This window comes from Ruditapes philippinarum, unplaced genomic scaffold (assembly GCF_026571515.1).
Source record: "Ruditapes philippinarum isolate M1 unplaced genomic scaffold, ASM2657151v2 ctg1224_1_1_1_1, whole genome shotgun sequence".
NCBI classification, from domain to species: Eukaryota; Metazoa; Mollusca; class Bivalvia; order Venerida; family Veneridae; genus Ruditapes; species Ruditapes philippinarum.
In genome coordinates, this window is record NW_026861302.1 from 4,538 (window position 1) to 148,716 (window position 144,179).

The window sequence follows — 144,179 nt, forward strand, 5'->3', positions numbered from 1 at the left end:
TAAAGTCTTCGTTACAGTATTAATAAATTGATCTGAACTTTTCTCTAATGCTAAAACTATGGTTATATGAAGTGAAATAAATGAACCTTAGATTTTATGATATCCAAAGCAAGCGAGTTTAATTAACATTTTGTTAATTCACCCGGCAACAGAAAATATACATAGCGGTATCGGATGCATGTCGTCGTTTAAACAGATATTGAAAACCTATGTCTCAAACTTTATTAAACATTTCATATTTAAATTGAGAATTTTATTTTGATGTATTCATGATAATCATAAATGTATCAAATTGAAAAAGAAATATACATATCTTTAAAGGTATAGCATATCGAAAATATGTAATCATCACTGTCACAAATAAATAGAGGATATTTGTTTGTTTGAGTGTAAGATGAAATATTATTTCATCGAGTGGGCTTTAAAAACAGTATTCTCACGAGTGGCGTAGCCACGAGTGAGAATACTGTTTTTAACTTTCACTAGATAAAATAAAATTATATCTTATACAACAAACAAATTTTCTTTTTATCTTATGTTTAAAAACAACTTAAAATGAATTTCCATAATATTACGTAAATATTACAATGTGCTTTCCCCATTGAGAACCTCATTTAGTCGAAATTTCTCATTAAATACAAGAAGTCTTGGGCTGAAAAATGAATTCGACAATCAACGTTAAATGACAGTGATATTATTCATTTAATTAAGAAAATATGAATGATCGCTTGTTTTAATAATAAAAACAAACCATTAATATCCTAGTAGGAGAAAAAGTCCAACCATCCATCCATATGTCTTTTACTTACTGCGAATTTATATTAGAACTGTCCTTGTTACATGTAAATGACAGCGATCGTCATTTTTAAAAGTTTTGTATTTCACGGGCAAAAGATAATTGTGATTGTGTTTGATTCAGAGGGATATCATTTGGATTTGTTAGTCTTACACCTTTTTAAAAGAAAGGAAGCTTATTTGAGGATTGTAACAGACAAAAAAATAAGTGTTGACAGATGTGAAGACATTCAAAAAGCGGCTAGGAAAATGGAAAACTTCGAATTGTTCAAAGGCTGCCTTTCGAACGCTGGGTTGTTTACTTATTCTTCAGACTGATGGCTGTTATTGCTTTTCAAGTTTTCATAAAGTATACGGCGGTTTTGCTCGTAGGATACTTAAATATTGCCCAATTGTCATCAAAGGCAGTTTTGCATGTGGAAGAAATGTATTTTTCAGACTGTAAAAATAATAAAAAAATAGAGACGATATTTGATGATTGGAATTTGAATTAATAGAAGAAAATTTTCTTCCTTTAATTACTTTTGACATTTTGACAAGTTATTTATAATCTTCGGCTTTGCTTTTCTTTCAACAGCCTGACATTGTCAGAATCATCAGCAAAAATAAAATTGATGTACCACTTGGGGAAAATCTTATAAAATATGGTTTCGTCATTGAAAAATGTGAAATTATATTTTGATAATTCTCACTGTGAAATATCAAATATAATTTTCACGGATAAATATGCAATCCAATGAAAAGCATAGAATAAATAGAGGATATATGTTTGTTTCTTAGGAACGGTGGAACATACGAAAAAAGCGGGTATAATTTATAATAATCTCGCTAGCAAGTCACTTTGATCAGAAATACTGAATTGCAAATCTTTTGGTATATTTTTTTTCTAATTTCAGCTTAAATAAATTACAATAAAACTTAGACTATTAAATGAGATGACTACAAAATATTAAAGGGAACGGTAAAATTTTGTATCCCATAGATAAATTACATATTTCACCGACGAAACACAATGTTTCTTGAATCCATCTTAAAAGTAACTTGTAACTAATAAAAATATTGACGGAAATTACATGCTATTTGACCATAACTTTGTTAATTTTTTACTAACCGATGCTTCTACGCGAAATAAAACATCTTGTTTATCGTGATCCGATCCTTAATTGTTCACTACATTATAAAACTTTAAAAACAACGTACCCAAAATGTTTCCCCGCCACAGAATTATGAAAAAATTTCCAAAAACTGTATCCATCCCCCCTCTTAAACAAACAGGAAAAGTTTTTTAATAATCGGCTGCTACCCTTTAATCATCAAAAAAACGCTCCGAAAGAAGCCTCAGACGACAAGTTATGTTAAAACCCCATTTTTTAAAATTGCCGGGGCGTGCATTCACATCTATTAAAATTTTTTTTTTTGGCACATCCCATTAATGACAAAAAATTTCCCAATTTAAATAAAAAACTTTACTTACTGCGTGAACAATACAATGCGTATTTGGGGACCTGTCCACGAAGAACTTCGGGAACAGGAATTTTTGGGGAAGGGATGCCACTGAGAAAACCCAAAATCAATATTCCCGGAATACCGAAAAGGTGCAGAAACCCTGGGAAATAAATCCGCATTGGGATTAATACAGGGGATATTGATAGTCGGGGGAAAAGACAGAAAAATCTTTGAAAAGAAAAATTTCAACAGGGGTTTCTCAAAAAACGGACTCCTTTTATAACACATACCAAAATTTTAAGAGCGCTTTTAAATGTCGTACCCGTGTGGGCCCAAAAAACTTTCCTTTCCCTTTTAATTTAAAACCTTAAAACATTAAAAAAATATTTCACAAAAAAAAAAAGACTTGAATGGGAAAACCTTCTTTGCGCTTCATAAAGTTAAATAAAAAAACAACATAAATTAAAGTTTTAAAAACCCCTAAAAATTTTTCATTTTTAAAATTTTGTCCTCATTTGGGGTTTTTTTAAAAATTTTAAAAAAATAATTTTGAACGTTTTCAAACTGCGGATTTTAAAAAGTTCTTTATTTATAAAAAAACATGAAATAAATACTTTTTGTTAAAACATCTTTCAAAACAATTTTTTTCTCCTTTTTTTACTAAATTTTATAAAGTATTTCAAAAAAATCAAAATTAAAAATCGTAAATAGGGTTTCTTTCATCCATTTCAAGCATTTTCAATTTTAAAGAAGGGAAAAATTTGTATGTCTTACGCAATAACCCTTTTTCAAAATTTAATTTAAAATTTTTTTGAAAAATAAGGGGGGCCCCCTTTTGGGCCCCCGGGGGCCCCCCCTTTTTGTTTTGTCTAAAACTTTTGAGTGGGGAATCCCCTCTTTTTAGGGACTAAAAGGAAACGCATCCCCAAACCCCCCTTCCCCCCCAAAAAAAAAATTTTAAATTTTAAAAAAAAATAAATAAATAAAAAAATAACAAAAACATAAAAAAAAAAATAGGTTTTCATTTTTTTAAAATTTAAATTTTTTAAAAATGGGAAAAAAACAGGGTAAACAACAAAAAAAAACCCTTTTAAAAGGGGTGTAAAAAATTTGGGGTAATTTGAATATAAAAAAAACAAAAAAACTAGACAATTCCTTTATTATCAAAAAAAACACACCCAAACAAAACAAACAATTAGACAAACAAATTCCCATGGGTGCATAACAAAATTTAAAAAAGTAAAAAGAAAAAGGAAAAATTCCCTATATTTAAAACTAAAAAACAAAATAATGAAAAAACACCGGGAAAAATATAAAAAATTAAAAACAAAAACAACTCAACTTCTTAAAAAATCCCAAATTTTGGGAAAATACCAAAAAACTTCGGGAAAAAAAAAAAAAAACGAAATCTAAAAACCCTCTATTATTGGAAAAACCTTTAAACAAAATTTAAAAAGGGCCCTCTTAAATAATGTTAAAAAAATTAAATACAAAGGGAACTTTTTTCTCTGACACTGAAAAGGGAAACTTACTTAAAAATTTTTTTCCCAAAAACAAAACCTTTACTTTGATAAAAATAACCCTGTCCCCAACTCTTTTTATTAATAAAAAATAATAATAAAACCCAAAATTTTCTTGATAATAATATTTCATTAAAAAGGGTTTAGGGCACCCCTAAAAACAAATAAGTTAGGCAAAGCATCAGGGCCTTTTTTTAAAATTAAAAACAGAATTCTAAAGGAAATGTCCCCGGTAAGAACTTGGGGGCCCCCCCATGTGTCTATTTAATTTAAAAAAAATTTGGGGAAATTCCCAAAAATCCCTACAATGGAAGCTTCCAATGTTTTTTCAGTTTTTAAGAAAAGGGGACCCCAACCAAATTTTTTCAACATAGACCCAATATCACTTCCCTTTCACGGGTTTTGGGAAAATTTTTAAAAAAATTTTACAAAACAACTTTTTTAAAATTCTTTTTTCCCCAAAAAAACAAAAACTGCATTTCAATTGGTTTTTTCCAAACGACTTCCCCGACTAAAACAACTTGGGCTTTTTTAAAAAAACACATTTGTAAAGCCCTTGATGGGTGGGCAAAAAGTAAGACCCGTTTTCTTTTATAATCCAAAAATTTTTTTCGTGTTTTTGGGACAAAGGGCTTTCTAAAGCTTTAGTCTACTGGAAAAAAAAGCGGGGTGTTTTTTAAAAATTTGGTTTTTCCCAAATTTTCTTTTGAAGAAAAAAAAAGTAGTTCTTCCCGGCGGCTCATAACCCAAAAGGCTTTTTTTCCCCTGGAAATACCCACAAGGGGCATATTAGTCCGCTTCTTTTCCCTAATATATTTTAAAGGGTATTGCCCTTACATAAATTTTTATTTTTCAACTCTTTTTCAAATTTAAAAATTTTTATTTATCTTACAATTTTTTTCCCACCCCGCTTTCTTTCAACACTTAACTCAGATTGAGAAAATTTAAATGATGGGGAAAAATTGGGTTGTTAAATTTTTTTCCAAAAAAAACTTTAATCTTGTTATTTTTCCCGTTAGTGGTTAATAAACCTGTTCATCTCCCCTTAGTATGAAACGGAATACAAATACATGAGGTGACCACTCACAAACATCTTGGAAGTAAATCTTTATGCTGGGAAACTTGGCATACCCATAATACTGAATATATCACAAAAGGCATAGCAACCTCGATTAAATATTATGAGGTCTTTTAAAATCATCACTTGATCGCAGATCAACACGAAACTTACTTAATCTATTTCTTTCATCCGGCATCCATTTTCCCTGAAATACTCAGCATGTAGTTGGGATAATAATATCAACAAGACGAATTCTGGTTTAGAAAAAATCCAATTGAAGCCTGCAGAATTATAATCTGGTACAGCACGAAACTTGTTTCTGTCTCAAATCTGTATGAAGACACTTGTTCTTAAAATCCCCCTAAAGTAAGACGGAAGTAAAACAACTAAAACTTTAATTCTTGCAATATAAATGTTCAACATACCCTATTCTCCACAATATCTTTATCTTTCCATTAGTTCCAAAACAACAGTAGGACCCCAAACCTCATTATACAACTTAACGAAATGGGCAAGGTTAAAACAACTAGGAAAAAATTTTTGTTGGGCAAAAACTCAACTTTATTTCTTTTAAATTCAATTTTTTACCATCTTCGATTAAAGGACTGTTAATGATCTCACCTGATCCCGAACTAAGAAATGTGCACCTCGTTTCGCCCTTAAAAAATTTTTCAAAAAAGCTAAATTGAAAAAAGATATCTAAGGAAAGTTCCCAGCTTTTTCACTTATTGAATATTAGGTCAAAGAAGAAATATTCAATAATATATACACGGGATTAAGAACACATTGCCAAACTCCTTGAAAATAAAATCTTTTAAATTTAAAAAAGCATTAGAAACGCCCTTTTTTTTTTATTTAAAATTGGTTGGAAAGAAATTTTAACCAATTTTAAAAAATTTCCCGTCCCCCTTTTTTTTTAAGGTTTTTTCCCAAAATTTTAAAAAAAATTTGTAATCAAAATCATAACGGGGTTTTCAATTGAAAAAAACAAATTTTAAATTAAATTTTTTAAAGGGAAAAATTTCAAATTTAAACCATTTCCAAACCACCAAAACCCAAAATTTTTTCATATCAAAATTTTTTAAATTTTCAAAACCACCAAAAACCAAAATTTTAACAAAAAAAAAAAAGTTTTTTTACCTAATTTTCTTTTAAAGGATTAAATTTTCCCAAAATCCAAAAATAAGAAAGTGTTCTTTTTTCTTTCCTTCCTGAAAAACCTTAAAACTTTTTTCTTTCTTCTATTAAAATTACCCTCCCCCTTCTGGGCAATGGTTTTATTGTCTTAATAAATTTAAATTTTCAAACATTTTTTGTTTTGAAATTAAAAAAATACTTTCTAAGAAATAAAATTTAATTTAAAAAAAAAAAGAAATTCCCAAAAAAATTCCGTGCTTATACCTTCTATGTATAATAACGTTTGTACGCTCGTTTTTCATGAATCGTTTGAACTTTATATTGTTTTATATACACGGGCTGTTGTCGTTCACATCAAATCTTTTATCCACTTTTTTCTCTAAAAAAAAAGTTTGCTGTAATATTAAATTCGTATGTAATTTATGTAAGAAAGCTTGGTTAATATTTACAAAGTAGCCGTTTATATAGAATAATATATACAGCATTTATCGATCATGATATGTATAGTATTAGTTTACGAGGAAAGCAAGAATTTATGATATGTATAGTTTAGTTTAGATATTTATATTTTGTTACCATTTATTTGAAATTTGTTAAATACTGATTACGGAGAGAGTTTTCAAAAAAGCTTTACAAGCTTCCTACTCAATCCGTAAATTTTATTTTATGTACTTTATTATGTAAATGTGTGGATTATCAATAAATATTGTTTAAACTAAAACTAGAAAGTTATTTGAAACACTACATTTTTATACAAAAGATTGTCAACTTCAGTAAAATAATCTATTGTCACTGTTCCTATTGGAGTCTATACATCTGTTAGCTCGGTTTGAACCCTGTGGGTGCTTAAAGTATGCATCATTTAAGTACGTAACAGTTAAAGAGAAAATGAAATTCATCGCCATATAAGTTCGTTTTACACAAATGGAATGTTATGTCAGTTTACCACTGGTTTTTCTAAATATAGAATAATTGATACATCAAATCATGATAAATAAAGTAATAATGAAGTAATATTCTCTACGAACTGACAAGCTTATGCAATTTATTGTCGTCAGTTTTTTTTCTTGGCAATACATTACATTCAACTCCTTTAACAAGAGTGGATTCATGACTGTTGTTATAGCTAGTAAAAGTTTTTCAACCGTTCCAATGAATTCATTCATTCAAAAGTTTCGTATAATATGGGCACGAACAAGTTACAATCATTTCACAAACTGTAAATTAGAAAACAAATATCAAATTAGTCTTTACAAAATTAAGGTTTAAATCTCAGTGTAATGGTGTAAGTTTTATTTATTATATAAATTTATTACAAGTTAAATGGGCTGGAAATATCATCGCCTCTGGTGGTCTTTAACATTTTATATCAATTTGTCCCTCATTTTATATATTTTATGTCCTTCAAGCCAGGCCGATTTATTAAAGAAAGGTCACATAACTATGATCTTGCCGCATTAAATTTTTTCAAACGAAAATATCAATTAAAAAGCAACAAAAAAAAGTGTCAATAAAATGAAGTCAGGGTTTTGAGCGTTAAGATTTATTGCTCTTGCTTGTTTGATAATCTTGGAATTTACTACAATGATGATTCCAAGTTAACAAAGTTAAGATAATTAAACCTGTGTCTCGTCATTAATTTTTTCATCAAACGATTAATGATAGGTTTCGTTTGATTCTTTATTTGTTTATATATGTGTGTATTAATTCTCTCATTTCTAAATATTAATAAATAAATGAAACAAAAACCTGTCAACAATCTTTCGAGTACATGTCTAGCGCAGTATTATGCCAATGGTTTCAATGCAAAGTTTATCAGTTTAATATTTTCAAACCAGTAAGAGGTAGAATAATCCACTTCATTTTATTTCAATATATGAGCCACGTCACGACAAAACCAACATAATGGGTTTGCGACCAGCATGGATCCAGACAAGCGTGCGCATCCGCGCAGTCTGATCACGATCCATGCTGTTCGCTTACAAACCCTATTACAAGTAGAGAAACTGATAGCGAACAGCATGAATCCTGATCAGACTGCGCGGATGCGCAGGCTGGTCTGAATCCATGCTGGTCGCAAACGCATTTCGTTGGTTTTGTCGTGACGCGGCTCATATATATTGATGAGATGTCTGATAAAGCTGGACGGACTGGCAAAGCTAAATTTATAATTAATCACGCTTGCATGCACTTTATCGACAGAAATCAATGTAATGCCATGATAAAATGTTATAATTTTCATATATTTTTGCAAATTAATTAAGCATTTATAAAATTATTTGCCTACCGACTGCAAAGATGTTGGAATTAAAAATTGATTTCACTTACCGAAACACGACAATGTCGTTTAGAAACACATACATCTTAAAGTGTTCCATTTTTCAAGATTAATAACCCTACAATAAATTATTATCTCATTGTTATGCAAGCTGTGCTAATATTTCTATATTTAATATTGACTTTGCATGGAAAACTAGGAGCTAAAATAATTATGCAAGTTAACAAGTTTAACAAAACAGAACAGAACAGAAACTTTATTTTCAGACTTGTACAAAATACATCGTCTTTCACAATACTATCAATCAAATATATTTAACTATAAGTCACGTTACATAATAATATCATAGTCAAATGTTAGCAAAGCATATGTTTGTATTGCTTTATTTATAATTCCATTAACACAAATCATATCAAAATGTTAGTAAAACAAAATGTAATCTATATTTAAAGTTTGCAATCAATACTTATTTATCTACGCTATGTAACACGTGCATTCAACGATGTGTAACTGATATTCTCATAGCCAATGCTTCTCGTATATATAACAAGCAAGGTTACGTAAAATAATCTTATTATCACTATTTAATAATTCTAAAAATTCATACATACCTCGTCTATCGTAGTCAAATTTCTTAATATATTTTTTTTTTATTTCGACCGAGTATCTTCTTTTAAGATTCTTATTGTTATTTACTACGGGCACCACATTATCTATCAGTTTATTAGTAAAGTGTTGTGTTTATAAGCAAGCATTTTACAACATCAAATAAGTCAAGAACGGCGCTGCCAATTTAGTGCTGGAAAATATTTTTTATGAATAGACTGATTAAATTTTTTAGCAGATTTACCAAAGTAAATTTGTAACGTCTCATCTGAAATATTGCATTACTATTTGACAAAAATAATTTCAAACACTAATGATCATTTACTTGAATGAAGAACGCATTTTTTTACTCGGGGACCATATGCCGCTTTTCGTGGAATGGCACTTACGTGTCACATTGAAGGTTCCATGATAATCGCCATATAAATACATCTGCGGATGTTTCAAAATTCAAAATTGTACCAGTTCATAGTAAATGTTGAATTCTGCTTCAGCCGGTGCTGCGGGGGCGTGGACGGTAGTTTGCACTTAACAGTACCGTCCATGAACAGGCTCAATCAAACCGAGCCTGCAACATTTTCAATTATGCCGTGTTGGGCTTTCTTTAGGGATTCTTATTTTTCTCTATTTTAGAAATATACAAAATTAAAAGCATCTATTGGATTGAAAGACTCTGCTATGCATATGTACATTTATCTATTTATTTATTTAGTTACACGTATTTAGTTATTTAGTCATTCGTTCGTCCGTCCGTCCGTCGTTCATTCATTCATTCATTTATATATTTATTTATTTATTTATTTATTTATTTTGTGAATCAAAAACAAATAAAAGAAACAACAAAAAGCACTTGAAGGTCTGGTGTGAATGCGTAGGACTGAAAAGGATGAAGATCCTAATAAAATGCTGGCAGTAAATTTAGCCAGCTAAGCAGTTTTATAAAATTCAAAGGTTTTTAGAACAGAAACTTGATTCTAAGCAAGGATAAGTAAAGTTACTGTTAGGTGCTCCGGACACCGAGGAAATGTTTTGAAAAATAAAATTATGTTGTTTTGTAATTTATTTAATAATCTGTTTCTATAACTTCCATGTTCCAGATTATTAAAATTCAAATATTAGTAGTCACCTTTAAACATCAAAAAATAAATTGCACTTAATTAACTCTGAATTTAAATTGTATTGTTGATTATTGAAAAACAAGGTTATTGAATTTAAATCTTCCACAGCTTTATTAAAGTGAATTGGTCTACCTTTCGCATATTTTTATTAGAATTTCTTAGCATATTGCTAGAAAACAAGTCTATAAAAAGTTGAATGTGATTTATTATTTATACATTTATTTTATAACAAAATAAATATTTTGTTCTACAGCATTGTATTATCTGCTATAACAATGTATATGGCAATGTATCTCAAACATGCTTACAACGTCGAGAATTAATGTTTTCGTGGTTTATTAATATGTGTAATAATCATAGAATTTAAGTTATAGTAATTAAATATGTTTAACTCTCTCATCTAAAGAATGAATGAGTGAATGTGTGAATGAATGAATGAATGAATATGCATGAATGAAAGAATGAATGAATGAATGAATGAATATGCATGAATGAATGAATGAATGAATGAATGAATGAATGAATGAATGAATGAATGAATGAATGAATGAATGAATGAACGAAAGAACGAATGAACGAAGGAAATTAGTTATATAAAAATATATGCTTAAATATATAAAATAATTATGAAAACATATTATTATTAAATATATTTTTGTCGGAATAAAAAAAGAAAAATTAGCTCTATTATAGTGTCACTAAAAGTGATATTATCACAAATTGTTATCTTGATGATTAAGCAAATATCGTCTCTGTCTTCATTTTTCATCTACAACTCCTCATCATCATCATCATAATCATCGTCGTCGTCGTCATTTATCATTATCATTGGCATCATTATCATAATAGTTATGATTATTAAAACGCCCATTTTAATCATCAATGATTGTAAAAATTTAAGACAAGTAAAACTATCATTAAAGTTTTGTTCACCTGAATTTTCAACAGAACTAACATACGCTTCTAAATTGAGCGTTAAATGTTTGGCTAAAGCGTCTGTGTCTGTTTTGAAATTGGTTAATTTTATACATGTGCGCCGTGATAACGGTTCTACTTTGTAAACCGTATCTTTTTCCTTACAAAATAAGTTATCTTTGCAGATGGCCACTTTACATTCTAAAACAAAAAGTGTTTTATTCAGGCCCTGTTTGAAATATATGTCAGTTACGAATTTAAAAAATGTCAAAAAACGAAAATATGAATGTAGCTTATAATGCACGGAAATCACAAAATATCAAAATTATTTTTCTTTTAAAATTCATTTACCTTTACAGATTATTTGAATGGTTCTTACATTAAGGTTCTAATATAATAAAGTACGCAAATTTTAAATAAATTGTTTCACCGTTGTAACGAAGGTATAAGGTTGAAAACGCTACTTGTCGCCATAATGCGTCAATTTTCATTATTTATGACTAATAAAGCAATGATACATATTATCAGTTTCACTTGTAAAGATACACTTTATTGTGCATATGAAATAGATATACCATCGTTTTGCTTTCTTCTTTCAAGTGTGTAATTTTAAATACCAGTTTTGCACTTTCAATTAATAATATTTCAAATCCGAAGCTTAAATGATTAATGTTCCTTGGCATTCCCTGGAAATAACGAAGGTTATGTACCCTATGATTCTCTGAAGATATTCCTAGTTTATAAAAATTACAATTTGAACTGAAAATAGGGGTCAAAGAACATTTAAAGGCAATTACTCTAAGCAAGAAAATTTTAAGGTACAGGGAATACGTCCATACTTAACAAGCTGGTGAAAAGTCGTTAGTTTTTCTAAAGTTTGAGAAAACCAAGCACCCTATTTACGGGCCTCGAATTATCAATGTTTGGCACGGCTCTATCAGGCAAATGAGCGTAACAAGATTCCCAGACATCAAGAAAATAAAACTTTACAGTAAGTTTCCGCGGTCGATACTTCTTTATGTGTAACCGGACGAGGCAGTAACATTTTGTAAACAGGATGTTAGGCCGTATCTTACTCTTGGCTCTTTTTGCCACTGTGGCTTTTGCCGAATTCAATTCCAGATTTGAAGATATAAGGAGACAGCTGGAAAGGTTTGTTATTTTATTGATTGAGTTTTAAACAGAATGCTAACCTTTTCTTTGAAATTGATGATATAAGGGACATTTTTCTTAGAGATATTCATACGCGTTACAATCATTAGATAGCAATATCTGTTGTCCAAATAGCAAAGGTGCTTTGAAAAGCGTAGAAAAATCAGTATTTGTACTTATTGTTCTCCCAAGATTTTAATCCGTTGCCACTAAGTATTGTGCAAAACAGTGTACCCTGATATGAAGAAATAAGTTTCGGTTGAACGAGTATTATTTATAGGCAGAAATTGTTCCCTGTAATCTTTATGTACGTATCCGAAGTCTCACGCTCCATTTTGCCAACTTTCGGCGACAATTTAATATTTTCGGATACAAGGTGTGTTATTTTGCAATTAAAAAAGCACGCAATAATCAAAATTGTTTATGATAAGTTTGTTACATTAAGTTTACGGCAAGTTATGTAGCGTGAATTGTAATAAAAATGATACGTAATAAATTTATAAATTGAATTTTAGAATTTACGAGCGGAACAGTTCACGCATTATAGTCTTGAAACCATTAAAAGCACGAAAAAGTAATTTCGAATCAAGGCTGTCACATAAAAATTCATTTTGCCCCAACAATGCTATATTTTTATGTGTCAACTCTCTTTACTTATTGCGTCAAATCTCTTAACTTATTTATCTATATCCCCCTGTTTTTTTGGTGTTTTTTCTTGTTTTTTTATGTGTTCTGTTGCAGTTTTCAAAATCGGTACTTATAAGGCTGACATATAGCTGACCCGGTTTTATCAGTTAATTAGTTATTATAAAAGTGTTAAAGTTTAAATGTTATTTTTGCCTTTATTACTACTTTTATGACTAATAAATTTACAATCAATGCTATTTTTTGTGCACCTTACACACTTTTCAAACATTAATTAACACTTAAGATTGCCTTTTATTAAAGATGATTACGTCTTTATTTCTGAGACTTAGTGTACCTTAACGTTTATACATGAATTTAATGATCCTATGAGCTGATATATAATTTAATATTACCATCAATATATTGAAGAAAGTTTCAAAATGAGCATTTACATATTATCATATAAGCATTTAAGTAATAAAAAATTCAAAAATGAGAGTAATTTAACATAAGACGTCTATTTTGTAAATATGAAAGAGGGTATATCTTAAACAGTTCATGAAATTAAAAAAAAATCACATTTTTGGTTTTGTTTATTTTTATTTAAGTGATCGAAGAGAAGTTGAAAACTGGTTAAAAGAAGTTGAAAGAATGAAAGGAATTGTTGAGGAGGAGAAAGAAGACTGTAAGTTTAGAAATGAAGAAGTTGTAAAATTTATGTTTTTAATCTGTTCGTACCTTTTATTTATGGTTGTGAAGGTGCTTGCGAAAATGGAATATTTATACATCAATAAATTAATACAGATTTTCTTAGTCCATAATAGCCGTCTTATATTTAAGAAAGTTATGAAAATTAGGAATATGTATAATAATTTATAATGAAAATTAAAACTTTATTTTAAACTTTTTCATTTAAAGCCCAATTTAGGATAACACTTTAAGTCCGCCTATTGGACCAACTTGTGCTTGTACCATAATAGGAAACGGGGTTGTGACTACAAAACAAAATACTGCTTCTCTTTTATTTTTTGTTAATTATGTTAAACCTAATATCATATGTGTTATATTTTTTTAACAACTTCATTTTTAATGCATTGGAACAACATGCATATCTGAATTCAGACATGGTTAGATAGACACACATTTTTTGCAGAATTAATATACTTATCAACTATAGTTTTACTGCTATCGATATTCATTGACTGATTGGAACGCTCTTCTTTACCATTTCTTTGAGCTGTTTTTTCGACCGTATGCTGTCTCATTTTCAAATTGAAAATGTTCCGACCATGTGCTTTATTTTTTTGAAACTTTAATATTGACAGCATTGCTGCATAAAACCTCTAAGACATTACTACGTAACAACTAAACACAGGTTTACTACCACTGAACATCATTTTCTATTCACAGTTCATTCTTGTTTTATTTATATTTTCTATTAAACTATACCTATCTTTTTATTCGAACTTTATACAAGCAACATTGAGTTAAATCTGAATCTTCACCCTGTATACGCACTCTAGATGAAACTAATGTGAGGATTTTTTCTTTCATTTTTTTCGTTCTTTTTCTCTTTCTTTCTTAGTCTCGATTGATATTTGTTTTCTGTTTGTTTGTATATTTGTTATTTTTATTTAACTGAAAGAAAATTTGGATCCTATACGGCATTGGGCCCTTACTTTTTATCTGGAAAGTTTTCTCAAGATACAAAATGTACAGTTACGTTTTGAATTTCAGTCCGCAGACAAAAGAGAAGTGGTTATCTATACGCTATGCCAGTGGTGATGGGACCAAAAGGACAACCAGGTAAAATATACCTAAAAATTTTTATTCAACTTTATTTTACCATAACGTAAATCATTATATTTTCTTTTTTTTTTAATCTTGGATTTATCTGGATTTTTTTGGAGCTCTAACATTGTAGTAATTCAATTTTTGTTCGCCGATTTAAGCGCAATTTGGGCATATCTCAACGCTCGATCAACTTAACCGGCGTCCCTGGATAACTAAAGAAATTAGTATAGATATATGTTTTGGCTCTATGACATGTATACCCGAAATACACATACTCGTATATGTATAGAATAAATACAAAAAGTGTAGTATCAAACTAAGTTGAATGTACATAATAAAATCAGATTAACAAGTCTATAAACAATATTAAACAATTAAACATACTGTACCAAAGAAGTTACAGTAAGGAAAACGAGTATGCGTGGCAAAAACACTTCTTTTAACTATTGAATGTAGTGTATTGCGCTAAATAAATACTTTTTTGCTTCGTTTTCAGGATAAATAAACGAATCGGCTTATATCTCACCCAAGTTGAATAAGAATTAAACATACGAATCTACATTCTTTAAAATAATAATTAATACAAATAAAATATAGTTTTAACGTACTTATAATAAATTGAAAAAAACATTTTACATGCATTTGCTTTCCGGTACTTTCAGTTTTTCTTTGTCTGTGTGCCTTTTTAATTCAGCGTTCGCCCCGCCTACGAGTTTGATGGCGTAAAGAAACAACATGGTGATACAACCGCCCATTTTAATTTTAGGAGTTGTTATTTTTCATCCTATTAGGTGTCGTGTATTCACCATATAATCATCTATCAGTAAATTTCGAAACATAAACAATGACAAATTCATTTTCAGGTGCCCCCGGTGCCCCAGGAGCTCCAGGCCAAGACGGTGCCCCAGGCGAGCCAGGTCCTAAGGGTGAAAAGGGCGAAATAGGAGTCCGAGGACCACCAGGCCCATATGGTCCATGGGGAGAGGAAGGCGAGGAGGGCGTAGCCGGCGTACAAGGGCCACCCGGAGAAACTGGCCCAACAGGATACCCAGGTACAAATCGTTGTTTTAAAGCACCATTTAATAGTAACAACAGCCCTAACCCCGGAGAACAGCGGTCTTTGACTGCTGGATTCGAAAACCCCCGGTAAAGGCACATACCCTGACATTTTGACGCCAAAACATGAACTGATATAGAACCGGCAGTGTAAAAACGGGGACATCTAAAAGCTAAACTCATTTCATACACTAACCGAGGCGGCCCTTGGGTGCATTATGAATAATTCGATTCCTTTTTTCTTCCACTGCAAATGATCATTTCGCTCTGAATTTATATTATGGAGAAATCTACTTTGAAAGAAACACTTTTTACACAATAATGATTTCATGATCAACATAATTGAGATGCCTTCCTGATTGTACATATGATATTTCACTCTATTGTCAATTTGCGACAAGGACTGTCAATTTTTCAAAACATTTCGCTGCTTATCAAAAAGGTCAAAATTTGTTCACTGTTGGTCATGTTTTCAATTGTTTAAGTGATTTAAATGATACTATACTATCTCCTTAAAATAAATGTGCTTTCTACGAAATCAAGCTCATATACCATTTTTTACACCTTTCCTTAGCGGTAAAGAACATTGAAATATAACCATTCCCGCCACACCGTTGTGTGTACGAACCCCGTCCGAATATTTAAATTTTTACTTGAGGAAGCTACCCAGCTAGCTTCTGGAATGTTTGTCGTTCTACTCATATATCCATTTGTACCTAAAATAAGGAAGGGAAGGGATACCTAATGGATTTTTCCGCTAGTAAAGCTGGAAGGTCGCCAAATGACCTGTACATATATAATGCCGCTGTGACTAAAAAACAAATGATTCAATTTATTAACCAATAAATCAGTCAATAACTGTAACAATCATTTTTGATAATCCCGATAAAAAAGCCAACGATAAACACGGTACGATATTCATTTCAATAAGTTTTGTATCGCATAATTTAATGACATGCATACATACCGGTACTCGTGGGCATTTCCTATCCTTATGTCATTTCTGGTCATTGCATACAAACTAATAGATACAATTAAAATTTTCAAGAGAAAAATCGACCTTTTTTGTTCTGATTTTATATAGATAAATAAATTAATAAATTAATTAATTTCTTTATTTATTAATTTATTAATTTATTTATTTATTTATAACTTAATTAATCAATCAATCAATTATTTTATTTATTAATAATTAATTAATTAATCAATTAATATGTGTATATATGTACTAGGTTTAACCGGTGAAGAGGGAGATGAAGGTGAAGCTGGAGTTGATGGTGAGGATGGACAAGTCGGGGCACCAGGTGAAGTTGGAGACGAAGGACCACAAGGATTCCCTGGACAAACTGGCGAGGTAGGGGACAACGGTATTGAAGGCCCACCAGGTTTCCCAGGTCAACCAGGCCTAGCAGGTGCACCAGGTAGACGTGGTGTAGCAGGAGAAAGAGGTCGTAGAGGTCCAGATGGTGAACGAGGACCGCCCGGACCATCCGGAGTTCCTGGTGCTAAAGGACCACGTGGATATCAGGGCGCACCTGGTGCTCGTGGACCTCAAGGTCCCCCAGGTCGTGTACAATATGTTCGATACCCATATGTATCCGCACCGGTATATTATGCTGCCCCAAGAAGCTCAAAATATGCCGTCAAAGCACCGTCAAAACAATATTCTGCACCAGCTTACGTGAAAGGAGGTTAAAACTGTAACTACTTATCTTACTATTAAAGACACTTATTTTCACGCTTCTGTTTATTATAGTATCTGAAAAATTACAAAGTGAAATAGTTCATATGAAAACAAAACGAACAAAACATAATGCATTGATTCATTTCCATAATTTATTAACGAACATGGATTGAATTGAAAAGAAATATTTTTTAAAAGTGCAAACTCAGGGAATGGTAAATAACAAACTCATATGATTAAATGTTGTTAAACATAAACATGATTGACGAATTTCTTTAATAAACTTTTCTAGATTAATTTTAACCATTTATCGTTGCTGATCTTGTTCGAAACATGAGTGTATTGAAAACAAAATAAAATTTGAAAATACAATTTGTCTTTCTCTGTGTTTGTTTTATTCCTGCCGAGGAAAGAAATAAATTCGATTGAAATACAGTAAATTCTCTATATTAAGACCACAGACGGGACTGAATCAAAGATGGTCTTAAAGGTGAACTGGTATTAATAGTTAACAAGCCACTTTTAGAGTTTAAACCAACAGAATGTGTATGTACCGGTAATCATGTCTCAGACTTTGATTTAGGTTTTTCGTATTTCTGTAAATTTTAAACTAAATAAGCAAAAAGAGTGAAGAAATTGGTCTTTAAAAAATTAGTAAATCAATAAAGATCAATATAAAGATTATCATAAAAAAGTTTATATTCAACCTACTCAGCTTTACATCGCTTATCAGACATGTCGCAAAAAAGAGTCTGGTACAGTTGTCGTCATAATATTATAATAACAACCATGTTTTCACCCTTTTGCTTTAGACTCGTAAGAAATTATATGAAGAATATAACAACCAGGGCAATATGAACAACAATGCTTACTCGATATTACTGATATTAAGAATATTTTTAACAAAAGGGAAACCATTTAAAGTATGGTTAACGCCACTGACTGAATTCTGAAATGTTATCATTCATACAAAATGTTTCTCCTACACCACTATACCTACACTCTAACTGAAATGAAAAAAAAACGTGATTCAGTCATTAAACATATTTTTTATGTTTGTTAGTTGTTTATGAAGCACTTAAACTCAATCTAAACATGTATGCCTCTTTACTTCATGTATGAAATGTTTAGGTGATGAAATGGATTTGTAGATAAAAACATCGTTTCCTAATTTGATAGCTTCAACTCGTAGTCAGACAGTATTTAACACTACACCACTATGCCTTTTTTCTTAACAGAAAATGATGAAAATACTTGAAATTACCCTTAATCGCGTTTTTTTTTTCATGTTAAAACATGGTCAGTCATATAAATTTGAAGAAAAAATGTTGCTTTGTAGATTTTTTTATTTTTTTCATTAACCCATTTCTTCAAGAGCCTTTTGTGAAAAATGGTTGTTTTCATTGAAAAGTCTCCCGTTACAAGTTCAAATTGCTATTATACTATTAAAACTGCTTCAACACTAATCAAACTTGGCACAAATGTTGACTGGACCATTGCCCTTGCAACAACATGCTCAGGCTTAAATTTTCTGTTACCATGGCAACGAGGGGACATCTCAAAATTGCCAAAAATCACTATTTTGCGTTGATTTTTCCATCAAAATTGATTTCAAAGTGCTGCAACTTCTCAATGGATTGAGATAGAGTCAAATGCTTTTCAGCGTTGGTTATACGTTACCTTACGATCAATCTGGGGTCATTTATAGCCTCTTACAAGTCCAAAATTTTCTTGGCGATGAGGGGGACTCCGTCCCCTTTCAAACCCCCAAACAGAAGGGGGCACATCCCCCGTCTGGCAACACCCTGATTTATCTATTGGTTGGGGGGCGCACCGAAAAAGAGGTCACTTTTTTAACAACATTTCTCAAACAAAAACAAGTGTTGGGGCCTAGATAAGGTATTTTTTCACCATTTGAGACAACAAAAAGGGGGGGGGGTAAAAAGGGCGTTAAAAAAGGCGTGTATATGACGTAATGGGTTAAAATTTTGCCATACTTCGTAATTTTCCAGGCCTTTGTCTTTAAATGATAATTTTCTAAATAAATCTGATGACTTGCGGACTAAGACTTTAAATACATACCCGTGTTTCTGCAGCGGTTAATGCACACAAAATGTACACTAACCCTCCATTATGATAGTCAATCTTTAAAGATATTAACTTATTCTGCTCAACTTGACAGCCAAAAATGAGCAGTATAATCTTGAACAGTTATTGTGAACGATATTGTGTCGAGATACATTTCCTTAATTAATAAAACTGATGATAATAATTGAAAATCTACCATGTAATCAAAAAAAATGTTGATTATCTTAAACAGAGCAAAACGGAATATTTTTATGGAGGTACATAGCAATCTCGTTGGCGGTAATTAGAGCCAACGGCGATTTCAGTCGAACTCGCTGTTTTATCCGATAAATGGCACCTACTGGCTACTGTAATGTAATCGAAGGAACGGCATATAAAGTCCGTTTCATTCATGCATTCTTCAGCACAAACGTATTCTGTGACGTCATATATAGTGCGAACGTCATCCATAGGCAGTGCACTATCCGGATAGTACTGGAAAGTAGTTCCATAAGCGCCGCAGTCTGAAGAAAAGATTGCGCAAATTATTAAAACTTAGGTCAGATGACATTTCTATTCTAGGTCGTTTGAAATATTGACCGATCTTTTAGTTTTGGTAGTTTAAATTTCTGGAAAGATAAACTGTTCAATTATGCATTAGAACGGATGCAAAAAGGTGTATCTTTGAATGAAAAAACTTCTTTGAAATATTTAGATCTGACCTATTATGCAATATGTTCCTACAATGTGCATTTTGAATTATATTATACAGCATTATGCAAGTTTGCAGAACAGCAAAAAATGTACAGTTTTAGCTAATTAAAGCATAGTGGCACACGTGATATTCGGTCAAATTGCACGGCAGGTGCAAATTGTCTACATTCAAGTACTTAATGATTTGTCAATTTTCAACAGAGGTTCCCTGAGAACGGCTCGACTCCCTGTTAAATTTACAAGGAAGTACTGAACATTAGAAAGGATTTTCAACTACACAGTCAATTAAGAGAATCGCATTGGTTATTTTAAAATTAGTATATAAATCTTAAAGGATCTTTCTGAAATGTATACACGTCCAAGTTTTATGATAATAAAAAATGAGTATCGGACACAAACTTTTAAGTTAAATTTCCGGGCTATTTGAAATAGCTTGATCAACATAAGAATTAACCGACATATAAATTGCACTCCGTAACTTTTTCAAATATGACGAGATTACCAATAACGTTCAAGATCCCCGGAAACACATGTGCATACAGAATGACACCAAATAAAAAATATCCCGAAGTTTTTGGTGCACTCGGTGTATTGTGTTCAGTGGTTATTGATATGTTCATATGAAGAAAAGAAAATTCAAATTTCCGTAACTGTTTGCATATTATTAAAGCATAATTACATGTTATTTCAATATATATATACATTTAAAAACATATCATGCAGTGTTTTCTAGATTTAAAAATTAAATGCTAATACAAAACACCACAATGATTTATGCAAGTTAAGCGGTTTAACCTCGTCGGAGCATTTTTTTAAATAAAAAATTAAGAGGAGAAAAAAACATGCACAACCCCCTACGCGAAAAACACTGGATTTGAATTACTTTTTGTGAAATTTATATTAATTTTATGATTTCTTCCAAATGATTCAGTAAAAGATCCCTGCACCTTGTTCGTATTCTTTTCACCATTAGAAAAATCGGATATGAAAAGAATAAAAAAAATATTGCCATACCCCCGCCGTCTTTTTTTAGCGGGGTGAAAATGTGAGTTTTTTTAGTATAGTCGAGAAATTTATAAGCTAAGATAAATGCACCTATTTCTACTATGAACCCCTAATGCAAATATTGTTTTAGATATTGCCGTTTTTTAATTGTCATGTTTAACTTTTGTCTGGAAAATAACGCGAAAGGTGTTTGAGATACCAAACTTACATTCAAATTAGGATATAGTTTATTCAATAGAGAACAATTATTCTAAGATATCAACTTGATTCCTCATAAATCTTATTAAGGAGACGTGTCCAGAAACTTTGTTCGACGGTGTTTCTTTTAACATATTTTGTTACATTTTAATCAATTTTGGTGTAATTGCCACGAATCATATGGTTTCAAAATATATAATAAGTTGAACGTAAATTAAATCATATGTATAGCAAGGTCAGATGGTGATTTATTTAGATATTCTTAATTTTCATTTTGTGATTAAATTTTTGTTCTTACTTTTAACACATAAAGGCAGTGTGGAATCGTAACTGTAACCGGGAATACACTTGCAAACTTTATCGTAACATACGCTGTCGATCACTGTACAATCACTGTTGTTAGTGCATGCTTTTTCTATCGGACTTTTCAGGATTACAAGACCCTCCTTGATTAGTTCATTTGGCTAGGTAAAAGATAAAATAAATGAATTTTAGATATGGTGCGAGACAGTGTATATTTAAAAGATTATAACTTCTTGACATAAAGTAATACTGATCTTTCTTAAAATTACATTATTGCATATAATTGAAGTACAATTGTTCAATAAGATTATAGGAACAGAACAGACATTTCATTTACATTTGCCAATTCATTATTATACATATAATTAGTAATTAATCTTATAAAATTTATAAAATAACTGTGTACAGAATAAAAGATGAGTAGTCGAATATATACTAACATCCACTTTTTCGCTATATTGAATATTGTTTCCACAATTCTCCGTTTGATTAACCTCCGGTAAAACCTGATTAAATGTTAAACATTTCCCGTTCCTCTCCAAGTAAAAAACGGATTTACAATTTATGTTTTGTTCACAGAGTTGAACGCACAGAGGGAAATAACGAAAATAAATTTGCTGCAGTATGGCTCCAATGTGATTTTCGCAATTCAAGTTTTTAACAATAAATTGTTTGAAAATAGTTTGAGAGTCCGCCTTTAGAGCAAAAACAAATAACGATGTCAATACGAAAATTTTCATCTTGAAGATACTAAATTTGAAACATACTATAACTAAGTTTTCTAAACTTTTAATACTTATTTATAATTGTTTATGTACGCTTATAGTCAATATCAAACATTGAGGTAAATTGCATGCTGCTCCCGACACTTCTTGTTTAAATACTGAAAGTTCAGAGGTTACATGACATTTTATTTGCAATTCAGAAACCGGCGTTTGATTAAAGCAAGAGCTTTTCGTAATCACATGTGTCGCCTCATTATAGCCAATTGCATGTTGCAGCTACAGTGTAGCTGGAGACACAAAATCATTAACAGTGTAAAACGCATTTTTGTATTTTCTGATCGCAAGATCAGTAAATACATAGCTAACATCCACGGTCTAACACAAAATTTCCTAACATACCTAACAACGCAAAGTAGTTCTCACTCAAAACTGCTTAAAAACCAGCAATTTAAAAGACAGAATAATTTTTAATGTAGGCAATTTAACGAATTCATGTCATCGAAAGTTCAGATTAGTCAATAGAAATATGAGGTTACAATCAAAATTTTCGCAGATGAAATATCATTTTAATCAATGAAAATGCTATTTTAGTATGTCGATTACTGAATACTCCAGGGCGCAGTACACAAAAAAAATCTGACTGCCGAGTAGTGGAAATATATAACATGTCGGAATGTTTTCGGTGAACAAAATACCTCGAAATTGAAAAGGATTACAACACGAAATGGAAATTCTCATTTAGAATTACAATGTATTTGTTTTTATTCAAGGCTACATATTAAACGTATTACATCACCGTGGTGCAGGGGTATCGCGCTCGTATCGCGCTCGTTTAGGGTGTGAGAGGCCCTAAGGTTCAAATCCCCTAATCGAGGCAACTTTTTTTTGAAGTGTCTTTTTAAAGGAAGTAGCCACGATATGCAAGGATAAAGTGTGGCTGTCATAAAAAAATGATTTTTGAATGCAACTCTAGTCATGCAAAATTCCAAATATGTGGTCAATCTCAAACTGTTATAGAAAGAACTCTTAACGCAGTCGTTGCGTAAGATGCATTATAGTATCTAAAAATAAACTTTTATAGGAAAATACATACATATAGTCAGTTTGATTTAGATTGCAAAGATCAGAAAATACCACAGAGCTTGCAGCCCTTTGATTTATTAAAGGGTCAAACCTCGGTCTAAAATCATTCAAGCGGAAAATACGTGTACTATGCGAATATACTTGAGTTAACGATCACTTTGAAATTGCATTAGTGGTATTAGAGGAGTAGTCCGAATAGTTTTAAAAGTAAAATAATCAAAGGGCCATAGCTCTGACAAAAATCATTGAACCAAAAAATGCCGATGATATGCAAACTACATTTCGTATTGATCATTCTTGTAAAGATTGGATGAAATTGCACCAGTAGTGCAGGGTGTATTTTTAGGTAGATCATGGACCACTTAATCTGCCAATCATCTTAGAAACGTCAAACCGTTCTATAAGCATTATTACGCATGTGTAGCATTTTTTTCTCTCACACAGTATACCGTTTATAAAAGCCGTTATAAAAATCAAAAAAACATATAACAATATCGCGAAAACTTGTTACGACAAACATCGTTTCATGCATAAATGACATCTTATATTCGGACTTTCGACATATCAGTACTAGAAATCAAGGAGGCATTACGATAAACGATGGAGGACGAGGGCGATAACTTTAACATGATTTCATTAGCGTCTCTTTGAACGATTTGCCCCTGTATTGATATATCAAAATCACATTGGCCGTTACGTTACACCATACAATAAAACAATTTTAATGGAAGCGAATTCAATTCATACGATTTGAAAATGTTCCAAAAGGTATGAAAGACATGGTAAAATAACTATTAAATTGATCATATTTTCACTTTTTCATGTGACAAGTAAATGCATGATAAAAAGAAAATTGAATACTAAAACATAAATTTTAAAGTAGCCCTCCTTCCGCATCCCCCCTGCATGAAATAAAGTCATTGTTTGCGGATTTGAAGACACTTTTGGGAATGCCAGTCTCAGTGTTCGATCCACCTAATTGGCTTTCTTAAATAATAAACCAGCAAGCCACAGACCGACGAATCCTACATAATTTCTGAATAAGCGGACAAATGACCACAAGACACAGTGCCTGAGATCATAAGTAACAGAGACATAACGCCGCGCCCGAAGATCGAACAAGATACCTCTGTGTTACTTATCATATGTTGTCCGTATTTAGTTGTGTGGACGGAAGAGCTCTAACACCTTGTGAAATTACTATTACAGCTACAGTTATGTTTTCAGAAATGTAGAATTAGCCTTTACACAATTAGTGAAAGGGTAAACATTTGGTAGTAAAGAGGGAATTTTTTATTATTATTTAATAATTCAGCTTATTGCAAGCGAGCTGCTTTAAAGCATTTGTTCGATTCATCTTTCAAATTATTTGGTAACATATTGAATTATAGTTATTAAAATTCCGGGTTTATATTGAATGTGGGAACACCAAACCTTATTATTTTGGAAACATTAATTTACAACGATCATGGAAAAAAACTCTTTTCTAAAAGAATGTAGAAAATACGAGGTTTGAAATTGATTGAGGGTTATAAAATTTAACAAATTAATTTTGGCTTGTGTAATATTGATGTCATCATTTATCTTTTAATTGTGTTTACCTTTAAAAAAACAATCACAATTAATTGATAAAAACTATTTTTTTTCTCCCAACGTTGCGAGGAGCCTATCTATCGACCTCTTTTTATACTTTGATATATTATATTTGACTTAAACTTCAATTCAACAAAAAACAATGCTGATACTAATAACTTGGAAAAAGCATTAGTAAAAACATTTCCCACATTTTTAATTGGCAATAATTGCAAGAAATAAAAGTAGTGCCATGGTATTTGAATATGACGATTTGATTACTAATTGGCCATTAATGAGTATTCAAACAACGTTGTAAAACTTTAAGCAAAACATAACTGTTCTGTTCAGGACTGTTGATTTCTGTAAATCGGCCTGCTTGTTTCATTTATCACCTGACAGATGCTCTTGCCAATATAAAAACTGATAATTCATCAAATAAGCAACATTTTTTTTAATTCAATTTTGCACGCATGCAAAAGTAATACACATGTTTAAGTAATAATGTAAAACATGGGTACATGGTAGGCGTAAAAAGGATATATATATATTTACACAAAGCAAGTTTTCTCCTAAGTAACAGAATAAGCACACGAATACACGATTGCCGAAGCCGGGACTATTCAGGTTTGGCCTATTTATTGTCAGGTGTATTTTCTCGTGTATTATAACAAATTGAATTGTTCCCATCATTTCTATATACAATAAGGAATATTTACAAAAAGTTTGTTAAGCATTAAAGTCTTTTCCACAAAATACCACGTTTCCACTGTGTTTACACCGCGTTGTATATTTTACAGAACGCAAGAAAACAAATTGAGAAGATGAAACTTGACGGTGCTCTCAAGATGTTGCAATGGCATTATAACGGCGTTCTATTGCTTTGACTCGCACGGCGTATCCACTGCGTTCTGAGCGATTTTCAAGCATACACAATATCCGCTTTAAGAATGCCGACAGTAAGAGAGTCGGTGAAATCTTAGTGCAGCGCAATGGATATCCAATGTGTTCTGTGGCGTTAGTTTGAAATTTTTATTATGGCTCCTTAGTGTGACTGGGGTGAATAGACATATATACAAATAAAAATATAATACGTATATATCGTAACAGAAATGTTTAATTGATGTTAAATTGAAATATTAAAGTCTTGTTTATAACTCAAATGATATTTTATTTTTAACACGAATTCAATTCAATTTCATGTGTAAGGACATTCGCCAAAGGATAAAAATTCTATAAAACTCGTCTTTCGTTCTCATCCTTTTCTATTTTGTAAAATTATTGTGTTTGTTGTTTATTTTTATGTACATTACATATTCTTTAAGAAATAAATAAGTTTAAACCAATTCAATGCAATTCATTTATGAAACTGCTCCTTTCAACATATATAATTCATTTTCATGCCATCTATCTGTAACTACATAGGATAGATTCCCGTTTAAACTCTTAATACATTAGATAACATCGCAATAAAGAAGATAATATTACAAAGGTAATATCATAGTATTGCATTATATCAGTCGTGCATCTTTCCTGTATGATTAAACTGAAGATGTAAAAGTTTATTCTCGAAACGTTTAAAGGCAAAATAAATACCAGGTTATAGTTGTTTTGGTTGTTTTTAGTTCAAACTTACAGTGTTTCGTCACATAATCTAACTTATTGAAGACATCGCGGCATACTAGACACGAATGCACCAAGAACTTTAGAGACCTTAGAAATAACCGTATGCAGTCCCACTAATCTAGTTTAGATTGTGTGTGGTTTAGAAAGTGATATTGTTACAAAGGCATTCCAGGCATTTATTGCTAATTTCAAGTTTACAAATTTCCAGTGAAGGATGATTCCTCCAGGTTTAACTTTCTAACATCAAACAATTAGGAAATTAGACTGACCTTTATCAGGTCAGAATATCTTTCTGGTTTCCTATTTCGTTGATTAACCGACATTATAGAATTTGCCAACCTTCATCATATTTTTTTTACCTTTTTCATTATATAAATTGGAGGGATTGAAAACTACTCTACATTATTCGAAAAGGTGTCTACTAAAATGGCGTCAGTCTCGTTAATATATTGTGTTTTAATTGTGTTGGTTGCTTTATTATCAACTAGACAATGTTTAAAATTTGATGATATTGTACAAGGCGTTATTGATGATAATAAAAATTCATTCGATGATAATTTAGCGGTATTGGAGCAGAAAGTATTCAATGAAACAGACGAAGTGCAGGAATGGCGCATGCGCGTGGATGCGATTGAGAGACAAATGGTTGAAGTCAGAGCAGACAAACTTGAAGGTAATTTTCGTGTTATGTTATATAAAAGCTGTATTCATGAATACCTTTTCTTAATCAATGAACATTTAATGATTATTTTTGCCACATGTCCATTACATCGCATTCATTTCATCAGTTGCATTCCAGTTCACTCTCTAGTAGTTCTAATGCATTTTTTCTTGAATTAAATATATGTGTTTGTGTTTGAGGTCGATATACATGTATATTTCTAAGATGGATATATAAAATAACATTCAGAAATGATTTACAATATATCATTATCAGTTGAATGAACTGAAATTTATAAGCTTCTTATTTTTCCCCACTTACGTACTATACGTATGTCAGTCCAAATTTTGGAGATGTTAATACTTTAGTAATGCAAATTTATATACAAGAAATAATCAAGGCAAAATTCACTAGGAGGCGCGTAAAAACATGTTCAAAAGTTCTACATTTTACTGTAAGAAACAATTTATCGGAAGCTATCATAGCAAATTTATGTAATCAATCAATCAATCAATCAATCAATCAATCAATATTATTTATAAATTTCTAGAGAACTAGTTAACACTTCACAAGTAAGCGCACCAAATTACCTGGTTGCAATAATTAAACCTCACCATTTTCTAGAAAATTGTTTTACAACAATATTATTTCAGTACAACCGCTGGATATATATGAAGCCGAAACAAAGTTAACTTTGTTCTATGTGTACATAATTATGATACTTTATATCATTAAAACAAATGAGTTTTTAAATCAAAATCATTTTAAAAAGGTGTTGTAATATCAACATCTTTCTAAAAAAACTTTATAAGGGATATACATGTATATCAAACAGTTATAGAAAATTGTCTTACAACCCAAGTGGTATTTTAGAATTTGTAAATGATTTTTAATGTTGAACACACAAACAAAGAAAAGTCTTCAATTTAAGTTTAGGTCCAAGAACAGACTCAATCCAAACGAGCCTGCATCATTTTCGAATTTTTTTGGTTGTTTTCGGGCTTTCTTTAGGGATTATGCCTTCCGCTATTTTAAATCATTTTAGAGATTTTATTCTTGTTAGAGAACGGGTGTCTGTCAATTAAAAAAAGAACGTAGAAAACAGCAAATGTGAGTTTTGAGTTTGAATTTGACGTTTTTTAACTATCATAAATAAACGATAACAGTGCTAAATTAATCGAAATTACAAGTGATGACAATGAAAAAAAATGAATGAATGAAGAAATAAAACTTGCAGAGTAAACATCAAACATTGAACATTTTCTCAGTAGGTGTATTTTACAACCCTTGCACAATTTCGTAAAATAACCATGTTGATATTAAATGAAGCAAGTCCATTAAAAACAACGTTGCTGATTGTGAAAAAAGGAAAGGAACACGTTTCCATGGATAAAAGGTTCACAAACGAACATTTGTAATAAAGTTAAATTAACCACGTCTGCGAAACGCCGTCTACTACTTAGATGTTATCTGTACTGAAATGTGTGTCTGTTACAGAAAAAAGGTGGAGTTCAGAGAGTAATTGCGAACATCCCATTAAAATACTTGTAACATATAAATGAAAATAAGATAGAAAGAAAAAATGTGAAGGAATTATAAGTCGGAACGATCCGATAGAGACCATAATACAACAAAGTATACTAAGGCTTAAAATTTATTCATTTATTAGGTCACTCCTTATTTCTTTCCTTTTTTATTCATTCATTCATTCATTCATTCATTCATTCATTCATTCATTCATTCATCTATCCTCAATCGTTTAACGAAATATAAAAATGTGTGGGTTTAGGCTTGATTAAAAGTGGTCATCTACAATGGGCACTATTTTTATAAGCATTTCAAATATTTGAAAAACAATAGAAAAATATATCGTTTGGATATAATATGAAAATGTTTTGGAAAACACTATGTTGAAAGAGTTCTAAAGAGATTAAATATGAACATATATAGTTATATCTACATGATCATCATTAATAATATTTTATAAACTTTATTCTTTTCTATTTTATTATCTGCTGTATATTCACTTACCAACAACATCCGTATATTCTTTTGTGATATGTTTGCACGTCTGTCTCTATTTCAGAATTATTGTAAAATTTTAAAAACGTCGTTTTAACGTTTAAACCCATTAATTTTTGGCTCACATTTAATAAGAAAAATTTTGTATAACATATGACATTTGTTAATATTTTCGTCAATTTCACCGACTTTATGCATCCAACATCAATATCTTTGTTCAATATTTTTTATATATATATATTGCTATAAGAAAGAATATTATTAATCTAACTGAAATAATTAAGGTTAGTTGCGGGTATATGATAACAAATGTCAAAATATGTCAAAATTACCTTTTTTCAGTGAGTTACAGGGTAAAAACATGGTTAACATGACTGTATAATTTCAAGAAAATAATTCCAGAACACTTAAATCTTATATTTGTCTACGCAAGATCTCAAATCAATTCTATAATAGGACAATATGAAAAATAATGTTGCGCAAAATTAGAACAAATCCGATTTAGATAATCTGTAAATAATGTTCATAAATTATACAGTTTTATGTGATTTAGTGTGAAGATTAATGAGCTGTTTTTGGTAGACCAATTTATTAACTTATGTCTTTTATACAGATATAAAATATCAGACCATGCCTCTCACACTTACCAACATAATTCATATATAATTTTTATTTTTATTTTTTTGTCACGCTGTTAACATAAGCATTTATGGTACTACAGACCTTCTAGTATTCAAGTAATCTGGGTTTTGAATTTGCGTTGTCTATTTTCAGTTTTGAGTCGTCGCGAGAGAGCACTGAAGGATCCAAGACTTGCCTTTTTTGCTGGAAAACCTGGCAGTCCAGGTAAGAATAAATGTTGTTTTTGTTTAATGTGTAATAAAGTGCATAATCCTTCCTTAAGGTGCAATCGTTTTCATATAACAGACAAATGGTTAGGTTAGGTATCAGACGAGCCGCCCATTATTGTGTGGGATTGTTCGTTTACTAGTAATCTTTTCCGGAGCACACTTGTGTTATCAACACAATATCAGAAATGTTTCATATCAGTAAATCCAGGAAGCTTTCTCGACCATGGTAATAACAAAACTGTCTCTTGTTTTTCACAGCAGTTAAAACTAAAGTTATAACGAGAAAAATAATGAAAAGAAATTGCTTGCGGCCATGCTTTTTTGTAATAATAAAAAGTTGAAAAAAATGATACATTGTATTTTTCGGTCATTATGTACACTAAGTTTTAAGTTAACAAGCGTGTTGACTTGTTGATCTTGTTCATCATATTTTGTGACCATCGTATTTTGCTCATATTCTAAAGATTGTAACTTATAACTCAGGTGGCATCATTGTTAGAATTTTCCATTGCCATTGTCTAGAACAACATATTACAAGTATAGCAAGTAATATATTAATCGAAACATCATTTTCTTTTTTATGGAATATAGATTATGATAAGACAGACTTAATTAAACCATTGCAATATATTTACAAGGAAGTTTTACCAGTAATACCTTGAAAGTAATGTAATATGACATATTTGTCACACATAGCTATACGTATATTTAATATCACAAGCAGAAAACTGTTTATTGAAGTTATTATAGATAGTATCTAATATATATTTTTGTTTTTATAGGGCGTCCTGGTATACCAGGCCGACCAGGCCACATGGGCAAACGAGGTCAAAAAGGTCCAAAAGGTGTCGCTGGACCTCCCGGAATACGTGGACCAATTGGTCCATATGGTCCACCAGGATGGAAGGGTCCTCCTGGGTTCACAGGTGTTGAGGGGCCAAAGGGCGAAAAGGGAGAAGAAGGTTTCAAAGGTAACGCGGGTTATATTGGGGACGTTGGGCTTGTCGGATATATCGGATATGAAGGTCAGATGGGTCCACCAGGTATTATGGGTCATGTCGGCTTTATCGGTATGATAGGCTGGCCAGGTCCACGTGGTGAAAAAGGAGAATGTGGTATTATGGGACCCCCTGGTTATCCAGGGCGACCCGGCGTTCCTGGAAGAGTTGGTGTCTATGGGGAACCAGGGCCTATCGGAGAAATTGGAATCACCGGACCACCGGGACATAATGGCTTTGAAGGGGATAAAGGAGAAACTGGTATGTGTGGAGAAACTGGACCATGGGGAGCTGTTGGCCTTCCAGGCCCGGTTTATGATCCATATGCAGGACTGATGGCACCGATGGTTGGTAAATTGGAAGGATTTCATGGAGACGAAAATTGCACAGACCTTGTTGAGGGTGTTTCTAAATGTTTATCTCACGGAAGTAAAAATATTCCGAACAATATTCAATACAACAGTAAATCTTTGCCAGTCTTCAGCCAGCCGCCACCCGGAGCTCACGTTATGCCTGCTGAGCAAGGACACGGGAAGTCACAAATGCCTTTCGGGCCACATTTAATGAAATCACCTATAGCGTATGGACCACATGTAGGAAAATCACAGATGGCGTTAGGACCCCCTATGTTTGAATCACATGTAGGAAAATCACAGATGGTCTTAGGACCTCCTGTGTATGGAAAACAATATACTGCAGCGCATGGACACCATATCGACTTTTATGATGAAGAAGACCGAGATATTCTTAATGAACAGGAATTCAACGAGATAGTTAATAAAACAAGTGTTGAAGCTACTGACACAAATATGATAAATATAACCATGACTGAAGATCTTGGAACAGTCGATAACGAGAAATCAAATAGTTCTGTTAACAATGAAGGGAATGTTGAACAAATAACCGTTGAAACAAATTTTAATACTACTACAGAATCAACCAGTAAATCGTTCGAAGAAGACAATGAAAGAAAAACTACAACAGAAAAAGCGCAATTTCTCCTAGAAGATGTGAAACAGACATCCGGCGCAGGTTCTGATGAATCTGAAACTAACGAAGATGAACAAATACAAGATATAGAATTATCTGATTAAGCTGTATCTATTATAAATGAACATATTGTTGATCCTAATGCAAATACTGTAAGCTTGTGTAATAAACATGTTTGGTACATATATTGTTAATTGATATTACCAAGGACATATTATTATAAAATACCAGTATTCAGTTTGATGCTGTATTCGAATTGATGTACTGCTGTAGTACAATCAATAGATCCCATGTTATCTGACGGTCAAAACATAATTGAAAATAATACAAGCTATTTGTGAACAAGTATTGCTGTCCCTAATCTTCTTTTTGCTCTTTTTTTTTCTTCAACATCACAGCTTTTTAACAATGAAACATGATATTGTTTTTTTCCTCCTTTTGTGTTTATTGAACCTGGATGATTTACTCAATTTGGACATAATGACATTATTCGTGTACTCTGCAATCACAAAAGCTGGTCATATTACTGCATTTAAGCAATGCATTGATAATATTTCTGAAACAAAGCAAAACATTGCTAATATTTCTGAGTAAAAGCAACACTCAGAACTTTACCAACAATAGTTAAACTTGCCGAAAATATAGTTTGAAACATACTTCTTGTTATTCCTTATTAATATCGGCTATGCGATGAACATCCAATATGTCTAATAGAGAGGTACCTATTTTGAATACCAGACGAGTTTGTGCTTCAGTGATCTTTAGACATTTTGTCTGATATTATTCACTCAAAGAGAGCTAACTAAATCATTGATGAATCATTGGTAAAACAACATTTTTATTCAAGTTATGTAACGGCAAGTAAAATGACATTTGAACCAGTTAAATCGTTTATTCTTTTATCTAACGAATGAAATGCCTATGCTATTTTTTTAATTCCTACAAGTGGATAAGGGGAGGTTAGCGTTAAAACGATGTCAATACAAACGCAGGAAAAGTTATCTTACATATTAGTGTTCATACTTGGTTATATACATAAATTGGGCGATTTTATTAAACCGATTTAAATGAAGACATATTTATCTTTTTGACTACTCTTACCAAGCCATTAAGTAGTCTAAGTAGTCTAATGTTTATCATACGTGAATTACAAGGCATTTACATGATAGATATATGATGTATATAGAGGATATCGAATGAGTGTAGGTTTAATACTAAATTTATTGAACGAGTTGAATAATATTGTTTTTTGAACGAGTTCAATAAATTTAGAATTAAGTCTACACGAATATAATATTCTATTTATCACATACTAAGAATGGTAAACTGTTAAAAAGTGTCAATTTTCATTGACGTGCCTAAAGTTTAACGCTAACATTATCGCGCTATAAAGTAGACCGCGACACTTTGTGAACTTTCGAGGAGCGTCTTGAGAATTGGCATGCATAAAGCTGACAAAATTGCTAAACAGATTCCGTTGATTTTAATCCAATAGTTTCAGCAAATTATTTTACACACGACGTCAAAGTTGACCATCAAAGCCTGTTTTTGAACATGACGTCGTTGCGTATTCTTGGCAACTGTTAAGGGTATCACATCGCCATTGGCGGACACTTAAATCTTAAATTCTACAGCATCCGACGGAAATTATTAGTATTGTATTATCATTTTTATTAAATGATTTTATTACACTCCCATGCTGCAGTTTATGTGATACATGTAAATAGTTATAATATTGATAGTTTTCAACCAATAATTATGTTAGAAATGTGCGGAATCTCGCTTTCATTTAGACATAAATCACTGAAAGAAAAGTTACACAAAAAATAATTGAAATAAAGTTTGCTTGACTTTAAGTTTTCTGCTCTTGAATATAACACAGGGAAAACAAACTAATTTTTAAGAGGCAAGTAACTAAAAAAATAAAAAGTAGGATGGTGACACACAATTTATTTTACATGATATTTTTTCAAATAAGATTCTCTTCAATTATACAAAGTTGAGAATATTATGTTTGCTTGTTCATATTTTCCTACGAATGTAAAACATGAAAAAAGTGTAGGTATATATTGTTGAAAAATTCTTTAAATCATCAAGAGGCACGACTTTTAACTATAATTGTTAGATAAATTGATACAAAGAATGTCTTGTTTTCAGAAATTAAACAAAAACAAAAAGAGATGAAAATGCCAAAGTACGTATAATAACAATTCTAAATGACCTAGATAACAAAATATGAAATGAATGCCAGTAAAGGAACTAATTTTACTTGCGTATATATATCGGTCTTCTATAGAATGAGATAAATTGATTATATATTTTATTTTCTACATAAATATGGTTCCCAGTTTCTTATCGGAACACATGAAATAACGTTATAACGGTGTTTGACGTCAAATCTATTTTAATCATTTGCAATTAAGGTCTAAAAAAGACGTTTAAAGTATATCAATATTATGTTTACTCTCTGCTCAAGGTAAATGTCGATGATGGAAAAATATAGTTAACAAACAGATGTAAATATAGTTGTAACTAATTAAAGGACACATTTTGATACTACAATTTAGATTTCAGATATAAGTGCAGAATTTAAGAGCGTTTGAAATACAATAAAGTGTACTTTCAGATTTTTAAGAGGGATCAAATGAATGTTATAAATAATCTAAATCAGACTGTAAAAATTGGTAAAATTTACCAAAGAGTTACTCATTGCATTTTCCCACAATTCCTTTCCAAATACATGTATTAGATTAAATTATTGATTAAAGGCCCATTGTGACTTTGAAATGATCACTTTTATTTCTCAGAAACACTTTATTTTTGGTATCTTGTTAGAGTTTAAAAATACTTAGTTTTTACATAGATGAATTATCTCTTACTTTCTATGCTATGATGACAATTGGTATGATTATAGTAAATAAATATTTTGTATGTAAGTCAAAATATTACATTGTTTAAATTTTGCTACCTTTATAACAATTTTCAGTTGTAAAACACCTTACATGCTCTAAACCCATTATTAAAACATTACTAAATCGAAACAATTTAAAAATGCATACATTTCTGAGGCATAATGTGCCTTTAAAATGACCAGGTGTTTCTCATATCGTTTTTCTATGAAACTTTGATAATATTTGTACTCACACACTTGACTCAACTATATCTCATAAGTACGTTTATCTTAGTCAATATAAACATGCATGCGTCGGGTTAGACAAATGCTATCGGAGCAAAACCTCTTAAGACGTGTGCATCATCTTATTATAGCAAAGTCCACATAGATTTTACAACAATGTAATACGCCTACCCATATATTAACAGCAGGATGGATCGAAAGACAATATTGATTACCATCTTATGTGTTTTTGTGCACACTTTAAAAGTTCAGTCTAAAAAAACAAGGTAGGTTTATTCTTAATCTATACCGTTGATTTTAATAATTATATAAACAGAAGGTATTCAAGTTTTTCTGTGAATACGGGCTTTATTTTCAACGAGTTGTTTGTGTATATATTTTACGAGAGCAGCGTTAAAACATATATATCCAAACAAATCGAAGAAAATAAACAATAAAGGTTGTAATTTTAAGCTATATTTGCATCTTTCACTCGTATTTATATTGATGTAAGTCCCACTTTATTACCGGTGCAAGTGATTACAGAGATCTAAAACTCACTTATTACGAAATGGGGACACAAATCTTTGGTATTTTTTTGTAACTCGCGTAAGGACAATGTCATTTGTCAATTGACTGGAGATACTATCAGGTATCTGTCTGACTCTTTTCTTTAGATATAAACAATTCTTGAGCGGGTAATAAGTGATGATTGAATGCCGTTATGCTTAAAAAGCGGCTAACATTCTGACGTTGTTGTATTGCACGCGACTGATCTGGTACGCCCCACCCCCATCACAGACGAAATTACAGGCAATGGTAACACTAACTGAGACACCAGTCTGCTGTGCTAGGCTGTAATGAAAAAGACAGTCACAAAAAGAGTTTAAAGTAACCTGATAGTTCCTACATGATTAATATATAATGCCAACATGTAATAATGAATAAACTTAAGGTATATGTAAATATATGTCATCCTTCAGCAATCGTTCATCACTGGCGCCGGTAATGCGTAGTGTAACTGCAGCATAGAAACATTACAGTAACTATGCACTACACTTATATGATTGCATTAAATATTGATATTTAAGCAAAATAAATAATTCTAGATTCAATTTCAGAGAGGAAATTCTAAACAATTTAACAAGTGTTTCTACATACGACAGAAACTACCCGGCTGGTTATGATGCACGTATGTATAATTTCTTAGTTTTTCTCTTTTTTAGGTAAGATATATTTTAGACAAAAACGACTTTATTATATTTTATATCAAGACAGACGCAAATACATGTATAACTGTTTTATCACTTGTTTTGTTTTTGTATTTATTTGCATAGGAACATTCATCATGTCGAAAAAATCTTTTCTTCTAATCTTAACAATACTTTACGCCACACTTCACTACACTATTCTTTCCTTCACTACATAATGTAGTGGTGGAATCTTAATACGACGATTGTTAAAAATGAAAATGTTTGGGACGTTTGTGACTTCATATTCTTTTACGAGGGTGGGTCAATATATAATTTGGAATTTTGTCAAGAAACTCATTACTGATTTTCCTAGTTAAGCTCGAGCTTTTAAGGAAGTCCGTAATTTTAGCGTTTTTTATTTTTTATTTTTTTGTGAATGTTTTTTACATGTTACATATGTAACTTATTTTTAATTTAAATAAAATTCTTAAAACCAAGCATAGTTTACACTTACACAAAAATCATGATCTAATTTAAAGGAAATAAACTTCATATTGCATTAAATATTGACCCACGCTCTAAATTTGCATTCAATTCAAATGTACTTCGATGGTAAAAAATGCTGTATTCATTTTGACCATTTCATTTTATAATTTTCCTAAACGCATTGAATAAACAATTTCCGAATAAAGCGAGTTTCAACATTATTGAAGGTAACTTACACTTCTTGTTCATCCATAATTTGTCGTATATTTTTCCCCATTATTCCACACTTTTAACTACAGTCAGATTATCTCATGTTTAAATTTGATGCCGTTAAGACGGGAAATGGCTAAACATGCAAGTTTATAGCGAATCGTCAAGTAAATACATGTATAGAAATATGGTATCAGTTGAATAACAAGAAAAATTCGCACGATCATTTAATTTTACTAAATGTTGGATAACACTCAGCCACACAATAAAAGACCGAACCAAATATTGGACTAAGACTAGGATCCTTGACAAAAGAAAGGACGTTAGGGACGTCAAGCACAGTCAATCGCAGAGGCGCTTCAAAAAGATCGACGGTAACATTTCGCGAGTCTATTCAATTTCATACGAGTAAAGTATTTTAAACACTGTTCTAATTTTATTTTATATGCGTGTTCCAAAATAATTAATTAACATTAAAATAAAACAGTGTTAGTATGATGGTTGCCTCAAACATGTTCACATAATTTTGATTATAAAAAGTATTACGTACTGTTCGAGTTTTAAAGAAATAATGCGTATAAGCTATCGTAAATACATATATGCAGGGCAAACGTTGTTGTAACTTTTCTATTTCTTTAAAAATCGGAATTTTTCAAACACGCGTTTTCCAAAATTTTGACTATTTTGATTATTACTCAGTGATCTTTTCTGTGATCTTGTAGCACTGCAAAATGGAAAATAGGTATGCATGTGCTAACACTAAATTATGCTGTCATTTAGTGCATGTTTGCCTTATCTTTATACGCACCGTGACTGGAAATATTTATGAACGACACGGATGCCCTTACCATAAATGTTAGGACACCGAATAAGATTTAAGACCCAATGTTGGTATTTCATTAGCATTTTTGCAACGATTTTTATAGTAGGATGGTTGAAGATAAAAAAAGCAGTTTTAAAGGCATAAATTGGAGTATGACCGTACACAAGTTTCTCAGTTAAGTCTGAAATCGTGCACACAATTGAATAAATAAAATCTCAATACATTTTTACATAAATAACAAGTATTTCTATTTTGTCTAAGTAATTAAGCATTGATTATCACAACTGCTCGGATAACAAGAACTCATTGTGCCAGACAGTTCTGCGAACTTGCTCCAAAATCGCTTGATGCATGATATAGTTATGGGCCGTCCGAGATTCCCTAACCTTAAAGTTTTGGTCTTGCGTATGACACAGCGTCTCATCATGCTTCAGAGTTATGTCTAATAATAGTTGCCGACCGCCCAAGGCCAGGAGACGACAAGACAACATGATCAAGTAATACCATAACGTCATTTTCGCCACAGAATAATTGTCACTGAAACTTCCATATGTAGGGAGATATTTGGTGGACGAATAAATTCACACACTGTCAGAGATTGCATGCGTACTGCAGAACATCGCTGCCGAAGAATATATTAATTTCAACACCTCTTTCACCTCCGTAGCTGACTCGTGTGAACCACAAGGCAATAATAGTTTAATGACAGTAGAATTCTATTGTCTCCATGATTATACAAACTAGGACTTACCTTTAGATTTGCCGACGAAAAGGCCCGTGTGTACTGCAGACGAGGTGAACGACACACTCAGTTCTTTGTGTGTGTAGGCGACACATTTGGTGGTTGTGGATTCATGGTTTGGGACCATTTAATTTTTGCGTCAGGATATTTTCCTCTTGTGGTCGTTCAAGCGAAATGCTGTTCAGTACAGGGATTTTATTTTGCAACCTGTTCTGATTCCGACTCATGACCCTGAACTAACGTTCCAGAAAGACAACGCTTGGCCCCACATGGCAGAATATTACGCAGAATTTTCTGATGAATGCTGGTGTTCAAGTCATGGAATGGCCGATCGAATACTTTAAAGGCGAGATTTGTAGAACAGATATGCAAGATCTTCAACGTGTCCTTGTAGATCAATGTCGTCGCATTTCTAAAGTAGAGTTCACTAACGTTCTGAAAGCCATGAGGAAACGTTGAGTAGATAGATGTTCGAGACACAAGATGTGAACACAATCGTTACTGAACACCTCGCTTCCACTGCCATTTATTCTATGAACGTCATTATGGAAGGTAGTCTGACATAATTAGCGTCAATTATAGTTAAAGTTAATAACAAACTGTGATACGTTTTTTTTTTTTGCTTTCTGCTAATGTCCATGTGTTCTGTGCACAGCATGCATCTAATATTATTTCCTTAAAACTTATAATCAAATTCTGGTCCCAAAAATATCGCGTGTTTTTAATTCAGCTCTGGATATGTTTCGTTCCTTGTATAAATGTTTAACTTAATGAGCAAACATGTAACGCAAAGGGCTAAAATGTTTAGTAAAATCCAAAAGCTTTATCTTTGATATCACGTTAATGGACAACATTATTTCTAACGGACAAAATAATTATTAACGTTAAAGCGTAATTGATACATCCTTCCTCCTTATTGTTCTATATTATTCTTCTATCAACGTTGATTTCTTTTGCAGATATACCGAGTGACGTAATTGCGCAACTAGAGATTACAGATGTGACATCAATAAGTGAACAAAAAATGGTAACAAATAGAAAGCTAAAAGTAATAAAAAGAACATAGAAACAAGTGGCTATCTGATTAATATGAGAGGGCGTAGCAAATGAAAAACACGTCCCTTTTATCATAATATGAAACCTCAAAAAAGTTACCAATGAACAAGCATCTGAATGTGACATTTGAATTTTTATTTCTTTCTCTGTCTGTCAAAAATAAACCCCAGGAAAAAAATGAACCAATCAATGGCCATGCTTTGGTAACTAATAACTGCACTCCGGTTAACGCACTTCGCATACATGTATATACGATGTTACACTAGACACATTTTCAACAGAAAGTTCTCGAAACCATGATACAATTGCGTTCACATATAAATTTGTAATGTATATTGCAAAATTTCTTAAAACAACAGTAAACCTGTTTCTGAATAATCAATGATTGATTTAATTGCCAAGACAATTATGTAGGATATCACTTCCTTATATATTCTTTGAAGTTCACTTAGAATTCATTCTTGAAAAAAAAATGATTCTTATGAATGTAACAGAACAAAAAGTTTCTCGGTAGGTAGGATAAGGCTTGCAACCAAAGTAAGTTGGATCCTTTTTTTTTTTTAAATAAAACACATGTTGCACACATTTAAAAAATACAGTATAACATTTAACATCCTATGTTGAAAGTTTATAATCTTACACAATAAATTTCAGTTTTAAATGCTAGAAAATAATACAAAAACAATCTAGGACTTTCTTTTCTTGCATATCAGACTGGCATTTCCGTGAGTTTTACCCATGCCGGAAATTTCATCTGGCATGGGGGGTTCCAGATGTGTCGCGTGCTGTGCAATGGCACGGTTAGGATGACGTCATTTTACCGTTACATTTATAAAGTTGTAATTCATACGCTGTTGTAAGAAAACAGTTACGGTTGTAATGATATAAATTTTCATTAAAAATAAAGATAAAGAATTTAATATATAATGGAATATGGTAGAATATGCAAGAAAAAATATCTGACATATGTTTGCGGTCCGGATCGGAACATCCGTCCCTCCGTCACCCGCCGATGGGCGGTAACTCGGCAAGCCTCGCTACCGCCCAATGGGCGGGTCACCTCGGGACGGATATTCCGATCCGAACCGCAAAATATGACAGATATTATTAATCTAATATGTGCAAGGAAACTTCTCTTGGCAAGAGAACATATTCTTGCATATCAGACTGGCGTTTCCGTTAGTTTTACCCATGCCGGAAATTTCATCTGGCATGGGGGGTTCCAGATGAGTCGCGTGCTGTACAATGGCACGATAAAGATGACGTCATTGTACCGTTATGAATGATTTTGTAATTCATACGCTGTTGAATGAAAGTAGTTACGGTTGTAATGATATAAATTTTCATTGAAAATAAAGATAAAGAATTTAAAATATAATGGTATAATGGTAGAATATGCAAGAAAAAATATCTGACATATCTTTGCGGTTCGGATCGGAATATCCGTCCCTCGGTCACCCGCCCATGGGCGGTAACTCGGCAAGCCTCGTTACCGCCCAATGGGCGGGTCACCTCGGGACGGATATTCCGATCCGAACCGCAAAATATGACAGATATTATTAAGACATTATAGCAAAATGTTTTCCCTAACGATAAAAGAATCTACGCAGTTCCAACCCTACGAGTCCACGATCTTGTTTCTTGATATCAATATTTGATACTTCATACTTCTAAGAAGGAGACTAGTATGCGGACTCTGATATGCTTAGATTTTATAACAATGGAGGCTATATAAGTTATGTTTAAACTATTCACTGGAGATATGAAAAAAAAATGATTGAATGTCCGGCATATGATAAAAATAATTCACTAAAAATGTCAATCAAATATCGTTTTGGCTGTAATAAATGAGAAGGTTAACTTTCATGCAATTTCTGTTTGTTTTTCGAGCCACACTGACATTGTTAGTAGATATTTTAAATTATATTCAAACTCGCTGTTAACATGTGACGGAACGCATTTCCAAATGAAAGCGAAACGCTAATCAAACAGCATTCTGTTTATTAGTAGACAAGAAAGTCATATAAATCATTGATGTAGGAAAGGTGCGCAAACACAAGGTTTTCTAGTTTTTGCTTTTCTTAAAGGGTTCTGTTGTGCTCTTTTCTAGTTGAAGTATACCAATGAATTGTGTTGTGGTATAATAAAAAAACTAAGAAAACATGTCTGTAATCCAGATTAAGATTAACAAATTGGAAGTCGAGTAAAAAACAACATTTCCGAATTCCCTAATTAATTTTAATTACAATTCTAACTGTACTTATTGAATGGCTATACCGTCATTATTTTTGTAAATTAAATACCATCTGCAGTCATCACATCTTACAAATGTAACAGATAAATAAAATAGAATTGTTTGCTCGTAATTGATAGTAATATTACGTATTCAATAACTACTTTTTAACCTTTCTAAACTTGGAAAAGGGTTTTCCTTTTACAACAAATCTGTATGTAAGATGATATGAAAAGATGATTTTTCGTAATATATTGTAATAATTTTACAAAAAAAAAAATATTTCGTCTTGTGCGAGTTCGAGGTTTTTATATTATTGTTTTAGTTTCTTTTTTTAATTTATGTTTTGTTTTCTTAATTTAAAACATATAGATAAAATGTGTATGGATATGTTTTTAGGAATATAAAATGATGATATATTTGAGAATGCAGTGGAGGGACAAAAGACTTGCATTTAACGACCTCGCAAACTTCACAAGCATCGACTTGATTGGTGATATGGTCGACTTGATTTGGACACCTGACGTATATATAAGTAATGAGAGAAAAGTTGATCCTCATTCATTTGTGAAACACGAAGAACTTGCCTACATTGATCCTAATGGGACAGTTACATTTAGTATGAGGTAGTTATTATCCAACCAGGTTTTCCGATGGAAAAATCTTGTTAATATATTTGGGTATGTCGGCTAGTGGGCGAACCAGCAGGCGGGCGGGCGTAAGCAATGACTTGTCAACCCCTTATACATTTCACAATAGATTTTGACCAAATTTAATGAAGCTTTGTCATCAAATGCCCTAGCGTAAATTGCCAGTATTTTGCAAGTCAAAAACTGACCAACATTTTGAAAGCATTTTTGCATATTTTAGCAGACAATTTTGAGTTATGGTCAAAGACCTTTAACAGAAGTAAATAATGTCACTGATAACTGTCTTATTTTATTTTCACTTTGCTAATATCATCTATGAATCCATAATAAATGATGTAGATAATGTACAAGTAAATTAAATGTAAAACACAGAAAATGACCAAGTAACACAATATACTTCTATAAGCTTTATATTTGTATCAGGAATCAAGCTAATATGTTGTTAAGTGTGTCGGTAGTGATAATATGCATCATACCAGATACAATAAGCACAATTCGCGCATGCGCATTTTTGCGTTGGGCAAAAATTGCGAAAACAAATGAATATATTTAATCACTATTCAACAACTTAATTAACAATTTGATCTAATCTAGTTTAGGTAGATAACTAACCAATGCAATGGCGGATTTAAATAATTTACTTGATTTGATGATTTCTACAATATACGCATCAATTCTTGGTTTTTAATTGGAGAGACCCTAAATGATGCATTCGTTTCTGACATTGGAACCTTCGTAAACAGTCATAAGTATTTACCAATTTCTTGCATTTTCTCAATATTATGTAAAATTTCTCAAAGACATTTATGTGACTGTTTGACATTACTTGGATAAATCAGTCAAGCTGAATACTTAAAAAATGTGCATTAATATACAGTTATTTTATATGTGATTTGGGAACAGTCAAACTGTTGGCCCGAGGTGGAGGGATTAGTGTTTTGAACTGTTGCCCAAGGCCGTAGGCCGAGGGCAACAGTTCAAAACACTATCACCGACACCGAGGGACAACTGGTCAAATACTACATCTGGTCAATTTTTCAAAGCAACGCCCCACGTTTTGAAAAAGGTCTTTAATTGGTGCAGGTGATTAAGGTATTCCAATGGCAGGGTTTCCTGTAACACTCAAAACAAAAACGTTGCTGACTTTTTTTCCTCAAATGATGGCATTAGCATCTCTGTCTTCTCTGTCAATTTTGTTAAAGTATAATACCACGAAAAAGTGATAACAAGATCGCGATCTAATAAAATATTTCAATGTTTGGATTTTAAGTACAGTTTAAAAAGTATATTGTGAACAAAAACACCTTTTTAAAACACTTTTATGTAATCCTTACGTAACAGACAAATTTACTTTCTTTCATTATAGAGCTGCGATGACTGGAAATTGTAAAATGAATTTAAATCATTATCCATTTGATGAACAGATATGCAAAATTAGATTCTCAAGCTGTGAGTACATATAAATATTTTACTTTTTGCAAGAAAAAAAATTGTTACATGTCAGAGAAGAGGCAACTAAATGGGTTTGCATTATAGTCGTCTTTGCATGTCTTAACTACTGCGGGCGAGTGGCTTTGATCCCTGGTGTTGCTTTAAGTTTATTACACCAAAAGTTAGCCCAAATAATATTTTCTGTTTCGGAGTCATACGACTATTACTGTGTTAGTGCCCCGAAAAACTAAAAAATAAAAAACGCATTGATTGACATACATGTTATTAAAATTGTATAAACTAGAAATAGCTAACGGTTCAATTTTACATGATTGTCGCCCACACAATTATCATTTTATCAAAATTAATACAGAATTTATCATTCACAAAAGCATATACTAATCACTTGATGTATTCAGACACATTAACGTCGGACAAATTGCTTTTACAATGGTCTGAGAATAGTGTACTTGCTGCAGACATTGATTTGACAAACTACATGATAGAATTAGACGATCATTCAGAAGGTTTGGAAAAAAAGGATAACAGATCGCTTGTTGGTATATATCAGCAAACCAAACGTTTTTAATTTTTGTATCATTTTGTATCAAATTTTACATATATCTACAATAAGTAATAAAAAATAATCAAAGAAATTACCGATAATTTAAAGAAAATATCCGACGCACACAGTAATCTACGATTTTTCCTTTGTACCATTAATACTATTTTTAGTTATTTTAAGTTTGTCATGGAACTATTACAAACGTAACATGCCAACATACAAGAAGATAATATTATATATAATTTTAAGGCACATTATGCTCCAAAAATCTATATATTTTTTTTAAATTTCTCATGTAATCAATAATGTTATTAAGAACATGTCAGATGTTTTACAACTGAAAAAAGCGCTGAACTTAAGATGCAATAAATAGTTAATGTACATGTCAAATGAACATGTTTTTGGAGACTGTAGCAAGATTGAAAAAAAAATGTTTTGAGACATAAAAATGATAGAAATTATGAGGCATAATGGGCCTTTAACATCATGATTTTACTAGATATTCATCAACTGATTTAAAGGCTAACCCCATGTGACGTTGTTTTCAGGAGGAGAGTTTTCCTACTTAATTGCAAGTTTAAAGATTGTGAGGAGGAGTAAAGCTTATGGATCTATGTATTTTGCTCCATTTCCGGTATTTTTTGTAATCGCCTTGTGCTCATTTGGGTTCAAGGATCAAAGCGCTCGAGTTACATTATGTACTACTTCAATTACGACAACGGTGTTACAATGGATAGCTATATACTCAAGATTACCTCCTGTCTGGTACTTCACTTATTTGGACGGCTGGGTAATTTTCCACATTGTCATTATTGGCACAATCCTGATGTATCACGCGTGTTGGTATATGTACATGCACACGGTTAGTTGATTTTTCATTTTTACAAGAATAAAATCATCGGTGATTTACGGACAACCGTCAACATTAGGCTGATACGTAACATACGCATAGTAATTTAGATTGGCTTAATCACTTGGTTGTCTGTATTGTTATGAGCTACAGTTTTTTCTATCTGTATTTATAAGCCCTTCAGTATTGGTTTAACATGACCTCTTCTTATATAGAAAGATCTGTTTAAACGAATATTTGTCAAATATGATTTAAATGGAAACCGGCGAAGAGAGGTCGTTTAAAGGGTTTTCATAATGTAAAAGAAGCATTTCAAATGACCATGTTGATTTATCATCCTTGCTGGTTACATCTTTTTTACTTAATAATTATGTTCGAATCAGCTTTTGTAAAAACTAGGAGTTATATGTGGAATCGATTTTACAATGCAATTCTACTTTTGTTTAGTTTACTTTGGCTTTCTTTTGTTTTTCCGTGATGAATCTAAACAGTGAATATTAAAAGTACATTGATGATATATATATATATTCTTTCAATCATAGTTTATACGTTTAACGTTATTCTAGGGCAAAGATTCCATCGATGTCAAAGATATAGAAGATGGAAATACTGATACAAATGATCAACAGAAAGTAAGATTTTCTGCACTACAAGTAAATATTTTTTGCATTCATATTTCTTATCTCGAGATATAACCGCTCAATTAGTCATATATCATATGACAAAAATGCTTTAAATTGCTAATAAAATCGTATTTCGTTTCTTTAATTTAAAATTCTAAAATCTAATTTAAAGTGTTTAGCTGTCTGTCAAAAAATAAAAATACAAAAAAATAACATAAAAAGAAAAAAAAAGATCATTTTCTTATACACAACTGAATGTCAGTTCCTGATTGTTAAGCCCAATAAAGATGTCTTCTTTTACATTGAAAAGTAGAATGTCGTCATATAAGATAATTATAAGAGGGACATCTTGTATGATAATTCAATCTACAAGAATTAAGTCATCGGTGACAACCGTCAACATTAGGCTGATACGTAACATACGCATAAATGTTTAGAATGTCTTAATGACTTGACTGTCTGTATTGTTATGAGCTAAAGTTTTTATTTCAGAAGCCATATTTTGAACCAGTAAACAAGACTCTTACTAAGAACAAAGTCGAAGCTATATCAGCCTCAGTATTTCTAATTTTGTATGGAATCGCTTGCATTATTCTTTTCTATTTTTGGGCTGATTTGCCAAATGGTAGGTGGGCATTCGCATTTTTAACAATTTTGGCGCCTATTGTTCTGTTACTGCTCGTATATTTAGTATTTGTTGTACTGAAATGGTGTATTTCAAAACTGAGTATTTGTTTGGTTTTTATTGTAGATTCATACAAAAAATGTTGTCAAAAAATGTAAAACGTGAAGATAATAAGTTTGATGGAATTATGGAATTGACTGTATAATACTCCGTTTTTGTTGTTCTTTTTTTCATTGTTTTTGTTGATGTTCTTTTGGGTGTGTGTTCGCGTGTGTGCGTGCGTGTGTTTGCGCGTGTGTGTTGGTGCGTGTGCGTGTGTGTGCGCGTGTGCGTTTTTTTTTGTATTTTGTTTTGTTTATTTTGCTCGTCAAAAACTTATCGTAATGAAAGGAAGAATTAGGCAAATTATGGTTTTGGGAAAAGCAATATATAGTTACATGTTAGCTTATTTCCTCTTTCGTAATTAATACAGAATTTTTAATAATTGACAACACTCAAAATGATTGCATCTCTAATTTAACATTATACCTGTTTAATTCCAGCATATCAGAAGGTGTATATTTATAAACAATTTTAGAAAATGTGAGCCTTCGAAAAGTCTTTGTATCAACAGCAGCTAAAATTATTCAGGACTCCGTTTTTTTAGTTAAAGGCCCACTATGCATCAGAAATGTTATCATTTCGAATTCTCAAAAACTATTTTTATTTGGTATCTTGTTTCAGTCTCCAAAAACATACTCATTTGCTATACACATTAACTATATTTTGCATCTTTAGTTCTGTTGGCATTTGGTATAATTCAAGTGAATTAATATTTTGTATTGAAGTCCAAATGCTACTCTTTACATTTTGCTACCTTTACGACACATAACTACATGCCCTGTGCAACCTTTTCAGCAGAAGATCATCTAACTTGACATTTCTTGAGAATAAAAAGAAATATGGATTCCTGAGGTATAACATTCCTTTAAGAAATAATAATCATCAATTTATTTTTCATGTTTGCCTTTCTGAAATATTCGAATCACTAATTTTGCTTGTTCAATTCTAAATATGTAGAGAGCTCTACCTATCCATATTGTAACAGTAAATTTATACAGAAAGAAATGATCGTGCTGATTATGTAAAATAAGAATGATTTTATAAAGTAGTTCGACTTGAGTTATGAAACAAGAAGTGCGTGAGAAATTAAAATTGCTAAAATGGTGTGATTTTATTTCGCTTAATATTTGAGGTATACATGTATTAGTCATTTTTTATTATTATTTTTTTAATTTTAGTGTGTTCGTATAGTAAGATGATTGCAATGATTATTGTGTGAGAGTGTGAACCCAGCCTATATATATTATAGCGTCATTGTCGAAGATTATTTTTGTTATGTTTAAAAATAAAAATAAAGCTTCTATCCACCCTAAGTCTATTATTCAAAGAAGTATTTCCCCCGAATAATTAAGAATTGTATCTTTATGTAAATGACCCATATTTAAATAAATAAATAATTATCAGTTTAGTGTTTTGCTTTCTATAATATGCGCATACCTACTGATATAAGAGGGTTAACTCACCGTTTTTTCGTACGTTAATAGAGTGTGAGAGGGCATTTAAAGCCAATCATCCATTCAGTTTTTCTTTTTTCTATTTAACGTGAAAGATTTTTGTTTCTATTGGCTTCTTTTCAGATAATATACAACTATATTTATAGTGGTTCAATGTTTCCTACTTGTATACGGCATGAACACCCTTAGAATGTGTTGCCTGCTTTTAAATGTTGTCGTATAGCATCTGTGGATTTCTTTTTAGTGTCTATGTCTCGCAATTTTATCTGCAACATACAGGTTTCAAAACCTCTGATCCACTTTAAAAATTTCGTATATTTAGTTCCGACAATTGTTTACTCGTTTAGGGCACATACGTTTTTTTTTTTTACTTTGGGACCTAACGAATGTGCCAGTTTCTATGGTAACAAACGTTTGACCACATCTGCGGATGCTACTAAATTCAAAATTCCAACTATTTCAAGTTTAAATGTTGAATTATGCTTAAGCCGGTGTTATGGGCCGTGAATGGTACTAGTAGCTTGCAATTATCACGTCTATACATGAACAGGCTCGTTTTGGGTGTCCGTTGATCTTTGTTTTATATATCTTCATGTAATAAAATCATTGGATTTAAGCACAAGAATAATTTACTTTATCCTCTCATTTTTCCATTTATTTATAACATTATTTATGTATTTACTGAATTAGTGTTGAATGAAAAAAAAGGGTTGATTTTGGGAACACTGCATACTTGTGGAATATTGCAATACCTAAAGAACGCTTAACTTGGAGCAGGACAATATCACAGATGATAAGCTAGTGTGAATAAGGCAGGTGGCAAAATGGATTGCAAACAAATTCACATTCGGCGCAACATTCTTTATGTGATAGCATCCAACATGCTCTAGAATCATTATTTCAACGTATAAAATTCCTGTTTGCCCTTTCTAAAAAAGTTTTCTTTTGTTTAGTTATGTCCCTAAGATTTCCATTTGATCATTTTCAAATCACGTGTGCTTGTAAAATATTATGACGAGAGAGATTTGAGCAAATCTATATATTACTCACGGACTGAGCTAAACTCATTATCTAAAATGTTTATCTGAACCTCAATACAAAGTGGATTTATGCTGTTTTACAATCTCAGTAAACTGTCTGTTCAGCTCAATGATATGGATAAAAGACAACATCTAAAAGAGTGACCTCAAGACTTATTTGCCTACGGAGTTACTTTTGGTTAATAGATCAATGAACGCAAATAAACATAAAACTAAAACTGTTCTTTGATCGAGTATGAAAAGTTTGACCAGAATATAAGATACAATGCAACATTACAGAAAATTAGTAACCATATTTTAAGCTGAAAACTATATCATCATTCATTATTTAGCCGTTAATCTACTTTTTAATAACTTTATCGATACCTATCGCCTACTTTCTTCGATAGTAGTGCACCGGGGTTGAATGAACTCCAAATTATCGCAAGCAAGACATCAGTGACAATTGAGATATCGGAAACATAATATAATTTACATGATGAATATTTCGTTTTATTAGTCAAATGAATGATTTCACAGAGGATGGAACGCCCGTTGAATGTTTATATATTTATAGTACATAGAAATCAGTGTTCTTTTTATTCTTCCTGAAAAGAAAAAAAATGTTATACAAAAAAGCCGCTGAATTAAAGACATTTTACGTCCAAAAAACATTACTAAATGATATTTTTGAGTGTGTAAAATATAAGGCGTAGAACGCTGCTGTATCAACGTTACATCCACCACTTGAAAACTGATTATCTTCTATGTTTATCTGCAATTCTGATATATTAAGTGTCTAACATGGACTGTTGACGTAGTAATTTACTCGTCTAAAAGTTTAAGGTTTAAATAGCAATTTCATAACTTGAATTTGTCAAATATAGTTCTATGCAGGTGAAGCATGATAACACATGTATAACTCGATTTTTGACCAAAAAATCAAATCCCCCCTAGACGCACCTTAATGTCATTCCAAAAACGTCAACCACTGAATAAAGGCTGCCATATAAAAGAAGCCATTGGTTTAAAGACTTATTCTGCAAACGTGGTGCATAAGTTACATTAGGAAGACACGTATAGTCGAACGAGACGCTAAGAGCATAATAGTAAAATAGGGAAAACAGAATCCCTAAATAACATCCAAAACAACAAAATTGAAAATATTACAGGCTCGGCTGGATTGAGCCTACACCAATGACATTATCTGTTTTTCATATTTTGGCCAATTTTTTTACCGTTTTTTATTTTACTTTTTTAAATTGAAAATTTATCTTTCATGGTAGCGGTGTAGACGATAGCTTGCAATTTCCAGCACCGTTCATGAACAGGCCCAATCAAATCTTTTTCGTACTTGATAGTGCAAATAAATGGTTTTTTAATGAATATAGTGGCAAAGTCTTGCTTTTTTAAATGCGTTTCTTTCTCAATTTTTTTAACCTATTCTCCAAATGACAAGCAATCATCTATATTCTGCCTTAATATAATGAAGCGGTTTGAAATGGTCATCACTGCAATGATTAGCCGTAAGTGAGAAACCATATCACTGGTAATAACATTCAGAAAATGTATTTGTTTTTTTTTAATTTTATAAAATAGTATTCATATGTTTAAGCCTAAAGTAATAATATGCTATATAGGAGATGTTGTAATAAAACTTATATAGAAAGTAAGAAATTGCATAGTTTTATGTTGAAATAGAGAAATTATATACCTGAAGAGCGTTCAAAACTGCAAACAGTTATCGGCTCGGCTTGATTGAGACGGCTCATTGACAGTACTAGAAAGTGCAAGCTATTAACCTCCCTTAACATCCCCTAGCACCGTTTAAGCAGAATTAAATAATCGGTGGTAAAATTATGAATTTTGAAACAACAGATATGTTAATACGGCAACCAACTTTCAATGAGACACGTTAGTTCTATTTCATGACAAGTTGCAGACTCAGTTTGAGTAAGCATGTTTAAGGACAGTTGTATTTTATGAAGGAACTCTGTAATGCATCGATATACATGTATACTCTTAAGCATTATTATTCTAAATTAAATACTATGTGTTTAAGATCCTGTATGTTGTAATTGAGGTTGTAATCACACTTATGAGAAATTTATATATGTATATAATTGTGTATATAAAACAATTTTCAAACATCGAAGAATATGTAAAATATGTACTGCAAATATGTGCATTCATTTCCTCTTGAAAAAAGTTGGCTTAGACTTTATAGAAAATGATAATGACCTCCCTTTATTTACATGACATGTTAAATTCGTTAATATCTTTATAAATAATGCTTTTTGGACCTTACAATATTGAAACATCTTAATATGAGCATGATATTTATGATATAAAACCATGTGTTTCAGGATCTTTAATTAAAGTTTGATAATGTTTGGATCACATTTGAGGTTTGATTCGTTTTAAAAAGGATTTGGGAAGTAAATGTGGTATAGACTCATTATATTTCTTTCCGTAGAATAACGTAACCAAACACTGAAATCTGAAATATCAATTTCTAGTATAAAGGTTTTTATTTATGACAACCCTCTTCAGTCACAACAAAAGTTTTAATCTGCTTGAATTGTTTTGTAATTGATCCAGGATTTGTTCCCTATATTGTGATATTTCATGACAAATTTCAAATTGCTGTTACGAATAGTTAGAATGTTTTTAATAGAAAGATTTAAATAACTAAACATAAAGAAATAGCGAATCTTTGTTCAAGTTTAAAGAATATATAGCGCTGTTTTATCTGTCGTCCAATCATTTTTTAGGATAAATCTATTAAATTTGATTATTTGAACTGTTTCTCATCGATTTATAATAAAAATTGACATACTTGATTAAGAGCCTCATTGATTAATGTATATGACATCATCCGCATTCAGCATTTTATTTGCCTAAGATTCAGACGGAAAAATTGAGAACAAAGATCAACAATGTGACGGTCACAGAATTTAGTCCACGACACAACCCAGCCACTCTAGCAGGACATCCAGAAGGGTATGTACTGGGGAAACCTTTCTTACATACTAGTCGAACATTATTTTTTAGATTTTTATGGGAGTATACTTTTACTTCTAGATGGTGACATTTTTCATTTCTCTAGTTGCTTCTGCACTCGATTTGTAGTTCGGTCATCTTTCGTGGTGATAAATGTTTTACTTTACTAGTCGCTATAATTAAAACATCCTCGGGTGGTTAGAGCATCAACTATCCGCCTCTAATCGACATCCATTCATCATCAATAATGAATAACACTTAAAACCTTTTAATGGCCTTTGTGCTATAGAAACTAGGAAACGCTTTTTTGTTCATTTAAAATGTTAATTTATGGTACTTTTTAATGGACTTCATGCTTTTGAAACCCATCTACGCTTCGATGTCCACCATATACAACGATTAATTTTTAACATTTCAATTAATTGTAACCAAGATTAGTATTGTACTATCCGATATTTTTTACGGGCGGGTGGCGGTTGTTTACGCACTCATTCAAAAACTCTATAGCAAGTAACTTGTTTTGACAATTTAACAAATCACGATTGTATGGCTGAAACTGTACACTGTGCATCCATCATCAAATTACCTAGAAACTCATACATAACACAATTTATTAATTTATATATGAGCTTCCCAGAATTTGCTAACCTTCCATGGTACAGATTTTCAAAATGTTTTATTTGGTAACGTTATCATGATGTGTCTGTATACATGAACACATAAAATAACATGTTTTTATTAACATGACGCAAATTCTATAGCAAATACAATGAATGATGCATGTGTATGTATTGAAAGGAAAATGAAAACAATGTATTTGAACTTTTGGAGAATAATATATTCATTATTTCAACATTTGAAAAAAAGCGAAATTTCACATGGACAATATGCATTTTGATTTTATTTAAGAAAATGTCAACAGAATAATCTGTAAGATACACAAACAACCGTCCAAGACCCTATCACCGGCTTAAGCAGAATTCAACATTTAAACACGAAAATGGTGAAATTTTGAATTTAGAAACATCCGCAAATGTGTTCATACGGCGGTTATCATGTGACCTTCAATGCGACACAGTAGTGACATTCCATGAAAAGCGGCGTATGGTCCCCAATTAAAAAAGATGCGTGAGCCCTAAACGAGAAAACAATTGGCGACACTAAAAAAAATTGAATTTTGAAAGGGGATCTGAGATTATGAAGTCTGCATATCACAGATAAGAAGTCAAAAGACAAATTAAAAAGCAGGCAACATATCCTAAGGGTGATTAGACCGTATTTATGTAGCAATACTGGAGCCACCCAAGTTGAAAAAGGCCAAATAGAAGAAACTAAAAATACCACATAACATGTTTACATAACAATTATGTCGTGCTGAACGATCTTCAAGGATCGAAAATGTGGGTAATATACCTAGTTCATGTTGTGTATAGGAAACATTTTCTTCTTCACGCTTTTGATATTGATACATCCGGTATAATATTGTAAAGTTTCGACACAACATGCCGAATGTAGAAAACCTTTTCAAGCAATTAAACATGGTTACATATTTAAAATCAATATAAATGGTTACCGCTATTGGTGCCAAATATTACTGAAATATACATGCATATATTTGTCATCATACCGGGTATTTACACCCGTTACATAAATTTTTATTATATGTTGACAAATTGTGTGTGTTTATATTGAATAACACGTGTCATAGACCTCTTTATTATAAGTTTCAGATCTGCAGATGTTTTTTAAACTAAACCTTATTATTATGTTAACATTTACTTCTGCTTAAGTCGGTTCTAGGGGTGTAGACTATAACTTGCACTTTCCAATACCGTAATACCCGATAGTGCAAAATGGATTGTGATGAATATAATGGAAAGAATTCGCCTTTTAAATGCCTTTCCATCTTGAGATGTAAGTTTCATGGATTTTCTTGAGACCAAATTTTTATGGATTTAAACTACTATCAAAATGAGAAGCGCTCATTCACACACTGCCTAAAGGTTTGAAAAGGTCATCGCTGCGACATTTAGCCGTAAGTGAGAAATCGTTTTACTGTAATTTGTAGTTGATAAGGACTTACAACTAAATTATAACAAAAAGCTTTTTAAAAAAGGACTATTAGTTGTTTGTTGACGCTGCTATACTGAACCAGTTACTGATTATTGTAATTCCGTCAAGAATATCTCTAGGGATAATGAAAAGAGCAGTATAGTATAAAAGATCTTAATGTTAAGGAGACAGTAATAAATCAAAGCACAGAAGGCGCTGAATTTGTTTGGGTCTCAGAATGTCAGAAAGGTGAAGGTTGTGGGATTATAAACCAATTTGTTTTTGTATAGTGCCACCAATGCTTTCCAGTGTTTTAACTGTAGTAAATTGGCTGCAACACTGATTCAATGTTTATTTGACTTAAAAAAAATAGGTGCCACAACTGGGATTTGAACTCCAGACCTCTCGATTCATAAGCGAGCGTGCAAACCCCTCGGCCACGTTGCGGTTATATGCTAATGGCCTGAAGAAAACCATATTATTCTAAATTAAGGTTTGCAACTCTTATTATTTCTACGCTAAACCTGTTGTTAAACACAGATGTAAATAATCATGGAGCTTACTGTAAGCATCTATATCTGTAAAGAATGAAACAATATTAGAAATCTATGACCATTCGGGAACTACTTTGCTTGAAAGTTAATGCGCCTGTCATTTGACAATCTTTACGCATTGATCTCCCTTGAATTTTCGGCGTTAGTGTACATATAAAGGGAAGTAACCGCTTCAAAAAAAGTGGACTTCTTTAGGCATTTGCAATTAACAGCATTAGGCTCTGAAATTTCGCTACCATTATTTGTTTGGTCTGACGACCCAAACAAATAAAAATACTATGTTTAACTAAGTTGTAAGATGTTCAGCCATAAACCAAACTGTTAAGATAAATGTGTTATGGAGTCTTTTATTTGAAACTAATCACATTAATTGAAGCGACTCATTGCTTCAAGGTTTGCACTTCGATTCGAAACAGTTATGCTGGAAAGTCAATTTAATTTCACCACAGTGTATGAACCCTTACGGGGCTCAGATTATTTATGTAATTGATACATTTTTTTCATGTCGGACAAAATGATACGTTACACCTATTTTAAAGAAATCAAAGATGGCTTACATACATATTTGTCTATCGTCTAATATGTCATTTATAAAGATACTTTCACGATAATTTATTTTTCAGTTTTGCGGAAATTTAGAAAACCACGATTGTCATACTAAATGGATAAAATTTGGTAAACCAAGACGTTGTCTGGCATTTGTATTCAAAGAGTATTTAAATTGGCTCGAACTACTGTAAACTATATTGGCCCCAGATGGGTAACCCTTTTTTCTTTTAACGTTATTTATATATGTCTAATATTACTTTTGGGGGAAAAAATGTTTGATTTTAATTATTTTATTAATTTAGATATTTATTGGCTTAAATATGCTAACAAATATAGTACTTGATATTTTCAAAGTGTAATGTAATCAAAATTTCACGATCAAAGTATTTTAATATTTTACAAGAGCAGCCAATATTTTTGGAAAATGGTCAAATATATGTTAAAAATGGGTGGGGAAGAGTAACATTTTTATACATATTTCTATAAAATTTGAGTAGAAACAATCATTTTGCTTATGTGAATTGTTAGCTGAATGTTACAATTTCATTCTTACAAAACTTATTTTATTAGGATGATATTGTAGATAATTTAAAGGTTCCTTATATTTGAAAAGGGCCCGTCTGACATCAGAAAAGTGGCCATAACTCAATCTCTTAAGTGAAAGGGTATTTTTATTTTGCATACAAGTGTCCTTTAAGGTATATGTCTGACCTACATGACCTATTCTGTCAATTTTCCATTCCTTATAGTGTCCGATAGGGTGGTCATACCTAAGTCACTTGAGCCTCAGCAAATTTTTGAACCATTTTAAATGTTTTGTAATGGCTCCAATTTTTTAAATCTTTTAAACAAATTTTACAAGTAAAATCATAAACAATCATATTCCAATCGCTGTTGTCGAATGGTAAGGATGTTTTGATAAAAAAGCTGTACATAACTAGAAATAAAGAAAGAAAATAGCGAACCCTTGTTCAAGAACATAGATGGCTGTATTCTGTGTCATCCCATCATATTTTATAAGGGCAAATATATTAAATTTGATTCTTTATCGATTCAAAAAAATCACATACTTACAAAAAATCTTTCTTGATTAATGTGTATGCCCTCCTTCGCATTCAGCACTTTATTTGCTTAAGATTCACACAGAAAAATGAGAAAAAAGATAATAAGGGTGACGTTTAAAGGGTGAAAGCTTTCTTAGACAGAGCAACATTATTTACGTGTTTTTATGCTATATTTGTACTTTTAGATGCTGACATATTTATTTATGCACTCGTTTTGTTGTGCGGTCATCTTTTGTGGATGTTCTGCTTTAGTGCGCTATGATTGAAATATTTCCGAGAATGGGGCCAGCGTAAGCTTTGAATTTATTCTTTCATGTCTATCTTTTTATTTAATTATCACAAGTCACGAGTCATAAAAAATAAAGCTAAGGGAAACAATCAAAATTTTACAAACAACGTAAATAACTCTAAGATAGGTTTATTAAAGATATATATTTGTACTCATTTACAAAATGTACTTATACGTAGCGCTACAAATTTTAGCACAACCGATTAAAGATAAAATATTGTAAATGTTTTATCTTGAAGTTTGATTTATCGTCTTGAATGGTCTTGTATATATATATATATATATATATATATATATATATATATATATATATATATATATATATATATATATATATATATAATATATATATTTATATATATATATATTATATATTTATTTATTTATTTGTAAGTGTTATCCTATATGTACTTTTATACAAAGTGATTTCAGAAATACTAGTGACGTCCGTGCTGTAATCTCAATATCATATACATGTTGTATAATGTTGAATTACGTGGGATGTTAAACTTTGATTCCAAATTAAGCTGCTTAAATTGTTCATATAAACCTGTCATACTTTAAAAACAGTCAGACAAGGATGCACCACCAACTTTCGTAGATAAACAAGTTCCTTCTTTCTGAAAATGTAAAAAAAATATCTTTAAGACAATATAGCAGCAGCACTTTACTTGTATTATGGTATCTGAGTCATTATATTTAACCCGTAAAATATAGTTAATATCAAGAATTGAGTATATTTTTTCTCAGACTTTGTAAAATCGGTTCATATCTAGAAAAGAATGGGGCCTTTGCACTTTTCAGGAAATGAACCTGATTTTTAAATAAAGGAATAAAGTGTTAACTTTTTTGGATATAATATGATCAAGCTAGTGTATTTGCTGTTTTACTATTTCTTGTACTATAACAACCATATTTCTGTATATAGCTATCCGTCTATTACAAACAGATACCTTCGCCATATGACATGTTTCCACCAAGAGGCTGGGCACTGAGAGTTCATTCGTAAATTCTTGATTTTTCACTTTGAACATTTTATAAACATAACAGTGTTATTTTGTTTTCTTCTACCATAAAATGCATACATATCGGCTATTGAGACAATATTTTTCCACAAAAATGACATTATGTTTACTTTACTTTCGTAAAGTATTTTATCTTCAATGATAAAGATAAAGCAGGTTCTTTGAAGCTGTGGATATAGGTCTTGCACGCAACACAACGTCTGAATGTGGAGAAGACATTTGCAATTTTTTTAGGAATGACAAAGTTTTAACCCTGTAGGACCTGACCTTTGACTTATATAATATGGAAATAAACTTGACTTTGATGTTGCGGACGTAAATCTGGCATGTGACACATTGTCTGACTTTTGTAAAGATACATGTCAAATGGTTGACAATCCTTTTTGCATGCATGACACGGACACGATTCCAAAAGCATTTCAAACAATATGACAAACAAAATCAGTTCAATCTAGTGAGGAGGTCATTGTCGTAACTTACCTATCTTGCTTTGCATAGCTTACACCAACAGGCGACGATAACTAAAAACAACGGAATTATATTGAGGAAGTGGTACGCCAGATTTGAATTAGACCAACGAAGTAGTACGTTCATCACAAATAGTCCATAGCCGATTAACGCAAAACAAAATAGTGCACAACTACTTTGCATACAACGCCATACACACTGAAATGAAAACAGATAGGAGACTTAAATAGAGAGAAGCAAAAAAAATTGCATTTACTAAAAATATTATATTAAACACGTTATAATGATTTTAGATATGTCTGTCGTTTAATGCATTAATAATCATTTATTGGCAATTCCTAAAGAACGTCCACAACAACAAAATTGAGTATGTTGCAAGCTCGGTTTGATTGAGCTTGTTCATGGAAGAAAATGAAAAGTGCAAGTTAACGTCTAAGCCCTCTAAGTCCGACTTAGACAGAATTCAACAACTGAACATTGTAATGGTGAAATTTTCTGTGCTAACCTGGGACGCATTTGCTTCAGTTTTTCTCTGAATTTTTTAAGAATTACTTCAGAATAGTACTTGGCGGTGACAGTTTGACCTTTTGACATGAAATGAGTAAGATGCATTCCTCGTGAATCCCAAAAGGCAACAAGCATGACTTTGCCAACAGAAAGATACAGTTTAAACTTTTAAGGAGGTGGGGAACCAGCTCGTTTCCACTGCTTTGACTGAGCTTTTGTCTCAGGTTCGGAATAATGAACCCACATCTCATCTCCAGTGATAATGCGGTTCAAAAACTTATCTCCTTCTCGATTAAAATGACTTAAATGTTCTTTTGCATTGGTAACTCTGGTTGCCTTTTGATCTGCGGACAGCTGTCTAGGCACCCACCTGGCACTAACCTTGCTCAAGCCTAGGTGTTCGTGTAAAATCTTGAGTGCCGATGCCTTACCGATGCTAAACTTGTTGGTACCTCCTCCAAAGTTACTCGACGAGTTTTGTTGACAAAAGCTTAAACATTTGCTACCATTGTTTGGGTCACCGCCTCAGCTGGCCGCGCCCAGTCCTAGGCCTGTCACAAACACATGTTCTGCCTTCACGAAACTGAGAAACCCAGTTGTATATGGTTGAACGTGATACACATTTATCAGAAAATCTTTTTTAAGCCTCTGAAAGATGTTGCAGGGCTTTTCACCTTCTGCAACCAGAAACTTTATTACAGAGCGTTGTTCCTCTAACAAAGAGTCCGTGATAGACGAAACACCTATCATATATCAGAGGGCAAAATACTGTGTATACACAGTTATCATTGAAAATAAACTGACCACGTTATTGGCGAATGAATGTAGTTTTCACCAATATATAATGTGTGTGTATAGCTGCACGTGAAAAGAGAGGAGCATGAAAAGTCCGGATATTTTCTGACCGTCCCTCGTATGTATGTACTTGAATTGTTTGCACTTAAATGCATGTACTTACATTGCCATATGTAAATACCCTTTTTTACTTCTTGTAAGTTGTTTAATTGACGATAAACAAAGTTTTTGCACTGAAGCCTTAAAATATATTAGTTGAAGAATAAACGGGAAATTTATTCTCAATTGCAAATTCACATTTGCAATTTATCGGAAATTTATAATATTTCAAAATCGATAACATAGATTAACCGTTAATTTTAATTGTATCCACCTTTTACATTGAACGTATTGGCATAGCATGTTCTTAAAGGCACTCCACTGAGGTTTTTGACATGATGGGACTGAAAATATTTTTCCATGTAAATGTACCATTTGATTTAGGTTTAGACCACCAATATTTGTGGAAAATTTCAGATCATTCGCGCGCTTCGTTTTACCAGAATAATTATTCAAATTGTAATAAAATGACCAAAAATGAAAAGCATTTAAATACTTTTCACTCAAATCGGGCTAAGAAAAGCATAAAAATACGATTTTCCATTTATTTGAAAGTAAATTTCTTAACTATATTTCTTTGCATATATTTCTGTTTAAAATGACCCAGCTCATTTATGTAAGCAATTCCAATGTTATGTTTTTAGACTTTTAAACCTCAGTGGAGTCCCTTTACTAACCTGTTGTCAAAGGTATGCAATAATATTTGTGCAAAAGCATAGTTATTTGTTTCAAGATCTTGCAAGTTTCCAAAAATGGGTAATCTCAACTTGTCGAAACAAGAAAAGTTATATTAAAAAATAAATGACATTAATTCGTTTTTTCTCGCCAACCAGTTTCTAGATTCATCAGGACAAATAAACATAAAATAGGTATATATATATACTAAAGTATTGTGAATGTAATGATAATTGCTACACCGACCTTTTGAAAATATAAAATAAATATTTTTCGACTTCACACAAAGTAATCATGTTAGTACGGAAGCGTCCTTGTGCCAATTCATAATGTTCTATAAATAATAAACTCCTACGTTAGAGATTAAAAAGCCTTATTAGGGGTTTGTAACTCCTACGTAAGACGCATAAAGTCCTACGTTACGTAGGAGTTTATAAGTCCTCCGTAGGAGTTTATAAGTCCTACGTAGGAGTTTTTAAGTCCTCCGTAGGAGTTTATAAGTCTTACGTAGGACTTATAACTCCTACGTAGGAGATAAAAAAGCCTAATTAGGAGTTTGTACTCCTACGTAGGACTTTATAACTCCTACGTAGGAGATAAAAAAGCCTTATTATGAGTTTATAACTCCTACGTAGGATTTTTAAACTCCTACGTAGGACTTTTTAACTCCTACGTAGGACTTTTTAACTCCTACTTAGGAGATAAAAAATCCTTATTAGGTGTTTGTATCTCCTACGTAGGACTTTATGACTTTATAAGAAATACATACATTTGCAAAATCTCAACATTCTGGATCGGTATATCGGCGATGGAACAAGATACTTACCCCCCCCCCCCCGGGCCGAAATTTCAAATCTTAAATATAGAGGACATTTCACCTTTGGTTTTTACAGAATTTATTTAAGGAAGCTATAGGCTTATAGACACACTTTCGAATCCGTTCCTGGAACCAGTAAGTACGTACCCAGCAATGAGTGTAAAGTTTCTTGCTCAAGGAAACAACGGCTTGCGCCTAACGGGTTTTGAACCCATACGTCTTGCGATCATAAGGTTACTAGTCACATGGCCATGCCGCCACACTTTACCTTTTAATAAAGTGTCTCAGGTTTCTAGGGAGTACACTGTGTTAAGGTGAGGTGTCTGTAAGCATTGGCGATGTATCCCAAAAAATATCTTTACAGCTATTCGAAAAACTTACTCGACAACAAGCATTTCTAAAATATGAATATATCAAAATTTTAAAAGGCTTTAACGATTACTTTTTCCATACGAACTAGCTGAACAAAACGAGCAATTTATCCATTTTCGGCCGTTTCAAATGATTAAATCCTTATAGGGGGCAGGGGGAGTAGTGAAGTGTCTTGTTCCTGCTCCGTAAAGTTTAAGAAGAAAACGGTTTACGGAGCATTATGCATGCATATGTTTAATAATGAATTCAATATAACTAAACGTACATAATACAGAATCATCGTTTAATATATGCAGAGAATGACAACATCATCTCTGGCCACAGACTAAGGGTATTTACTAAAGCGGCTTGCCACAATTACAAATTAACACATATAATTTATATCTAGCATACATGTCCGTCGAAGTCTGTGCTTTCAGTACTTTGATCTGTATCCTCCGTAGGAGTTATAAAGTCCTACGTAGGAGTTATAAAGTCCTAATTAGGTTTTTTTATCTCCTACGTAGGAGTTGTAAAGTCCAACGTAGGAGTTAGAAAGTCCTACGTAGGAGGTACAAAGTCCTACGTAGGAGTTATAAATAAAGGCTTTTTTATATCCTACGCAGGAGTTATAAAGTCCTACGTAGGAGTTACAAAGTCCTACGATGTTAGGCTTTAAATCCTACACTTAAATATAAAATAATAAATGTCCTACTTTATTATAAATGAAAAATGGTGTAAATGATAATGGTACCAACTATCCTATGAGGTATAAAGCATATAAAAGTAACAAGAAAAGTGTTTTCCACGAGTTAAAAAATGTTAAAAAAACTAATCCTGAACTTATAAAAAAAAATATTTATTTATTTTTTTTTTTTTATAAATACTTTCCTCTTCATTTTGTCCTTTTAAAAGCATAAAAATCAAGATGTTAGCTATTTTGTTAATCAATCATAAGTAAAAATTTCAACACAAATATAATATTGACTTAAATTTTTCCATGCAATCATTTCAAACAATTATATGTGAATATCTATCCATATTAAACTTTTTACACATATCATTAAAGAAATAATGTATCGTGGTGGCTTTAAAACACATGATTCTTGAATTTTTATTTTTTGATTTTCCTTACTAAAAATAGTATGCTAAAACCATTTTAAATTACACTGCATACATAATATTTTTTAAACATGTTTATTATATAGTTTGTCTTGGAGGTTCATAATTTTTACCCGAGTTTTTTATTATTGTTATAAGCAATGATAACGTATACTTTTTTATACCGACCGTTCCTATTCAATTCCACAAGATGTCTTTCTTGTCGGATTTTAATGTTTTCGTCAATGCAATCGGTACTTTGATTCATGAGCACTGCTGTCTTTTTATTTTAAAAAAATGAGGTCAAAAAATTCAAACTTACCCCTCTCCCGTCCCGAGTTTCCTTCTTTGCCTGTAATACCCATTTAAAACATTCTAGGGAGTTTTGTGCAAAGTCGAGGAAAAATTTATTATGATACATTAAATGATTATCTATATCAATAAGCGTATCAAGCAACATACAACAACAGAATAATCTTAGGATCGGAAAACAGGGTTATGAAGCCTGAATGTCACAGAAATTTTGCGCTTTCTTTATAAAAATTATATTAAAGTAATCTTTTAATAACAAATAATTTTTGGATATGTCTTTAATTGAATCATAAACATTTTAAAAATAGTATAAATTTCTGAAGATGAATAGATGTACGATAAAAAGTGGAATAAAATAACTTTGTCAGTAACTGGCGATTTTGTTACAGTACTATTTAATTATTAAGATTTGAAACAACTTAGTATTATAACGTATTCGAGCATTACATTTAAGAGTGTAAGTTCACATTGTATAAGATCATCTGGTTTATAAACATTTAAAGGAAATCCCAAAAACAATGTTTCTTGTCAAATATCTGAGCTGTGTGCATTGAAGTTTGGCGCATGAAGGTTAAAAGTGTTTTCCTATGTTCGGCATATTTTTCAGACCTTTATGTTAGCATCTCTTTACAAATTTTGTACACAAAAACCATTATATCCAGACTATAAATATTGGCAAGACGCAATGCCTTGAGGTACTATAAAGGTTTATGAATAATTTCTGTGGGATCGATAATTGCCCCTCCTCGGGATCACTGAACTTCAATACTATTGTCTCATGAAACATGATAAATGTTACATTTTGTAGAAGTTCAGTAGGCACTATTACGTACCACAAACATCTAAGACTTTGGCGGTTTATTTGCACATAGGATAGCTTAATCAACTAAAATAAGTTTATTTAAAGAAAGTGACCGCAAAACGGGGTAACTTTAAAATAACTGAGGCTTTTAAAATTAAAAACTATCCCTTTAAAAACATAACAAAACAAGATATTAGTTGTTTCGTCAATGTAACAAAACTGTCATACTTGATAATAAGCCAAATTTTCAGGGCAAATATGCCCAAAATGGATAACATATAATTATATTGTTGTGAAAGTAGCTTAAATGGTTCCATGAAATTGTTTCGAATCATAATTTCTGAATACCTTTCCATATCTCAGTTGTTCATCCTTAATTGTAGAAAAAATGTAATATTTCAATCAACTGCTGTCTTTTTTTTTTATAAAATGAGGTCAAAAAAAATCAAACTTACCCTTCTCCCGTCCCAAGTTTCGTTTCTTGTCTGTAATACCTATTCAAAACATTTCTAGGGAGTTTTGTGCAAAGTCGAGGAAAAATTTATTATGATACATTAAATGATTATCTATATCAATAAGCGAATCAAGCAACATACAACAACAGAATAATCTTAGGATCGGAAAACAGGGTTATGAAGCCTGAATGTCACAGAAATTTTGCGCTTGTTTTTATAAAAATTATATTAAAGTAATCTTTGAATAACAAATAATTTTTGGATATGTATTTAATTGAATCATAAACATTTTAAAAAATAGTATAAATTTCTGAAGATAAATAGATGTACGATAAAAAAGTGGAATAAAATAACTTTGTCAGTTACTGGCGATTTTATTACTATTTAATTACTAAGATTTGAAACAACTTAGTATTATAACGTATTCGAACATTACATTTAAGAGTGTAAGTTCACATTGTATAAGATCATCTGGTTTATAAACATTTGAAGGAAATCCCAAAAACAATGTTTCTTGTCAAATATCTGAGCTGTGTGCATTGAAGTTTGGCGCAAGAAGGTTAAAAGTATTTTCCTATGTTCGGCATATTTTTCAGACCTTTATGTTAGCATCTCTTTACAAATTTTGTACACAAAAACCATTATATCCAGACTATAAATATTGGCAAGACGCAATGCCTTGAGGTACTATAAAGGTTTATGAATAATTTCTGTGGGATCGATAATTGCCCCTCCTCGGGATCACTGAACTTCAATACTATTGTCTCATGAAACATGATAAATGTTACATTTTGTAGAAGTTAAGTAGGCACTATTACGTACCACAAACATCTAAGACTTTGGTGGTTTATTTGCATATAGGATAGCTTAATCAACTAAAATAAGTTTATTTAAAGAAAGTGACCGCAAAACGGGGTAACTTTAAAATAACTGAGGCTTTTAAAATTAAATACTATCCCTTTAAAAACATAACAAAACAAGATATTAGTTGTTTCGTCAATGTAACAAAACTGTCATACTTGATAATAAGCCAAATTTTCAGGGCAAATATGCCCAAAATGGATAACATATAATTATATTGTTGTGAAAGTAGCTTAAATGGTTCCATCAAATTGTTTCGAATCATAATTTGTGAATACCTTTCCATATCTCAGTTGTTCACCCTTAATTGTAGAAAAAATGTAATATTTCAATCAACTGCTGTCTTTTTATTTTTTATAGAATGAGGTCAAAAAAAATCAAACTTACCCCTCTCCCGTCCCAAGTTTCGTTTCTTGTCTGTAATACCTATTCAAAACATTCGAGGGAGTTTTGTGCAAAGTCGAGGAAAAATTTATTATGATACATTAAATGATTATCTATATCAATAAGCGAATCAAGCAACATACAACAACAGAATAATCTTAGGATCGGAAAACAGGGTTATGAAGCCTGAATGTTACAGAAATTTTGCGCTTTTTTTTATAAAAATTATATTAAAGTAATCTTTTAATAACAAATAATTTTTGGATATGTATTTAATTGAATCATAAACATTTTAAAAAATAGTATAAATTACTGAAGATGAATAGATGTACGATAAAAAAGTGGAATAAAATAACTTTGTCAGTTACTGGCGATTTTATTACTATTTAATTACTAAGATTTGAAACAACTTAGTATTATAACGTATTTGAACATTACATTTAAGAGTGTAAGTTCACATTGTATGAGATCATCTGGTTTATAAACATTTGAAGGAAATCCCCAAAACAATGTTTCTTGCCAAATATCTGAGCTGTGTGCATTGAAGTTTGGCGCAAGAAGGTTAGAAGTATTTTCCTATGTTCGGCATATTTTTCAGACCTTTATGTAAGCATCTCTTCACAAATTTTGTACACAAAAACCATTATATCCAGACTATAAATATTGGAAAGACGCAATGCCTTGAGGTACTATAAAGGTTAATGAATAATTTCTGTGGGATCGATAATTGCCCCTCCTCGGGATCACTGAACTTCAATACTTTTGTCTCATGAAACATGATTAATGTTACATTTTGTAGAAAATTCTGGAAACAAAGTGATCCCTCGGAAGCATTAATCACAACAAAATAACATAAGAATTGCAGACTCGGTTTGATTGAGTCTGTACATAAGAGATAATAAATAAGTGCACCATCCCTCACGCCCCCTGGCACCGGCTTGAGCGGTACTCAATTCTCAGCACTTTATAGTGTTGGCAGGACCAGAAAATATAACAACACAGTTCAGTAGGCACTATTACGTACCACAAACATCTAAGACTTTGGCGGTTTATTTGCACATAGGATAGCTTAATCAACTAAAATAAGTTTATTTAAAGAAAGTGACCGCATAACGGGATAACTTTAAATAACTGAGGCTTTTAAAATTAAATACTATCCCTTTAAAAGCATAACAAAACAAGATATTAGTTGTTTTGTCAATGTAACAAAACTGCCATACTTGATAATAAGCCAAATTTTCAGGGCAAATATGCCCAAAATGGATAACATAAATTATAATCATTTTGTTGTGAAAGTACACTGTAGCTTAAATTGTTCCATGAAATTGTTTCGAATGATAATTTGTGAATACCTTTCCATATCTCAGTTGTTCACCCTTAATTGTAGAAAAAATGTAATATTTCAATCAACTGCTTTCTTTTTATTTTAAAAAAATGAGGTCAAAAAATTCAAACTTACCCCTCTCCCGTCCCGAGTTTCGTTTCTTGCCTGTAATACCTATTTAAAACATTTCTAGGGAGTTTTGTGCAAAGTCGAGGAAAAATTTATTATGATACATTAAATGATTATCTATATCAATAAGCAAATCAAGCAACATACAACAACAAATAATCTTAGGATCGGAAAACAGGGTTATGAAGCCTGAATGTCACAGAAATTTTGCGCTTTCTTTATAAAAATTATTTTAAAGTAATCTTTTAATAACAAATAATTTTAGATATGTCTTTAATTGAATCATAAGCATTTTAAAAAATAGTATAACTTTCTGAAGATGAATAGATGTACGATAAAAAAAGTGGAATAAAATAACTTTGTCAGTTACTGGCGATTTTATTACTATTTAATTATTAAGATTTGAAACAACTTAGTATTATAACGTATTCGAACATTACATTTCAGAGTATAAGTTCACATTGTATAAGATCATCTGGTTTATAAACATTTGAAGGAAATCCCAAAAACAATGTTTCTTGTCAAATATCTGAGCTGTGTGCATTGAAGTTTGGCGCAAGATGGTTTAAAGTATTTTCCTATGTTCGGCATATTTTCAGACCTTTATGTAAGCATCTCTTCACAAATTTTGTACACAAAAACCATTATAACCAGACTATAAATATTGGCAAGACGCAATGCATTGAGGTACTATAAAGGTTTATGAATAATTTCTGTTGGATCGATTATTGCCCCTCCTCGGGATCACTGAACTTCAATACTATTGTCTCATGAAACATGATTAATGTTACATTTTGTAGAAGTTCAGTAGGCACTATTACGTACCACAAACATCTAAGACTTTGGCGGTTTATTTGCACATAGGATAGCTTAATCAACTAAAATAAGTTTATTTAAAGAAAGTGACCGCAAAACGGGGTAAATTTAAATAGCTAAAGCTTTTAGAATTAAATACTATCCCTTTAAAAACATAACACAACAAGATATTAGTTGTTTCGTCAATGTAACAAAACTGCCATACTTGATAATAAGTCAAATTTTCAGGGCAAATATGCCCAAAATGGATAACATATAATTATTTTGTTGTGAAAGTAGCGTAAATGGTTCCATAAAATTGTTTCGAATCATAATTTGTGAATACCTTTCCATATCTCAGTTGTTCACCCTTAATTGTAGAAAAAATGTAATATTTCAATCAACTGCTGTCTTTTTATTTTTTATAAAATGAGGTCAAAAAAAATCAAACTTACCCCTCTCCCGTCCCATGTTGCCCTTCTTGCCTGTAATACCTATTTAAAACATTCTAGGGAGTTTTATGCAAAGTCGAGGAAAAATTTATTATGATACATTGAATGTTATCTATATCAATAAGCGAATCAAGCAACATACAACAACAGAATAATCTTAGGATCGGAAAACAGGGGTATGAAGCCTGAATGTCACAGAAAGTTTGCGCTTTCTTTATAAAAATGAAATTAAAGTAATCTTTTGATAATAAATAATTTTTAGATATGTCTCTAATGGAACCATAGGCATTTTAAAAAATAGTATAAATTTCTGAAGATGAATAGATGTACGATAAAAAAGTGGAATAAAATATCTTTGTCAGTTACTGGCGATTTTATTTAATATAATTTATATTTAATTATTAAGATTTGAAACAACTTAGTATTATAACGTATTCGAACATTACATTTAAGAGTATAAGTTCACATTGTGTAAGATCATCTGGTTTATAAACATTTGAAGGAAATCCCAAAAACAATGTTTCTTGCCAAATATCTGAGCTGTGTGCATTGAAGTTTGGCGCAAGATGGTTAAAAGTATTTTCCTATGTTCGGCATATCGTATTTTTCAGACCTTTATGTGAGCATCTCTTTACAAATTTTGTACACAAAAACCATTATATCCAGACTATAAATATTGGCAAGACGCAATGCCTTGAGGTACTATAAAGGTTAATGAATAATTTCTGTGGGATCGATAATTGCCCCTCCTCGGGATCACTGAACTTCAATACTATTGTCTCATGAAACATGATTAATGTTACATTTTGTAGAAGTTCAGTAGGCACATTTACGTACCACAAACATCTAAGACTTTGGCGGTTCATTTGCACATAGAATATCTTAAACAACTAAAATAAGTTTATTTAAAGAAAGTGACCGCAAAACGGGGTAAATTTAAACAGCTGAGGCTTTTAAAATTAAATAATATCCCTTTAAAACATAACAAAACAAGATATTAGTTGTTTCGTCAATGTAACAAAACTGCCATACTTGATAATAAGCCAAATTTTCAGGGCAAATATGCCCAAAATGGATAACATATAATTATTTTGTTGTGAAAGTAGCTTTAATTGTTCCATGAAATTGTTTCGAATGAAAATTTGTGAATACCTTTCCATATCTCAGTTGTTCACCCTTAATTGTAGAAAAAATGTAATATTTCAATCAACTGCTGTCTTTTTATTTTAAAAAAATGAGGTAAAAAAAAATTCAAACTTACCCCTCTCCCGTTCCAAGTTTCCTTTCTTGCCTGTAATACCCATTTAAAACATTCAAGGGAGTTTTGTGCAAAGTCGAGGAAAATTTTATTATGATACATTAAATGATTATCTATATCAATAAGCAAATCAAGCAACATACAACAACAAATAATCTTAGGATCGGAAAACAGGGTTATGAAGCCTGAATGTCACAGAAATTTTGCGCTTTCTTTATAAAAATGAAATTAAAGTAATCTTTTAATAATAAATAATTTTTAGATATGTCTTTAATTGAACCATAAGCATTTTAAAAAATAGTATAAATTTCTAAAGATGAATAGATGTACGATAAAAAAGTGGAATAAAATATCTTTGTCAGTTACTGGCGATTTTATTTAATATAATTTATATTTAATTATTAAGATTTGAAACAACTTAGTATTATAACGTATTTGAACATTACATTTAAGAGTGTAAGTTCACATTGTATAAGATCATCTGGTTTATAAACATTTGAAGGAAATCCAAAAAACATTGTTTCTTGCCAAATATCTGAGCTGTGTGCATTGAAGTTTGGCGCAAGATGGTTAAAAGTATTTTCCTATGTTCGGCATATTTTCAGACCTTCATGTTAGCATCTCTTTACAAATTTTGTACACAAAAACCATTATATCCAGACTATAAATATTGGAAAGACGCAATGCCTTGAGGTACTATAAAGGTTTATGAATAATTTCTGTGGGATCGATAATTGCCCCTCCTCGGGATTACTGAACTTCAATACTATTGTCTCATGAAACATGATTAATGTTACATTTTGTAGAAGTTCAGTAGGCACTATTACGTACCACAAACATCTAAGACTTTGGCGGTTTATTTGCACATAGGATAGCTTAATCAACTAAAATAAGTTTATTTAAAGAAAGTGACCGCAAAACGGGGTAAATTTAAATAGCTTAAGCTTTTAGAATTAAATACTATCCCTTTAAAAACATAAAACAACAAGATATTAGTTGTTTCGTCAATGTAACAAAACTGCCATACTTGATAATAAGTCAAATTTTCAGGGCAAATATGCCCAAAATGGATAACATATAATTATTTTGTTGTGAAAGTAGCTTTTATTGTTCCATGAAATTGTTTCGAATGAAAATTTGTGAATACCTTTCCATATCTCAGTTGTTCAACCTTAATTGTAGAAAAAATGTAATATTTCAATCAATTGATGTAAACTTTCCCATTGTAACTATTTATAAATATTTTATATATGATCTATCTCAATTGCTCAACCATTACTCACAAGTCATATTTGAATAATCATAAAATGGCTTTTGAACTATTTTGCCGCCAGGTAGTTTTTGTTTCTTAAGCTTTGTGGTTAAAAGAAGATTCTTGCATCATTGTTCGTCGTGTATATTCCTTGTCTAATGGATTATTTAAAATGGTATGCTGAAGGCTTTTTAAGTTACACTGCATACATATAAGACACCTTTTGTTCAGCAGGAAAGACCACAAGTCGATGTCATGCGCCAATGCTCTATGTTCTGAATTTTTAAATTATAGACAGGAATATGTTTCAAACATGTTAGTTTTTAGCTACAAACTCGCACACCTGATGTCGAATTCTTTTTTTTTTTTTATATATCAAGTTGATTTTGTTATCAATGGAATGCTGATAGATGTTAACTTCTAAATAAAGACACGGTGTTATACCAGAAACAAAATTGATTTCTAGAACTTATAGGCTTAGATATAAAGCTCATATGGTTTTAATTTGGTCGAATTTCCCGAACACAACGTCATGTTATCGTTGAACGTTTGTCGCACCATTTCATTATATTCCTTTTAAATTGCAATATAATGCATAATTTGAGAACGGTGCCGTTCTTGTAACATTAATTCAATTGGTACTTTGATTCAACAGTGCTGTGATATCATTTGATCTTGTACAGGAAGAATGTAATAAAGGAAGTTTAAACACTTCAAACCTACCGCAGGTAGCAGACTTTCTTCTTTTTCGTCCTGAATTGTTTCTTTATGTCCACAGTTCTCATTTATCTAAAATATAATCATGTGTATTCTGATTGTTACTATTCGGTTCCATAGGCTGCTTAAGTAGTGATTTATTTTTTAACGTTTAAATCAATGGGTGCTCTTATTGATTTTAACATTGTTGTCATTCTATTTTATCTTGTATAAGCGGAACCAAAACGGTAAAAAAAGATTCAAACTTATTCTCTTTGCTGTCTCCATTTTCTTGTTCATCGGCAGAAATGTCCTTTATAATGATCATAAGTATAAAGATAATTCAATGTAAATTTGAGTAAGTCTACGTGAAAAACGTAGGCAAAGTCCTTAACAAATAGACGATACAACAGAGTACAAATTAGTCATTAAGTTCATTTAAATTTAATTTTGTTCAAAATTATTGAAATTATTTAAATAAAGTTGTAATAACTTAGTTATTTCTTATTTGAAAATTGTTTAGAAAATGATAAGTTTTTATAGTAACAACCAATGAGACCATTTGATATATCTTTTATTTAAACGTGTCTAGTAAACAGTAGACAAACCTTGGGTCCGCATAAATGCAAGATTACATTTATTATAAGAATAACGCAAATGCAGACAAGGTTTCCCAAAATCCAACCATCAAGATATGTAAAGTACCAAACAGGTGGCAATCTTGAGTATACCGCAATCCATTGTAGCACGGTTGCCATGATTCCACCAGTACATAAAGCAATGCAAGAGCCTATCTCTTTTCTTAACCAAATTGAACACAGAGAAATCACAACATATATTGGGAATGGAGCAAAGTACATGGATCCATATGCTTGACTCTTTCTTTCAAATAGTATACTTATTGTCAAGAAGGAGAACTGGCCCGCTGAAAATGAATTTCCGACTAATAGTCTAAAGATTTAATGGCAGAATAACATACATGCATAGTCTGTAACTAACTTCGTTTTCTTTAACAAATGTTTAAAGAAATGTCAAATTTTGTTATTGAATATGGAAGTTTTTTTGCAATAAATGAGAATATCAAAACTTACTCTGTTATGTTTATTTTCAAAATGTACAAATCTATTGTATGTATGTGCATGCATTCGTGTGCTGGTGTATGTTTCTGCGCGAGTGTGTGCGAGGGTGAGTTTATAGCTCTCATTTTATAAATTATTTGTTATTGAATATGTAAGTTTTTTTTGTTGCAATTAATGAGAATGCCAAACCGTACTCTGTTATGTTTATTTTAATGCATTTTTTAAATTTACAAACTCATTGTATGTGAGTGCATGCATTCATGGGTTCGTATGTTGGTGCGCGCGTGTGTGTGTATGCGTGCGTGTGTGTGTGTTATTTTTTAAAAGAGTGAGTTCATAGCTGTCATTTTAGAATTCATTTACATCGGTGTATGAATAAAAAAAAATCTACTGTATGTTTGTAGTTGTTTACCTGCAAGGGATCTCTTATCTGTTCCTTCTATACCTTCCGATTGACTTCCTAGGTGTACGTCATAATTTGTCAATTTGTAGTCTTTAGTTAGTACACTATACTCAGACCATTGTAAAATGAGTTTGTCCGACGTAAATGCGTCTTTATGCAATAGAATCAATTAAATAATCATATTCAAATTGACAAGTAATCAATATATAAAAATATTTTTTATTATGGATTTAAATGTTATTCCTGTAAAATGTCATGTCATCGGGCTATAAATTCTAAGGTTTATCACAATTTTGTATATTACGTTAGTTAAAACTTGTCCGACGCATATTATGAAAACATTACCAAGTGAAGACTGAACAATGTTTGCGGGATGGTGTTTTATAGTTGCATTTTTTATTATGATATATATATATATATATATATATATATATATATAATATATTTTTTTTTTTTTTTTTTTTTTTTTTTTTTTTTTTTTGCTATGTTGCTATTGTATGACTCTAACTGTGATCTACGAGTAAATGACTGACTGAAAGAAATACGTGATGGTCACTGCATGTGAATAACTTGTATTAAACAAATAAAAGTAAACAAATTAACTTGCTTTACAACATCTTAATTGACTGAAGGTTCTTTTATGCAAAACCGGGGCGATGGCATGTAAATAGAAATTAATTCAAACTTTTGTCAGGGATTTTACATCACCTTTCACTTTGGTTATATAAATAGTGTTTTAATAGTGAGAGGACTAAACGAGATATCACAAACCTACAATTTTTTATATTTCAACATTACGGAATAATTCAACCTGTCCTTTTGAATATAGATAGCTTCATCTCGCAATCAATTAAAAACAACAGTTCAAAACAACAATTATCTGGGTAATTTAAAGAAAATATGTTAAGACAAAAGTCGATTTATGAGAAAACATTTTAACAGCATAAATATCATGTTCGTGTAGGTAGCCGGATCAACCTGACCATATTTTTGTCTAACCAGCTACTTTGGCCATTCGAAATCCGGTTCCGACTGGAACCGGCTAGCCCGAGATGATACAGTAAAACCTGTGCAAAATACCATTGGTTTATTCCATAATGTAGTTTCAAATTACCAATCACCTAGATCTCCGGACAATCCAGCTATCTAGAATAACCAAAATCACGGATACTTATGATGAAAATTTTCTAGACGTTTCCGGTTGGAACATGTGAGCCCAAGTCTCAATTCCACAAACCTTATATGTTGGGAAAGTTTAAGGGTCTGACCGTGTGTCCGTTAGTATCAATGTGTCCGTTGGGAAAACACTCGTGTTTTGTCAATGTTGGGTAGAAAACCGTCAGCTCATATCTCGCGATTTCCGGTTTGCCCCTGTGAGCCTCAGTCCCGATTCCACAAAAACCCATATAATGGAATGGATAGGGGATCTCACAGTAACAAAGGTTTGTTTGTATACTCTGGTATATTGCCAACGTTGAGCCGAAAATCGTTCTACAACAGAACATCGTACTAAAACTCTCCAGCCCCTTCAGGTTTAATGTCAAATAGATTTCAGAGCTCTTTTAAAAGATTAGACTCAAACTGTGGACCTTGCTCTGTATATTCAAAGTTATTCAAAGCCTTTGAGAAACACTTGATATAAGTGTATCTACTACTACTTGATCATAACCTCTGATCCCCTTTCAAATTCAATTTTATTTAGTTCCGCCCATTGTTTTCTCGTTTAGGGCACACGCCTTTTTTACTTGGGGGCTATATGCCGCTTTTCATGGAATGGCACTAAAGTGTCACTTTGAAGGTTCCATGATAACCGCCATATGAACACATCTGCGGTTGTTTCAAAATTTTACCAGTTCATGTTAAATGTTGAATACTGCTTAAGCCGGTGCTAGGGGGCGTGGACGATATTTTGCACTTACCAGGACCGTCCATGAACAGGCGCAATCAAACCAAGCCTGAACATTTTCAATTTTGCCGTGTTGGGCTTTCTTTAGGGATTCTTATTTCTCTCTATTTGAGTTTCTATATAAGGTGATGGAATTGCCTCGGCCCAATTAGAGAAGTAATCCGTGACTACCATTTGATATGAATTGTTTAAATTTCTTGGTGTTTATTCAATTTTCCCTAAAGGACTTTCAAAGTCTTCCCCATTTCTTTCCTAACTTTTTCCAGTTACGAATATTTTCATGTAAACTTGTTTTTGTCTGATGTACCAGTTTTCTTGGTTCACATACAATGCATTTTCTAATCCGGTCTTTAATATATTTTCGTAAGCAATACCAGAAAAAAACTTTTGTCTAACCCTTAATATTGTTTTCTTTAATTACGCTAAAATGAGCTGATATTGTTTAATTATGCACTTAAAACCTGTTTAATACAGACTTTAGGAAGAATAATCTGATATTCTAATGAGTTATCTAGGTCACCGACCCAGTTTCTGTAAAGGATATCTTCCTTAAGTGTCAATGATTCCTAACGATTCCAATACTACTTATATTCTGCACTATATTTAGATACATAATTCCACTTTGGCTTGTTTCCAGACAACACCCATTCTAACACGTGACATAATTATTACTGAATCTTCTCTTTGCAACTTAGCCAAGAGCTCTTAACATTTATATCAGTGTCACTGTTGACTCCGTATTTTGTGTTTATTTGATCACATAATCTAATTGTTTGTTGCTTGTTGATGAATTATCATGGTTTGTGTGTGTGATTTCCATATTTTTGTTCAAGCAGACATTACTCTCTCTACTGGGCGGACACACATTCACATTCATGTGAAGTTTTACTGTCAAACTTTGCAGACCTGTTCCCTATAGTTAACTTTTCACTATTTACCCTCCAGACTTGACAGGTTGTATACAGCCTTCCCTAATAATTTCCTTTTCCATCAGGTTTTCCATATTTTTTGTTGCGCCAGACATTGTTTTACTTCTAACCATTCAAATAAGTAAGCCATCTTAGACTTGAATGATCTGTGGGAAAAGTGAGTTTTCTGCCGCACAAAAAATGATTAAAATGTTTAACGGCGAACACGACTGCAAGTTTCTTTCTTCACGTCAAACAGAGTCCCGCTCGGACCTCGGAAGTCACTTAGGGCAGTATGCGATTGCTTTTTCTTCTCCGTTTTGTGTTTGATGTAGCATGGCTCTCATACTGATCTTACTCACGTCCGTATCAAGTATGAAATAATCATTTTGGGTAGGGAAATCTAGTATAAGGCTTGTTATTAAAGCAGTTTTTAATGGTTGGAAAACATATTCACACTGGATAGTCTAAATAAACATCTTAACTTTTTCTGTTTAAATGTGAAGCGGTTTTGCTTTTTCAAAAAATTAATGAATATATTTTCAGTAAAAAGAAACCAGTTCAAGAAAACGTGGAGGTCCCTTCTTCACTCACCTACCATTTAAACAAAAAGTGAGACCTGCTTTTGAAAAAGAACACATTTTCTAGGTTTTAAGTTTGTTTGCTTCAGCCTCTGTAAAGCTTCTTCAGGCTGTTTTAAAGTATCAACATAGTTCTTTGCAAATAGAATAATTTCATCTAGATACAAACAAAAGTTTTCCAGATAAGACCCTTAAAACTATTTGTACTAGTCGTGTGAATGCAACTGAACTAGTAGACAAACCAAATGCTAACCTTTCAAATTTCCATTGTTGACCACATTGAAAACTAATTGCTGTTTTCTGTTACAGGTCTATCCGTATGGAATGATATTGAGGTAGAAATTATACAATGCATGTTTACTGTTACAATTTACTCATTGACACTGCTATTGTGCTTATTGAAACAGTTATCATGCATGCTTGCACTTTCAAAAAAAAATTGTACTTATCTATATTATCATATTTAACTATTTAAATTTAACTTCCAAGCATAATAACATTAGCATTAACAAATAACAGCATTGAGAAATACATGTAGATACTAAACCTGAAGATTTGTAAAGATGACTCGTTTCGTTATAGTAAGATGATACACAGTTTATCGTTCACATGCTTTGTAATGTTTTGTCTAAGCTTATTGGCCTTCTTGAAAACATTACTAAGGAAACTTTGAACTTACACCATGCATTATTCTACAAGAATGTACTGAAAAATGATAACTATTTCCTTAACAGAAGAACGTTTATCCTGCATCGGGTGCAGATGTGACAGTATAAACTTGGTAAATATTGAATAAATATTCTTTAATTAATAACCCTAATTTGAACATTTGTAAATGATACATTTATGCACAAATGACACAGGATTTCAGTGTTTGTTTAAAAAGTAAAAATGCGAATACCTGAAACTTAAGAACGATATCAGTTTTGAATCATGGTGAAATATTATCAGTTAAATAGGTCATTTGGCGTTGAATTATTTGATAAGATCAGGAAAAAAACCGCATACACTATCGATAAATAGTTATTAACCTTACAAATAAACATTTTTTGGCGTAAACGAAAAACATTTAGAAGTACTCACAGCTTTGCAACCTCACATTGCATGTTTGTTCGTCAAACGGATATTTTGTTAAATCCATGTGACAATAACCTGTCAATGATATTCTAAAACGAACAACAACAAATATATTTTAACAAATTAGTTTCCATCTGTACCTCGATTGAAATTATAAAGAATTTAATTTTTAAATGATTTTGATATTCTTGTAAGCATCTTTTACATGTTGTCCAGGTAAACTAGTTCAAGGTGTTTTTCTAAGAAAATATTAATTTAATCTGTATTCTATACCATTTGATGAACAAGAAATACATAAATGATATAGAGGATATTTGTTGAGTTCAGTGTAAGATTGGAATACGTATATTTCACCAAGTGAGTACCAAAGGTATATTTCACTAGTGGCGCAGCCACAAGTGAAATATGAACTTTTGGTGTTTACGTGGTGAAAAATATTTCGATCTTACACTAAACTAAACACATTTAATTTTTATTATATGCAAAGAAACGTTAAAAAAGACATTTTAACATAATGCTTAATGAAAAGCGCGCCAAATTATAATACAAAGTATCGTCATTTACGACATCACGTCAGTTAGTTGGTTTCAAATACCGTGCACGCTGGTATTTCACGCAACGGGATTAAATTCAAAACAGTAAAAATTATCAAATCAATAATGTCATTGTTTCAAACAGTGAAATATCAGTTTTATTACACTGATATATTTCTATAAACTACCGATAAGCATGTAAAAAAATAATATAAACAAAACTTAACAAATGATTGATTATCTGTTTTAAGACGATCAACTAAAAACTTAAAATTAAGATTTAATATTTACCTCATGCTGAATGATACTAGTCCATGACAATCGATGTAGGCAAGTTTTTCGTGTTTCACAAGTGAACGAGCATCAACTTCTCTCTCATTACTGATGTACACATCAGGTGTCCAGATCAAGTTGACCATATTTCCAGTTAATTCGATTCGAGTGAAATTTGCGGAATCATTAAATGCCAATCTGCTATCGACCCACTGCATTCTCAAAAACATCATAAGACTGTACTCCTGAAAATGCATGTACATAATGAAGTTTAGAAAATTAAACAAGTCTTTTGCTCTTGTTGTTGCTTTTATTTATTTATTTATTTATTTATCTATTTATGTATTCACTCATTCATTCATAACGCTGAGAGGAAAATATCTTGTAAGATTCTGTTTAACGAATGCTCAATATGTTTCCTCTTTAAGAAGGTAACATGTATACATATAATTGCATTTACATTTGAATTAATAAAAATCATGAAAAAGACCCACGTCCCTACATAGAAGGGCAAGGGCACAGCAGGGGATTGAACTTATCGCATTTACCTTAAATGGAGTTTTAGTTTGTTTCCGGTTAATAATTTCTTCATGCATCATAAAATTTCAAATGATTGAAAAATATAACCATTATGATTTCACAATGGACTCGTGAAAGAACAAAAAAAAATTTGAATGAAAGGTCGAGGTTACTGCAATGTATTGTTTCTAGTCTACAATGACAAAACCAAAGTTGTCACTTTAACAGCCAAGGACAAACTTGTATGTTAAAGGTCAAATCATGTCCGGTTTATACAATTGTCAATACCTGCTTGATTTTCAATTTGGCATATATCTTTACAGCCCGCTCCGCACAATAATGGTCAATGTAAATGTCCACTTCATATTTGTCTTCTATCTTTCTGATTCCTTGATGGATTGCCAAAACATATGACAAATGTCTTTATAAGGATTAAAAGGATAAGATTTTGTATCGAGCGGATTTTGTTACTTGAAAAACTAATAATTGTTATGAATCTAACAAGTTGTGCGACGGATAAACTAGTGTGCGAAGTTATCGACCTTAGTGTGTTTGTTTTGTCACTTTGTTCCCTCTTTGCGACATGTAGAAATATTTTGAATCTGTGAAAAACGAAAAAAAAGAATCACTGCGAATAATTGCGAAACAGGCTTTCTTGAATTTCTTCGGGTGGGGGGGGGGGGGTGAGCCAGGATGATTCCACTGCATGCTCTGTTTTTTGGATTATTGATCGAAGTGATGGACCCATGTTTCATCCTGATTTACGATCCGGTAGATAAAATAAGTTTTTATCCTCAAAGCGAGACAAAATATATCTTGAAATGTAAAGCCTGGTCCGTTTCTGGTCGTCTGTCAACTGTCTGATGACCATTCTAGCGGAAACCTTTGGCATGCCTTATCCATGAATCTACGTGAATTTCCTTGGGGGGGGGGGGGGGGGGCATATTACAGAGGTATTTAATGACGGGTCTGATTTTAACTTTCTCCATTTGGTTTAAATGATACACCCGTCTACAGATCAAAGTGTGTTTTATGTTACTTAATCTGTGTAAAACCGCGTGAAACTCGGTCAGTAATCTTCAAAAAGATATCGGTATCGACGTAGTGTGTGTAAATGTCAATGTTGTGGCTAGAAGTATATCGGGCCGAGGATTTTTTGATCATACCTCGTATATAAAATTTGTTGTATGTTTGAATGTTTAAAAATTGTAAGAGAAGTGAAATATGCGTATATAATTTCAGTGAACTGTATGTAACTCTTAATTAAAATTGTATGGTGTAAAAATTTATGTTTGAAACTATTTAGGATATGCACATGAAATTCAACACATGTCTTGGTACCGTCCATGAACAGGCTCAATCAAACCGAGCCTGCAACATTTACAATTTTGCCGCGTTGGGCTTTCTTTAGGGATTCTGTTTTTCTCTATTTTTTGGGATCATTATTTGTGTTCACTTCCCAATGCCCGTAGCTATATGAACAATGGCCCAACATGTATTTAAAAAATGATCGCTTAAAATTTTGCTTGCAGCAAAGGCCCTTAACTTAACATTGGCCAATATCCAAGAATCATAACTATGTCATGTACATTGAATATTTTTGTGTATGGAATATTTTCCTTTTGTCATACACTGAAGATCATCAATTGTGCATCAATCTTGCATTGACAGCTCTTGTTTAACTGATGAAAGTTAGAATATATCTTAAGACTTTCGCATTCAATAAATATAAAATTGCTTATACGGCAACATTTCATATATGCCAGGAATTTCTTTTTAAACGTTCTTTGATAATGGCTATTTCACTTTATTTTCTATATTAAATAAAGAAAATTCTTTAACTGTTACAGATATAATAAGTTTAATTTGTTATAACTGTGACGAATGACTTACCCTATTATAATATTTTAACAATTATGTATCATAAAGAATTTAATAAGTTGTTGTTTTGTACGTATATTCAGTTAAAGGTTAAAACAAATTTACCATTCTTTGCTCATTTATTGATGTCACATCTGATATCTCTAGTTGTACAATAACATTACTCGGCATAGCTGTAAAGGATAAATACATGATTAATTCAATACAGCTGCTAGAGAACCATAACACATATTTCTTCGTAAAAGGAGCAAAGGTTCATGCATTGCTTAATACCTCAATCAATAAACCAATTAGTCATTCAATCAATCAAAAATGTCAATTAAAATAACATTTATATGTCATTGTTTCGGCTGTCAACTTATCGCTTGACCATAGCGTTGGAGGTCAACACTATTAAAGTTAATACACTAGTTACCAAACACTTCAAATTTTAAACGCCGTCCTAAAAATCGTCCCAAATGCTTTATATGTATAAGATAAAAAGGTACTTGAACAGGGTCGTTCAATGCTGTGCATCACTTTTTATTTACTTAGGAATATGTGTTGTTCTTTTTTGATAAATTTTATCAGAACAATAATAATCTCGTTTTGAATTACGTGTATCCGAAAAAATATATATCTTAAAATATTTGACTTAATGAGTATAACGTTACACACTGCATTATCTTAAGACACTCTAGAATACAGATATAGAGTGACTCGATCTAGTGAATGTCACTTAATTAAAAACAAGTCACCTTAAGATTGCATCTAATTCACATTCTTTTAATTATAAATGGAGAAAAGAAATTATATTGAATAGATCCGGTTAGCACATAGGTAGAGCGTTGGACTGTGAATCATCGAGCGACCCGGGCTCGATTCCCGGACGGCGCAGGTCACTTTCGTTGACCATGAAATCCTTTCTACGGTCATTCGCACTGTACCTCTGCTCTGACATGTACAGAAGTTTCAATTCCTTGCGAAAGTGAAGGCAACTATAACTGGCAAACTGTTTGACATACTGCCCAGGAACGACGCGGTGATTGAACTGTGCTCTGGTGAATTCAATGTGTTTTTTTTTGTTTTCGTGTTTCGGAGTGAAAACTACCAACAGCACCACCATCTTGAACAGAAAAATATCACCCTTATTCCCTTCAAATTTAGTTATCTTACAATTAAAAATGTTGCTGCAATGCAGCAATTGTGAAGCTCCGCGCAAACAATGCGCTTATTACAGATACCTTACCAAATCATTTCTGCGCACAAGTCATTTTCTATTTAGAGTAAGGACTAGTGTACATTATTCCGGGTGTTTGGTAAATCATTTAATCATCGTATGCACTGTCCATGACAGAGGGGCCAGATATTAAATTCAATAAAAAAAAAAAATGCTTTCTCTGATGCCAACCTGGTAAGAAAAGTAATTCCAATACAAACAAGACTTGTAAATGTAATGTGACATGATAGTAGTGTAACATTGTTCTGTTTGTGCCACTACTGTAGTCAGTAATACAAGATGATAAAAATATCAAAGCATGTACATTTTCTTTTTTCACCTATAATGCTACTCACTTACTACAAATATCAACAACTTATCATTGTATGAAATATTAAAATCCACATGTAAATAAGCCAAATCGACTTTATTTTTCAAAAGGTCCGTTACATGTGTCGCACCAAATGGTATACATATCATGATAAACAAGAAAGGCATGGGTGAAAAGCATCAATTGGCGTCCAAGCAATAAATGCAGCAAGTGACGACGAACTAGTAGAAATCTGATGACCAGATATTCTTTTAAACTTTTCAATGGTTAATTTGATTTTACCAGAATTGTGCATGTACTCGTATATATACAAATATACAACTTGTGATCAATGCATAGCTTTTAAAATGGAACATTTAAATGAGATCAAAGTTGCTGCTCGATCTGTTAATTACAGTATCTGATTTCAGAAAATGGTGAGTCAATATATCATCATGTTTCATTATTGACACGTTTAAAAACAGTTACCTATTATACAGCAAATTTCTCCTTAACACATAGGCTTTTAACAAGAAATTTTATTACTTTGTTCTGTTGATTTTTAATAAGAAATACTAATTTTTCCATATATTTCATGTTGTTATATACATCAATTGTAATAATGTCATTAAATGTCATTGATCTTATATCATTATATACCGGACACACAATTAAGAAATGAGTTTCATCTTCAGTTAATCCTGATTGTCATAAATTACAGTGTTTTTGATTTGGTGTGATTATAACATATTTTAATTGACTGTGTAAAAACAATTAAGGGAAAAAGTGGTTAAATATGAAGATTTTATTAAATAGTTTTATTGCCACGAATAAAGTCATTACTCAAAAGATTTATTTGCAGATGAAAATGAATTTCGTGTGACAGATTTAAAAATATTAGCATTATCATGTAAAACTTTTAGTAGCAGTCACAGAAAATGTAAATACTGTGATATCATAAAACCAGTGAATTATAGGAACCGAGCAAAATAATGGTACATTTAAAGTCATGAATAAATTTGCATGGCATGTTGATATATTGAAACATTATTTATCAATGGAAGACTGTTACCTGTATTTTAGACAGGTATCATAGAGTATGAGGAAATTCACTAACATCTCGTTCATGCATGTCATGCGAGTCAAAGATATAAAAGTTACTTGACATAGGTTATAAATAAGTGCTATTGTTAATTGGTTTATTGGGAGATAAATCCACTATTTTGTTGAATTGCTTCAAAATCCTCGTCTGACCCATCAATGTGTGTAGAAGTATCCGGCAAATCAACATTCCACCCAAACCACCCTAAAACCGATTGCCTCGCAAAAATTCGGGACACCAGGGTCGATTTAAATCATCAGGGGAGCTATTTAATTTACTATATTTTTTTCGATAATTTATAAAGGGTGAAATTTATGGTTGAATATGTTTGCATTTCATTCTGCAAAACTCTCCAGTTCGTTCCATTACGGTAGCAGTTAATTAAACTACTTCTACACATAGATTTTCAGACTTTCTTAATGTTATCTATTTATAGCTTTGTTCCCGTTCTCATTCATTAATATGACATGCTGCCAATCACCAAAGGGGGACCAATATATGACTTTACATAATAAAATTCTAAAGGAAATCGTGCTTCCAAATTATTTTTAGCTGTAAATCTAAGGGATTAATTGATAAAAATCGGGTCCATAGACAAAGAAAATAGTAAACACAAATAAGGCGAAATAATATGGTATATAAACAACAATAAAAGATGATGAAACATATTCATTGTTTCTCGTGAACAACATCATTTGTCGACCAATATAATAACTTAAATTTCAAAAAGAAATCATAATGTTATAGACACACATTTTTGTCATTTATTTATAAATGGACCACTTAATAATTAAAGGTTTGGGACGAAGTACATATGCGTAATTGAATGCAGAAGCCCCGTATTATTATGAGGATTTGACATTGATAAATTCTTAGCGAGAACAGGGTCAACATTTATTTATACAATCAGTCACCGTTTTTGTGGTTGGGTCGTGCTTCTTTTAATCCTTTAGAGAAGAAAAAAGAGACAAACCCAAACATTTTACTAGTCATTTGGTCCGTTAACGTTGCTTCCTTTGGCGTTTTTAATTGTTATAATTTCACTTAATAAACACTATGATATACAAAATATACAAAATAAAGAATCATTTAACATACACTAGTAATTGTTTTATTGAGAATTACTTAACGTCATTGGCATAAACTCGCATTGGGATATTTCTTTCGTTGATAGCAACATTATTCATCAAAGATACTCAAAATTATTTATGGATTTTATTCAAAGTAAGGTATATTTCTATATAATCCGCACCTAAAGCGTTTTAAGAAATCTACTTAAAACAGGTTTCAAAAAGTTTACTAAAATGAATGTATTTCATTTTTGGCTGCCGACTTATCGCCAGAACACAGCTCACTGAATTTTACAAATCTGAAGTCTTCTATGTTTGTTTTTTTCCAAAGCAACCAGTCGAAAACTTAATACAATTGCATTTACATTTTCAATTAGTTTCTATAGGTCTACTTTAACAAAACAACTATGCATATAATTAACATGTCAACTCTCCTTGCTTTGCTACATACATCTCTTGATCTGGTCAGGAGAAGTGCGGAGAGCGGCTTATCTAGTTAACAATAGATAGACGGGCAACGCATTTTACCAGTGACATTACTTGTAAAGTTCTACGCCTCAGTCTTTCAAGAAGTTTACCTCCCACCTAAATTGATAATATGATATCTTGGTATTTCTTTCTTCTTATTTATCAAATTTGTATAAAAAGAAATTTGTACAGGTCTTATTATTAAATTAAACGCAAAACCATCTGTTGAAATGAACGAATGGTGATCAAGTTTTCATATATATTTAGTATCGTAAATACATTATTTCGATCCAAATATTATTGTTTTATCAACCCATTTAAATAATTTAATGAAAATCTGATCAAATTTTAATAATGTCATGAAAAGGTCATACAATCCACTACATATTTAACTAAATGTGCTTGTCATTTTTTCAAAAGATACCAAAATTAACTGTTCTGTGTATATTCGAGCTTTTCTTAATATAGAAATATATGTAGAGTTTAACGGAATAAATTTATGACATTATGATATCGGTATTTCATTGATATGATTTTTGCTAGAGTCACAATATTTTCACATTTTCATCTTAAAGCAATTCAAACTGTATAAGTGTTTATAATAACCAGACTAGTAGCATTGTTTTTAAAATGTACATATTTACGTGAATGAAATATGAAGTAACAGTAAACTATTATATCTGTATAATGCACTTTGATTAGCTTACGCTGTATCAAAGATCGAGGTGAAAGCTATCAAAATAAATTTATCTAGCTATCAGACACTTCAAATTCTTACTATCATCCTAAAAATTGCCTCACATGTTTCGTATGTAGAAGATAAAGGGTAATCAGGATCGTCGTTCATTGCTGTGTATCACTTTTTATTTACTTATGAATATATGTTGTTCAGTTTTGATAATTTTTATCAGGACATTTATTATCTTGTTCTGAATTCCTAGAAAAATGAATAATCGGTCAATAAATTTGACGTAATGAGTACAGCATATACACGCTAAAACAGCAGATATAAAATACCTCAATTTGGTAAAAGTCACTCAATTAAAATCAAGTAACTGAAAGACTAGATCTCCTTCACATTTCTTTTTAAGTATTCAAGTTGAAAAGAAGTTATCATTGAACAGAAGAATCAAATTAGATTAATTGCTTTCAAATCGTTGTATAAAACATTGACCATATGAGTACATAAACAAGAATAAAAGATGCTATCATACATACTCATTGTGCTTAGTGTTCAACATCATTTGTCGGCCAATCACATTAGTACACTTTTTAAAAAAAAAAAAGAAATATTCCTCGTCGTACAAACAGGCAAATTTTGTCACTTATTTATAAAGTTAAGAGTTTGGAACAAGTTGGCATGTGTTAACTGAATCTAAAAGCCCCGCCTTATTATGACGACGTCACATCGGTTAAATTCTAGGGGAGAGCCGAGTCAACGTTTCTTCATACATCAAGTCACCACTCTGTGTGGTGGGGTCGTGCTCTTTATAATCCCTTAGAGAAGAAATGGACAAACGCTAACATTCTGGTCCCTACCGGTCGCTTCCTTTGTGGTTCTTAATTGATAAAAATTACTTAATAAACTTGTACGTCTGCAACATGCGCAAAGGAAACAAATACTTAACAAATAATGGGTTAATTGAACTAATACGAGTATTGCATAACGACATTAACATTAAATCGTACTTGGAGAATTTTTCGACTAATTTATAGCAACATTGTTGTAATTTCAAAAGGAACTCAATCAAGCTGAAATAATAAAATGTTACGGATTTCATTTGAAGTCACAGGATGGTATTTTTATAGACCTTTTAACGACGCTGTCCGTTGTATGAAAAGTTGACAAGAAGTGGTATTTTCTCGCGCATGCGCAATCTGCACCCTTTATAGAAATGTAGTAGAAGTTCGTAGACAATTCTGAGTTAGTTTAAAAAAAAAATAGAAAATCATATAAAATAACTTTTAACAGGAACACTAAAATACCTTTAAAGCCAATGGCCAATAAGCCAATTAAAAGGCATGGAAAAATACGATTGTTTATGAATTTCCTCTTACGACCACGGACTTGACGTTGATATAATTGTTATAAAAAAGTGAGGCAATATACATGTTAGCAAAAATGAAGTCAGATTTTTTTTCTTTGATTTTTTTTGAAAATCTTTCATAAAAAAACAAAAGAAATTTTATAACATATTAAATCGAAGTCAATTATCTTTCTAAAAAAATCGTATCACATGATAATGTTTTTTCGTGCTCAGTTATATTTGTATTCGTTATCCAACTTGACTGTGCTGCCCAGTGAAATAACACACATTTCAACCGGTTCCTCCTGAACATATCATGCGCGTCACATTTTCTGTCACTTCACAAAATTAATGAACTGATTAATGAAATGATTAATGAAATGATGAGATTGGTATAAATAAAAGTTACTTAAATTATGATTTTTATAATTTTACGCGATTAACTATGTCATGCCGGTATCAAAACTTCCCGGTTGAATGATATTGTGAAATAGCTGACAAATAACATTCGGTCACGTGTCATCTGTTTGACAATTAATTATCGCATTGTTAATCCATATTCAAATGAATCCCAATAACGTAATATTATCTAATACATGAGTAATAAAATTTTCATCTTTGACACCTTGCTGTTTCAATTTAAATTACTACGGTAAAAGTCATCTAATGATACGTTAAACAGAGGACTTCTGGTCATTGATTATTAGTCATATTTGTTATAAATATCAGTTCACGTTTTAAGTACATACCACTTTAATTCATCCAAAAATTTCTATTTTCTAGGTGAAATAATTTGAAATTACATCCTTTAATGCCTTTAAGTATGCTAAAATGTAGAATAGCGTTATTTGCGTTTTTGCCCTACGCAGAATTCGCATGCACGAAATGCAACATCCTTTGCTCCGGAAAAATCGTATTGTAAAAAACGTCTATATTTGCACATTTCTGCTTTAACAGGTTTCAAAAATTTACTTAAAATGATGTATGAGTACTATCAATTATTAACGAGAACGATAGTATGATTTTACTTTGTTTTCTAACTAGCATCTAGAAGAGAAACTACATTACTTCCAGCAACAAGTATTAACAATGCGTTATGTGGAAGGTAAAAGGAAGTAAGCGGGGCAGATTTAAAGAATCAATATAAAGCGCAATGATATTAACACACAACTTTCATTATAATATTGGACTTCATACGGATTAAAGTAGTTAAAACATGTCTGACAATCAGAATCAATGATAGAATTCTATTGTCACCCAATTATTACTAACTCCGAAATAGGTCAAAACAATTAGCACTTTCGGTTTCTAAAAACATAATAATAAGTAGTTAAATAATGTACTTTCCACTTGAACATCTACCTCTAGTTCTAGTTCTAGTTCTAGTTCTACATCATACTGCTTTAAAATCGTTTACGATCACTCTAAGCAGGTATACATTGTATACATTTTTAAGAGACAGCTATGAGATACAAGGGAATCCGGGAACCAGCCCCTAGCTCTTATTGAATAGACCCCTTGGTTCTTTTACATGCCCAGTGTATAGCACTGATACATGCGAGGATTACCTGGATTTCTTACCAGTACACCTCTAGTTAGGTGGGAAACACTGAAAGTGTCTCTGAAAAATCCCACGGTTATAACCCAGGATCGAACCCGGGACCTCAGGAGTGATAATCAGTTGTCTAACCAAAACTCTATCAATATATTTGATTATTTAACGATGTTATTAAGAGAAACTCAACAAATCTTAGACTTTACATACTATTTGTTAACATGGTTAGTTATTTAGTTTAGGATAAACCGATAAACTCTTTCCGTTTTGTGTATCATACCACATTTAAGGTGTTCTAGAATGACAGAAAAGGTTAAAAAGTGTGATCGTGATTTTAAAGTAAGATCAAGTGATTTGAACGGCAAATAAAATGTTGATGTTTCACAAAAATATACGATCTTATTTGAATAATACTTTGTTTTCATACATCATCTTATTTTATTTTATAACTTTTCCTGACGAAAAAAAGAAGAAAAACATTCATTAAGTGCACTACATTTTTTATTTGTTTCAACTGAGAGCGTTCTTCAAGACCTTTCCGATATATAATTTTGTAAAGGGAAATTTATCCATTTTCGATTTTCGTATAATTCTTGCGCATTTCGTTTATTTGGTGGTTGTTGTTTGGGGGGGGGTTGTCGTTGTTGTTGTTTTCTTTCATTTTTTCTTTTTTGCCTTCCGGTTTCGGTTTCTTCTTATGAGGTTAAACATCAATTTAACTCGACAGTTTCAAAAGACGAAATCGTATATTTCAAATATGTTTGATTAACAAACATCCAAGGACATGTATAATACCAAAAAACCTATCAAGCTAGTTCTGTTATTACTAATACAAATAAAAAAAAAAAATAAATACGACACGTAAAGTTAAAGTACCAAAATATCTTAGAAATATAAAAAGTAATATGAATTAAACATACGTTTGTCGTAATCAGCCGGATATCCAGCATCGTATTCGGAACTCATTGTTAAATTATTTAGGATCTCCCGTCTGAAATTTACAAAAAAGAAACTTTAGTAAGATAAATCTCTCATATTATCGATGATTATCTATTTACTGTTATAAAATCTACTTACATATAAAACATAATTAGATATAGATGATTTGCATGAAAAGCTTTATTCAATTTTGAAATAAGAGAGGACAGTCGAATACTGCAGATACGGTGTAATTCAATTTAATTGTGAGAATTAAGAAAACTTGCTCGCTGTATATAAGCAAAAATCGCTGGGAGCAAATTTCAATGGATTCATTAATCCCGCGGTATTGAAAAAACAATACAATTTTCAAAACAGCCTTACAACTGCAATATAGCACTTAAACTGCGATGTTGCAAATTCATATGGTTAAACAATTATAGTAGAGCTTAATAAGGACCTCGAATGTTGTTGTTACTTTCTTTCATTTAGACACATACAAACATGTAAAATCAATAAAATAAAATAATAACAAAGAAAAAAACAAAGAAAAAACAGAAAAATAAGCATACCTTGTCACAGACTGGCCCGGCAAACATTTTACAAAAAGAAAAACGATGGTTAACAATATTGCAGTTCGATCCATTCTGTTGTTTTGTTAAAGCAGGCGTATTCGGTTGTTGTAACGTCTACACTCTTTTTGTGAAGTGAGTTATCGTCAAATAGATAAATATGATAAACTTCAGACGGGATAACCAACACTAGTTTTCCAATATTTTACACGTTTACTTGATACAAAATATTTATCTTACCATTCGTCTCATGTTTAAAAATAATGGTTCTTTCCATAAGATTTTACATATACAGATCAAAATGCGATTGATAAACTCTGATTAATTGCCAATGGCCAAATTCAAGTTGACACTCCGCATTAAAGATCAAGCAATGTCAAATTTGAATTGACATAACAGTTTACTTGTGTTCCAACGTTTTGAAGATTAGTTTTAAAAAATCACAAACTTCCATGATGACCTTTTGATTACCCATCTGAAAAACCAACGATAGTCGAAGTCATAATTAAAAAATAAAAAAATTTGGTTCTAAGAATACAATGAATGTACGTTTTGAAGGATAATGGCATGAAACCAAATAAAGACATGGTCTAAATAAGTCAAAGTTTCCATGCAAAAGAAAAACCTAGTTATCTTTTGAATTAACCATCATTAACTGAAGTGGCCTGAAGACAAGGTCAATTTTAACCATATGGATAAAGTTTAAACACTTGGGTTACCGTAACGAAACCGTCATTTATGTTACATAACTCAGACCTTTCTCCTTTCAAAATGTCTTACTTAATACTTAAAGGGAATAGAGATGGCTATTTTTTTAGTCCAGTGGAGCATCTTAAGCCATTTAATAGAGGTCAATAAAATGAAGCAACATCGCAAGTATAATGCCCTGTTGATCATGCAACTTGATAAACAAAGACACTCAATGACCCCAGGGTAGGACAACTTTGCTTCAAGGGAACACTTTGAACAGTCTTCGCAAAAGGCTATGCTATCATAAAAAATATTCAAAAATGAGGTAATGATATACAAGGATATAAACTAACTAACACTTGCGGCTGACTAATTTTTACCATACGATTATGACAACTTCGAAGTGTACCAATTTTCATTGACACTGTGGACTTGGTTATACAGTTTTCAGACAGGCATTTTAATTGGAAATAATTGTGCACCCATGATCGCCGATTTATTCTTTTATTGCGATATGGATAAATACCTCTCCTATTTTAGTACAGGACGTAATACGTGCATGTATTAAATAACACTCCCCGTATCCTTAATATGATTAACCCTTTCACTGCCATAGGGACGGCTTAAGCCGTCCCTGTTATTTTCGGCGTATTTGCCATATGGACGGCTATAGCCGTTTCTATAATATTAATAGTAATAATAATAAATTAATAATAATAATAAAAAATAATAAAAATAATAACAAATATAAAGAAAATTATACGATCAACAATAATTATTATTATACTAACAGATTTGGAAACATATATAATTATTATAATACTAATAACAAATAATAATAATTATATTAATTAATAATATAGTAATTTCTTAGAAAATCCTCTGGCAAATAAGTGAACAATAAAACAATAACCCTCTGGCAGCGAAAGGGTTAATACTTATTTTGATCAAACAGTTAATAAAATATATCCAAGAATAAAAACAACACTTCAGATATTGCTTTATTTTTTAGATTTAAACATTTCTATCATTAACACTACTATAGTGGCTATTTTTAATGTTAATTGATCTTAAAGGAAATTATTATTAACTATCCATATTAAGATCGAGATGTTTCTTGTGCAGTATCATATAAGGAATATATTGCTCACTTTATTAGATTTGTCTGGACCAGCATTCATGCTGGTGAAGTTAATGAATGCAACCTAATTATTACTGGAAACTTCTTCCTCATCTTTTATTCTTGATGAATTATACTTTTAATTCAAACTTTGAAATAAAATAACGAATACGAAAACCGTGGATGGAAAAAGGTCATCTTCAAACCCATTTTGTTTCGACAAAAATCTCTACAGTATTACAGTTTATTAACAAATCAATACTTCTTCAAGTAATTTCATACGCATCTAATGACCTAAATACAAACAGTTTATTACACACTCTACAACTGCGCAACATGCAGTGACCTAGTGACCCGGTGACCTAGTTTCACATGCGATTTCGAACTCATCCAAGCAATTACCTAGACAAGCATCCTGACCAAGTTTGATGATAATTGAGTCGAAAATGTGACCACTAGAATGTTAACAAGGTTTTTCCATATTTGGGCGGTGTGACCTAGTTTTTCATCCAAGATGACCCATGTTCGATCATGACTTAGAAATCATCAAAACAAACTTTCAGACCAATTAACAGAATATTTGGATCACAACAGTAGCCACTAGAGTGTTAACAAGATTTTTCTATTTTTAGCTCCTGTGACCTAGTTTTTCATCCGAGATGTCCCATGTTCGATTTATTCCCAGCAATGACCTAGACAAGTTTCCTGACCAAGTTTGATGACAATTGAGTCAAGATTTTGACCACTAGAGTGTTAACAAGGTTTTTCTATTTTTAGCTCCTGTGACCTAGTTTTCATCAGAGATGACCCATGTTCAAACTCATCCGAGCTATCACATAGTCAAGCATCTTGACCAAGTTTGATGATGATTGATGCAAAAATGTGACCGCTAGAGTGTAAACAAGGTTTTTCTATTTTTAGCTCCGGTGACCTACTTTTTCATCCGAGATGACCCATGTTCAAACTCATCCGAGCTATCACCTAGACAAACATCTTGACAAAGTTTGATGATGACTGATGCAAAAATGTGACCGATAGAGTGTTAACAAGATTTTTCTATTTTTAGCTCCGGTGACCTAGTTTTTCATCCGAGATGACCCATGTTCAAACTCATCCAAGCTATCAACTAGATGAGCATCCTGACTAAGTTTGATGATGATTGATACAAAAATGTGACCGCTAGAGTGTTAACAAGGTTTTTCTATTTATAGCTCCGGTAACCTAGTTCTTCATCCGAGATACCCCATATTCGAACTCATCCGAGCTATTATCTAAACAAGCATCCTGACAAAGTTTGATGATGATTGGGTCAAAAATGTGACCACTAGAGTTTTCACAAGGTTTTTCTATGTTTAGCTCCTGTGAACTAGTTTTTCATCAGAGATGACCCAGGTTCGAACTCATCCAAGCAATTGACTAGATAAGCATTCTGACCAAGTTTGATGATGATTGGTTCAAAAATGTGACCACTAGAGTGTTCACAAGGTTTTTCTATTTATAGCTCCTGTGACCTACTTTTTCATCCGAGATGACCCATGTTCGAACTCATCCAAGCTATCAGCTAGACAAACATCCTGACCAAGTTTGATGATGATTGGGTCAAAAATGTGACCTCTAGAGTGTTCACAAGATTTTTCTATTTTTAGCTCTTGTGACCTAGTTTTTCATCCGAGATAAGCCATGTTCGAACTCATCCGAGCTTTCAACAAGATAAGCATCCTGACCAAGTTTGATGATGATTGAGACAAAAATGCGACCGCTAGAGTGTTCACAAGCAATTGTGGACGGACGACGGACGACAGACGACGGACATTCCGCGGGCTTAGCGTAAAACGGTTGTAACTCAATTTAAGCAATATTTACAGGAGCATGAAAAAACTTTTTAAAACTTTTGTAAATGAATAAAAATGTTTTATTTTAGGAAAATATATACATTTTAGTGAAGGAATTAGAAACAAAATAATAAAAAGGAAGCAAATTATTTTTGAAAAAAGATATTTGAATAAGTTCAAGTTACAACCGTTTTACAAATAAAATTTTGATAATTTGTTACATATTTTTTTGTGCAAAAGGGTAGTATCTCAAGTTACAACTGTTTTCCGCTCAAATTTTGAGCAAATTTAATTATTTTCTTTGTGCAAAACGGAAGTATCTCAAACTCATATCTTTTTTATAGGATTTAATAATTGGATAAAATAAAACATTACTTCTAAATCACACAAAATATATGTAGCCATTATAAAATAAGATTATAAAATAAGTGCAAGTCATGTTTTGAATGATGAAAATAATGAAAGTAAGAATAATCAGTGATAAGTTTAAAGAGAATGAATGTCTATTTTTGATGGTTAATAATAAATTTATATCCTATTCTATAGAATGGTTTAAATGCTATCTTAGACACATGTACATGTATTTCAAATAAAAAGTAAGGTTTAGCCACCCTTTCAGCTGCTGGGCATTTAATCCTTACCCCAATTGATATTATAAAATTATGGACTTCAATTTTAGCAAAATCATTCAAAATCTATTAGATTTCAAAATGTTTTAAAGGATAATTACCCTGGCTCTGATCTTTACTGGTTGCATGATAGAATGTGTGACACCATTATTTAAGCTGTAAACATTTGAAAAAATATTTGTTTGGAAATATGACAGAGACACCATAACAACTGTGAATACAAGGTCCTCATAATGTGTCTTGACTTAAAGCTACCGTCTCACTGACATCCCGGCAGAGCCCCGGTAGACGTCCGGTGTTCGGGGATCTACCGGGAACATCTGGGGTACATCCGTAACTCTGCTGGCAACATTTGGGATGATCCGGGAACATCCGGCATTTGACCCTGGATGGAATCAAATATTTTAAATCACCAGGGTGGTCTGGGATGATCCGGGAAGTAAAGCTTTGCAGGCTTTCATCCTAAAGCTCTGCGGGAACGACCAGGGTTACACCAGGGAAGCACCATAGCTCTGCCGGCACAAACCGGGGATGATCCGGGGGATAAAATACCGTAAACTCGGGAGAGCCCCGTGAACGGGAACCCCGGGGAAAAAGCGAAAAAAACCCGGGGGATGCTGGCAACCCGGGGGATACAATGGAGTACGGTTAAACCAGTAGAGCCCGGCAAACCCCGTTCTTTCAAAAGAATCACAACAATTTTATGATTTCACTTGTTTGTATTAAAACCCTTCCCATTTTCCCTTTTTATCAAGTTTGGTTTTTCATAAAATTTTTAGAAATCATATGAAAACTTTGGAAAAAGAATTATATTAAATAAAAATTTGTATCAAATTTTTGACCGGGGGAAAAAAGCATTAAAACCTAGTTCACCGGGGCTCTCCCTGGATGGCCCGGGAACGCACCCTTTGGTTTAGTTGAAATTTCCTAGTGCTAAAGGGTTATGTGACCGCAACAATAATTTCACCACGGATTGTCCCGGATCATCCTGGTAACTTACCGGGTTGGTCCTGGGCTCTGCCAGGAGTAAGTGAGACCACAGCTTAAAATTGATGGGTGCTGATAAATCAATTTCTACTTGTTATACCTTTCAATTTCAGTTATAATATCAATTACATGTACTTTATTATGGAGGCTATTCGTTGCCAAAAGTCCAGCCTTGTTGATCTGAGTTGAACAGTTTGTTAATTGAAAAAATACAATTGTATTTCTTTGTATGTAAACTCCAATGTTGCATACTTGGATTGAGTTTGCCGATTTAACATTGTAAACATGCATTTCAACAAAATACAATTTGTTAAACGACAAAACATTAACTGATAGTTGCAATACCAAGTGTTCGAATACTCAAAACAGAAGTTACATTCTTAGCTTTACATTGTCGAACCATCATGATTCAGATCAGCATAATCCAGCTTTACACGTTTTTCAATAGGAGATAAAATAAGCTCCGCCCATTTTCCCGCCCACTAAATCATCGTAAATAAACGTATTTTCCGCTCATTTTCGGTATTTACCGTCGGCGACAAGAAGCGGCGTAGTTTCCGTTTATCATACCTTTTAGGTGTTTAGTTACTAAACATAATTCACTTGCATGATTGCCGACAATCAACATCAGCGGACTATAAAGGAATATAGGCATAAAAGTTTTAAAACGTTGTAGACACCACATTTCCTGGAAAAAGAAACTTAAAAAAAACCCCCAAAAAATCACCAGGTTACATACTGTCTGAGGTTAAATATTTTTCAAGGAAGTGAAAACTATTGAAAAGACTATATTCAACGACAAATAAAGTTTACTGATGGTATTCCAATTTGCATAGGAATGAGTAACATTTGCAGTTAAGCTGCTACCTTACAACTTTAAAATTTTCAAGTCAACATCTGATAGAGATTTTGATACGACTTATTACTAATACAGACCAAATTTTTGGCTATTGTCTTTCCTAGTAGTACTATTGTATTAGTAAAAACCTTAATTCTAGCGTATGACTTGACAAGAAAAAAAACTTTTAACAATAGTAAAATTATAACCAAAGTTGTATGTACCCTTGTATAACTTTTTTATTTTTACCATGATATATTTTCCCATTTTTCCCATTTTGTTTTTCAATAAGTAAAATTTAAATGAGTCCAAATGTATGTATGTTGATTATCAATTTATGTATACCTTGTTTATTTTTTCTCTTAGAAAGCCATCACTTACAAAACTTAATAAATAATCTGTGTAGTATTTCATGTACATAAAAGTAGTTCTCTGTTTTTGATCATATAGACAACAAATTTAGAAACAGCTGATGACAGCATGTATGTTCACTCTGTTAAAAAATAATAATTTAAGATTAATTTGTATAAATCATTTGTATATAATTCTCTGTTAACCATGTACTTGCCCTTATATGTTTATATTATATATTGAAATGGCTATAAATGTTGTAACATTTAATGCTGAATAAATATTATGTTATGTTATGTTATGTTATGTTTTGTTATGTATACACATATTTTAGAGGTGCTATTGATTCAGCACAATGCATAAAAAGACCTTAACCTACACCCGCTTACATATATTTAACAATAAAAGGCTAAATCACATCCCATGACTCAAAATACCTCCCAATGGAGGTAAACAGAGTTGCCAGGATACACTGAATATTTATTTCAACATTAAAATGGGACAAATTCAGAAGTTTTGGTTATACAACGGAATTATCGATAGTAAACTTTGCATTGTTTCGTGGTTATACACTTGGTCAAAAATATGAGTTTTTCTACAACCCAACATAGTCCTTTAAAGAAAGAAGGCACAAGCTTATTGTTCAGTTCTCTTTATTCGTGTTGCCAAAAGTGCCTTCCATGTATCACATTCTAGTATTATTTGCTGAAGGTTAAAAAAATATGCCTAAGAATATTACCGTGGCTCACAAAACCCTATTCATGATATCAAAATAGTGGTGTGTGTCATTATATATGGGAAACATTTTTTTATGTTATTTCACCAACTTTAGTTTTTGCATATTATTATGCTCATTATCAGTATATACGTTGTTACATTTTTACATTATATCTTAACCAATTTTGCATTACTTGAATATCCTGTACTATAATACGTTTTAACAAAATCAGAGGATGTTCAAAGTCAAGAGTGATGTAACAGTTTCTATATAATTTGAAATTTTTTTGTACCCGCAAGAGTTACCTCTCTTTATATTCTGCTTTCGGGAAATTGGCTCCGCCTATTAATTTTCGTCTATTTCCGTGATAATTCCATATATGGAAGTTGCAAAATCGTTTACAAATGTTAATCGCGTTAGAATGTAAAAGGAAAGTGTGGTGTTGTAAACCTGAGTGTGTCAAGTTGATGCAGTTACATTCTCAACGTCATGATGCACAGCATTAAACGTATTGTGTACGTTCTATCGTTTACATTTCTACATGTCGCAAATTTCAAGTTATACATTTATAAATACAGTTTGCAATTTATCTAAGTTGCATATTAACAGCTTTCATTTTATCAAATCGAGATAATCAAAATGCTTAATACCAGTGCAGTATGTAACTCTCGGATCGACAATTAGATTTTTACTAATCTGTTTAGTAGAACCGAAGTATGCATTGTCAAGTTTCTAAGGCTGGATTTTTGGCAACGAATAGCCTCTATACTTTATGTCATTCTAGGAAGTTCATAAAATCTTAGAATACCTTTAAATTACCTCAGCCCACTGACCAGTTCACATTAAATTTGCAGAAGTTGTACGTTCTATATTCAAAAAAAAAATTTCTTTTACTTCTGGGCATTTTTTTGGTTGGTAATATTGCCCAACAATATTGTCCTTGATCTTCATTAACTTTCATAAAGGTCATTGAATAAACACTTGTATCAAACAAATATATTGATATATTTGTTATCTTTACATGTCAGTAAGGTGAGATATATTTGTATAGATGCCGGGCTACTGATCTGAAGGTCTCTGGTTTGATTCCTAACCAACACTGCATTATGAAGTCACACTTCTTGTGTTTTTGTTTTTTTTACTTAATTATTGCAAGAATTGAATAAATTTGAAATTGTTTTAATATATCTACTTTTAGGATAACTTTTAAGTAGTGTGGTGTTTCCTTTTGTTTTATCAAGATGTTTTCGTAAGTACTCAGACATACGGATGTTGGACAATCGCAAGTTTTTCTCTAGAACGCATATTTTTCAATGGTTTCTTGGTGACATTATGCAAACGTATATGGTTTAGCGGATACACACTACTGATGTAGTTAATATAAAAGTACACAAAAAATGATTTGCACGAGTTATTAGAGAAGGGCAATTTTAAAATTAAAAGAAACAAAGTGGCTGAACCAGGATTCGAACCTACGAGTTTGTAATGTTTATATTGTCTTAAGGCAATGTCTTAAGTAATGGTTGCGCTTTTAAAGAGGGATTCTTAATTAAGACCATTTAACAACTGGTTATATTATTAGTTATAAAGATTGTTTGCAGGTTATATGGCCCTATATAAACCACTATTTGTAAATTTAACCCGAGCCGCTCGGGTTATATTGCAAACAGCCGTTTATATACTGCCATATTACCTGTCAACAATCTTTATATCTAGCATTATTTTTTAGAGAAAAAAGTAAGATGTTTTAATGAATCGACAGCAGCCATGTATATAAAACTATATAAACGTCACGATTATCCAATGAAAAGCGACGTTACAAACGTGCAGTATTATAAACATTCATAAAGATTTAAAAGTAGATCAAAAGTTTACCGAATTTACTGGCTATAGGGTCAAATGAAGAGTGCTTGGTCAATATTGTTGGAAAAATACATACCCCTGTCTGTCTGTCTGTTAGTTATAAAAATAAACTGCTGAATGTCTGTAATGGATTTGCCCTGCTTTGTATTTGGAAAAGTCAATCAAATCAATCAATCAATCAATCAATCTACAGGTACTAAAATTAAGCTGTCCACAGTACAGAACCTGAACTTGTGCACAGGTGTTCAGGCTGGCCTGGATCTATACTTGTGGCAAGAACTGATTATTTTCTGTTCCAACATGTCAAGGGTTAAAGACTTCATAGATTGTCATAGCAAACTAATTACGGAATTCAAACTGGATGTTTATAATATATAAACATGGTCCTCTTCAAATTTGGTCTTACCCTGAATTTATGATATAGAGTTTAATATGGACTTCTTTTAGGCTTTTAAAAGGCTTCATATTCATATAAACTCTTAAGCTATGTTTTTGCTATTTCCATGTTTCAAGGCAGTGTCATTCTATGGTTCCTTTTTAAGTATACCATTTGCTTCAATGGTTTGTTTGGGGATTTTAACAATGGTCTTGGTTCCTGCAACTTTGTCCATTCCCTTCTCAGTATTTCCTCATTGTATTTCAAAGTGTGTCTTTAGTCTGTATAGTTTCAGATTACACCCCACCTCCCTCCCTTTAATTTGGTCCCATATCCCCTTCTGTTTTTTAATCTTTAATTATACTTTTATGATATACTATAGTAGCATACTATATACTACACTATAGTAGTTTTCTAAGCCATTCACAATAGTAATATGGTTTTTGAGAATGTAAGATGCTTGTACCATGAAGGAAATGGTGACAAATGTAATATAATTTGTCATAAAAGTAGCAAATGTAATCAAAGCACTGGCAGTATTGACTTCCACAAAGAATATTAATTCACTGTAACTGTACTTCTTTCACAATTGCAAAAGATGAAAAAGATAGTTCAGGTAATTTGCCATGAGTAACTTTCTTGATAAGAACACTAAAATTTAGAAGCTTTTGAGAAATAAAAATAAAAGCATTTCTGAAGCGTTATGGGTCTGAGCTAGGTGGCCTTGACTTACTTTCTGTGAACAGACTTTTTGCCTGCAACAATTTAAGTTTTGCTACTATGAGCAAAAACTGAAGATATTCTGAATTAGATCTTTGTCTGCCCTTTAAAAATAAGTGTGGCGCTAATTTTCGATCCATAAGGGTCTAAATCTGTCCACCTTGTCATTTTATAAACTGTATGTGTTATTGGAGTAGGTGGGGGGGGGGGATATGGACATTTGTCCTTCAATATTTGAAAGTTATTTCATTTATTTGATATCAAACAATTGCTGATTGTGGCAGTGGATCTTTTTCATTTATTGGAATTAATTTATGAGATTGAACTATAGTGTAATATACATTTAAATATATTTCATGAAGATAATATGTGATAATATAAAATCACAATTTAGTTGGGTTTTTTACCAATATTTAAGGTTTATTTAGATATATCAAAACAAAAAATCTTTTCTACTGTCTTTATATCCTCCTTTTCATGTGATGATTCAAATAAGACAAACAGAATGCTAATTTACTTCCATTGCACTATCAGAATTTTCAGCGCAAAAAGGTTGTAACTTGAGATACAACCATTTTGCGCTGAAAATTAAGAGCAATTTGAGATACAACCTTTTGACAAATATTGATTTAACTTGTTAATTTTCAGAATCCATTTAAAATACTTACTGAGGATATGCATAACCACAAAATACATTGAAAATGTTAAAAATGTTATTTTGTGGAAAAAAGTGAGTTACAACCGTTTTGCGCTAAGCCCACGATTCACCGATCCTAAAAGCTCACCCTGAGCAAGCTCAGATGAGCTAAAAATATGCATTTACAGAATAAGTGTTGAACTTCATTCTGATTATGCAGGAAAAGGAGTTAATTTTGAAAACACTGCAGACTTGTGGAATATTGCAATATCTAACGAATGCTCAACTTTGTGCATGATAAGCTAGTGTGAATAAGGCAGGTGGTAAAATGGATTGCAAATAAATTCGCATTCGGCGCTACATTCTTTAATTTGGTGATATGCATCCAACATGCTCTAGAATCATTACTTCAACGTTATAAAAAGGGCATGTTTGTCCTTTTCTTTTGTTTAGTTATGTCCCTAAGATTTCTATTTGATCATTTTCAAGTCACGTGTGCTTGTAAAAAAATAACGACGCGAGAGATTTGAGCAAATCTATACATTACTCACGGACTGAGCTGAACTCATTATCTAAAATGTTTATCTGAACCTCAATACAAAGTTAATTAATGTTATGTTTTCATCTGAGTAAACTGTCTATTCAGCTCAATGATATCGTTAAAAGACAAAATGTAAAATATTGACCTCAAGACACTTAACTGCCAACGAATCTACTTTTGGTTAGTGAAAGAAAAAAAACAACATACAACTAAAATTGTTCTTTGATCGAGTAAGAAAGGTTTGACCAGGATATGAGATACTGTGCAACATAATAGAAAATAAGTTACCGTATTTTCAGCTGAAAACAATATTATCGCGAACTGAGTCAGACCGCAAGATATGAATTTAAATCTAGTCAATAGAAAATATCTTTGTCTTTAGCGATAGCTATCGCCTTCTTTCTTCGGTGGAAGTGCACTGGGGTGAATGAACTACATATTTTCGCCAGCACAACAGTGACACTTGAAATATCAGAAACATGATAAACATACTTTTTCTTAAGCATCCAATAAAGAGTTAAATATGTACCACAAATGTTTTATATACATATAATTAAACGTTAACGGTTATAATTAAACGTTAATGGGAATGCATTCAGTTAGTTCTTCTTGTAACTACTAGCTTAAGTTTCTATTTAAACAAAATGTTCAATTCGGTAATACCCTTACAAATAATGCTTTTTGAAACTTACAACATTGATAAATCTTCATTTAAGCACCAGATTTATGATTAAGAACCACAAAAGTATATATGTTAAACACGTTAAAGGATTTTTAACCCGATAAATATTTAGATCAGTGTAATCAAAAAAATGAATTATAACAAACTGTTGATGCTGACATATTTCAATTTATTAGTCAAATAAATAATTCACAGAGTTGGAATGCCCGATGAATGTTTAACAATTAAAAGCATAGATAGATATCAGTGTTTTATTTATTCTTCCTAAAAACCAATATCATACAAAGAAGACACAAATTGCAAAATGAATGATAGATGTTCAAAAACAATACTAGACGACATATTTTGTATGTGTAAAAGTATACAAATAAGGGTATTTGACTTTTCTGATACAGTCATATTTCTTGACATGAACATTTTCTCTGCCAAATGTATAAAAGTAATCATAGTAAAATAAGACAAATAGAGCACTCCTGCATCAACGTTACACAAATCACTTGAAAACTTACTCGTGTAAATTCCTCAAGATTAAAAGGTTCATTTCATAACTTTTTATACATTTTATCTAATATAATTATATGTATTTGAAGCATGTAAATACATAAAATATCACTAATCGCAACTTAAATTCATTCCAAAAAAGGTCAACAAGTGTTTAAAGGCTAAGAAGGCAATGGATTTAAGACTTATTCCTAAAACGTGATGCATAGTTAACAAAAAAAGTTATTTTATCAAAAGCATGTACAGCCAAACAAGATTTATATTGGCATTATTTATAACACAGTTCACAATTATTTGCGAAAACACTGAGGTGGGTAATATATGTAGTATATGTTCTGTACAGGAAATATTTTCTTCTTCACGGTTTTGAGTCTGATACACCCGGTATAATATTGTTATTGACTCAACACAATATGCCGAATGTAGAAAAATTCTTTAAACAATTAAACATGTTCTAATATTTATTATCAATGTAAATGGTTTATGCTATTTGTGCCAAATATGACTGAAATATACACGTATATGTTTGTCGTCATATTTACATAACACGTTTTGTTTTAATATTTTGAACAATTATGCATGTCAATTTAGCATATTAAGTACCATAGCTCTTTCAGTGATAGGTTTCAGATCTGTAGATGTTTTTAAACTAAACTTTACCTTAAAGTTTCATGTTCATATTGAACTCTGCTGAAGTCGGCACTACTGTGTGTAGACGATACCAGTCAATCATCTTTCGTACTCGATAGTGCAAAAATAATTTGTGAATATAAAGGCAAAGTTTCATTATTTATACGTCGGGTGCTCAAATATGAATGCAACTAGGTCAATATCTCGCTTTTAACCATGTTTTGCACGAACTATGTACATGTAGCGCATAGATGGTTGTGCAAGCTCTGAATTGATACAATACATTTGTAAATAAGTTCAGTCTAGCTTTGACAACAACTCGATTAACTCTATCTATTCGTGTAGACTTAAGCTAAATTGGTTTGGAACAGGTCTCCTTTACTGTATTCTTTGTATACAGGCGATATACATATTTAAGTGAGAAACTGTGTCAATAGTAATATGTACTTATGGCTAAATTATAACAAAGGGCTTTCTAAAAGAAGGACTATAAGTTGTTTGTGGACGCTGCTTTCGATTCTTGCATTTCCGAAAAGAACATGACGTTATAATAATCAAATTGTTAAAGAGACAGTAATTAACACAGTATATTTATCTATTGTAAGATGCTCATCCATAAAGCAAACTGCTGAGGTTATTGTTAAAATAAAAGTGAGACTGGATTGACTGATCACTGGTCATGTGTCTTCTCTTAATTTCCATTCCAAATCAATCACATTCATTTGATTGATACAGCACATTGCTTCAAGGTTTGAACTTCTATTTGTCACAGTTATGCTGGAAAGTCAATTTAATCTAACAAGTGTATGCTTGCATTTCTTATAACCCTAACGTTTTCACCGATTGTTTGTTTATTAATGAATTTATATTTTTTCATGTCAGAAAAATAATCACTTAGACTTATTCAAAGAAATATAAGATTGCTTACATACATATTTGTCTATAATTGTCTAATACGTTATGAATAAAGATAATTTGCGTGATTTTTATATTTCACAGTTGCACAAATTTAAACCACGTGTATCATACCATATGTAGAAAATGTGGTAAAAAAAACATTCAAACTAAGTCCTTCAAATCTGGAATTTGGTATCCATATGTATTACGTCTGATACAATAATATACTTGTTACAAATTTTACATCATGTACATAGAAAGGAAGAAATTACCTAATTCTAAGTTAAAATAGAGAAATATAACTACTTAAGAGCGTTCAAAACTACTGGAAAGTGCAAGTTACCATCTTCCCCCTTGCATCCCCTAAAGCGCTTTAAGGAGGATTCAACATTCAGTGTTAAATTTTGAATTTTGAAATATCCGTAGATATGTTCATACGGCAACCAACGTTCAATGAGACACATTAATGCTATTTCATGAAACGATGCAGACTCGGTTTGAGTTAGCGTGTTTAAGGACACGTTTGTATTTGATAAAGAGATACTGTAAGCATCGATATATATACTCTTAAGGCATTATTGTTCTAAATATGTTAAATCACACTTTGTGTTTAAAAAATGTTTTGATAATGTGTGAATCACAGTTGACTTTTGATTCGTTTTGAAAAAAAGATGTGGGTAAAAATTCAACCCTTAGTTGTTTATATTTCTTTCCGAAGAATAACGTGACCAAACACTGAAATATGAAATATCCATTTCTACTTTAAGGATTTTATTCATTTACCTCAGTCACAGCAAAAGTTTTAATCTGCTTGAATTGTTTTGTAATGGTTCCAGGGTTTCGGTCCCTATATCGTGTATATTGTGATATTTCATGACACAATGTCAAGACCTTATCGTTTTGTCAAATGTTACAAATAAAATCATAAACAATTTAATTACATTTGCTGTTGTCGAATAGTGAAATTATTTTCAATAGAAAGATTTAAATTACTTAACATAACGAAAATAGCGAACCCTTGAATATATAGCGCTTTTTACCTGCCGTCCGATCATTTTTATGGCAAATCTATTAGATTTGACTATTCATAATAAGAAATGACAAACTTCCTTAAGAGCCTCCTTGATTAATGTATATGACATCATTTGCATTCAGCACTTTATTTGCCTAAGATTCACACAGAAAAATGACAGCAAAGATCAACAATGTGACGTTCACAGAACTTAGTCCACAACACAACCAGCCACTCTACCAGGACACCTAGAAGGCTACATAGTAAAACCTTTCTTACATAGAACATTAATTATTAGATTTTTATGAGGGTATATTTAAACTTCTAGATGCTAATATTTTTCATTTCTGTAGTTGCTTCTGCACTCGATTTGTAGTCCGGTCATCTTTCGTGGTGATACATATTTTACTTAACTAGTCGCTATAATTAAAACATCCCCGGCTGGTTTCAATTGAGCATCAATCAGTCGCCTCTAATCGACATCCACTCATCATTAAGAATGGATAACGCTTGAAACCGTTTAATGAAACAATGTTTGGGCTTTTGTGTTATAGTAACTAGGAAAACCTTCCTTTTTTTCCTGTTCATTTAAAATATTAATTAATTCATGGCACTTTCTAATGGACTTCATGTCTACGAAATCCATCTGCGCTTCGATTATTTTTTGTAATGTCCGCCATATACAATGATTAATTTTTAGCTTATCAATTAATATTAAATAAGATTATAATTGTACTATCCGATATTTGTACGGGGGTTTGTTTACGCACTCATTCAAAAACTTGTTTTGAATATTTAGCAAACTACAATTTTATGGCTGAAAGTGTACTCTGTGCATTCATCATACATAACACAGTTTACTAATTTATACTAAGCGCTAGCAGAGTGTGCTTACCTTCAAAATGTTTTATTTGGTAACGTTATCATGATGTGTCTGTATACACGAACACATAAAATAACATATTTTTATTAACATGACGCAATTTCTATAGCAAATTCAATGAATGATACATGTGTATGTATTGAAAGGAAAAAGAAAACAATGTATTTGAACTTTTGGAGAATAATATATTCATAATTTCAACATTTGAAAAAAGCAAAATTTCACACGAACAATATGCATTTTGATTTTATTCAAGAAAATTTCAACAGAATAATCTGTTTACAATTATTGTAATTCCGCATGAAAGATGTCTATTTATAAATACACAGACGAACGGCACATTTGCCATGTCAATAATGGTCAACTTATCATAGTTTTTGTTTGTATTGTAGCACTAAACGAATGCTATAAGTACTTCTGTAACACAAGCGTGCTTCCGTGTCTTGTATTTTTGTATTTGTAATGAATAGAAAAAATAACAAACATGACTTTTTTTCATAAATCTATATTGATTGCATTTATCAATGACATTGTTTTATTGACACAGTAAGAAAGTTCCGTTTAGGGCTGTGTATCAAAGGAAAGGAAAGTAAACATAAGCATACACACGGAGTCATTGTTGCGAAGTGTAAATCTTAGGGAGATAAAAATACTATATTGAGGAATAAAAAGAGGCTATTTAACCAAGCTCGTTATGTAAAAGTATACGTGAATTCCGATGAGCCAGATGCGATCAGAAAACAGGAAGCAAACCTTAGAACTCTAGTTAGAGCAGTGAGAAATAGGAATTTAAAAATGTTATCATGAAATAATATATCTAGGATATACAATCAATCAACAAACAATTGGGTCGTCTTGATAACCCTCGTGGATCTGGAAATGGCAGGAGCAATACTTTAAGTGATCATGAAGCTGTTCATAGGCGTGGTTGTTCAGGTGGTCGTGATAACTCCAGTGAACGTGCTCGTGGTATTTCTAGCAGGAGAGGCATTTATCGTGATAATTCTCGTGGAGGTGACTATCGTCCTGACAATTCACATGAACACAAACATCATAGTCGAAATTAAATACAAACTTACAGACAGTGTTTCTTTTTCAGGTTCAGATAATAAAAATGTTTATACAAACATAAAGACTCACAATAGTTTAAACTTCAGGTCAAAGACAATAGCAAAATTGGAGGGGAAGAAGAGGAAACAACTGATTGTCAGCAGGTTTCCGGAACATAAAACGCAAGAAATGGGTCAGGGGGTGTAGGTTTGTTCATTAAAAATAGTGTTCTTGAGGATTTTGTGTTGTCTGTTTGCAAATGCGATAATAAAGGGATTCCATGGCTGAAATTTAATTTGAAAAATGAACTATTTACACTTTTTGCTGCTGTCTGTTATTTGCCACCTAAATTTCAACAAGAAAAATTGATGTAGATCTTTTCTATGATTGTCTTCTCTCTGATATATATGAATTTCAGAACCAAGGTACAATATATATTTGTGGTGATTACCATGGAAGGGTTGGAAGTTTATATGATTTTATAAAGGGTGTTGATAGTATACCTGAAAGAGACATTGTTGATCATATTGTAAATTAGTATGGTTTAGTTATGATAGATCTTTTTGAAAGATTGTAACTTTTGTATTGTCAATGGTTGTAATACATTAAAAATGATAACACATGTGTCAGACCTCAGGGCTGTTCAGTTGTTCACTATTGTTCTATTGTTTGACCAGCCACAGTGATTTAGATTGTTTTACTGAATTTTTGTGCCCCACTATGGGGGGCATTTAGATTTACCCTTGTCCGTCCGTCCTTCCGTCCGTCCTTCCGTCCGTCCATCCGTCCGTCCGTCCGTTCTCTTTATGTGTCGCATGTAGCTCAAAAAGTATTTGACCTACAGTCACGAATCCTAACAAGAATGTTGCTCAATATGTGTAGTTGTGCACCTGGGTACTTTCGTGTGGATATTATTAGTATTTTTAGAGTTATTGCCATTGAATTAGTAAAAAATTCCAATTTCAACTTTAGTTGCACTTAACTAAAAAAGTATTTGACGTAGAGTCATGAAACCCTACAGGAATATTGCTTATCATGTGTATTTGTGAACCTGGGTATTTTCGTGTGGATATTTTTAGTATTTTAGAGTTATTGCCCTTGACTTAGTAAAAAATAACAATATTCAACGTGTGTTGCACGTAACTCAAAAAGTGTTTGACCTGTAGGCCTGAAAGTTTACAAGAATGTTGGTCGCATGTGTACTTATGCACCTTGTGGATTTATATAGTATTTGTAGTATTTCCCTTTACTCAATAAAAGTTTTTTAGTTTTTAACTTGGGCACATGTAGCCAAAAGAAATATTTGACCTAGAGACATAAGATTGACAAATCGGTGGAGTGTGAGGGCACCCGTGTCCTATGGACACATTTCTAGTTGTTTGTCTTTAAATGTACAGACCTAGTCAATAGATTTGGTCTTACTCCATTATCCATGTCAGATCATTCAATTTTAACATGAAAAATTGAAGTTAAAACATCAGTTGTGAACCTAATGAGGACAACCACTATGCACTCGGTGATTCTTCCATACAGCCTTATCGCTTCAATGTTAAGAGTTTACCTGGAAACTTTTGTTATGATCAAGATGTTATAAATAAATATCTGTACATTTACTTTAGAAGCCAGTTTACAGGCACAATCTGATATAGATACAGCATATGTTGAGTTATGTAAGTATATAAAAAATGAAATGTTTCTTAAGCTGCCTAGGATGAAACAAAACACTCTTAATTCAAATAATAATAAAGGTAGAAAATGTCATAAACCATGGTGGTCTGTTGACCTTACTGTTAAAAGTAATAATGTATGTTATGCTGAAAGAATGTATTGTAAATGCACCAATGTCCAAAATAAGAAACATCTGAGACAGACCTACTGCCAGGAACGGAAGAATTTTAGTAGGGCTGTACAGAAAGCTAAAAGGTAGTTTTGGTACAGTTTACAAAACAGTCTTTTAAATGAGGTTGAAAAAGATTCAGTCATTTTGGAAAAGTATTGGTAGAGTTGGTGTTGTTTCTCATAAATCCAAAACTATTACTATGCAAATTGTAAATGATAATTGAGATTAAATATCCGATATTCCATCTGTACTTGATACATGGAAAGCATCTTTTGAGAATTTGTATAATTTTAATATATTAAGAAATGATCTTGTTCACCGGGCTGATGATACACCTCCTGGACAAGACACATGTTTAGAATTTGAAGAAGAGATTGATGTTTTAGAAGTCAGGAATGCTATTAAAAGGGCCAAAAATAACAAGGCTAGTGGGATAGATGTCTTACCGTATGAGGTATTTAGAAATGACTCCAAATTCTTTTTAATATTTGTTATTCCAAATGTATGGTTCCTTCTGATCGGGGAAAGTGTATCATCAACCCGATCCCAAAGTCCAATACCCAGGATAGGAAAGACCCCATGTCATATCGAGGAATTTCATTAGCTAATACAATGTAAAAATGTATTGTATTCTGTATACTGTATTCTTTGTCAACATGGGCAGAGTCGAATGCCAAGCCATTCGGTTCTGCCTCGGCTATTATCTATAATAACTTCGGAAACAATACGGATTGAAAGTAGTTATACCACGTGGTTTCAGATGTAAACAAAACAGAGTTTGCAATGTAAAACGAATGTATATATTTGACATGCAAAGGAAATAAAGATATGTTTCGGTACATTTATGATGGAAAATATTTCTAACGGCACTTTTTAATGAAAACATGTCCAGTGATGTACAATTTTAAACAAATCCGCCTAATTGTCAACAGGTTTGCATTTTGTACTTTCGGTTTCTACAACCAAAATTATAAATATATAAATAAGGTACGAGGGGTTATCCAAAAATTCGTGAACTTCCTTTGTTACGTAAAATATATTTGAGATATTGATTAAAAATTCTTACACTGCTTAGAGGAATAGATATCAAATAAACAAATAGATAATAATGTTAGTATCTTCTTATATTACAACAATATTTATGTTTACATCAACACATATCGGCGACAGCAGCGCACTACAAAATGTTATTGACGTCAACGTCATAATAACGTACTTTATAACTTGTGCTTCAACGTAACGCAGTCAATGACCGTTACTGCTTCTCAAAGTAATGTCCATCACTAAATTTCTTATGCCGCTTAAACACTTTTAATAAGTATAATAATCGTGAAATTTTATTTTCTCTATTCACCTGCTGATTTGTTTCAAATATTTTTTAGGTGTCATTGCCAAATTACACAAAAATATGATCCTGCGGTTTTCTAATTTTTGCGTGTCCGTCATTTTCACGTTGTAAACAATATGTTTGTCGATTCTAGCGATATCAACAAAAATTAATGGAAAGACGTCCATAATTTAAAAGAATTACTTAATTTTCGTCATAGAAGAAACAGGCGATGGTTTGCGGTTTTCTGCGTTAATTATTAGTTTTTAGCATAAAAATTACAATAACTAACTGCGCTTTTCTACCGTGCGCCGAATGCAGTGTATATGCTTATTTAAAAGCAATATAAAATCATTTTTATTGACGCAGTTAACTGTTCCTTTCAAAATGTGTTAAAATATTCTACAAGGTATGCTGATAAAATTTCACTACAATATACGTTGATAGAGATACGTTCAAGAGATATGTAAAAGTCAACGAATTTTTGGATAACCCCTCGTATTGTTTGCATTTGTATGTATGCATTCACTTATTTTAGGTGGACATTTATTTGATATATTTGAAATTAATTTGACAACAACTCGCAACATTAAATTACTATTTGTTTTCATGTTTAGTTTCTTAGCGTAGGTTAGACCGAAATACTGCATTCGTTCTGTGTATTCATACTATTGTGTTCGAGGTCTTTATCCGAAGACTGACGGAAAGGGCCAAGTAGTTGCAATTGATGCCAAGCTTGAAGATGAACAAAATGGGTTTCGAAAACAACATAGTACAATTGACAAATTGTCAACCTTGACCAATCAAACACGTTTGAAATCCAAGCGTTCAACTTTTGTAGCATACATAGATTTTAGCAAGGCATACGACTCCGTCAATAGGGACATTCTGTGGAATGGGGGAAGTAAACAAATGTTGGTGTTATTGGTAATTTTTTTTTTGCTGTAAAATCTATTTATTTCAATGTAACAGCTTGTGTATGGGTAAATAATTTGCATACAAACTGGTTTAGTGTATACAACGGCCTTCGTCAGGTATGTGACTTGTCACAACTACCTTGCTGTGAGACATTAGGCTTAGGTGATGACATCGGAAATGAAGAAAAGTTATGTATACTTCTTTATGCTGATGACATTGTTTTCACTGCTGAAACTGAGGAAGATTCGCAAAATATGTTAAATGTTCTATATGAATGGGAATTACGCCTTTCATATGAAAATTAATCCGACAAAGAGCAATGTAATGAACTTTAGACCGAGCAATGTAAATAGGATCAATTTTATCTTTAAATGTGGACCAGATAATCTTGAATGTGTTTTTTATGTGTATATTTAGGTTTAACACTCCAAGAGCATTTAGATTACTCTGTCACAGCAAAGTTTGTTGCCCAGTCAGCCAGCGTCAGCCAGTCGAGCTTTAGGTCTCTTAACAGCTAAATACAAGTCTCTTGGGGGAATGCCTTAAATGTGGAAACAAATCGTTTTCCTGTATTGACTCAATTCAACACCGTGCTATGTGTCTTTTCCTAGGGACATCCCGTTTCTCTCCGTCGGCAGCGCTGATAGGCGATATGGGCTGGCAACCAACCTTTAGTGGACAGATTATTAATGTTTCCAATTTTTGGCATAGACTGTGTATGATACCTAGGTCCAGAACAAACTACAAAGTTTGTATGTATGCTAATTCAGTTGGTTGTACAATATGTAAAAACTGGTGTTTTAGAACGAAACAAATTTTTCATAATCTTGAATGTAAAGAATTTTAGTAACATTGGTAATGTGGTATCAAAAAAAGCTATGTTAGAAAAAGTTAAATCTAGAACTATGCAAAGATTTATTGCTAAGTGAAATGCTAAATTAAATGTTACATCTGAAAGAATTAGAAGCGGGGTCGGAAGCACATATAGGCAGTTTAAAATATGATAAACAAGATCAACAAGGAAAGGCGGCGTTCAATGAACGCAACTCCCACATGACCCAGCAACAAGAACCAGCGGCAAGGAGCCCAGGCGGACCCCAAACAAAAACAGGACAGGGCAAAGACAGAGCACGGACAGGTTAATCACTAAATGATAAATAATTTGTAACTGATTAGGAATTCAAAGAAAACAAATAAATGATTGAATAATAGGCCCACAAAGTCAAAGGGGACAGGAGACCGGGGGTTAATCAAAGAAATAAAAACTAGGGGTAATGGGGAAGATACTTACCGTAGACGAGAAAACAACAAGGGACACAAGCAAAAGTGTCGACAAAACAGTATGAAACAACATAGACATACATCTGAGGAACACAGAGGGGCGCCGCCTTGGAACGGGCAGCAGCATTATAATGACTGCTGGGGAGTTTAAACCGGTTAATGGTGCACCAAACCTCGCTCTTAGCCCCACCATGTTCCTATAAACGAGACAGTGTAAATAAAATGAATCCCCGCCAAGTGAAATTCTAACAAAAGGTTAAATAAGTAAAACACTAAAATGATCATGTAGAAACATATAAAAGTAAACCCAATGACCATAACAAAAGTACTCAATGTCCTAAAGGAAGACAGAGTAATAAGAAAATCACTTACAAGGGCCCGACGAAGCAAGGCAGAAGACGAACATTAAGACAATTCAGTCCCAAAGGGCTTTAATAACTGTCCATCATAGAGTCTCCAACTTGGTTCGTCAGATGTAATCAAAAAGAGGAAAGCGTAGTGTCCAACTGTAAAAGGGTTGAACACTAAACATGCAGTATGTCTTAAAATAGTAGGGTTATAACCTCTTTTAATAAAACTTTTAATGATTTTAGTAAAAACAGCATGACCCAAAATCTTACGAAGTTTGTAAATCACATCGCCATAAAAACCAGGCTGGCTAATCCCTTGTCGCAGAAGAGTTTTTAAATCACTATTGAATTTAGAAATTAAATCAAAGTTACGATTGTAAAATTTAGTAAAATATTTCCGTAATTTAGGATAGCGGTAGCCCTGTTTTAGAAGCTTGCTGGTAATAAAAATATTCCGCTCGTTGAAATCCTTTACGTTGCTACAAGCTCTAGCGAATCTTATTAACTGAGAAACATAAACCCCGTAAGATGTTGCATGGGGTACGTCTCCATCTAAATGTGGATAATTAACTTTACAAAAGTCAAAGTCATCTCGTTTATCATAGATTTTCGTGTGAATAGAATTGTTGTTGATAGTAATATGAAGATCCAAAAATGATGACAACTTTTGGAACTGAGGAATATTGCAAAATCATACTACCGCGCTGCCACATGTCCGCTTTCGCTAAGTTCAGATGTGGAACCGCACCTCTAAGAATAGAGACAAGCAGATATGAACGCCTACCAGTTAATGAAAGGCTTTGTCCTTTTTGTAATGATAAGATAGAAAGTGAAGTTCGCACTGTAATGGAATGTTTTATGTATAAAGATATTCGTGTAGATTTATTTGAAAAAGTGAGTGTCAAAAACCCACAATTTCACACAATGACAACTATTGAGAAGTTTATGTTTATATTCTCAAATGCGAGTGGCGTACGGTATATTGCCAAAACCTGCTTTGACATACTTAAGAGAAGGAAAACGTTCCTTTACAAATAAGAATACATAAATTGCTCCTTTTTATGGTTTGCCTTTTTATATACCTTTTATCTTACTTTAAGATATGTACATTGTATATAAAAGAATAAAAGATAAATGTTTTTACTGGACTGTGGTCTCTAGTACACATACCAAACAATGTTATTGAAGTTTCAAATAGTGAATATTATTTTTATAGTTTATATAGTCTTCGATAAATTAATTGGACGGTATATAAAACTATTATGAGAACTAGTTTTAGGAAATTTTATTTGACAGGATATGGTTTTTAAATGTCATTAATTTCCAGGGCTAAATGATATATAACGGTCAATTTTTCTTCTTTCCATTTGTGTTTGAACATTTTAGTACTGTTTAATTCATTGTGTCCCATTTTATACCACAATGTAAACTTCTGTATGAAAAACAATGGAAAGTGTAAATATTATTGATGCTATGTTTTTTTAAAGTATAAAATAACCTTTGGTGAAAATGATAATGATCATATGAAATCTGTGTAGCTAGGGGGAAAATTCCTCAGTGCATAAAACAGTAAACTGCTGGGATATGGTCTGTGGAGTTGTCTCCCTTAGAGGAAAAAAAGAAAAATATAGTTTCTTGTAATTCTGTTGGCTGAATGGCTTTCCATGTATTTTATGTTTGTGTTTTATGTTTCATATATAATTTTATGTATACATGTAAAGATGAGACTGGAATAAAGAAATAAACTAATTAAGAATTAATCGCATTTTCTTCACTGTCTGCAGCAGATAGCTGTTGGGAAGATTCGACTTCTTCTGGCTCACCACTACAAATACATAAATGAATCTAAATGAACAGGCAATCAATTAAAATTTTCAAATGATTGTTAAATAATCATTTAAGCTCAAGAACGTCTACAGACTTGTAACATCAATTTAATTTTTCATGACAGACATTAAGCTTTGATCTATAATAATAATACTTACCGTGTTTCATTTGTCGTATCTTCCCCTCTACAATATTTGTAGAAAATGAGCCTAAAATAATAAAAGACGCGATGATAGTAATTGGGCATTTTTGATATTATAAATGTAAATAAGTATGTAGCAAAATGGCGTTAAGATATATCATAATATCACAATCGTTCAACTATTTATATTATTATTTAAGTTAACAAAGTGGCTTTCATAACAATAATGTTTACAATCCAAATTTGCACTGCAACAAAAGCACCTTCAGAAATACATAGGTTGTCGATGAAAATGTTTGAGGATTTCTAAAGATACATGACAACAATTCAAATATCTTTAATACACATAATATTCTGTGTATAAAACTTTTTGGACGCCGCCTTTCCTTGTTGAGCTTGTTTAGCATATTTTATCTAGAAATACATACAAAATCCTATAAACATTAAATGAACGAGAAAACATTCCATGATATTACACAATATAAATATTCATGTCTACACATATTTATCAAAACAATTCACGAGTTTTCATTTACATACAAGTAAATGCGACTTGTATATATGATCCTAACGATATCATTTCAGATAAAATTGAGTTTTCACATTCCGGTTAACTGTTGTAAAATAATACAAACCAGTGTAAGAATTCGTACAAGTGACTCTTAAAACAATTGATCATCTCGCCAGTCCCAATCCTAAAAGGTTAAATATGATATTATTATTATTATTATTTTTATTATTATCAAGTTTATCCTTCGCATCACGACAACAAGCTTCTTTGAATTCACCAGAGTGAAAGTGCATATTAAATATTTTCATATAACATTTTCATTTGTCAAAAGCAGCATTTACACTGAATTAGATCCTTAAAAGTCGAAAAAGAGTATCAAAGTTGTTAGAAAGGGTTTTATAAAATTGAAACTATTATAAGGAAAGCTTGAGTTGACATTCAATCGCTGTCAGTAGTCCACCTAAAATTTATTAAGATCATAGACAGCGTACCCACTTATCATTGTTATTACGAAACAAATACTGCCAACGATAATACGGAGTAATATTATCCCAGGAATCAGATCAAACCAAATCCACGTTTTGTTTGAGCCTGACCATTCCACCAGAAGAGTTATGCACACTATAGCATAGCTTGATAGAAACATGACATAACCAATTCTTTCAACTTCATTTTTCAATGCTGCCTGAAATGAAAAATAGTACATGCAAAATATACTACCTTTCGTGTTTATTGAATTAATATGAAGCAAAATTCTATTTTTTATTCCAAACGTTAGATAACGGCGCGGTATTGCTAAATGTACGGTTATAAGATTGTCGCAGACGAATAATTGTGTGTTTGTTTGTTTGTTTTGGGTTTTACGTCACATTTACACAGTATAGGTCATATCGCGACGTTCCAGCTTTACTGGTGGAGGAAGACCTCAGGTGCCCTTCCGTGCATTATTTCAGGCACGAACGGGTACCTGAGTAGAACCACCGACGTTCCGAAAGGTAGCTGGATAGCTTCCTCACATGAAAGAATCCAAAGTCCCTGTCGGGATTCGAACCAACAGAGGTGAGGGGCAAGTGGTTTGAAGTCAACGACCTTACCCACTCGGCCACGGACGCCCCCGCGAATAATTGAAACCGTCACAAAATTCACTGAATATCATTTTCATGTAATACTTTGTGACATCGCCTGTTTTACCAACGTTTAGAAAACAAGCGAGGTTTTACGTTGCGTAAAAGGTTACTAATCTTTGCTCACTTCACGCCCTGATCTTGCTAAGGTATGTGATATATTTCATCCAAAACATTAATCGATCACTTACAGAAAAAACACCTTGTTTTCTCAAATTGAACAATCTCTTTTATGGCCTTCCTGTTTCTCATTAAAGAAATCATTATAGTTCGTGCAGCTTGTAAGGCATAAAAAACAACGCAATATATATGTTGCTAACGGGCTTTTATTTTAAGCCAATTAATGGATAACATTTTACATGGAGAAAGTTTGTATGATGATTTAACTGGGGAACCAATTTGCCCATTAAATAGTGAAACAAATATAAAAACATTAGTAATGTGTAGTATTTCATAAGATTGGTTAATTGGTGACAAAAATATATCAAGTGTCAGTGGTTGACTGACAAGTGTCAGTGGGTGGATGGCAAGGGATGAGGTATAACTAGAATACTATAACATATTTAAATAGCTGAGAGAATAGTTTGCTTTGTTTCCTTTGTTCTCGAAGAAGAATGAGTTGCGCATGTTTTTCATATTGTTAATGTGTTTTCATTTCATTACTATTTATACCAACAATTTGTGCGCCTAGTTTAACAATTTGTTTAATTCAAAATTCTATCGTTTTAAGTTCATGTATTATGAAACGGATTTTTTATTGGTTAATTAGTTGTGTTGGTTTTACAAGTAAAATTGACTAATATACTAGCATGATGACGTTAAAGACTTGCATTTGATTTTACTTTTATAGAAATACATACTCATACACAAGACTCGTATGAGGGGAATCAAGAAAAAGTAAACATACCTCATGTACGTATTTATACCATATCCCTTGAAAAATAAAAATCGCCCCAATCATTGAAATATGAAATAAAATCCATCCATCCAAAAATGTGAAGTACCAGACAGGAGGCAGTCTCGAGTATATAGCAATCCACTGTAGCAAAGTTGACGACAATCCTGCGGTACATAACGAGACGCGAGTGCTCATTTGATCCTTAAACCAGTATGAGCACATAGCGATTATAAAGAATATCGGAAATGGCGCAAAGTACATAGATCCATAAGCACTGCTCCTTCTTTTAAACTTTACACCCGTGATTAAGAAGGAAAATTCGCCCCCTGAAATATATGTTTATAGTACGCCTTAAAGTGTTTAACAGAATCAATTTTCAAACTGAACATTAAAATCATTTCATATTGTTTGGTGTTTCAGTAATTGTTTCACGTGTGTGTGTGTGTGCGTGCGTGCGCGCGCGCGTGTGCGTGCGCGCGTGCGTGTGTTTGTGTGTGGCAACTTTTTTCTACCCTAACAAATAAAATGCTCTTTTCAGACAATCGACATTATAAAATTATTAGATTAATTCTAATAGAAATAGATATTTACTGTCATTTTACATGCATTGTTTCCACCCTGTGTGTTATTTTTATATAAACATTTTCACAATGTTTCATATTACATTCAAATACGGTACCTGCAAGAGATCTGTCAGTATTTGTTTCCAAGCCTTCCGAATTTTCCCCGACTTCTACTTCGTAATTTGCTAAATCGATGTGGGGCGTGAGTAAACCGTTCTTCGACCATTGAAACAGGAGTTTGTCCGACGTGAATGCGTCTGTATATAGTTGAAATTAAAACATATATATATCTATCATTCCTGGTTGTCTTGTTATTTACTCTGAATATGATACTTTGTCCAAAGATTTGTCCAAATCGGCCTTTATCTCATCAAGTTGTACTGCAATGACTTCCATTAAAGATTTCATTTAAAACAAAACAAATAAAAAAATATAAAACACACACACACACATTTGCACAAAAAAGAAACACACACGTCTTTGAACAAGTATATTTTTGCGAACCAAATGTCATTTCTTCGAGATATAAATTTAGAAATGCATTGCATCAAAAATGCTTGTCGTCCGTGATCGAATGCTTCGTTTATACAGGTTTGACATTTCAAGGTGTGTCACTAATTTTAGAATAATTACTTTATGTGATGAGCAAGACACTCATTGTCCTATCTATTTGGACGTCCCGTCTCTTCCTGAGGAGTATGTAAGTTGATATCCTAGTGTTTTGGTAAGCTGTACTCGATTTTCAAATGGCCGCAGTCATTTTCCTTCGTTAATTTTTATTTTAGATAGATATTCTAAAAAGTATCAAATTCATTAATTTTAACTAGCAGTAGTTGTTTACTTTCAAGATAGAAATGAATTTCTGAATGACAGATAAGAGTCAACATTCTGGGAAAAGGGTGAACCACCAGAAGAATTAACCACAAAAAAATCACATGAATATTGCGGTCTCGGTTTGTTTGAGTCTGTACATGAGAGCTGATGAAAAATATAACACCACACACGCTCTCTAGCACCGGCTTGAGAGGTACACAATTTTCAACACATTAAAGTGTCGGAATCAATAATCCTGAAGGACATGAAAAACAATAGCAACACTGAAGTGAATGACCTTTCCCTTTCCATAACTTTTTAATTTGCTTTATTTCTTTGCATCATTTGTAAAATATCTCTCATACTTGAAATATATTATCAAGGGTAGACAATTTTGAAATGAAGTTTTATATCATCATGATTACTTTCCTATTTTCTCATTATTATCAATGTTTTTTTTTAATCAGTTAAAAATACTTACAACTTTGAAGTTTTACATTACATGTTTGAACATCAAATGGATATAGGTTTAGATCCATGTGACAGTAACCAGTCATCGAAATTCTATAACGAAAAAATAAGGACACAAAAATTAATTATTCAGGAAATTGATATAACATTAACTTTTTAATTACATGCATAAAGCTGTGACAGCGATAATTCAATGACACACGTATACTCATTACATACCTCATACTGAAAGTGACTGTCCCATTAGGATCAATGTATGCAAGTTCTTCGTGTTTCACTAATGAATGAGCATCAACTCTTCTCTCATTGCTTATATACAGGTCAGGTTTCCAGATCAAGTCGACCATATCTCCTGTAAGGTCGATACGAGTAAAGTTTGCGACATCATAAAATGCAAGCCTTGAATCTCTCCACTGCATTCTCAGAAACATCATCAAACTGTACTCCTTGAAGTATATCAACGAACACATATATTTTGATAATAACATTACGAGAAGGTATGTACTACTGTTATTACCTTTTTTTCTTAATCTGAACCCATATTATAAGGGTTCTTTGTATTTAGCAATTGTGTTTTGATAAAAAAAACAATTCGTTTAATTACATATTCTTCGTATTCACAGTCTTAGATATTGAACGAAATACAAAATAACTTTTCTGAAGCATGATAGTAATAAAAACTTGTGATACAGTTTTTAAATCAACACTAACATTAGCTTGATTTCTTTACATTTAAAGGTTACAAAAATATATTTGGGCCCGTGGCATGCTCTACAGATTAATTATTGGCCATACCCATCTGCTAATTCGTATAATTATACAAAACTTATATATATATTTGCACCAAAGGACATATTAGTACTTCTTTTTGCACCACTTGTATGAAACATATCTAGAACTTACTATTTTAGTAAGCCTGACGTTTCTTAAAATACCTTGTTCAATCTTTCTTGAAATTAAAATCGGATAGATGGTGAGATTTAAAATTGAAAACATTTAACTACGTATGATCGAAAATCATTTAGTTTATACAAATTCATTTTAGCTCAACTGTGTTGGAAGCTATAAGCTTATTGAAACACTCTCGAATCCGTTCCAGGGACCAACCAGTACTAAGCAATAAATGTAAGGTTTCTTGCTCAAGGAAACTAAGGTTTGCCTCTGTAACGCGGTCAGCAATCATTAGTTTATCTGATGACTATTATCCAAAATCTATCCTCAGTGTTAATGAAAAATTGTTCTTTGGTCTCGATCCGATTATATCAAATTCATTTTGTTCTATTTATGTTCAAAACAAATGCGCCGCCAAATGCAAAGACTTGTATTAGTTATCAGTAAAGAGATATAACAAAATTCTTCGTGCCACGTACTCATTGTTCAAGTTCATTTGAAAGATGGACGGTGCGGTTTATAACCTTTATCATTCAATTTAAAGTTCCTTATGAACATTTAGCATGATATAAAGATGAACCATTAGCACAAAGTAGAATCTACAATAACATATTTTAAATTTGATTTCACTTAAAAAGTTTTTTTGAATAACTACTAAAAATGGGGCTAGGGGCATTTGATGTTTATCAGTAAGCATTAATAAGTGGAAACCATGACTAGACAAATATGAAAACAAAGCAGATGTGTTCTCTAATAGTGTGTGCCTTTAATATATCCTCCTTATTGAAAAATTCTTCTTTCCGCATGTAAAGCATGTGTCTTTCAGACTTTTAAACTACACCGAAAAGGTGAGTGTTGCATTTCCTTTGTCTTGTGTATTGCCCCGTATGAGATTTTCCTGGTTTTTATTTTTTCATTTTTCTTTTTTTTTTTGTAATAGTTTATTAAATTCTTATGAAAAATCTTTTTCGTATGTGCTTAGGACCATGTATAGAGGAAATTAGACACACAAGTTTAAAATGACCTCAGCCCATTTAATATAGTGATAGGCAACAATATTCCATGCATTATCGCTAGAAAGAATAATTTAAGTTTTGCATGTTAATGTGAACAAGTCCTTTTATTGTGTGTCTAAGTTCTGTTCTTTTCCTTTACTTTCAATACTAGGTCTAAACAGGTGAATCATACACTTTTCATAGTCAAAGTCTAAACATTAACACTTCTTACAAAGTATGTGTAGACAAATTTATATAGTTTATTACATATATCATATACTAATTATTAACCAAATACGAATTAAGATTGAAAACATTTTGTATCATTCATGAAAAAAGAGACATAAAAAGGGGGTTTCTGGTGCAAAATACGATTATTTTCACTCTAAATGAAAAGTGAAAGAATAAAAATAAATAAAAACAATTGAACAAGAGAATCAGAACAGATGTGAATAAGGCGACTAAAGACCACATTATTTAATGGTGGTGGTGAGTTAAAAAAATATTTTTATTTTATTTCTTTTTTTTCTTTAGTTTTTACCATATATTTATACATCACAAAAGCAGGTACATGTATCAAGTGTTGTGTCAAGTTGCTCCGTACTTCACTTCAGTGATGTTATGTTATATTTTTCTGGTCCTTCTGGATCATTGATTCCGGCACTTTTAAGTGTTGAAAATTGACAACCGCTAAAGCCGTTGCTAGAGGCGTGAGGGATGTTACACTTTTTCATAATCCCTCATGTAAAGACTCAATCAATCCGAGTTTCATGTAATTTTACTGTTTTGAATGCTTCCGAGGGATCACTTTTTCCATATATTTTTGTATATAGTCATGATAAATATAAATTACATAAAACCTTCTAAGTAAAGTACATAGATATAATATACTTGACAGTTCGCTTGGCGAAACATTTTTCAATATTATAATTGGCAAGTATATGTGCCTTAAATTTTTCAGTTTAATCAATTTTATGTTTTAAATTCTAAAAACTGTCAGAAATGAATGAGATTGTATAGTTACATTTTTCCATTTCATTGTCATTTATCATAAGATACTTTCGTAAAAGATTTTCTCCAAGAGAGAAAAGACATAGTTTTGAAAAAATTGTTACCATATTTTGTTCACTGATTGATGTCACGTCTGAAATCTCTAGTTGTACAATAACAGCACATTGTATATCTGAAAATACCAATTTATATAAATGGTATAAATGAAAATCATCAGCGCTTCTAGAAAAAGGGAGTAATAGGAATTAAACATTTTACTAGTAAATAAATTAAAAAATAGAAAAGGCAAAAATCCTAAAAAAGCCCAACACGGCAAAATTGAAGAGCCATTATAATAGCTGTTAAAAAGATCATAACTATATACAATCCTGCGATCATTGCTATCACTTAGGCCTACAATAAGCATAATATTATTATTCTTTTTATTTAATACTTGAAATATAAAACATACGTATATACTCATATATACTTCATTTTGCCCAGGACTGAAATGATCTCAATACCTAGGTTTTCTGTTTGTTTTGTTTATCTGGTGAGCAACCATTTCGGATATGTACAATTCATCATAATGATAAGATATTTGCATAGATTGCAGATGATAAAAAGTGGATTAATATTTGCACATTGCAACGCTGATTGTGCACTTTAGAATGTACACCATTCTCTATCTGATCATTTAGTAAAACATCTCTGGTTAAGTCGTAAAATTCTTTTTTAGGCCACATCAATCTAATTTCTAGTTCGTCAGATTCAGTGTACCTATTTTGTACAATTTAAAACAACATAAACATTATTTTTTTTTCTTTCCGACCGCTCTTATATCCGAGAAAAAATAAATAAAAAATCACTTTGCAACTAAAAATCATCTTCCACTCGAATAATTTGATAACAGAATTCCAAACTTTGATTGTCTTTAAGATATTTTACTCGTTTATCCCTTTGAAATAGGCATCACCTACCTTTCATCATATTTAACCTATAGCCGTCTGTTTAGACTGCGAAGAGCATATTGCTTCAGGCAAATATACTTTATCAATACACCAACTATATCCATCCAACATAGGGTTAATCGTGTCAACAACACTTAAAAGGTGGTCAGAAATGACGTTATGAATAAATTATTCACCAGATCTATGCACAAGCTTTGTATTTTCTGTTATCGTATGTCAGCTATTGAATTATCAAATACCCCCTCTCGAAAACGATCAGTTTTTCCTTCTTCCAATTTGATAGAAAAGATCGACGTAGATACTTAAAAATATCCACCATAATACAAACCAAGAAAAAATAGAAAATACGAAAAAGTGGCAGTGCATACAAACTGCATGTGTTTTTGCTATATATGTCATGTAAAAGGCATGCACCGTTTTTATTTTACTCAGTAAGGGTTGATAATAACGCCCCCCCCCCCAGTATGTTTTTTCCCATCTACTGCGATGTGAATAAACATTTAAGAACATTCCAGATAGTGACAGCAGCATGCCCTAAGATTCATGGTATTTCACTCTGAAAATCTTCAAAATGCATTTAAAAGATGTAACATGAACAATGAAAGTATTTTACACATTGCAAACGACACGTACAATCCAACGTAAATTACCAAAAAGAGGTCAAAATACATCTTTGCAAGTTTTTTTTCGTTTGTAGGCATGCAAGTTTAAATATGAACTTGAGAAAATAATGCATATCTATTGATGATTTAATTATTCAACTGGAAACCCCCATTTGTAGTACATAACATCACTCTCGATCTGACTAAAATTCAGATCTACTTATTTCTATCATTTTGATTGAATTAATTTTCAAGCATAAAGTGGTGATAATTTACCTCCATGCAATTTCCACGGATTACTAGCCAAAGATATGAATTTTGAGCCAAAAGTAGGTCACTGTACGGCGGTCAATGAGAACCTTAATTTACAGTAACCTGTGACAATAGGAAAGGTTAGCCCTGAAAAGGACCGTTTGCGCCAGCAATAGGCCTGCCTTTCAAGCCGTCTAACCGTGCTAGGGGCTCACGCACCCTAGCACACCGTCCTCGTCGACCCAAGCGCCTACTTTGTAGGGCCACTCCCCTCGGCATTAGTCAGGACACCGGCAGCTGGTCCGCAGCACAAGTTTCGATCTTTTTACGTCGTCCCCAGTCTTCAAATCTTCTGCCGATGCCCTGTGCCTTCTCAGCGACGTGTACGCTCCGAGGGGAGGTGAGAAGTCTATCATGTAGATCTGATTTCCATCGTATTTGTATCGCCTTCATTGTGATTCGGTTTTTCTGGGAAAGCTATTTTTAGCCAAGCAATCAAAATATCCTTTACAAGTAGACAACAGACGAAATATCAAAACATCGGTGTTCTTGGAAGTAAAACAAATTGTTGATATTTTTGAAAATATGTTTGAAGTAATGTGAAACAAATAAACTGGAAATAATAGACTACTTGTTAATAATCAAGACTGTTTTGCCATTTAACCTTCCTGCTATATGCACAACGGCATGTTTATTCGTGAAAAATACCTACTCAATATTGGTTTTTCAGCGTTTAAAAATAGAACCCTCTTCACCTTAAAAATTATGAAAGCTCGCCGATGTTTGGCTATAAGAAAGGATACGAGAAAGTGACAACCTATTGCTGATCGTCAGATCCTAATGCACAGCGTTATTTAGGATCTGATTTTAATCAAATTGCATCACTCTTGATTCTCAATGAAGATATTGTATGTTTTATATTGTTGAACATAACAGATGAATTTTCAAAAAAGGCAAATGTTTAAATTTTCTTTTATTTTTTCATTCTCCGAAAATTTTAAAAAAGAATTCTTTAACAAAAAATCAATTTGTAGTGGCCTTCACTAGCTTAGTTTGTAGTTTATTAACCTTAACCGCTACGTATATTATACAAACACGAACTAATAGTTAGTCCAGGACAATACTTTCAGATTAAGTAACAACCTTTATGAATTATATAGGTATCAATTATTATAAAAGATCTATAATGAATATTTAAAAGATTCATAAATGTTTGTAAATCAAAATATCATCACAAACATACAACGTACTTTCATCATATCCTGCCGGGTAGCCTTGATCGTATGTTGAAGCGCTTGTTAAATTGTCAAGGATATCCCGTCTGAAATTAACAAAGAAAAAAACACATTTGATTATATATAATAAAAGGATTCATTTTTTAATTTTCCATATCTTAAAGGCTATGCAAAGGTTACATTAAGACTCATAGCAAATTGAAAACAACATAATAAAATATATTCGAACTTTGAATGATTCTTTTGATAAAATGATGATGTAAACATGTTAAGAAATGATGTGTTTATATATGTCCCAAACTGTGCTTTTTCTTTTCATATTTTTCTGTTTAACTGTTTATAATCTAATTTCATAGGAAGTGATAAAATGAAAATACATTTTAAAATTCTGGAAGTTGAAGATCTTTCGAAAACGAAAATGCAAAAAGTCCTCTTTTACGTGTCCTCCATCAGCCGTTTGTATATCTTAATAATCTAGAAGGATTGTGATACTAATGTTGACAAGTGCAAAACACTTAAGACGAGATGAATATTAAGTCAGATTAAACATCAACGAGCTATCCTGTTTTGATTTGAATTGTTGGTATTTATCAAATGATGAAACGTTTATATGTCTCTGTGAACTTTGGTACGATATATGTTATTGCTAAATTTCATTATTGTTAATGAAATGTCGTAACATACCATACAGGGCTTTGCGAGCTTATTTTAAATTCATCAAATTGTTTTATTCCTTCAACATCTTATGTTAAAGTTTGGAGATACAAAATATGACTTCTAAAAATATAGCTGTTTATGAAATTAACAGTAGTTATCCCAGTCTTAAGTGTTTTTTCACTTTTTAGATCTATATAAGAAACTTCTTTAAATAATTATATATTTTCTGATTCAGTAGAGCAATCTTAACGAGATATACCCTGAAACCGTATTACAAGTTTAGATGCTAAGAGATTGAGATAAGCTGTCTAAAAAAAGTACGTCATTGATTAGTGTATAAATATGAGCATAACGCCGAACAGAATAGTGCTCTGTTTAGGCGATTTTTGCATTTTCGCATTTGAAGGATTTGACATGAAGCAAAATGATTATAAACGATCATTATATAAGTTGCTACAATTACTTCTAATATCGAGAAATCGCACACGACTGAAGAAAAATAATAAAAATGCTGGTATTTTACTTTTATGTGATAAGAAACCAACGTTTTAAAAGAAAATAGAAGATATTTTCGAAGTCTGCATCACATGATGATGAAACATAACGCTCATTAAAAGATCACAATTGAAAATAATACAGTTGTTTCTTTTGAGTATTTTGCGAATTATGGGAGAACAATCACAAAATGATTTCAAAATGACTGGTGGTTTTATAACTCTTTGATTTTTGTAAATATCTGTAAATAACATAACGACTCTGACCCGCTGATAATAGACAGAAGGTTATTTCATTAACTATTGTAAATCTAATTGAATATTTCTTTTGGCAGCGAAAATGTACAGGTAGACACAGTTATCTCTTTACGAATAATGTAAATTTTAACAATCGCCGTTTCAACAAATGTTAACAATCGCCGTTTCAACGACAGAATGTGTAAAAAAGGATTATATATTGTCGTTAAAATCTTTTTTGTGTATTAAAACTAAATTTTGGATTTGTCCTCTTGGATTTTTTATGTACAATTCGTTTTGAATAGATTCTATATTTGCTCGAACGGTTTCAAGTTAATTAGTTTCTTATGTTCCCCTTTCACATTGTGTGAATTAGGTTTAAATGATCTATTTCAATTGTTGCACAATTCATACTCCTAAGCATTAATCAAATAATGTTGTTACTAATAATGAAACAACGGTATAAACACGATAATGGATAATATTCCTACCTTGTAATTGCAGACTGAACTTTTAACGTTAGCACAAAAAGATATACGATGGTTATCAATATTTCCTTTCGATCCATCCTGCTGTCACTATATGGGAGGGCGTATTGCTATATTTCTTTGCGGACTTTGCTATTATAAGATGATAAATAAATCTTAAGATTTTGGTCTTGATAGCATTGTATATATCTTACCTGACAAAGGTTTATATTGATTAAGATAAAGATGTTGAACGTACTTGAGACATAATTGAGTAAATTGAGTGATTATAAAGATTATCGTAGTTACACAGATATATAATTTGACATGTAATTTGACATTTGAGTCGGCCAGAGAAGAAATTTTAATACGAAATGGAATTAATATAAATAAAGCCAATAGTCACATATTTTAATATTTAGCTAACTGTAAAAAATGCATGTCATTCTGATCAATTTTATTTATTAGATAAGTTTAAAATACAAACTCAAAATGAATCACTGTCTACATTGACATTATAATCCGACCAATGTTATTTCTACGCATCAGAAGATGCATACTAATTTACGCATTTAAATATTTTGAGCTGTTAATATACATTGTCCTAATTCTTTGAATCAGTAATATTAACAGCAGAAACATCAAATAGATTGACTATTTACTTAAGAATTATAATCATCATTACTGTAGAAACATCTGACTTTTTCACCCCCCCCCCCCGCCGCCAAATTTTTTTTTGTCTCATATGGTGAACAATGCCTTATTTAGGCGGCCCCCAACACTTGTTTTTGTTTGAGAAGTGTTGTTTAATTAATTAAACACTTCTTCGGCGTCGTCCCTCTCCAAAAGATACATAAGGTAGTTGCCAGAAGGGGGATGTAACCCCTACTGTTGTGGGGGGGGGGTTCAAGGCGCGGCAGCCCCCCTCATCGCTAATAAAGCGTGTGAGACGCTAAAAATGTCCCAATGTCAATCATAAGGTACCGTGTAACCAACTCTGAAAGCCTTTGACTCTAGATCAATCCATTTTAAGATGTCCCCTCGTTGCCATAGTAACAGGAATTTTAATACTTAGCACTTTGTTACAAAGACAATGGTCCAGTCAACATTTGTGCCAAGTTTGATAAGTATGGAAGAAGATTTTATAGTTTTATAGCAATCTGAAATTGTAAAGGGGAGTCTTTTCTATGAAAACAGCCATTTTTTACAAAATGCTCATGCGGTAATGGGTGAAGGGTTTTGTATGATGTTTACTGTTCACAATATTTTTATCAACGATGTTAATAAATTCATCACTTATTTTTCTTGTTTCATTCTGATTAGGTTGCTCAAAATCATTTTTGCAATAAAGAGTTTATACAGAAAGGAAAGCTCGTGCTAATAGTGGAAAATAACTAATGATGACTATTTCTAAAGAATAGTCTCTGTTATTTGGGTAACAACTTATACCCTGCCCTGGTTATGTAGGTACTGTATCTACGTCATATCCTTTTAACGCTGGCGTCGAATGTTGTAACAATGGAAGAAATGAATTGTTGGAAAAAAAAATGGAAAAAAAACGCTGATCAAAACAGCTATCGATAGTAGTATCTTCTAGATATGAATCGATAAGACGTCGGTGATTTTCTGTGTGCCCTATAAGCAGCAATTTTGTTGATATTTTCCACGATTGAAGTTGATTTGTTCTTGATGTCTTTGGTGGGAACATGGAACACTGAATCAAGCAGGATATTAGATCTATATGGACAGAGAAGTTTTCTTAGTCAATTCAGATTTAGATCTTCTAAAGATTGTTGTCGAGAACAGTTTAATTTTAAATTATTTATATGCATTGTTTTGTGAAATGAACATAAGGTTGTACTTTGTCTAGCTTTATGCTGACTGCTGCCGTAAATTGACAATTTTACTATGACGATCCATGGATCTACTCTCACCCACGGCTATTCATTTAGCTATGTCTGTATCTCGCTATAATGTTAAATCATTCGCGGTGTATTAGTTATGATGGTAACAATGATGATTGTAATGAAAACCTTTAAAAAAATGATGGAGGGTTCTTGATATACGATAGCTAGGTCTGACAGTAGGTGCACTTTGCTATTTTCAATGGCGTTAAGAATGGTGGAAGCAAGAAATTTTTGTTAACTTGTGCTAATTGTCCTGAATTACGAAAAAATGTGTCTACTAGTCTAACAGGTTCATAATAAATCAGTTATTTTTATAATCAGTTTTAAAATATATTTTATTTGCTTTTGAATCTTCAAAATAGATCTATAATTTTCTTTTTGCCGGAAGAGAAGAATGTGATTAAAGACAATACACAACTGGTCTGTATGGGAAATGTGGAAATAAATGCGATGGTGATCAGCAGCGTCTTGTGATGACTCCTGACATTTGATGAATTGTTGTATGAGATAAATTGGTGAATGATGTTTATTATTATAATCAATGTTTATTTAAGTCTATTAATTGGTTGAATTGACTAATAACCAATACAGAATCAAACAACTTTTAACTGACAGTATTGCTGGATACTGCAAACTGACCAGTGAAAGAATATTTTGTGTAATTGCTTATAACACTGGCATTAGAATTTATGTCCAACAAAAAGCTTAAACCATTATTCTTGGAGTTTGGGAATTTAGTATGTTTTTGGCCAATAAAGATATTTTATTAGTAAAGATTTCCATGAAATCTATAAGTTGTTTCAAACCTTTTCACAGCTCAGTTAAGTATATAAGTATAAGTACCTATTTTAAATAAGCGCTTCACACAGTTGTAAGAAAGACAGTCCAGGACTGACCAGGATGGGTGGTGCGAAATGCTTCAAAATGAAAAATATAGCTCGAACCTTATAATGTACAGTTGTGGCAACCTATGTACAATTGTGGGGTAAAAAATTAGGACAATTTCTAACACGTTAATATTGCATGCTATTCTAATGACAATAGCTGCTAAGCATACTTAAAATGTAATACCAGTGTTCTGCCTTGTCGAAGATATGATGCATTAAATTGTTGCTAGTTTTCTATACCGCATAGAGCGTAAGTGTTTACATCATGCGATTTAAAAACAAATGGAAACCTGATTAATGTAACGTTATTAAACATGTTGGTTGAATTGGAAGGATTCGAACCCATGGAGCGCAATTGGAAATATCTGCCCTCAGGGTCATGCAGGTCTCACGATCTTGATGGTCACTATTGTATTGGGCATAGGCTTTCGGCGCGTTGGTTGATGGCTGCCCCCGGGGGCCCCCTCGCCCACTTTGCGGCCCTCCAACCTTTCAGAACCATAATATTGAAAATTGGTGAAAAAATGGTTGGAGTTATGGAGTTCAAATTAAGATGAGTGCTGAAAAATGTGCAGCGAGTTGCATACCTTTACTATATATGTATATATAAATCATTTTTTTATTTTTTGTGGGAAATGAAGGTAATTGAATTAAAAGCATATACCAAATATTAAAACATGTTTCAAATGAAAATACTGCAGTTTACATGGTTTTGGGGCGTTGGAGGGTTGTGGGGTGGGTGGCCGATCAGCGCGCCGAACACCTATGGTATAGGGTGGTTCAGGAAATGTATATTTGAAAAGTTGATGTGTTGATGCATAATTTATAGTTCACGTTGATTGAATGCACTTATTGTATACATATATCTAGCACATATTTGAAGCAGTTTGAACGTTATTTCTAAATTAATATCTCGAGAAAATGCACTGTCAAATGTATATACATTTAGCTAGCACATATTTGGAGCAGTTTGAATGTTTTTGCTAAAGTCATGTCAGGAGAAATGACACTGAACTCAAGATCTTGATGGATACTACCCAAATTATTGTGTTTCAGATAGTGTCATATTTGATTTATGAGCGCTAGTATATTCATATTTGTTGGAATGCTGCTTTATTTGCTAAAGTTGAATTACCTACATGGCAGTGTTGTATCATAAATCATAGAATGGCTGGTCCGACTAATTTTTTTTTTTACTATTCAATTCGCCGGAGTCAATAATAATATGATATTGGCGAAGCCAATATTATATGTTATTGGCGGAGCTTTCGACTGAAAAACGGGAAATCTCCCGTTCACCATCCGAAGTCTAGTGGCGGCCGACGAATAGACATTTTGTGATACTGGCGATACTGGTTTCTGCTTCCCAGAACCAATTTCGCGCAACAGTTTGACTATTTTGTGAATGAAGAATTGAAAGACTAGTATTGCTTGAACAGCTTTGATCAATGATTTTCTAGAACATAATGTTCCAAAAAGCTATTCAGTTTGTTCCATTTGCTTGTTTTGATTTTGTGTCATTTGTTTGTATGGATGCCCTAACAGGGTTTTGTATGCCCGGTATCCCAACCTTTTGGCTTTTATTAATGGAGTCGTGCCCATAAAATGCCAAAGATTAACTAAGACATTACTCAGTGAGATAAATTACATATGCCACTATGTATGACTATAAAATAAAATTAGTTAAAGTATGATATTGTTTTGTTGTTGTCCCAAATAAGAGTGCTTTTACATTGCGCCACAGCATGGATATGTAATAATTATATATTTGTTAATGCAGGAATCATTTGTGATATACTTGCATGCGTAGTTTTTATACAAGAACTAGATATCACTAAATGTGATTAATACCCCCACAAGTCTGCTTCGGAAATGAGGATGTTACTAGTAACAGAATACCTTGTAAAAGAATTGAAACATAGAGTTATTGTTGTGGGCAATTAAAGATAATTGTGGTTCATGTATGTTGCATTTCCTTTCAATGTGGTTGGCCATTGATGAAGTTTAATTGAATTACTCTGTAATAAGTCCAGAAAAGCAAAGAAAAAGAACAAAGGGCAATAACTCTATAAATACTGAAGATAGAGTTATAGTTCTTGTGCACTGCACTTCCTCTTATTGTGCTTGACCATTGTATGAAGTTGTTTTGAATTCCAACCAGTACGTTTTAAGTTATGCTCCGGACTCGGAAAAGTATCAAAGGGCAGTAACTCTGTATTTTGTCAAAATGGAGTTATGGCTCTTGTGCACTGCACTTCCTTTTAATGTCCTTGACAACTGTATGAAGTTGTACTGAATTCCAAACAGTAGTTTTCAAGTTATGCTCTGGACAAGGAAAAGTAACAAAGGGCAATAACTCTGTAATTAGTCAAGCTGGAGTTATGGTTCTTGTGCACTGCACTTCCCCTTATTGTGCTTGACCATTGTATGAAGTTGTTTTGAATTCCAACCAGTAGTTTTCAAGTCATGCTCTGGACAAGGAAAAGTAACAAAGGGCAGTAACTCTGTAATTAGTCAAGATGGAGTTATGGTTCTTATGCACTGCACTTCCTCTCAATGTGCTTGACCATTGTATGAAGTTATAAGGAATTCCAACAATAAGTCTTCAAGTTATGGTCCGGACAAAAGAAAGCAATGGAAAAGTAACAATGTGCTTGACCATTGTATGAAGTTATAAGGAATTCCAACAATAAGTCTTCAAGTTATGGTCCGGACAAAAGAAAGCAATGGAAAAGTAACAAAGGGCAATAACTCTGTAATTAGTCAAGATGGAGTTATGGTTCTTGTGCACTGCACTTCCCCTTATTGTGCTTGACCATTGTATGAAGTTGTTTTGAATTCCAACCAGTAGTTTTAAAGTCATGCTCTGGACAAGGAAAAGTAACAAAGGGCAGTAACTCTGTTATAAGTCAAAATGGAGTTATGGTTCTTGTGCTTCGTTTTTGGGGGTATAATAACCTACAGGGAACACATTTTAATTATATTTGCATTTTGTTTGTCTCTATTTTGCAAATGAAGATGTTTGTTCCAGTTGGCTTCCACGCAGATAATATACAACTTTAACATCAGTACCAAATTTTATCAATAGCAAAGCCAACGAAACCATGCTGTTTGTAATTTCCGATAATTATTCATTCGTGTTTACTTACCATAATGCCATGAAAGTCAACATCTAAATTTGAATTTATATTATCACTTTAATGATTAAAGTGTAAACGTGACAATACCAACAGTAAAATGAAAACCTTAGCTTGGTTAGTTTGAAATACTTATGCAAGGTTATTTACTGCCTACAATTCATGTTTTATTCGAAAAGCCTATATACACCAATATTTAATAAATAGAACTGACAAATGAAAAAAGATTGACACTTCAAGTACAAATTAATTTTCCATTTCCGCGAAAAACAATGAAAAGGAAGGACTTCGACAATATCACATCTTTACAGTTAACTATGCTGATATGTTTATACCCTGGCTGATTGAGCAAAGGTCTGACAATAATGAATTGAAGACCGTATAATAACTTTTTACCATTTAATAGAGTTTAGGAGACTCATTTAGTCATGGGTTCTAGTTTCTTTCAGTTGTATATAATGCATGAAACATGAGCTACATCATTCAAATAATATATTGAAATAAGGTAAACAATTGACACCTTTCTCCAACTGATTTATGAACAATATTTCATTAATCCCCTTAGGCGTAACGGATAGGGGATTATATGAATGGCCTCCGTCTGTCAATCCGTCGGTCCTGTCCGTCTGAAACACTTTCGTGTTCAGAATTTGATTCAAGTATTTAATAGATTAGGATTATGTATTTGCAAATACCAACAACAGTCTTGTTAAAAGCACGTTATGCCTCTTTCTATTTTAATTCTTAAAAAAATAATTAAAAACTATTTAAAGTTGCACTGAATGGTGCAGTGATGGTAGAAAAATGTAAACAATGTAGTATTTTTAAAATGATCGTGCAATATGATAATACCCTTTGCAAAAGTTGAAATTTTGAGAAATAAAACTGAAAATTAAAATGTCATAAGATAATTAAAAAAGGAAAAATAATTGTGTATTGCAAAAAAAAATTCATTGACATAAAAAATTGGATGCTTCTTTCAAAATAAAGTTAAAGCTATTGAAATGGTTTTTTTTTCAATTCTAAATGCCTGTCATAAGCCTTTCTTTACTTTCTTTAGCTTCTTTCTTTTCGTCCTGTCTTTCAGGTTTTTCATCATTATTTTGCTATTTTGGCATTTACCTCTTGAATACTTTTAAATACTCTTTAAATGTCTGTTAATTACACTTTTACAATGTATATTGAGTGATGTTATGCAATAAAACCGGTCGGTCAACTTTTGAAGGCTCCCTCGCGAGAGGTAAGGTTGAGTAAACAAAACGAATAACACTTTGCACATTGTGAGTTACTTACCGTAAGTCTACTCCAGCGTTACTTGAGGCGACCTTTCGTGAGTTTGAGTCGAGATTGAGATTAAGTATCGTTTCTGAATACGGGCCTTTGGATTCTTTCATATATCATATAAAATGGTGTGTAACAATTTACACGTAGCGGATACCTAAGGTTTTCCGCCACTTTTAAAGCTGGACATATGCCATATGACTTTAACATTGCCGTCGTAATTTAAAAAAAAAGTAAAAGATATTTTTACATCCCGATAGCTTTAGACGTGTTTCTTGTGCCTGTCAGTAATAGTAGGATAGAGTTGCGCGCCTAATACTAAGAAAGTATTGCGCGCCGATGATGTTTATTTATGGGTGACGTATAAGAAGCACTGATAATGTTAGTTTGGTTCTCTGAACCAGTGTATCCATTAATATTACACTATTATATAGTGAATAATTGCTATCAAACAATCTAATATTTTTTGTCTTACATATTAAACTTAAAGATATAACTATGCTTACCTTTGAGTAAAATATTTTGATCACAGAAATTAATTAAAGTCTATAAAATTCTTAGTGAATATGTCTCATTTGAGTAATGAATAAACTATCTATGGGAAGCTACATTCCTGATTAGTAAAGTTGGTCCTTTCTTAAAAGTCTGCAAGATGATGACACTGACACTATGATGGCACTATATATATTCATAAATTGTGACCACCTGTGGGGGTGTGTAGAGTTTTAATCATAACATTTCTTTTTCTTGTGAAGTCAAAACATGTTTATTATTATACTTACAAATAGACTGTGTAGCAATTATCAATATTTTCCCCAAATTTGAGCATAGTATACCTAAAGGTTAAGCGTGACTTTGTAATTTATCAACGTTAACCGCTCTGTGTATTAAAAATGAGCCGTTAATCCATATTACAAGTGAAAAAAGACAAAACAGACTGATAGTCAAGACAATACTTTACGATTAAGTGACTAAACAAACCATACTGATCTATATAGACATTCATTTTTATAAATATCCTTAATTATAATGAATGTACAAAATATTCATAAATGTTAGTAAATCAACATAATATAACAAATTATTCAATAAGTTATTATAATCTTCAAACGTACTTCTATCAAAGCCTGTCGGTTGGCTTCGATCGTATGTTGAAACGCTTGTTAAATTGTTACGGATCTCCCGTCTGAAATTGACGAAGAAGACAAAACGGAACGACTTTTTCTATTAACATTTGATAAAAAATATACTTTTTATTCGTATTTTACCATCTATGTTTTAATTGCGAACGCAGGGGTGACATATAGCATAATAAAAACTACAAACTACATTTTAGAATCTTAAACTTTACAATATGATAAACAAGATCAACAAGGAAAGGCGGCGTTCAATGACCGTATCCCCTTAAAATAGTTGGGTCATAACTTCTTTTAATAAAACGTTTAATGATTTTAGTAAAAACAGCAGAAAAATTACCATTTCCCAAAATCTTACGAAGTTTGTAAATCACATCGCCATAAAAACCAGGCTGGCTAATCCCTTGTCGCAGAAGAGTTTTTAAATCACTATTGAATTTTAGAAAATAATCAAAATTACGATTGTAATATTTTGAAAACATTTCCTTATTTTATGATAGCGGTAGCCCTGTCCTAGAAGCTTCTAATTAAGTTCTTCAAAAATAATGATTTAAACATTCTGTAAAAATTTGAGAAATGGGGACAGATATTTCGGTAATGAGGTTGGTGTCCCCTAATGATTTTCATAAAAGTCTTTAAGAGCATGCAAAGTTTTAAAAAAAACTTGTATGTAGTTTTCATTCCACTATCCGTTTATATGTGACTAGCATATGCCTTTAATATAAAGACGATCAGATGTGCTGTTTCATACTATAAAATTGTGTAAACGTTCTTTTTTTCTGTTAAATGTTTATGGGCAAACTCATTCATAGTGACAAAAAAGCTAGTGACCTTTCGCAAAAATGCAAAAGTTGTCCTTGATGTGTCCTCCATAAGCCCTATGCATAATATAACAAACAGGACATGATTTCGCTTTTTAACAATTACTTAAATATCTGAGACGAGAGATACATAAAAACATACCTTGTTACATCGGCAAGAACTTTCATGCAGTAGTGCAGTTTGATTTTAAAGATCCTGCATGTTTTGTAATTTAGGTGGTATACCACTCTTAGGTGAATTTATATATGTATATAATTATGCTAATACAACAATTTTCATACATCGAAGAATATGTAAAATATGTACTGCAAATATTTGTACATATTAAATGTAATTATTAAATTATTTGCATTAGTTACTAATTGGAAATTTGACTTAAAGAATTTATAGAAAACAAATTTATAATCTCCTCCCTTTATTTACATGAAATATCAAATTCGGTAATATCTTTATAAATAATGATTTTTGGAACTTACAATTGATAAATTTGAATTTGAGCATCATATTTTTATATAAAACCATAAAAAATTGAAATGTGTTACAGGATCTTTAATTGGATGGTATTTATCAAATGATGGGACGTCTGTGGGTCTCAATGAGTTTTGGTACTATAATTGTACAGATCATGTACTGTCTTAATCTACAATACAGTCCAACTGTTTCATATTCTTGCAGTCGGATTAATTCCTAAATTACTTTATACTGAATTTTGGTTATTCTATTTATTCCACAATCCAATATAGTGAATATACCATATGGACAATTCCCTTCCATTCTTATTTTTAATGCCACGCTAACCTTTGTCTAGGTTTATGAAATAAAATAGTAGCTGTCTCTATCTTAAGTTTTCACTTTGTTTTCAGATTTCTTTTTCTTTCACCTACTAACCACTTTGCGACCTATGTTAGATGCTTTTTGAAATAATCTTATTTTGTGATTAGAGTGTGATTTGTTGCATTTTTCATAATTTCTTTTCGAATATTAGATTTTATAATTGCTTAAAATGTCCAATTATACCTTGGCTCGTATATTAATGAAACTAAAATTATCATTTTAATCAGACAATTGACTCAATCATATCTCATAAGTACGTTCAAATTATCTATCTTAGTCAATATAAAAATACGTGTGTCAAATGCTATCAGAGCAAAACTCTAAAGACTTGTGCATCATCTTATAATAGCAAAGTCCACATAGAAATATAGACGTTACAATTATTAAATACGCCTACCTATACCTAAACAGAAAGGTGGATCGAAAAGCAATATTGATTACCATCTTTTATCTTTTTGTGCAAACATTAAAAGTTCAGTCTATAATAACAATGTAGTATCATGTCTATACTGTGCCGCTATGATAATGTGAGAGTTACGTTGCATTTTTGTGTACCACAAAAGTTTACACATTTTTCTTAATAGGAAACACAGTGCTTTTGGAAACGAATATAATACAAGATAAGAAATAAAATTTGAACTGTGTCGATGACAAAGTTGTTAATGTCAATGGGATGCCATACTACCTAAATTTTATCACTAGTTCGAGCCTCACAAGTTTAACCTTTTTTCTTTTTTTCTTTTCTTTCCCTACTTTTAAAATCTATCATTAGATGCAAATGAAGTGAATATAAAGGTGGTTTTGTTTTAATATCTAATGATTCACATATACCGGTACTAATAATTTTTTATCCTGTGTAGTATGTTTGTTCATTTTATGCCTTTTTCCAACTGTATTTCAGTCATATAGGCGAGTAGTTTCCTAACCATCGTTCCTGGAGAGTTACACTAGTATTAGACTACCTTACTCCGCGCTAAACTACCAAAGCATCTCCCGGGGATCGAACCCACGCCAGAGAGGTAACTGGATTAGAAGTCTCGAGCACGGAGGCGGTGCTGTGTAGTATGTAGTAGTCATAAAACTTGTACATTGCACGAGTATTTCGGTTCAACTTAACTATACTTGAAACAATTTGTGTACATTTATGCATTCCGTTTAGTATTCAGATTAATGTTGCACCAACTTGCTAGATATGGCTACATTGAAAGCAAAAGAAATAAAAATGAAATTAGAATTTAATAGAAAATAACACAACACATAAAACCTTTAGAAGAAAAAATACAACATATTCTTATTTGATTATTAAAAAAATACAGAAATATCTGTTGCGAAAAAAGTGAAATCCTAGCTGTCTTGCATTGATATTTTACTAAAAATTCATCACTCCACCTAACCTACTGCGTTACACTGAGAAGTGGTTAACTTGTCGATATCTTAATTAATATATCAAGCCTGCTTGACTTGAGATAATAAGCACAATACCGCCGTTATAGTGGACTATACGCGTCAAAAATAATTATCCTAAACGAGCGGTACCGTTGTTTTAGATATATTTAAATAGAAGATATTCATTTTTTCTATAATTCACCGAGCGGTATGGAAAGAAATGTCACGAATTGCGGTAGCCAAAAGTGAAAATGGTAATTTTCATACCACGAGAAAAAAAATCCTGAATTTATTGAAAAACCTAAATTTTCTGTTTATGATATGCAATTCTTTTTTTTTCTTTGAGCTTACGATCCAGAAATCTTCCCCTTCTATTTTTTGTATTATCTGAATGGAAAAGAAAGAATTCCCTCAAGCTACAAGTGAAAATACGGAAGATATGTTTCGATGCAGTGAAAAAAAAATTTTTACGGTGAAGTACGGAAAATGAAAACGTCCACTTTATTTCAGCACAATTTCTCAAAATTTCAATTATGAATAAATAAGAGGAACAATTTTTTCTCTTTTTTAAAATTATTTATTGAGTAGTATATGTAGCAATCAAAATGACTCATAAATCTGCGTTTACTAAAACAGCGAGAATAAAATGGTTTATGCCACCTATTAAGCTTCGTACTTAATAAATGTTTAGTTTTGTGTTCTTCTTTTCTTTTAAGGTAAAAAGTTGAAACATTCCTTAAATAAGTAATTTACGACAAAATTGTTGCAATTTTCTTACAAAAGTAATTTAAAAGTAAAAAGCTGTAATATTAAACCGTATTTGCAGATTTTACGTATTAATATTATTACCGGTGCAAATGATAATATATTGTTTCGGTGATGACAGACATTTCATATTTATAATTTCGAAACGTCATTAGTCTGGTTGGTATATTTATATAACTCGCATAAGGACAATTTCATTGCCATAACCTTACTGTCTATTGACTGAAAAATACTGTGTGACTTTTCTTCAGTTGTGAACATATTTTGAAAAGGTATGTGACAGCGTAGTAAAAGTCTCAAATATTAAATAAATGATAAAATATAGGGTTATCCACATAGACATTCACCACTAAGAATAACATATACCCAGTATGCTTTTATGTGCCAAAATAGCCATTTCGAAGTGAAAATTATGCCGAAAATTATGCCATTGTAGGTAGACATGTATTTTATTTCAGAGGCTGTCAACGATGACAAAAACGCTCAAATGTGGCTAAGATACTGACAGATATTCACGATCCACTATTTTATTTGTTAATATCTTTAAGTTTATGATCTTTTTTTATAAACATATGGGACGTTTTACTACCACTTGTAATAATCTATTAAGATATAAAAGTTTTGATGTAGTAACGAGAATGACAATGACAAAAGGGTTTGTAGATACGATGCCTCTAACCCGAAACAAAATATACATTTACATTTAGCTCGACGTCTTTAAATCAGAAAAGACATAATTTGTTGATATTTTGTTTGTGTGTTCCTTACTGAAAAATGTCAATGTGTGTAACACAAAGCTTTCAATAATTTCAAAATTGAGACATTAAAAACATTTTCCCAGATTGTTCCGAATCTGTTTAATTTTTAACTGCTTAATAGAGAACAAGTCCAAAATAACTCGATAATTCTTATTGCGTTCCGAATTTATTATCTATCTGTAGTAATGAGTAAACGTTAGATTCGCAGTTGCTATGGGACGTAAGACTTAGTATAAAATACAGTATTGACAACATTCCTATTGGTTCTTAATACGATGTTTCAAAAAAAATATTTGGGAAGTTTCTATTTCTATTATGGCAAAGTCTCGCTGTTTTAAATGCGTAACTTTCTTGAGGCGTTAATTTCATGGATTTTCTTTATAACGTTACTTTAACATACTCTTCAAATGACAAGGGCTCATTCACACTCTGCCTTTATATAAATGTAACGGTTCGAAAAGGGTCATCGCTGCAACATTTAGCCGTAAGTGAAAAACCTGGTAATATGTATTGATAAGGACTCATGGCTAAACTATAACAAAAAGCTTTCTCAAGTGGCGTAGATAAGAAAAAGAAAAAGGGATATCAAAAGTTTGTTGACACTGCTATAATGCAACAATTATTGTCCCTTGCACAAAAGAACATCTCTGTGATCATGAAAAGAGCAATCTAAAGGATGTAAATCATATTGTTAAGGACACAATTATTAAAACAGTATGTGTAACTATAGTAAGATGTTCATCCATAAAGCAAATTGCTGAGGTTCTTGTTATGGAGACTGGATTGAATTCTTTTCTTTAATTTCTATTTCAAACTAATCGCAATTTTTGAAAAGGCACATTGCTGTAAAGTTTTCACTTCGATTCGAAACAGTTATTTAATCTCACCACAGTATATGCTTGCATTTCTTATAACCCTTACGGGTCTCTGATTATTCATTTATTTAATATATATTTTTCATGTCAGAAAAATAATAATTCATTATTAAGATAGCTTACATCTTTGGCTATTGCATGATCACTTATTTTTCACACTTGCATTAATTTAGAAAACCACGAGTATCATACCATATGCAGAAAATGCGGTAGGCTGAAAGTTCTTGCTTGAGCTCATTGACATAAGTGCAATCTATCATCCTCCACTAACATCACCTTGAACCGTTTTAAGTGGACTTTAACATTCAGTAGTAAAATGTTGATTTGTTTTTGATTTTTTCCCTTCATTGTGATATTTCATGCCAAAATTTCTAGATCATATAAGACATCCTTTTTTAAAATTTTACAAATAAAATCATAAACAATTTAATTACATTTGCTGTTGTCGGATAATGAGAATGTTTTCAATAGAAAGATTTAAATTACTAAACATAAAGAAAATAGCGAACCCTTGTTCAAGCCTGAAGAATATATAGCGCTGTGTAGGTTTTATCTGTCGTCCCATCATTTTTAAGGCAAATCTATTAGGTTTGACTATTTATAATAAAATTGACATATGACAAATTGTATATGATATCATTTGCATTTAGTATTTTATTTCCCGAAGTTCAGACAGAAAAATGAAAACAAAAATTAACAATGTGACGTTCACAGAACTTAGTCCACGACAAAACCCAGCCACTCTAGCAGGACATCCAGAAGGCTACGCAGTGAAACCTTTCTTACATAAAACATTTATTGTTAGATTTTTATGGGGTTATATTTTAACTTCTAGATGCTGACATTTTTCGTTTCTGTAGTTGCTTCTGCACTCGATTTGTAGTGCGGTCATCTTTCGTGGTGATACATATTTTTCTTTACTATTCGCTATAATCAAAACATCCTCGGCTGGTTTGAGCATCAATTTCGCCTCTAATCGACATTCACTCATCATCAAGAATGAATAACGCTTAAAACCGTTTAATGAAACAATGTTTTGGCTTTTGTGCTATATTAACTAGGAAAAACTTTCTCTTTTTTTGTTCATTTTAAATATTCATTGATTCATGACACTTTTTTATGGACTTGCGAAATCCATCTACGCTTCCATTAATTTTTGTAATGTCCGCCATATACAATGATTAAAGTTTTAGCATATCAATTAATTTTAAGTAAGATTATTATTGTACTATCCGATACTTTTAAGGGGGTTTACTCATTCAAAAACTTTAAAGCAAGAAACTTGTTTTGAAAATTTAAAAAACTACAATTGTATGGCTGAAACTGTACACTGTGCATCCATCATTTAATGAAACAATGTTTGGACTTTTGTGCTATAGTAACTAGGAAAAACGTTTTTGTTCATTTAAAATATTAATTAATTCATGGTACTTTCTAATGGACTTCATGCTTACAAAATCCATCTCACTTCGATTATTTTTTGTAATGTCCGCCATTAACAATGATTAATTTTTAGGATATCAATTAATTTTAAGTAAGATTATTATCGTATTATCAGATATTGTTTACGGGGGTTTGTTTACGTACTCATTCAAAAACTCTATAGCAAGTGACTTGTTTTGAAAATTTAACAAACTACGATTGTATGGCTGAAACTGTACACAGTGCATCTATCATTTAATTACCTAGAAACTCATACATAACACAATTTATTAATTTATATATCAGCTTCCCAGAATTTGCTAACCTTCCATGGTACAGATTTTCAAAATGTTTTATTTGGTAACGTAATCATGATGTGTCTGTATACATGAACACATGAAATAACATGTTTTTATTAACATGACGCAATTTCTATAGCAAATACAATGAATGATGCATGTGTATGTATTGAAAGGAAAATGAAAACAATGTATTTGAACTTTTGGAGAATAATATATTCATAATTTCAACATTTGAAAAAAGCGAAATTTCACTTGGACAATATGCATTTTGATTTTATTTAAGAAAATTTCAACAGAATAATCTGTTTAAAATTATTGTTATTCTGCATGAAAGATATCTATTTCACTACAATCCTTGATAAATACGCAGACGTACGGCACATTTGCCATGCTAATAATGGTCAAATTATCATAAAATAAGTAGAACTTGATCATCATGAACAAAATTACTATCCAGCACCCGTTTACTATATAAAATATATACAAGGTATGTAACTTGACGTAGCATATTCACCCGATAGGTCAACATTTTCCTCTCGCATTTGTTTAATATAAGACATATTTTCATACTTAAACATGCAAACATAGCACAATAGATATATCTTTCGGTAACCATTAAAATATTAAGCCATCTATCAATATAAAGAAATGCGAGAGTAAAATGTTGACCGTATCGGGTGAATACGCTACGGCGAGTTATATACCTTGTATATAGTTTTATAAAGTAAACGGCTGCTTGATTCTTGATGATCAAAGGAATATTTTATGATAATTTGAACATAATTGGCATGGAAAATGTGCCGTACGCCTGTATGCATCTGACTCGGAAATAAGCCATAGAATGCCAGAATACACTGGATCTTAAAGATACACAAACAACCGTCCAAGCCCCTAGCACCGGCTCAAGCAGAATTCAACATTTAAACACGAAAATGGTGAAATTTTGAATTTAGAAACATCCGCAAATGTGTTCATACGGCGGTTATCATGTAACCTTCAATGTGACACAGTAGTGCCATTCCATGAAAAGCGGCGTATGGTCCCCTATTAAAAAAATGCGTTTGCCCTAAACGAGAAAACAATTGGCGGACCTAAATAAAATTGAATTTTGAAAGGGGATCTGACATTATGAAGCCTGCATATCACAGATAAGAAGTCAAAAGACAAATTAAAAAGCAGGCAACATATCCTAAGGGTGATTAGACAGTATTGAAGTTGAAAAAGGCCAAATAGAAGAAACTTAAAATACCACATAACATGTATACATAACAATTATGTCGTGCTGAACGATCTTCAAGGATCGAAAAGGTGGGTAATATACCTAGTACATGTTGTGTATAGGAAACATTTTCTTCTTCACGTTTTTGATATTGATACATCCGGTATGATATTGTAAATGACTCGGCACAACATGCCGAATGTAGAAAACCTTTTCAAGCAATTAAACATGGTTACATATTTAAAATCAATATAAATGGTTACCGCTATTGGTGCCAAATATTACTGAAATATACATGCATATATTTGTCGTCATATTTATAACATTTACTTCTGCTAAAGTCGGTACTAGGGGGTGTAGACTATAGCTTGCACTTTCCAATACTGTAATACCCGATAGTGTAAAATGTATTGTGATGAATATAATGGAAAGAATTCGCCTTTTAAATGCCTTTCCTTCTTGAGATGTAAATTTCATGGATTTTCTTGAGACCAAATTTTTATGGATTTAACCTACTATCAAAATGAGAAGCGCTCATTCACACATTGCCTAAAGGTTTGAAAAGGTCATCGCTGCGACATTTAGCCGTGAGTGAGAAATCGTTTTACTGTAATTTGTAGTTGATAAGGACTTACGCTAAATTATAACAAAAAGTTTTTTAAAAAAGGACTATTAGTTGATTGTGGACGCTGCTATACTGAACCAGTTACTGATTATTGTAATTCTGTCAAGAATATCTCTAGGGATAATGAAAAGAGAAGTATAGTATAAAAGATCTTAATCAAATTGTTAAGGAGACACTAATAAAAAATACTATGTTTAACTAAGTTGTAAGATGTTCAGCCATAAACCAAACTGTTAAGATAAATATGTTATGGAGTCTTTTATTTGAAACTTATCACATTAATTGAAGCGACTCATTGCTTTAAAGTTTGCATTTCGCTTCGAAACAGTTATGCTGGAAAGTCAATTTACTTTTACAACAGTGTATAAACCCTTACGGGGC

The 144,179-nt window shown here is 31.9% G+C and overlaps 4 protein-coding genes across 4 annotated transcripts; 2 read left to right on the plus strand and 2 right to left on the minus strand.

Annotated features, from left to right (window-relative positions):
• The first annotated feature begins 11,843 nt into the window (after positions 1–11,843).
• Positions 11,844–32,186, plus strand: LOC132715186 (collagen alpha-1(I) chain-like). Its single transcript, XM_060698170.1, has 8 exons — positions 11,844–12,027; positions 13,263–13,339; positions 14,392–14,460; positions 15,312–15,500; positions 16,737–17,198; positions 26,864–27,154; positions 29,939–30,010; positions 30,798–32,186. The coding sequence occupies exons 1-8, from the start codon at positions 11,933–11,935 to the stop codon at positions 32,105–32,107; spliced, it is 2,565 nt and encodes an 854-aa protein (XP_060554153.1). The 5' UTR covers positions 11,844–11,932; the 3' UTR covers positions 32,108–32,186.
• Positions 32,187–35,242: 3,056 nt separating this feature from the next.
• LOC132715184 (glutamate-gated chloride channel-like) lies at positions 35,243–48,740 on the plus strand. Its single transcript, XM_060698168.1, has 9 exons — positions 35,243–35,405; positions 36,240–36,310; positions 39,532–39,599; positions 42,261–42,487; positions 43,878–43,960; positions 44,362–44,502; positions 45,056–45,369; positions 45,924–45,989; positions 46,473–48,740. The coding sequence occupies exons 1-9, from the start codon at positions 35,329–35,331 to the stop codon at positions 46,761–46,763; spliced, it is 1,338 nt and encodes a 445-aa protein (XP_060554151.1). The 5' UTR covers positions 35,243–35,328; the 3' UTR covers positions 46,764–48,740.
• A 22,952-nt stretch (positions 48,741–71,692) lies between these two features.
• Positions 71,693–89,791, minus strand: LOC132715185 (glycine receptor subunit alpha-2-like). The gene is made up of 7 exons (XM_060698169.1): positions 89,630–89,791; positions 89,060–89,130; positions 80,515–80,582; positions 78,028–78,254; positions 77,210–77,292; positions 72,741–72,881; positions 71,693–72,174 (listed from the first exon to the last, which is right to left on the minus strand). Exons 1-7 carry the CDS (start codon positions 89,701–89,703, stop codon positions 71,828–71,830), a joined length of 1,011 nt encoding a protein of 336 aa, XP_060554152.1. The 5' UTR covers positions 89,704–89,791; the 3' UTR covers positions 71,693–71,827.
• Positions 89,792–113,933: 24,142 nt separating this feature from the next.
• Positions 113,934–126,583, minus strand: LOC132715183 (glutamate-gated chloride channel-like). The gene is made up of 11 exons (XM_060698167.1): positions 126,467–126,583; positions 124,603–124,673; positions 121,653–121,720; positions 118,871–119,097; positions 118,662–118,744; positions 117,484–117,624; positions 116,814–117,130; positions 115,274–115,467; positions 114,907–114,966; positions 114,288–114,338; positions 113,934–114,127 (listed from the first exon to the last, which is right to left on the minus strand). Exons 1-11 carry the CDS (start codon positions 126,541–126,543, stop codon positions 114,052–114,054), a joined length of 1,365 nt encoding a protein of 454 aa, XP_060554150.1. The 5' UTR covers positions 126,544–126,583; the 3' UTR covers positions 113,934–114,051.
• Positions 126,584–144,179: the final 17,596 nt, after the last annotated feature.

What these genes read in the sequence shown, in the direction of transcription:
- LOC132715185 (XM_060698169.1), bottom strand. Translation starts at nt 89,703, where the DNA reads ATGGATCGAACTGCAATATTGTTAACCATCGTTTTTCTTTTTGTAAAA. An exon ending in CAATAAATGAGCAAAGAATG is followed by an intron (nt 78,255 to 80,514) that starts GTAAATTTGTTT and finishes ATGCATTTTCAG; the next exon opens with GAGTACAGTCTTATGATGTT. An exon ending in AGATAAGAGATCCCTTGCAG is followed by an intron (nt 72,175 to 72,740) that starts GTAAACAACTAC and finishes ATTCATTTTCAG; the next exon opens with CGGGCCAGTTCTCCTTCTTG.
- LOC132715186 (XM_060698170.1), top strand. Translation starts at nt 11,933, where the DNA reads ATGTTAGGCCGTATCTTACTCTTGGCTCTTTTTGCCACTGTGGCTTTT. An exon ending in TGGCCCAACAGGATACCCAG is followed by an intron (nt 15,501 to 16,736) that starts GTACAAATCGTT and finishes TATATGTACTAG; the next exon opens with GTTTAACCGGTGAAGAGGGA. An exon ending in TGGAAAACCTGGCAGTCCAG is followed by an intron (nt 30,011 to 30,797) that starts GTAAGAATAAAT and finishes TTGTTTTTATAG; the next exon opens with GGCGTCCTGGTATACCAGGC.
- LOC132715183 (XM_060698167.1), bottom strand. Translation starts at nt 126,543, where the DNA reads ATGGATCGAAAGGAAATATTGATAACCATCGTATATCTTTTTGTGCTA. An exon ending in CCCGGCAGGATATGATGAAA is followed by an intron (nt 121,721 to 124,602) that starts GTACGTTGTATG and finishes TGGTATTTTCAG; the next exon opens with ATATACAATGTGCTGTTATT. An exon ending in GGTATAAATACGTACATGAG is followed by an intron (nt 115,468 to 116,813) that starts GTATGTTTACTT and finishes TTTTCATTTCAG; the next exon opens with GCAGCATTGAAAAATGAAGT.
- LOC132715184 (XM_060698168.1), top strand. Translation starts at nt 35,329, where the DNA reads ATGGATCGAAAGACAATATTGATTACCATCTTATGTGTTTTTGTGCAC. An exon ending in GGTATATGTACATGCACACG is followed by an intron (nt 45,370 to 45,923) that starts GTTAGTTGATTT and finishes ACGTTATTCTAG; the next exon opens with GGCAAAGATTCCATCGATGT. An exon ending in ATACAAATGATCAACAGAAA is followed by an intron (nt 45,990 to 46,472) that starts GTAAGATTTTCT and finishes TTTTTATTTCAG; the next exon opens with AAGCCATATTTTGAACCAGT.